Here is a 144,179-nt window from a genome sequence, read left to right as displayed (position 1 = left end):
TCAGCCTGTCTCCATAGCAGAGGTGCTCCAGCCCTCGGATCATCTTCGTGGCCTCCTCTGGACCCGCTCCAGCAGCTCCATGTCCTTCTTGTGTTGGGGACTCCAGAGCTGAACACAGTATTCCAGGTGGGGTCTCAGGAGAGCAGAGCAGAGGGGCAGAATCACCTCCCTTGACCTGCTAGTGGGGCTGTGTGCAGTAACCTGCTACAGGTTCCACCACTGTCTGAACTCACCTCTCCATTTTTTTAAGAGGTTTTGGATACCTCTTGAAATTTTCAGATTAAAAAAAAAAGACAAAATATTTCCAAAAAATATATTTAGCATACTATGCATGTTTTGGATATTTACAGGATGCCAGAAAAGAATTCTTTTGGCCTTATTTAAAAATGTTCATTTGGGAGGAATCCACCACTGTGGTAGGTCATTAAAGGTCCCTGGCTGCCTCGTTTATGTTCCTCTGCATAATTTCGTCTACCTGGTGATTGGCTGGGATGAGATTCAATGTGTTCGTGGTACAAAGCTCGTTTTTTCTGTTTACATACCCGGTCAGTCTCAGAGACTGACATATTGCTAATAAATAAAATCTAACAAAAAATGCTCAAAATCCAAAATAGTAATTTGGAAGACTGAGAGTAAGGGAAAGCCTATTTTATGCCTATCTAGAGATTAAACTGAATAGCAAAGTCTACGCTAAATGGAGTAACAGTTGAGGCTCTATACATCTCCAAATTAAAAAACTCAGTGATACCCACGATGGCTGGCACATTTACATTTTCTGTGACCTCTGTGGTGGTGGTACCACTGCTTCACAACGATCATCTGAATTACTGGTGTTGTAGAAACACTAATATTAAAATTTCTAACTTGTACAAACAAAACCTTATTCATTCATAGATTCATAGATTTCTAGGTCGGAAAAGACCTTAGAGATCATCGAGTCCAACCATCCCTAATCCCCATTAAACCATATCCTCAAGTAGATCATCCACCCTGTTCTTAAACACATCCAGGGATGGGGACTCAACCACCTCCCTGGGCAGCCTAAATTTATATTCAATTTAAAACAAATTGAGGGCGATATTGGAAAAAGTAAAGGCAATTAGGATTTTTAGTACATACTCTAAATATTCTCAAAAGTTCGTGGGCACTGAAGACGTGGTTATGCAGTCACAGTAATAAATGCAGCTGTGTTTATTTCATTGCATAGATCAGACAAACTGTACAAGCTAAGCATCAGCATCTTGTTCATAAATCAGTAAAAAAAATGCAGCACAGTATGCAAGATTTACTCAGACCTTCTTTCTGTTCCAAAGGTTTTCAGACTTGGCAGAGTACACATTCCTCAGAGGACTATGAACATGCCGAGTTTTAAGCATTTCTAGCAAAATCATTTTTTAGTTAGTTCAAGAAAAAACACATAAATTCTTTGCTTAATAGCATAGGAATTAACTTTTAAATACAGTGAAATACAGCTGAAAAAGTGCTGTTTAGTTTTTCTTAAAAGTGGGGTGAAAGAAAGTGTAAAGAATTTCAGCCCAAGAAATAGCTTCTTTAGAAGAAAAAAAATGCTGACTGTTCTTGAGCCTCCTTCCAGGAGCCTCCCTTATGGTCTCTTTCAGAAAAGTTTGCAAATTTAATCCCTGGTTGCGCATACTCAGAAAAAAACAAAAAAACAAAAAAACAAAAAACACTTTCACGATGACGCCACTTGGATTCAGTTTGTTGATTTTTCTGTGCTTTATATTTAATAACAATTATAACTGAGGTTTTGAATACTAATACAACTATTGTGATCCACAACCAAAACTTGTAAATGCTTATAGTCAGTTATTTTCCACTGAATTCTATAACTTTTTACTGTGCTTTCCCTATAGATGTTTTTTTTTTTAAAATACTTTGATAAGGAGGGTTCATTTAAACCTGCTTTTCTATTAAGAGTAATTTAAGAAAACCTTTAAAATAGAAGTCTTCTCACTAATATCTACAGTACCACACTGTAATTAACTACTAGGCTTCAGTGAAACCGTGCTGCTGGCATGCCCGTGGTATTCCATCAAATTGGATATAAGGAAGAAATTTTTCACTGTGAGGGTGGTGAGGCACTGGGACAGGTTGCCCAGAGAAGTTGTAGATGCCCCATCCCTGGAAGTGTTCAAGGCCAGGTTGGATGAGGCTTTGGGCAACCTGGTGTAGTGGAGGGTGTCCCTGCCCATGGCAGGGGGGTTGGAACTAGATGATCTTTGAGGTCCCTTCCAACCCGAACCATTCTGTGATTCTATGATTCTATGAATATGTTGCGCACAGTCACAGGTGTCCTGTTTGGACCTGAGGCCTCCTGCTGCTGTTTCTTTTTAATATTTCCAATGCGAAGGAAAACGCTTTGAATGCTTAACTCTTTTGCTAATTAGAGTTAATGGAGCAAAATCACATTAAAAAGAAAACTCCAGTATACCATTTAGCATATGCATTGCTTAGGAACAGTTTTCTGTGCAAATATTTCTGTGCACATTTATTTTCTTTGGGCAATGGGTTTTTGTTTGGGTTTAGTTCTGCATTTGTATATGTTTAACAAAACAGTCTGAAATTACAAACATGCTTTCCGAAGTCTGTTTGGGAGAAGATTTCATGTAGTCAGTGGAACTTCTCAGCAATATATCTTCCAGCCTGGAAAAAAATAGTCACTTGATGCTTCTAAAACATGGTAGTGGTTGTAGTTATACTGAACCACCAAGCTATAGACGGGGCAGGGAATTAAATCTCTCAAGCAAGAAGTGACTTGAGGCCAACTACAGTTCTGACCAGGAAATATTGCAGCCTGCAGATAACTCTTGGTCCTACTTTGATATTAAGATAACAATCCGTGTTATATTTCTGTAATGTAACTCTATATGTCTATAACAGATTTCCATAACATCTCTTTAACTGTAGCAATATTTCATTTCTTTAACTGAGAGCTATATTTCATACTCTCAGCACATTCAAGAAAGGAAGTCTACCTGCTTGCCTTCGCAGTTTTTTGCAGGCATGATCTTCACAAATCTTTTCACCTAGAAAAATTAATGGATTTTCTTGAGTTGAACAAAAGTTTCCACATCAGGCCTATAATTTTGCATGTATAGTGTACCATTAAAAAACCAGAAAAGTATAGAATCATAGAATGGTTCGGGTTGGAAGGGACCTTAAAGATCATCTAGTTCCAACCCCCCTGCCATGGGCAGGGACACCCTCCACTACACCAGGTTGCCCAAAGCCTCATCCAACCTGCCCTTGAACACTTCCAGGGATGGGGCATCTACAACTTCTCTGGGCAACCTGTGCCAGTGCCTCACCACCCTCAGAGAGAAAAATTTCTTCCCTATATAGTTTTATATCGCATGGCTCAAAAAGAAAATTATGTTTGCCTGGTTTTCTTTAAAGACAAAGGATCCATCAACAAAATTCACCCACAAATTCTTTCCTATAAGCTACAAATTCAGCCTTGCCCATGACACCAGCAGAATCTTTGACCAAAATTAGGTTGCTGCTCTGCTTAAACTGTGGTTGATCATGTAGATCCAGGTTGTCTAATTGCTTCCTTTTCCATCTTTAATCTCATATCCATCAGTTGTGTGATCTTTGCAGCAGGAATTGCTTTTATTTGCTCTCTGAGTTTGTACAGTTTTGCACCACTGGGATTCTTGGCCACGACTGAAGATTCGGAGGTGCGTGCAGGTGATTCTGTCCACAAGTCCTTGTTTGTGCACACTAGAGGTGAGGCTGAAATTGCTTTGGAAAGTTAAACTTTATTTATTGGGCCTTCCCTGGCACCGCTGGGTTACTCCGTACTAGCAATCCTGTTCAGTGGCATTTCATAGACAGAATGTGAGTAGTAGTCTCTCCTGCTGACATTAAGTGTAAACACTGGCAAAGAAAATAAAACAATTTTCCTAGGCACTTGGCCAAACTATTAAAACAGCTGAGCGAGTATTTTCTTTCAATCACTGCCTTAAGACTGTTTTGTTGTTGTTTTTTTTTTCTGCAAGGTCTCACCCCATTATGGTCCTCTTGTGATAAATTACGGAACAGGTTAAAAAGCAGAGAACAAAAGATGCGCCCTGGTTCTTTGTCACATGAGCTGCATGTTCTATCTCGTTGTACTAAATTAATCATAAACATTATTCAATATTTAAAGGTTTTAAAGGGGAAAAGAGCAGGTGCCTGCCAAGCTCGAGTGTTACAAATTTAGGGTTAAATAAAATGCAGCTAATCCTTTGCACATATTATTTCCATACTATACATCAGGAACCATACCCTGCACTAATACGTCCCCAGCTGGCAGAAGAAAAGCCTCTTGTGACACGTTTTCTGACCTGGCCTTTTTCCTAGAATTTACTTCCCACTCTGGTTCACAAAGGTTCAGTTTTGATGGGATTCTGTAAATGTCATGTTGCCCATCTCAGAGTGGTTGTAAACATCGTGACAGTTATGAGGAGTGGCTCAATGAGTACCTGAAAATAATTCAGCAGGCTGCCCAAGGATGAAGGATTTGCCAAGGTTTATTCTGATTAATTTTAAAATTCATCGTTGTCTAATATTGAACATGCACGCAAGCATTGAAGGAGTGGTGCCATATTATCTAAGCCTTTTCTCAATGGGTCATTTGAGTCCTGTGAGAAAGGTATTTATGAGAAAATTAGTGGAAGAGTTTGGTAGATGGAATCATTTCATTCTAACGTATTTCAACATGTGAACAAGCACTGTCCGAGCAGGACAACGGGGAGAGATGGAGATTAGAAATCATCCTGCACAAAAAAGCCTTTTCCCTCCACAACATTTCCTTTAAGTGACTCGCAGCCTTATCCCTCAGAAAACCCTGCTCTTTTTAAAACACGCCGGCATCTAAAAACATGGAAAACATTTTGAAATCATTCCCAAGGACAATGCATTATACACTGGTGAACCACCAATGCATTTCTCACTAATCTCAGTTTTACATCCCTGACAGTCTGAAAAATTACATAAAGTTTGGGACTATGCCTGAAATACTGGGAGTGCTGGCAGAGCCAATAACAGGCTTTTTCCTTTTCCAGCTGGAGTATCAGGGTTGTTAAAACAACTAATGTACAGTTGCAAAGTGCTTTTTCCTCGGAGGATCTCAATGCATGTTACAAATATTTAAATCAAGTATTTAGAGGAAGGAAAACTTAGGAAAAAACTTAAAAAAAACACTTATAAAATTGTATATATAAAAAAATTGTAAAATATATTAAAAAACCTTAAAAATTTTAATGTAAAAATGTAACTGTACAAGTGCTTCTATATCTAATGAACAAATACACAACATTAGCATGTTTGTATATAACTAAAAATTGTATAAGGAAAAACTTATAAATTGTATAAGGAAAAACTTTAAATAAAACCTTATTGTATAAAAAACCTCTTATAAATTGTATAAAAAAAACCCTTAAAAATTGTATAAGGAAAAACTTCTTCACTAGAACTGTAATGAAGTACTGGAAGTATCTGCAGGGGTGGTGGAATCTCTGCTCTTGAAGGTTTCAAGGCCTGGCCAAAGCCACAGCTGACCTAGTGTGGCAGTAGCCCTTCTCTGAGCAGGAGGTTGTGCTGCAGGACATTCGTGAAGTCTTCATCCTTGAAGGTTCTCAAGATTTAATTTAAGGGCTGGATAAAGCCCTGGGTAACCTGGTCTGAGCACACAGTTGACCCTACTTTGACTTGGAGACCTTATGATGTCCCTTCCAACCTGAAGTATCCCATGATGCCAAAGAGGTGCTTTCCAATCACTGTTCTTTCCATAAGACTATGAATATGAACATGTTCTCCAGCTTCTTGCAGTTTTGGCAGGCATCTGCAATTGGCTGCTTTGGAGTTAGGGCCCTGGGCTATATGGACCTTTGCTCTGATTAGCAGAGCTGTCTTTATAGTTGGTGGAATCCATCAAACTTCCCCTGATAGGAAGAATCACCTTTCATTACTAGGGATCTCCTAGGTTCTCGTGAGATCATCTCAGTCTTTGAGGGACTACAGGAGCAAGGGCCAAAGCAGGACTGGAGAGGAGAACTGAACATAAGCTTAGACAAAGAGAAGGAACTGGGGCATGACTAGAGTAGGCACCCCCAGAAGTGAGGAAGGCTGGAACAAAACTGACCAAGAAAGTCTCAGGAGGACATTAGCAAGGGAATGAAGGGAAAAGCTTTAAGTAGCCTACTTCAGAGGCAGGCTTCCATTTAACCAGAAAGATTCTGCCTTCCAAGTGATTCAGCAAGTCCCTCTGTTCTCCCTCGTTACCCCCTTGTGTGTGCCTGAACCACCACACTGCTCACCCAAGGAGATGCTTTATTCCCAGAATCACAGAATGTCAGGGATTGGAAGGGACCTCAAAGGATCATCTAGTCCAATCCCCCTGCCTGAGCAGGACCACCTAGATCAGATCACACAAGAACGCGTCTAGGCAGGTTTGGAACATCTCCAGAGATGGAGACCCCACAACCTCTCTGGGCAGCCTGTTCCAGTGTTCTGTTCCCCTTACTGGGAAGAAGTTCTTTCTCATGTTTAAGCAGAACCTCCTATGTTCCAGCTTATATCCATTTCCCCTTGTCCTATCACTGGATGCCAGTGAGAAGAGCCTGGCTCCATCCTCATGCCAGTCACCCTTTCCATATTTATAAACATGAATGAGGTCCCCCCTCAGTCTCCTCTTCTCCAAGCTAAAGAGACCCAGCTCCCTCAGCCTTTCCTCATAAGGGAGATGCTCCACTCCCTTCATCATCTTTGTGGCCCTGCGCTGGACTCTCTCCAGCAGTTCCTTGTCCTTCTTGAACTGCAGGGCCCAGAACTGGACACAATATTCCAGATGCAGCCCCACCGGGGCAGAGTAGAGGGGGAGGAGAACCTCTCTCGACCTACTAACCACACCCCTTCTAATACACCCCAGGATGCCAGTGGCCTTCTTGGCCACAAGGGCACATTGCTGGCTCACAGTCATCCTGCTGTCCACCCACCTTCAGGCAAAAGATTTGTTTAGTTTTGAAGCAGGTCACGTGTTTAGTGTTTCGGAAGCTACCCAAGAATTGATTTTTCCGCAGTGATAAGCTGACACTGAGCACACACATAATGCTGGTGGAGGTTTTGAACTACTTGCTGTCATGTGCAATAGCGCTGACTCCAACAGACTGTCCATGCTGGAGATGCGGAAACGGATCAGTAATAATGTAGAAGTCCAAATATTTATAAATGCTCATGTTCATCCACTCAGACAGCCAAAGCGTGGTGTGTCTATACATAGAGAGATACAAGGTAAGTATCGCACATTGACATGTTTTCGGTGACGTTTCTTGAGGGCACATCTGTCATCACTGTAAGGCAGAATACGCACGTGCCTAACCCACATGATTCTACATCCACGTAAATCCAGCATTAACTAATTTTCCTTATGCATCACTTCAGCTTTGCTCCATCGTTCTGCACACTTAGCTGGCCGCTAAATACACACACACCTTGTTACGCTGCTGGTTTAAACCAGCAAGAAATGCTTTGCTTGGTTTGAACAGGCATCTCCCACATTACACTCTTTTTCGGAAGGTGATGCTACAGGGATGTCACACTTCCCAACACAAGAAGGACATGGAGCTGCTGGAGCGGGTCCAGAGGAGGCCACAAAGATGATCCGACGGCTGGAGCACCTCTGCTATGGAGACAGGCTGAGAGAGTTGGGGCTGTTCAGCCTGCAGAAGAGAAGGCTCCGGGGTGATCTTATTGCAGCCTTCCAGTACTTAAAGGGGGCCTACAGGAAAGCTGGAGAGGGAGTTTTTACAAGGGCATGTAGTGATAGGACAAGGGGCAACGGATTTAAACTGAAAGAGGGCAGATTTGGATTAGAGATAAGGAAGAAATTCTTCCCTCAGAGGGTGGTGAGGCACTGGAACAGGTTGCCCAGAGAAGTTGTGGCTGCCCCATCCCTGGAAGTGTTCAAGGCCAGGTTGGATGAGGCTTTGGGCAAGCTGGTGTAGTGGAGGGTGTCCCTGCCCATGGCAGGGGGCTTGGAACTAGACGATCTTTGAGGTCCCTTCCAACCCAAACTGTTCTATGATTCTAATTCCATAAGCACAAGGTGCCACTCTGTGAAATACACCTGAGACTAATTACAGAAGTTAAAGAACAAGACGCTTTCATCACTTTCTTGGAAGCCTTTAGAACCGACTTGCCATCTCATGTTAACTGAATCGGGTTTTCAGGAAGAAGAATCTGATTTTATTTGCATGCATATCTCAATACAAAGTACAGGCTGGCTTCTTTGAAGTTTTTCAAAGCAGCTTCAAAGGTGGGCCTCTAGTTTGTAAGGAGATATAGACGTACATAAAATCAGATTCAATTAACTTAATTTGCTTCTTTAACAATAACATTGTTCCTATTAAAACAGTGTTACCCTTAGACCACTTCAGCCAGCAAGTACACACAAATGCTACTGCTGTAGCACTCGGTGTTGTCAGAGAAAAGCCTTACAAAGGAAGAAAAAAGCACCTTCCAAATTGATTCAAATTATGCAAAAGCTCAACTAAGTGGAGATAATCTAATTTTTTTTTGTTCCCAGGTGAATGTCAGATATCTTTACTTGATTCCAGACAACAGTGTTATCTGCAATAGCGTTTGTAGCATCAAATCAAGACCACGCTACCTATGATTCTTTGCTCTTAATTTACTATTATCTTTTACAAGAAATTCATTATTCACTTTAAAATTACTTTTGCTATGAAAATATTACGATAAAGTCTGATGCTTTCCCAATTATCTGCCTGTGTAGGTTCTGCTAAATCAGATACAGAAGTAATAGAGACATTTCAATAATAATTCTAATGTCATGTAGAGTGCAGCGATAACAAATGTAGTTGGAGGAAAACATTACCTGCATGCCAAGATTGACTGTAGGTATGTTCTAGGGTGTACCAGGGAAAGGAGACACTGTTTTGATAGAGTAACTAAGCTGGTGTGCTTGATCCCTCACACTGAGAGACTAAACTGAAGCAAGGTTGACTGTGGAATCCAACTGCTTTCTGAATAGAAAAGCAATTTTATTTTAAAAATGCTTATGATAGTGATGGAAAGATTTTCCTTTTACATAAAAACAGCCCATAAGGCATTGTGTTTCAACTGCTTTGGTAGAAACAAAGGATACCATAACCGTCAAACCTCTTTGCTTTATTCTGCACACACAGAACACCCTTAATCCCAGGGGAAAAAACAAACCTCTGTATACAAACCACACCTCTACATACAAACTGCAAGGTGGGTACACTCACTCACTTCTGCAGCATGTGAGAAAAGAGCTGAATGAGCACAAACATTTCCCAAGTTACCACGCAGAAACAGCATTTAGCTCATACAAAACTCCCAAACACCTACACAAATATGCCTGTCAGTGCGTTTCCCAGTTTTTGTAGCCCCCTCCCCATATAAATATATATTTATACACACACACACATGCACATACATGTGGATGAATGAGGATTCTACCTGGGCATTTCTGTGGCTGAGAACTCGTGACTGCCTCACAGCCTGTCTGAATTTTGCCAGCTCTTGTTTCCCTGCAACGTGTGCCAAACGAGATATCAGAAGCCTTTTGTATTAAAGAATCAAAAAAATGGTAAACAACTGTTTCTGCTTCTGCACCTGTCCCTTAAGCCTTGTACCACCACATTTTTGTTTAATGTATCGCCAATGTTACAGTTTTCTTTCTTCTCCCTTGCACTTTTTTTTTTTCCTGTGAGACTTGAAGCTTGCATGTAAACATTCCCAGATTGTTTTTTCCCCCTAAGTGATCTGTCAGTGTATCGCTGGTACAGGTCTCGTGCAACAAAACTGTTCATAATGTATCAGGACTGATCCAGGTGGGGTCCTGGATCCACCCTTTTAAGGCCAGGCTGGATGAGGCTTTGGGCAACCTGGTGTAGTGGAGGGTGTCCCTGCTCACGGCAGGGGGGTTGGAACTAGATGATCTTTGAGGTCCCTTCCAACCCAAACCATTCTGTGATTCTACGACCCAAGCTGTGTCCTGCAACAAGGAATGATTTTCACTCCAGAGTGACCTTCAGTGGACGTTTGGTTCCTGTCCTTCACCTGAAAGTCATCACAAACGCAATCCCCCCTTGACAGCACCCCTTTTTGGACTCAAAGTGGCCACTGAGTCTCACAACTGCAGCATCCCATGAAAGTCGTGATGAGACACGGTTACACCTGATAATCTCTTGAGTCTTATTCAAGATCCGTACGAAGATTCAGGATCAGGTACAACTGGAGAATAATTTTTTTGGTATCATAAAAAGTCTAGACAGAGGTAGAGAGGCATCTCAGCTGCCTGAGATGTTAAGCCATATTAAGCCATGCAATAGCTTTATATTGAGACGTATCCTTGCAAACACCTGTAAAGCTTTTGGCTGATGTTTTTACCCTGGGTGATACAGATTGTACTACTCTTCACAGCTGGTGTGTAGGCAATGTCTGAGAGTTTTCATCAGAAAACGTACAGTTAAGAACAACGTGTTTCTCAGGTAAAAACTAAGATCTCACTGCAAGCAGAAGAAATTCGAATTCACAGAAAAATTGTAGAGATAGTTGATGAGTTCATCTCTCTAGGCAACAAACTACTGTCACGTGGGGGAAAACGCCTCGAGCTGCCAGCCATAGCCAGGAGAGACGTGTCAAGCATCCAAGTTCACAAAGCCATCAGTGACAGGGTGCACTGAAGAGACAAGTGACACCAGAAATGTAGTTGCTCAAGTTCCTCTCCAGTAGGGACAGCACTAGGAAATAGACTTTGAGAGTGCTGAACTTATTAATTACTAAGGCTAGGTAGGCACGCCCTGCTAATATTATAGAATCATAGAATCACAGAATGGTTTGGGTTGGAACAGACCTCAAAGATCATCTAGTTCCAAACCCCCTACCATGGGCAGGGACAACCTCCACTACACCAGCTTGCCCAAAGCCTCATCCAACCTGGCCTTGAACACTTCCAGGGATGGGGCATCTACAGCTTCTCTGGGCAACCTGTTCCAGTGCCTCACCACCCTCAGAGGGAAAAATTTCTTCCTTAGATCTAATCTAAATCTGCCCTCTTTCAGTTTAAATCCATTGCCCCTTGTCCTGTCACTACACACCCTTGTAAAAAGTCCCTCTCCAGCTTTCCTGTAGAGCCTCTTTAAGTACTGGAAGGCTGCAATAAGATCACCCCAGAGCCTTCTCTTCTGCAGGCTGAACAGCCCCAACTCTCTCAGCCTGTCTTCATAGCAGAGGTGCTCCAGCTCTCGGATCATCTTTGTGGCCTCCTCTGGACCTGCTCCAGCAGCTCCATGTCCTTCTTGTGTTGGGGACTCCAGAGCTGAACGCAGTATTCCAGGTGGGGTCTCACGAGAGCAGTGTAGAGGGGCAGAATCACCTTCCTCGACCTGCTGGCCACGAAAATTAGGTTCATAATGTCTTTTTTTGTTCATTATTGTTCATATTGCCACATTGTCTGCCTTGAAGATTAGGTTCCTGCATGCCAACCTCTCAAGATTGAAACAAAGGTTGGAGAAGAGAGCGCTGCATCAAACCAAACAGGTCCGCAGGGTCTGCCTCATTTAACTCGAGCCATAACCCCCCGGGAACACCTGTCGCGGGGGTGAAGCTGTGTAACGGAGGGGCCTCCTTGTTTCTCAGACCTGTCATTTCCCCCGTTATTTCTGTGGAGAGTGCTCGGCAGCCGGGAAGGGACGGGCAAGGGCAGCCGCGGAGGAGGAGGAGGAGCTGCGGAGCGCGAAGCCATGCTGCCACCTGGAGCACAGGCCTGTCACTGGCGGCGACCCGTCTCGCACCGAACCAGCGCTTCACACCTGCGAACCCCACTCATGGCGGGGCGGCGGTACCGCCGGACGTGCCAAAGGCGCCCCAAGGGGCACGGCACGCGCGGCTGCCATTTTCTAACCCGTCTGTTCTCCTTCCGCTCTCCACATCTTAGCGCTACGGAACTCGTTGTTTCACCGGCATTTCTAGCGCGGAGGCGCCGAGGCCAGGGACAGCCGTCCGTGTCGGGAGCGGCTGTGCCAAGAGACCCCCGCCCTCCCCCGCGGCTGCCCCTCACGGCGCTGCAGGAGGCGGCCGGCGGCCCCGCCCCCTGTCGGCCGTTAACGGCTCCCGCCGCCCCACCGCGCGCTCCCGCGGCCCCGCCCCCGCACGCTGAGGGGCGGGCGGGCGCGCGGCTCTCACGCACGCGTAGAGAAGCGCTCCGCCCCTCCCGGCGCCGCTGCGTGGGGGGCCGGCCGCATCTTGCCGCGGGGGGTTCTGGGAATGGTAGTCGCCCCGCCCGCCAAGGGAGCGCCGCCGCCGGCGGCGGGGGACGGGACTCCCACAATGCACCTGGCGAGGCAGGCGCCCCGCCCCGAGCGGGAGTCACGTGACCCGGGCTGCGCTGTCCGCGGGGGCGGGGTACGAGCCGGCGGGGCCGGGGGTCCGCGCGCGGCGCGGGGGGCGGGGCCTGTGGCCGCCGTTTAACGGGGAAGGGGAAAGGGGCGGTGTGGACGGTGTTTTGCGTCTCCGCGCTGCGAAAACGATGGCGCGCAGCAGGGGCTGTGGGTGCCGGGGAGGGGCTCCGGGAGGCGCCGGTGGCGGGTCGCGGCCCCCGGCGGGTCAGCGGTGGCCCCCCGGGGCTTGCACCGCTGAGGCCGCGGTGCCCTCTGCCGCCTCCGGGGCACGGTGCGTTTCAGGCGGGGCGTTTCCGCGGGCGAGACCATGAGGTAGCCCCCGGTAGCAGCACAGGTAATGGCAGCAATATGGCGTGTGTGTGACTGAGTGTGGGCAGCAGCTCCAGGGAGGTGATTCTGCCCCTCTGCTCAGCTCTCGTGAGACCTCACCTGGAATACTGCGTTCAGCTCTGGAGTCCCCAACACAAGAAGGACATGGAGCTGCTGGAACGGGTCCAGAGGAGGCCACGAAGATGATCCGAGGGCTGGAGCACCTCTGCTATGGAGACAGGCTGAGAGAGTTGGGGCTGTTCAGCCTGGAGAAGAGAAGGCTCCGGGCTGATCTTATTGCAGCCTTCCAGTACTTAAAGTACTTACAGGAAAGCTGGAGAGGGACTTTTTACAAGGGCATGTAGTGATAGGACAAGGGGCAATGGCTTTAAACTGAAAGAGGGCAGATTTAGATTGGATATAAGGAAGAAATTTTTCACTCTGAGGGTGGTGAGGCAGTGGAACAGGTTGCCCAGAGAAGTTGTGGCTGCCCCATCCCTGGAAGTGTTCAAGGCCAGGTTGGATGAGGCTTTGGGCAACCTGGTGAAGTGGAGGGTGTCCCTGCCCATGGCCGGGGGGTTGGAACTAGATGATCTTTGAGGTCCCTTCCAACCCTAACGTTTCTATGATTCCATGAATAGCAGCCATCAGTAATACCTAACAGCAATAACAACTTGGCATCTTCTGAGCTTTGACAAGGCCTCTCCCTTCCCAGGAGGCTCCTTGGCAAGGATGAATCACAGCATCCTCATGCTGCCATTGCTCCTCAGTGTTTTGACTCGAGCAGTCTTGGTGTTTCCTAGCAATAATCCATGGGACGCAAACTTGAGATTGTTTCAAGGTACCTGTTGGCTGAAGCTGACACAGAAGATTTTAATTCCTGCCTGTCTGGCTGATCAGACAGGCCTGGGCAGCTTCTCCTGAAAACTGGATTCTCTTGTTTGAAGAAATCAGTGACTGCTCATCTTGGAAGAAACTATAAAGCTGTATTTCCATGCACTGTGACCTTTTTTTTTTTTCCCTTGCTTTTATTGTAAATGCTGGTTTTAATGATGTTTCTTACTTTTTTTTTTTCCCTTCACTTTGGAGGACAAGAAATTAATCTAGATGCAGTAAATTGGAAGAAATGGAAGAAAGGAAAATCAAGAGGAGGAGCCCCAAATCATCCAGCAGTCACCCTGCTCAGGTTGCCAACTCCAAGAAAAGCTCGGTGCCTGTCAGTAAAAGCACAGCCTTTTCAAATTCTGCACCACAGCCTGCGGTACAAAAACCAAAGTTAAAACGGTAAGCTTGGGAGCATCTTGCAAGCTCAGTGGAAGTGACAGCCAGAAACCTGCCAATGCCCAGTCTAGAGGGTGTTTAAACTGGAAGGGATGGAGTGAAAAGAAAGAGCTTCAGACTCATGAACGTTTTTGATGACGTGTCTTTGTATAGTGAAGCAATTTGCGTTTAAGGCAATATAATGGTTATTTTACAGAAAAGGAAAAAAACACAAAACTGTGTCCAGTTTTGGGCCCCTCGCTTTAAGAGAGATATTGAGCTCCTGGAGCGAGTCCAAAGAAGGGCGACTAAACTGGTCAAGGGGCTGGAAAATAAAACTTATGAGGAGTGGCTGAGGGAGTTGGGGCTGTTTAGCCTGGAGGAGGCTGAGGGGAGACCTGATTACAGCCTACAAATACTTGAGAAAAGATGGTGGGGAGGTGGGGGAAGGGCTCTTTACCTTAGTGTTGGGTGATAGAACAAGAGGAAATGGGCATAAGCTTAGTGAGGGGAGATTCAGGTTGGATGTTAGGAAGTATTTCTTCTCTGAAAGGGTTGTCAGCCACTGGAATAGGCTGCCCAGGGAGGTGGTTGAGTCCCCATCCCTGGATGTGTTTAAGAATAGGGTGGATGATCTACTTGAGGATATGGTTTAATGGGGATTAGGGATGGTTGGACTCGATGATCTCTAAGGTCTTTTCCAACCTAGAAATCTATGAATCTATGAAGGTGCTTGATTCTCTTCTTGTAAGCTTTATAAAACGTTAAACAGTGCTGTAGACTCAATGATGTAGCTGAAGAGATCATAGCCTGATGTGACTGGTAAAAGCCGAGCTGGGTGATCCAGGATGGCAAATGTGGGCATTGTATGGGAGATGGCAGAGCCCCAGGTGTACAGCTGTCAGGAACAAATTAAATATTACATGGCTGCGAGGTTGGAACTGACAAGTAGGGAAGGAAATGAAGGACATATATTGAACAGTACTTAAAGGGGGCCTACAGGAAAGCTGGAGAGGGACTTTTACAAGGGCATGTAGTGATAGGACAAGAGGCAATGGATTTAAACTGAAAGAGGGGAGATTTAGACTGGATATAAGGAAGAAATTTTTCACTCTGAGGGTGGTGAGGTACTGGAACAGGTTGCCCAGAGAAGTTGTAGATGCCCTATCCCTGGAAGTGTTCGAGGCCAGGTTGGATGAGGCTTTGGGCAACCTGGTGTAGTGGAGGGTTTCCCTGCCCATGGCAGGGGGATTGGAACTAGATGATCTTTGAGGTCCCTTCCAACCCGAACCATTCTGTGATTCTGTGTTGCTTTTGATGGTGAGTTTTACAGAATTCAGATGTTACTTGAAGGTGGGAAGAAGGAACTCTAGGAAAATTTATCTGGAGGCAAGGTCACCTTCCTGTATAGGTTATGACGAGTTGTTTTCCACGCTGGTTGCAGACTGCAGGTGTGTGCGACAACACGAACCTGTGATTCTTGAGGGTTTTTTTCCTCTCTGGCTTCTGTCAAACAAGAGAGTTTGCAGATGTTTTTTGGGTCATTTTGTGTAGATAATGCTCCATGCACCATGTGGTGGTGTTGGGTAAGGGTTGTCTTTAGATTACAAAGATGGCCGTTACATACACATGCTCTGTTGATGTTTACCACTATTAATAGGGAAGCAGATTGTTGGAATCCTTCCTTCTGCAGTATAAAACTGCCAAGATACTGATGTTGTTCTTTATTCTCAAGACAAACTTGTGATGCAGTTTTTACCTTAAAATGGGTGATTGAAATACGTATTCCACACTTTCCATTGCGTTTTGGAAGCCTAGCTCTAGAATTATCCTGCATTTCAGATTCTCAGTGAAAGTGAGAACAGGAAGTAATCTTTATGTTTTGTTTAAACATTTAATTTCTTCAGGGTAATAAAAGAGAAAGCCAAACCTCCAGGAGGTGAAGCAAAAGGGGCACAGGCAGCACCCATCCAGCATTCATTTCTCACAGATGTATCAGATGTCCAGGAAATGGAAAGGGGACTTCTGAGCCTCCTGAACGACTTCCACTCTGGCAAACTTCAAGCGTTTGGTAAGTTTTTGTTTGTGTAGAACAGCTGTTTTTACAGTTATATGTTGATAACTTTTGCAAAGAGATGTGGTGTATTGCCAGACTGCCAGTTTGTCATACTCTGCTATTCAAAATCGAGTTTAACATGACTTAGTAGACGTTGCTGCATTTTTAAGTGATAGTCCTATTTTGAGGTTGTCTCTGGTGGGAGATGATTCCAGTGCCAGCTCATTGTTCCTTCCAACACGGCACACCAAAGGCAGTACCCTGGCTGATGGATTTAAGGTACCAAGTTTAAAGACACTTATTTATGATAGTGTAGAAATGATAAACTTTATTTAGCACCTGATTTTGCAGCACATTAACACTTTAGACTGTTCACAGAATCACAGAATGTCAGGGATTGGAAGGGACCTCAAAGGATCATCTAGTCCAATCCCCCTGCCGGAGCAGGACCACCTAGATCAGATCACACAAGAATGCGTCCAGGTGGGTTTGGAACATCTCCAGAGAAGGAGACTCCACAACCTCTCTGGGCAGCCTGTTCCAGTGTTCTGGTACCCTTACTGGGAAGAAGTTCTTCCTCATGTTTAAGCGGAACCTCCTATGTTCCAGCTTATATCCATTTCCCCTTGTCCTATCTCTGGATGCCACTGAGCAGAGCCTGGCTCCATCCTCATGACAGTCAGCCTTTACATATTTAAAAACATGAATGAGGTCCCTCCTCAGCCTCCTCTTCTCCAAGCTAAAGAGACCCAACTCCCTCAGCCTTTCCTCATAAGGGAGATGCTCCACTCCCTTCATCATCCTTGTGGCCCTACGCTGGACTCTCTCCAGCAGTTCCTTGTCCTTCTTGAACTGAGGGGCCCAGAACTGGACACAAGATTCCAGATGTGGCCTCACCAGGGCAGAGGGGGAGAACCACCTCTCTTGACCTACTAACCACACCCCTTTTCATACACCCCAGGATGCCAGTGGCCTTCTTGGCCACAAGGGCACATTGCTGGTTCATGGTCATCCTGCTGTCCACCAGGACTTCCACCCTGTGCTGTTGGCAACAGCTTGTATGGAATCCAGTGCAAGTTGCATTTTACCCAGTACGTTCTTCTGTCTTAGCATCTTGCTGTTGTTACTATTTCACAGTTGATGGAGGCTTCAAAAAAAAGAACCCCAAACATTACGCTCTTCTGCTTCCTTTTTTTCCCCTGTACTGTGTAGAAAGATGGCGTATGTGCTTTGATAAGTTTGGTGTTAGGTCAGCATGTCACTTTAATTCCACACTTATTTTACAAGAGAACCTGAAGAGTCAGTATTATATAAAGCATTGGTTAAAAGAAAGAAACCCTTGAGATTAATCAAAATTAGAAAGGTTTATTGTGATCATATTTAAAGTTAAAAATACAAGACCTTTCTAAATCGTAGAGAAATTCAGAGTATCATAAAAACATGCAAATTCTGAAAAACAGGTTAGTGCATTCGGTAGTTATCCCAAGTTCAGCACAACATGACACCAGACAGGATGACAGAAACTTCAGGATTGAAACAGGCAGAAATCATAAGAAGCAAATTAACTTCACAGAGTCATAGAATGGTTTGGGTTGGAAGGGACCTCAAAGATCATCTAGTTCCAACCCCCCTGCCATGGGCAGGGACACCCTCCACTACACCAGGTTGCCCAAAGCCTCATCCAACCTGGCCTGGAACACTTCCAGGGATGGGGCATCTACAACTTCCCTGGGCAACCTGTGCCAGTGCCTCACCACCCTCTTGAGTGAAAAATTTCTTCCTTATATCTAATCTAAATCTGCCCTCTAACTTGTAAATGTGATGTTTAAATTCATTTTCTCTGATGCAGAAAGCTGCATCTTCACACCTTCGTGTGCTCTCTCAGGTTTCTTTTATCTCAAGCTGCTGCGTGTTCTTTCAGGAAATGAGTGTTCCATAGAGCAGATGGAGCATGTGCGGAGTATGCAGGAGAAACTTGCTCGCCTCAATCTGGAGCTCTACGGGGAGCTGGAAGAACTCCCTGAAGATAAAAGAAAACTAGCCAGTGACTCCAACCTGGATAGGCTGCTGTCAGACGTGAGTACTGGGATGGCAGAACACATGGAACTTTGCCCACAGAACTCTGCTCAGGAAAACACCACTAGCGGGTGGGCAGTGATTTACAGTTGAGGAGAAAACAGTTCTGTAGTTAACAGAGATGTGAGCCCTACCCTCATCTGGGTTTCCAGAAGACGCAATCCCTTGTTTTCCTTTTTTGTAGGAGTGGAACAGCCTGGCTGTACACTGACCGAGGATGTAGGCTTGGGTAGAGACAGCCAATGTGCCAGGGAACTAGGACCCTTCTCCTTGTGGTCCATCTTCCCACACCTGAGGAAGACCACACATAACGAGGAATTTAGACCTGTATATTCTATACTTTCAGCTGCTTTTCACTACTTTATTTCCATGAAACCCAAAACTTAATTTCTTTACATTTCCTGAGATAGGTAGATTTAAATTTAATTTGGGACTTAGTTCTATTGGTGTAGAATTCAGTGCAGGTTTGCTTTGCTTTTTGTAATAACATCATACATTTCAGCCCAAACTATTAGTGATTTGCTTTAGTGTTTTAGGGTATTTATTTCCTCATATCAGCATAATTGTTGCATTTATTTCACTAACTGAAATGCTGTTTTTGATACTTTCTACATTTATATTGCAGCTAGAAGAACTGAATTCATCTATGTATCCTTTTCTTTAAATGTCTATTTTGCATTATATATTATTGTTAATTGTAGCCAAATTATAGCATATTTCCCCAGTAATTGGTGTTTTTCCAGGAGTCAGATCTCTTCAATCACAGAATGGTTTGGGTTGGAAGGGACCTCAAAGATCATCTAGTTCCAGTCCCCTGCCATGGGCAGGGACACCCTCCACTACACCAGGTTGCCCAAAGCCTCATCCAACCCGGCCTTGAACACTGCCAGGGATGGGGCATCTACAACTTCTCTGGGCAACCTGTGCCAGTGCCTCACCACCCTCTGAGGGAAAAATTTCTTCCTTATATCCAATCTAAATCTCTCCTCTTTCAGTTTAAATCCATTGCCCCTTGTCCTGTCACTACACACCCTTGTAAAAAGTCCCTCTCCAGCTTTCCTGTAGGCCCCCTTTAGGTAATGGAAAGCCACTATAAGATCACCCCGGAGCCTTCTCTTCTCCAGGCTGAACAGCCCCAACTCTCTCAGCCTGTCTTCATAGCAGATGTGCTGTGGAACACAAGTGGAATGTGATCATAATATCACATAACAGTGATAAAAATAATTTGCCATCCCCCTTGATCTGCCACTAATTCTGGAGGTCTGTAATGCCTAAGTCTCACTGAGGAAGATTAATCTACTGGTTGAGAACTGGCATAGGACTTCATGGAACTGAATTCATCTGGACTGGTGCATGTCCATGTCAGGACTAAGCACAGGTCCATGGAACAGTGCTGTCTTGTTTGTATCCTATCTATACGTGAAAATGTTATTCCTTAATGGTTTGCTTCAGCCAAAAACTACATTTAGCAGATGCTCAAGATATTCCAAATAGTGCCACAGGCTGAGAGAACAACTTGGGCAATTTGGATTCTCCCAGAAGCTTTTCTTTTGTTTTTCCTGACAGTGGAATCTGAAAGAGTTGCGGGTTCTTGTTTTGAGTTTGTTTTTTTAATTGATTTTACACAATGAAGAAACAAAGTGCAAATCCAAGTATTTATTTTTGTACATTTCTCTTTGAGCACTGCATTACGTCAGGACTCAGTATCTCGAGTTTAAGTAGGTTGTTGTGATGCCGTGCTTTTTGTTATTGCCTTATTTAATAGAAAAATTGGGGAAACTTGAAGTACATTTCTTCTGCTAAGTGTTGTTCACATGGTTGAAAATGATAGCTGTGTAGAAGTTACTGAGCATTTCTCCACTTCTTACAAAGGTAGCAATGATGCTGCCTTGCTGACCAGTATGTAGACAATCTGCACGCTTATCTTTAGTGGATTATTGATCAGCGATGCCAGATTAATTTATTGTTAATAAAGTAAAACATTTTAAATATGATGTTTCCTTTAGAGAAGTTGCTATCTGTTCAGCTGTGTTAAGAAGATATCTGAATGTTTGCTGCAAAGCTTACTTTTTTGTTCCTGTGAATAAGTACGAAGTGTCACTAAATTAGAACTAGCATGCATGCTAGCAGTCCACATAATTTGATTAAATATTGTCAAATTCCAAAATTGGGTAAACAGTTATTGTTCAATAAATCCAGTATATGCAATTTTGTAGTCATTCCTAAGCCACAAATACTCTGGTATGTGTTGGTATCATCTTTCTGTTCACAGTCAGAGAAAAAAATTCTGTATTAGTGTAAAATCAGGCTGGTTTTAGATCCAGAATTTCTATCCTGGTCCATCAAACTATGCCTTTGGTTCTAGATTTATTTTCAGGTTTTAGGTAAGGCATTCAGATTGTATATTGTATGTACTTACTTCACAAGGAAAGAAATCTTCCAGTTGGAAAAGAGCAAAGCTTTCATCAGTCCAAAGCGGGCATAGGGCCAAGGAACAAAAAATGCCTTTTGTTTGGCATCTTTGGAAAAACGGCTTCTTCAGCCCCAAGAGGTAGTTGTGGATTCCATTAGCTCCAGCTGCTTTTGGAATCACACGTAGCACCAAGTCTGCGCTCTGCAGCTGGACACAGAAAGATCATTTAAACACCACAGTGTGCTCTGGCTACAAATTCTGCCTCACGCGTCGCCGTTCCCTGCCTCACCCATCAGGCAAATCTCAATGATTAATGGACAGGTAGGGATCCCAGTTGGACGTTTCCTTTGGGATGTTCTCATTCTTTACGTGGTGTATCTCCTTCATTGAGATTCTCTAGTTTTGCACGCTGTTAAAGTTACCTCCAAGTCCCAGCCTGCTGCTGGGTCTGTACCTGTAATGTTGTGAAATCCAAAGACAGCTTAGGAGAACCAGAATACAACATGCTTCTTGCAAAATGAAGCCAGGAGGGTTTTTTTTGGCCAATCTAACCAATACACAGTATTGGTAACTTCAACATAACTGTGTATTGGCATCTACAACTTCTCTGGGCAACCTGTTCCACTGCCTCACCACCCTCACAGTGAAAAATTTCTTCCTTATATCTAACCTAAATCTGCCCTCTTTCAGTTTAATTCCATTGCCCCTTGTCCTATCACTACATGCCCTTGTAAAAAGTCGCTCTCCAGCTTTCCTGTAGCCCCTTTAAGTACTGGAAGGCTGCAATAAGATCACCCCGGAGCCTTCTCTTCTCCAGGCTGAACAGCCTGAACTCTCTCAGCCTGTCTCCATAGCAGAGGTGCTCCAGCCCTCGGATCATCTTCGTGGCCTCCTCTGGACCTGCTCCAGCAGCTCCATGTCCTTCTTGTGTTGAGGACTCCAGAGCTGAACGCAGTATTCCATGTGGGGTCTCACAAGAGCAGAGCAGAGGGGCAGAATCACCTCCCTCGACCTGCTGGCCACGCTGCTTTGGATGCAGCCCAGGATACAGTTGGCTTTCAAGTACATACCAAATCCTCCATTTGACTTCCCAAAAGCACCAACCAGCATGCAGTACAACATGTTTGATGGCAGGAACAAGACACCAGAGCAGGCTCCACGTAACAACTGCACTGCAAACGGAAGGTATCTTTGTTAGCCAGGCATCAATAGAGCAGAACGATCTAAACACAGCTCTAAGCTTCAGCTGGCTCACAGCGGGGGGTTGTGACAGGCTGACGATGGTGACAGTGAATGCAAACGAGCTGCAGGTCAGCCGGCATGTCTTGATTTGTAGGTACCAGCCTAAAGAGCTGCTTGGCTCTTGAGAATGAGCTACTATTGCCATGCCATATTCCATAATTTCCTTACGATTGTTAAAAGCTTGCAGGAAGAAATTACTCCTCCAAATCACATCCTTTCAGCATTGCTTTTGAAGAAACAAAGGACGTACCTGTGTTCATCTGGAAGCAGAGAAACTGATTGTATCACGCTTTAAAAAAAAATACAAATCAATGCTCTACACGTTCAAACTACTGGAGCATACTTAAGCATATTAAGAAGAAAAATGCTACCTAAGCATATTAAGAAGAAAATGAAAATCAGCATTCCGAGTTTTAGACTACCACTGCAACAAATAAAAATTGTTTCAATTTCTGTGTCAGGATTTTCAACCTAATTTGATGTAAAATAAAACCCACAGAAACTACAAGAAAAAAGGAAGCATTTCTCATTCTAGTTTTAAAAGTTGGCAATTTAGCTGATTCAAAATGTAACCTTGGCAGATCAACTTTCACTGGTTTTATAAGACACAACATGCAACCTAGTTGAGAAAACGTCTTTTTCTTACTTCCTCCAGGCGAATAGTTACAAGAACTTTAATATTTTCAGAGCAGTAGTAAGGGCTGAATAGGCTACCAAATCAAACAAGGTCTGAGATTAAAGCCGGACATTTACAAGCTGTCTTGAACTCATAGTGATCCTGAGGACCTTAACAAAACCAGAAACCTCTCACTGGGTTACCTCCCAACTCAAGGATGAAAAAGAATAATTAGTTTTAATACCACAAACACATGCTAAGCACCAGTCTAGAAAGAGAAAATAGGCTGGAAATGTTTTTAGTTTAGTAAAATTCATTTTACAAAGTTGAAAAAACCCAGCGAACTTGGCTTATATTTTGCAGGACAATTTCTTTTGTTCTCATTTGAAATCTAGGCAGATCTTGGATATTCTAACAGAAACATTTCCAGAATAAAGTCACCCCGACCTTCAGCAAATTATTAAGTTCAGTCTGCCCCTTCAAACACACACAAACTTCTCCAGCAATACGCTTTATCCTGCGGACTCAGCAGCTTGCAGGATAAAACTGAGATCAACAACGGCACATTTATCGTGCTGGAAATGAAAAAACTTCTCGCAGCTTGTTTGATAGAAGAGTTAGTTTGAACGAAGGTTTGATTCCACAGGATCCCACATCAGGGATTTTCTAAAGCCAACTACAAGCAGATTGTAATCCACAAGAATGAATTTCATATTCAGACTATTAACTTTATGCAACTTCACAGCAATTAGATGTATGTACTACTACGAGTTTGCATCAGGCTGTACTTTCACCTTAAGGTTTCAGGAAACTTGGAAACACAGACTTGCTTGGAAAGCAAGCTGCACACATGCACAATTTCACATGTCTGTTGGTAAATTTATATGCCCAAGTGAGTAGGTGCACAGAAATTCACGTAATTCACCAAAAGTCTCACTCAAAGTTCATTTTGAAGTTACCAGTTTGATCATCCAAATATTTGGAAGCAGCATAAAAACTGCAAATCTTGATCCTATTCCCACCTTATTTAAACAGACTAGGAAGTCTGTATCCAGACTTAATCAAGTATCCAAGTTGGACAATAGCACTACACCTGTAGATACCGCTACACAGAGTTGTAAGCTTCCTTTGGATCCAGCATCCAATCTATTCATGCCTCCATTTTTCTCTTATCCTTACTGTTGGTTTTGAAGTGTGACAACATGAATATAAAATATTATGTAAAACAATACATCATAATGCCATCTCTATCAAAATTTTAAACTCAAAATTCTAGCTTGGAATCAACATCCTATCCATTTTTAATTCAGTTCTTGGCAGTACTCCATATTAATTCAGATCAGGACAGCCTTAGTTGTGACAGTTGAAATGCAAGCCCACTTAAATCAATGGATAACATTTTTTCCCACAAGTGGATCAAAAATTTTTCTTACAATTCTATATGCACAGCTATTTGCAAAAAGGAAGTTTTAAAATTCCAAAGGATTCCATTGTTTGAAAAGGCTACAGGAAAAAAGGATAAAAAAACATGCACAAAACAACATTTGATACGTTTGGCACAAAAAGCTCTAAGGGATTATCAATTTTAGCATGTTTCTTAGTGAGTCCACCTATGGAAGCAACTTGACAGAAACCATAAAATCCATCAAAGTGATCAGCCTCCTAATTTTGATAAAATGACATGTGAATTAATATTGCTTTTCTGCAGATTTTCTTGCTTCCACACTACCTTATCCCAAAGACAAAGTGCAGAGTAAACCAAGGATACCCTTCTACAGCAAAAGGACCTTTTGATTCTTCCACGATCTCTTGGCTCCTTCTGACCAGAAAGCAGGTGACGAAGCTCCTTCATGAGGGCAGTGACAGACAAGGGCACTGAAGCTCTAGAAGGGTTTGTTCTAAGTGCAGCACTCTTCTTCCAAAGGCAGGGATACGTAAGAGAAGAGACAAGCTAAAGTTGGAAGCATGTCACTTCTGCATTTTCTGATAGAAGAAACTGAATCACAACTTCCTATAAATTCATTTCATATTTTTTCTTAAAATACACACTGTATTTCCATACTTAGACCGAATTCATCTCTGTATCAGTTCAAGAAGATCTGCAAACTAAGGCACAACGGCACTTACCACGGAGTGCTGAATTCCACGGCAGTTCAATGAAAGGCACTCCTAAGATACCATAGCAGAACCCAAAGTATTTCCTTTGGCTTCTGCTGAGGAATCACACATTGCTGAAGCTACCTACAATACATACCTTTTTGCTGACTCTGACACAGCCAATCGTGAATGCTGGACCTTCAGAAGCCCGTAAGAAGTGTTCACGTACACAAGTGTTTACAGCAGCTGCTGCTATTCTACTCCTGCTCTGCCAACTGCATGATTTTAATTGATTTTAGTGCCTCCTTTCTCAAAATGCAACTCTTCTTTCAACTGCTGGTCCTTCTTACTTGCCTCTCGAATGGCTACCAAAGACAGCAGGCTCCTTGCAGAAGACATTCCTGATTCAAAGTGCCGTTTCTGGCATTTAACTTGTTCCACCCCATGGACCACTCTCTTCTATCAGTTTAAATGCAGTCTTATTTGAGCCAAAGAGACAAATACAGCCAGACTTCTGAAGTCAGATGGCAGAAAGCAAACCCCACCATTGCTGCTATAATGGGATATATCAAACAGTCTACATGCATTACAGAGCAGGACGTCTCTCCAGTTCCGTGAGCTCCTCAGTAGCCTGGGAAACAAATAGTCCAGTCGTGTAAGGTTCAACACCAGTATTGGTTGAATTTGGTTCTCACCAAACCACCAGTGACCGTCAGTTTAAATTGTTTTCACTATTTATGATGGTTTGTTCATTTCCTAGGTCTTTCATAATCAAGACCGGTCAAAATGACAGAGTAATTTCAACTGCTTCTAGATTAGATGCATTCTTAATGTCTGTAAGAGTGAAAGTGTCAAGAACACGTTTTACCAGAGGTGGAAGAGAATTCATGTAGCTTTCTGTGCTGCAGGATGCTGTCACAGCATGATAAATAGTATTAATAGTCATCAGAGAACTTTGCATACAAGCTGTGAGATCACAAACTTAGCAATTCGTAGAGTTACAATTCTGAATTTTTGAGTATTATGATGAATGAAAGACTGTTTCTGACAATAAGTGCGAGACATCGAATACCTGTAGATCAGTAAGATGGAAAAAAGTAAAATCACTTCAGGATAAACTAATCGTGTACAACCAGGTACAACTACCGTACAATCAGCAGAGTACTGTTTCGGTACAATTAGTGCACAATCTAGCTTTAAAGCAGGAATTGCACCTTGAAAACTCATTTTGCCACTTTAAAGAACTACTACCGAAAGGAAATCACACAGTGTTAAACCCTCTCCCCAAACATGTAACTGAAATTTGAAAAGCAATTAATTCAAAGGCTCCTGTAAAAAAAAAAAAAAAGGTTTCTATTTTGATTGGATGCTAATTATCAGGACAACTCTGTGTAGTCTTATTTGGTTATTAGTATATAGACATTTTTAACATTGTTCCTATGAAACAACTAACAGTTGTAAAGACTATTAAGAGAATGTAACATTTAATTTTTTTGTTACTAAAGTCTTTGGTTTTCAGGTGTTTTCTTCTAGAGAGCTGTATCATAAACAAGGAGCACATCAATATGCATGGCAAAACAAGCGGGAATTCTACTTACGAAATTAAGTTGTATGTCTCAAAAATGGAACTTTTGGGAGTATAAACAAATACTGAACAGCACATGGACTGTTTTGTAAAGTATTTAAGCAACTTGAGCATGCAAATATGTTTAAAATACATGAGTTATTTTTTAATATTCCACACAGAGTAAGAATTGCGTTGTTATTACCCACTTGGGAGCAACATTTTTGAAACATATTACCATTTAATGAAACTACATTCTACTAGAAACTAAGACTAGAATGAAGCAGGAGACTTGATTTTTTTTTTTTTTTCTTTGAGGAAAAAGTGATTCAGACTAGGTCATCTGTGAATTTGCACTTAGTGACAAACTCCATGCGTAGCTAAATCCAGGAGAGTAACTCAACTTTGCCCGAAATGCAGAGTGGAAACACCGCACACCCCATCCATAAGGGACAGAGACATCTCACACAAGAAACAACGCTGTAATTTATTTTCTTTAGTTTTAAGTTCTTATAACCTCAACTTTGTTTATCCCACATAAGACATTTTCAGTAGTAAGAGATCCTCTAGTTCATGTACTATACAGTTCCAAGTAAAATAAGGGGCATTTGAAGCACAAAAAGAATTGAAAATACTAGCTTACACTGCGCAGACTTAAAATACTGCTCAAAAAAAGTGGCTTTTCAGCTTTTTACCTTTGCATTTTGGAAAGCTTCTCTGTAGTCCAAAGACAAGCAATGATTGGAGGAAAAAAAAAGCAACGGCAAAGCAGGTGGAATGAAGAAAAAGGCACATTAGTAGGAGAAACAAAGGAAATGGAAATCCCAACAGAAAACACTCCTCCAATCACAAAGTCCAAAGAAAAACATTTTGCAGGTGTTTCAGAAACACGTGCTGCTGTCTATCCACCCATCCTAGCTGGGTACATGAATCACACTCCATAATATCTAGTAGTCTACATTTACACTTGCAATACAGAGAGCACATCTCTTGCACGGCACGATTCCTTGCCCCAAAGAGCTTACAATCTAAGTGCATAAAAAAGAACGCGTCAAGTAGCTAGATCAAGATCAAACAGGCAGAGAAGACAGGGAAATAATTTTATAAGGGATTAAAGTTGGGTTACATTACTAAAAATGAGGTAACTTCTGAACATCATTGGCAGTGATGTTCTTAAGATGCAAGCAATTTTTCAGTCAGAAGCTCTTCCGATCATGAAAACTGGTTTAAAACGTACTGGATGACACATTAAAAGTAATCCATGAAAATTCTTAAAAACAGGCTTGTTGGCAAGACACAAGAACGTTCAGATTGCCCAAGTTCTTCAACAGAGACGTTAACTTGTCATTTACTACAAAGACATGGATGTTACAGAAATTCCTACGTACGTGTCACATTTGAATGTAAAAGGCTTTTTACATGGAAGTTTAAAATGTTAAATTCTGATTTAAGAATCTTGCTGCTATAAACACAGGCTTAATACTTCAACATTAATATGAAAATAGTACTATTTTAAAAACAAGCTATGGACAAGATACAGTTGGTTTGAAATACATTCTTTGACTACAGTGAGTGACTCACTTTCCCCACTTTAATGTTGCTCTTATTACTTGGCAATTATAATGGAAGTGATTAGTCCATCAACTAAAGTTTTTTAGTTTTGTTTTGTGGTGGTTTCTTTTTGCATTTCCCTAGTTACATCTTATTTTTGAAGTCAAAGCCTTGTACATTGATAATTGGCAATATATAGTTGAAATGTAATTTGTACGTAAGCTTTGCGCTCGTTTAGCTACCATTTCTTAATTCCTTTACATGCAAATAGAAAGTACCATCTTTCATGCAACTACGACATTCATGTCTTCCATACAGGGGAATCTTGCTTTGGATTATATACACAGGCCATCTGTAACACTTCCATGTCGTTTGAAAAAGTGTTGGAATAGTTATAGTAACAAAATTAACCATAATTATCCAGTCTGTATTTGACAACCAAAAAGAGAAATACTTCTTTTTCACTGTAACAAACAGTGTATCCAGTGGAAAAAGTCTGACTTGAGCTATCCTTTTGGAAAGGAAGCAAATGTTAAGAGAATTTCCTTTAAGCACAGAAGCGAGACAGTGAGGATAAGGACAGCTAACAGGCGATCCATTTGGTTTTAATTTTGGAAGGTACTCTCAAGGCAATCAAACCAGAAGTGAAGACTAAAGAACTATGTATTTCTTTGACCCAAGTCAGTACTAGAATTTACTTTTCAGAAGTTACAACCGTAATAAATTTGCTTATAGGAGGACACAAAAGGAGTATAGCCACAGATTACCAAGAGAATGTGATCACTTCTGACCAACACCTAAAAAATGAGGGAGGAAAGTGGTCAAGGGATTATGATCAACTGTTTCTCGGACATGCCACGAAATTACAAAAAAATTCCCTGCAGACCTGTAATAAAACCCTCCCTCCTATTTGAATGAGTTTCAATTCCCAGGTAAAGATGAATCAACAAAATTAAAATATTGTGCTGTTTTATTGGTGTAAAAATCACACAGTTGCTAGTTCTGATTCTGCAGAGATACATCCATGCAGTTAAACATCTATGATCCCACAGCCAGAAGAAGCCATTAAATAGAATATCTGCTGTTAGTCAGCAATTAATGCAAATTTACATATGAGATCAAAAGGTGTGTATCATACAATATACAACAAATCCTAATACAGTACATCAACCTGAATAGCAGGATACACTCAAGGAACTCTGTTAATAGTGAAGCCTGTCTATATGCCAGAGAAATAAGGCCTGGAAACAAGGTGACAGAAGGTACCCCAGAATTCCTAAGAAGCAAACTGTTCAATTTTTGTTTTTGTTTTTGTTTTTTTTTCCTGCTGGGAATTCGAAGTTCATAGAGGTATTGACACATTACTTGACAATACAATTTGTTATAGTGAAGACTGGTGGATGTGATCTGTTATTAAAATGTAACGTGAGCAACATGCAATTACAAGTGGTGCTTAGGTAATGTGTAACTAATACGCTGGGGATTTCCACCCAATTCTTTTCACAAAAGGGAGGACTGAAAAAGGCCCGTTTGACAGACTACCAATCGTACCATAAATCTTCATATGCATGCGGCTGGATCGGGATCATGAATGGATAGGACGTGAACACCTGGCAATCTGTGGTTACGTACTCTGGAATGTGTGCAACAAAACCACAAAACCGAATCCAGTTGATATGGCAAACAGCCTGCAAGAACTCTGTCAACCCAGATAAACTGGTTTATTGCAAAGAGGCAGGCTTTCTAGAATTGTGACCGACTTTCCAATTGTGAAAGGCAGCTTGGGAAGTAACATTGGCTGACGACAGGTTACTAGTTTTTCTGGCACAATAAAATAAATGCCATAGTGAAAGAAGAGTTTATGTGCTTAAAGTCAACTGATTAGCAATCCTCTTCTGCAAAGATGTTTCAACGGGAAAAAAGAAACCACTAAAAAGTTCCAGTTGGAAATTTTGGCGACAAACTCTGCGAACTCAAGTCCAACAAAGATCACGGATGCCCACAGGAAATTATGTGAGAACAGTGTCACATTCAAGAAAAAAAGTTGTTTTTTTTTCTCCTGTACTGAAATTAAAATACTTAAATACAAAAGTGGACAAACTGACAAAACAGAACCACGACATTTAATGTAGAATAGAGTGCACTGAGCTAGATGCATGGATCTTTAAATAGGCTTTGAAACCAATACCCCTTTCAAAATTAGTAAATTCACAGTTAACGGCAGTAGGCTTAGAGGTGAGAGAAGGGTCGAAGTTGTTCCAGTTGGACTTCCAGGGAGATTCTCTCTTCAAGAACATCCTACAAAAGAAAGATTTTTCTATTGACTGTCCACAGAGAATCAATATTAAAAATTTCTTCAGGTGATGATGAAAACTGGTAAACGTCAGCTTCAGTTCTGAGAACTAATGTCTTTCCTAGAATCTGGAGAACTCTTCCCATAATCTGAGTTGGCTAGCTAGTAATGACTCACAAATGGAAATAAATACTTTGGTCAAACACAAAGCCATTTAGTATTTTTGTTTCTTTCAAATTATCCAAACCCACAAATTTGTAAACAGCTGCAAGCCTAACTACAATGTTTTCCAAAATGAAGTCTAAAACGTTAAAGGGGTAAGCTTTCATCTCAACTAAAGGATTGGAAACTCTGGTTTTGTCCCTTATGTGAATTTTACACACCTTGACTCAAACAGTAACAAGTGAAATTCAGGCTTGATGGTTTTTAAAACAGCCTATCTTCCAGTCTAGGCAGTATCACATGAATTCATGTTTCTGTTTAAGATTTTCTTTTTTTTTTAATTAACTTGATAATTAAAATTAGGTATTTTAAGGTAAGAAAGATGGCAAGAGAAAGATGTTGAGATGGTGCCTACAGATAAATCCAAAACAGTAATAGCTGACCTAGATAAACAGATGGACTATTGTTGTTCTTATTAAGTTGCAAGTTTTGTATTCCAGTTTATTGTATTTGTTCGAAAATATTTATACTTTTATTAAGATTTTAAAGTTTGTTTTTTCCTTCAGAAGGAAGCAAGCCACTTCAGCTGCTCTTCTCAATACTGCTTTTAGAGTATCTGATGACCACAACAGCTACCTCGAATTATTAATACTAAGTTAAGATTTCTGCTTTTTTATTTTTAGTGTAGCTGGAAGCAAATCAATACACTGAAAAATATGTTTTGCAGTAGTAAAAGTGTCCTCTGTAATTTCACAAAGCTTGTCACAATTAGGTATATTCTGTGATCCACAAACCCAACTAAATACTTTATACCACTATCCTCTACCATGTATATGCCCCTTACTGTGCATCACTAACATCTTGCCCTCTCAGGCGTCTCCTCGACAGACAAAGATGATGGAATTACCTTTAGTTGCTGCTGTAGTTCACTATTCAATCTGGCCAAAACAGTGTTGGTTTCCTTGTTACGTCTGATTGATGCCTGAATTGCCTTCTTGTCTTTCCCCACTGATCTGAGAACACATTAGAGGTACTGTAATAAGTCATTTCATCACTTTGCTGAATATCTCATTTACAGTCCCTCTTTTTTAAGTGAGCAGAATCCTCTTTTCAAATTTTGTTAACTTTTTACACTGTAAATTCTCCCTCTTCTGTCTGGCCCAACTAACCTTGTTTGTTTGCATGGAAGCCACGTATACTTGGTTTCAATGAAACAGCAAGCAGCACATTTTAAAAACTTGTCATAATTTTCTGAAGTCCCAACACACTGTACCACATTCTTTTACCTCAAAGTGACTAACGTAATAAGTCTACTTTAATGCTAGGACACAAAGACTGCACCATTTAGGACTGCTCATACCAACCATTATTTATAATTAAACACTATGTCTTAATACTTCCACCACTTATTTCCAACATACTTGCACAAGTTAAAAAGAGTTCATACTCCAAAGAGCTCTAAAAGCTGTCTCAGTGGTAGAGGCTTTGGGATGATCTTGTTTAAAAAACAAACACCTTTAAAGTGTTAAATAACTATAACTCAAACATACTGAAATTGTTTGCAACTCCTGGAACAGAAAGTGTGTATGCTGTTTAAATGTAAACTTCCCAGTAACAGATGTATTTATACACTTCTTGGGTTACCTAGGAATAGATGGCTGTGAAGCAAGAACAGCAGCTATGACACCTGTTTTCTGTGTATGTTCCTCAGCTTCAGGTCTTAGCTCATCTTCTGATTTTAATCTTCTGCGAATAGGCTTTGGTGGTGGAGCAAGTGGGGTAGTGCCTTTACTCTGCAGAGGAAAACACAGCCTATGAATTCTCCCAAACTGCATTTCACTCGGATGATGATCTGGTAACTTGTTTGTGTGATGTGTTCTTAAAACCAGTTACCGAGCTAACTGAATTTACAACCCATCAGATGTTTTCTGACGGACATCTATCTGCTTTCTCATGTGGTCTGGAAAAAAAACTGAAGTACTAAATCCTAACCCCTGGTGAAAGGGCAGTGAGTTGCTACACACTGACAAAGAACTACGTAAGTAGAAACACCACAGTACAACTGACAACTGCAAATACACAACATCTCAGAGCATGCTTTCCCCCCAGTAATCATATCTGTAAAAAAAAAAAAAAAAAGAGAGCCTCTGTTAACCAAGTTCTGCATTAAAAGTTTTGCTCTGTTTCAGAAATTTTAACTTACAAATATCTTAATTTTCTGCTATCTCAAGAACAAAGCTAATCAGGAATATTTTCTGATGCAAAAATTCACCGTGCACACGCCTATTTCAAGCACACATTGGACCTAAGAAAACTGGGTTCAAGTGGAAGCGTATCCAGTTGCTGTTGCAAACCAAACCAGATGTACAATTCCATATACATCAGGCAACTGCGCTCTCCTTCCAAATGTGCTTTGCATACCGCACTAGTGGGGATATTAGCAGGTGCTTTCTCTTCAACTCTTCCATCTGCTTTGGCAGCTCTAAGAGAACTTGCAGAATCAGAGGGCTTTTCAACCTAAGGGGATAGAAGCTATATTTAGAAAACGACTTCTTCACAAATATTTCATTCGGCAACAGCTGGAATAAATACAAGTATGCTGTGCTTATGATACAGGAATACAGTTAACACCTAGAAGTCCAGTTCAAGTTGTCTTTATAAGCACAAGCTGGAATACAACACCACTAGCTGCTTTGAGGCAAAACCATCTAAAACTATCCTGGTCACAAACACTGTTTGGGCCTGGGAGCAGCTTAAGATGCACGTATGTAAAAAGCTGTAATTCCAGAATCAATAGTCAGACTTGTCTTTTGATACAGACATTAAGATTCCATACAGAATCTAAAATGACTATGAAAAAAAGACGAAATAGTAACTTGAAAGTCCTCTGCTCTCAAGGATTGTATTCCGGATGCTGGAAGACCTCTGAATAAAGGACTTGGGAGTGCTGGTGGATGAGAAGCTCAACATGAGCCGGCACCGTGCACTGGCAGCCCAGAAAGCAAATCGTATCCTGGGCTGTATCAAAAGCAGCGTGGCCAGCAGGTCGAGGGAGGTGATTCTGCCCCTCTGCTCTGCTCTCCTGAGACCCCACCTGGAACACTGTGTTCAGCTCTGGGGTCCCCAACACAAGAAGGACATGGAGCTGCTGGAGCGAGTCCAGAGGAGGCCACGAAGATGATCAGAGGGCTGGAGCACCTCTGCTATGGAGACAGGCTGAGAGAGTTGGGGCTGTTCAGCCTGGAGAAGAGAAAGCTCCAGAGTGATATCACAGCAGCTTTCCAGTACCTAAAGGGGCCTACAGGAAAGCTGGAGAGGGACTTTTTACAAGGGTGTGTAGTGATAGGACAAGGGGCAATGGATTTAAACTGAAAGAGGGCAGATTTAGATTAGATATAAGGAAGAAATTTTTTACATGGAAGGTGGTGAGGCACTGGAACAGGTTGCCCAGAGAAGTTGTGGCTGCCCCATCCCTGGAAGTGTTCAAGGCCAGGTTGGATGAGGCTTTGGACAACCTGGTGTAGTGGAGGGTTTCCCTGCTCATGGTAGGGGGGTTGGAACTAGATGATCTTTGAGGTCCCTTCTGACCCAAACCATTCTATGATTCCATGATTCTATGAATAAAGTCAAATCCCCAACGTTACGAGGCACTGTAAAGTACAAAAGAGGCCATGACCTGATGAACTGCTCCAGCTGTTTCTGTATTGCATTACCACCATCATCTACGTGTTACTGCCAAAGGTTGATCCCTCCAAAGGAACACAACGCAACTGTTCCTCATCCACCTCAACACAAAACAATCAGCAAGCTTAACTCCGGCACTTTTCAGCGGCAGCTCCGGCTAACATGGTCGACTTTGCAAGCAGGTACACGGAGAGTGCTCAAATGGTGCTACGTCACTGACCTTCCTGATTAAGGGAAGAAAGAACACACTGCTGACAGCAGGGAGAACTTTCAAGCACCACAGGTACTCCTGCAACTGAGGATGCAGAAGTGCCCCAGAGAATTTACCATCCGGATGAAGGCTACAAATTATGAAAGTAAAACTTGAAGGAATTCGGGTAATAGCAGTAAGCTATTACGACATTAATAGAAACCAACCCTGAGGCTTCTGAACTTTTAAGTGTTGTGTCTGTAGCAGGAAACAAGGTTTTGTAAACATCTCTAACCATCAGGAGGGCCTGTTGTGATAGGACAAGGGGTAATGGTTTTAAAATAGAGGGAGGTAGATTCAGATTGGATATTAGGAAAAAATTTTTTACCATGAGAGTTGTAGAACACTGGAACAGGTTGCCCAGAGAGGTGGTGGATGCTCCATCCCTGGAGACGTTCAAGGCCAGGTTGGATGAGGCCCTGAGCAACCTGATCTAGTTGGAGATATTGCTGTTCCTTGCAGGGGGGTTGGACTAGATGACCTTTGAAGGTCCCTTCCAGCCCTAACCATTCTATGATTCTATTATAGAAGAATGTCCAAGCTCTACTCACTTTAGCTCTCTGTCCAACACAATTAATGGAATTTTGGCAGATGTTTACGATACTTGACAGTCACCTCATTCATTACCACAGACTACTTTAAAACTTACCAGTAAGTCATTTGGAAGGTTGGCAAGAGTGAGCAAAAGAAAAGTTTTGCTTGTGCCAAGACTTAAACGCGCCAACACAATTATGTTTGTGCACATACATGCTAGTAAGTTCAAAATCTCTTGAATTACAATCAAGAACTGAGAAGAAAAGAATTTCTTCTGCCTAGGTGTTTGGGAATTACTAAATAAGCATTAAGTGTGTAATGTAATTGCTTTCTAGCAATGGATTGGGACATCATAAAAAACCACGGAGTTCAAACAGCAGAAGTAGGTTTTAACAAAGTCTCATAATTGGTGGTGGTATTAAGCAATGGACAAGATCTTCACTTCTGCTCACCTGCAAGACTTCTGAGTGTGTTTCAATTTCATCTTCTTCCTCTTTGTTTACACCTGAAACAGCAAATGCCTCAAACTGGCTGAAGTCTGCAAAATTTGGCTGTTCTGGTATTTGTTGAGGTGAGGTACTGGTATGAGCTATTAGGACTTCAGCATCTACTGGGCGATGCACATGAGGACCTGCACCCTGCAATAAAATAACAAAAATATTTAGTGACGTTGTTCTTAACATAGTTATCTGATGCAAAGAACCTTGCCAAACAACAGTTTGTGACAGAACATTAAAGATTATTTGTCTTTTTAGTGAACAAAGATTTATGTCCTGTCAGTAGGACAAAGTGCCTCTCATCTGAGACCAAAGATGGAGGCACCACAGGACTAGCTAAACACATCAGACAGCAGATATTTCTGCTGTAACAGTCCAGCTTGGCGCTCTCAGGCTTGATACAGGTTTCCAGTCTACTTCCATAGGGAAACAAGCTTATGTGATCATGCTGTATGGAATATGCCTGTCATTTTACCCTCTTTCCTTGCAGATGATTTCTGAACTCATTGACTGACTTCAGTTTCTGGTAACTCAGATTCTAACAAGTAGCTGCTGCTGGAAAACAACTGGAAAGCAATTTTATCTGTCCCATGTCAGATCTACACAGCAGTTGAAGGATTCAGTTGGTTTGAGACAAAGAAAAAACAACTTCTGCAGGATTTGTTTTCCACCAGATCAGCTAACTGAACCGACCTAGACCGACGGCAAAGATCACCAAGTCTATGACAAAAGAAGCGAAGATCATTCCTTTTGGGAGCTGGCATGTCACGTAAAACTATACTCTGTGCCAGAGGGATGGAAGAAAAACACTTATTTTGCAAAACTCCAAGAGACTGCTCTCTGTGCTATGGCCTATTAGCTACACAGGGACAGGTAAAGAAACGTGAAAGTGTAACTCTACTCCTTCCTACAACTCAGAGGTTCAGAGTCACTCATTCCTCCTCGATCTCTACTTTAATTCCTTCCCGTGGTTCCACCAGAAGCAATTCTTTATTCAGGAAATGCTAACATTTGGCTATAGTCTAGGTTTTGTCATCATTCACATCCTGGTGGTTTAAAAAAACATGAAGCAAAGCTATTCATTTTAGATTAAGGTAAAATTCAGAGTTAGAGAAAAACGACGCACCGAGTTAGAGTATGATTTTTCAAAAGTGACAACATCACCTGTGAAGGCTGTGGTCTTGGAGGCACTGCAGGGGGATAGGCAACAACTCCAGCCTGTTGCTGTCCTGTAAAAGAGGCATCACATTTGGCCAAGGTTGTTACTCTTCACGTTATAGTGCCATCTGGTTTTTTGAGCTGTCAACATGAAGAAATCCTGCTTTTTGCCTACATAGTAACCTGCCATATTGAGGACCATAACTGTAAAGCCATCTCCTTTCAAATTTGCAAACAGACAAAACAAGGAATCAAAACACGGATCTTGTCCTTTGTTCCAGCTCAAAGTACAGACACAGACACACTTTTTGCATCTTAAGTCTTTTTTTTTTTTTCTTTTACTCTCATTACGCACTCTTAACATTTTCTCATGCTTTGTGATCCTGAATTGAAAAGTACTGACAAGTCAGAAGTACCGTAAAAACCCTTAAGCAGAGCATCAGAAGCAACCTTTAATAATTTCCTCTGAAGTGAAATACTTAACACTCATCTCTAATGCATCTGGCACCAAAAGAACTCCGGAAACTTTGCTGGCAGATGCAGCTCATTGCATGTGGGTGCACGACCAAACTGTTATTTGCTGACTTCACTTCCCACATTCATCCAAAAGACTACAATGCCAGCATTCAGAATTTACTTCTGAATTACCTGTTTAAGCAAAGTGGAGTACAAATTTTAATACAAAGAGTGACAACATTTTCAACTTTTTCATTCAAAAGAAGTATTTTAAAACCACGCCCTAAATCTTTCTTCAGAGGGAAAAAAAAATGTCTGCTTCAGGAATATATGAACTGAAAAATAATATACACTAGGAACACAATATATCTACCTGGGGTAACTGAAAAGGATCTGTTCATGTCTAAAGATGATGATCGAGAATGAGAAGGATGAGGCCTTGGAGGAGGTGGCGGCGGCGCAGTGTTATCTGGAGATGTTCCTGAATGTGATCTGCAAAACACATAAGCTTCTGTAGTGATTTTAGACAGCTACAACAGAACTAAAATTCAAAAGTTCTTCAAAGTATGCAATTAAAAGTTTGAGAGATGGAAAGAAGTCTGCTTGCCATTGATTTTGGAGACTGCAAAATCAGTTTTAAGCTTCTGGTATTCTTTGATTTCACAATTGTTTTTATATTTCTATTTACTTAAATCTCCATTATCCAAATTATTCTTATATTACCACAAGTAATTTATCTTTAGGAAACCAATAGCTTGACACACATCCCAAAGACAGTTCAGGAATAAAGAATCCTAAATATGGTAATTCCATCCAGATGGTAGTTGCTATAAATTGCAAAGTAAGATGCAGTCAACATCCTGATTAGGTTTTAAATGGGTTCAATGTCATTGAAGAAGAATATTAAGCTCCTGTTGGACCTGCCTCCATGTGTATCGAGTTCAAGGAGTATCTCAGCGTACAAGACAGCTATTTAATTCTGTGCCCGAAATTTTCCAAATCTGTACACTTGGTAGCATGTTCAGAAATTTTAACTCGTTCTTAGGTAGGATCACCATCTAGTGGATACCTGTGGTAAGTTCATTGAGCACGCGTGCAGAAGGGACAGAAGGATGAAGTACTGCACTAAGTACCACTTAAGTGGGATTTATTTCATACAGAATTTTTTTACAGCTTCCATTTAAAAACAGCTTGCAGAAACTTCCTAAACTCATCCAATTTGAGCAAGATAGATTTACTGAATCACTGACATGAATACAGCGACTCTTATCCAACTCACAGTAAGTGGTAACATCTTTTCTACGACTTACTTCTGTAACATTTTTCTGTAACAATCGTAAGACATGAAACTAGTAGAAGTAAGAGGTACCTACGTTTCACACAAAACCTGAAATCCCTGGATGTGCAAGTCCAGACAGAAAACTAATTTATTGCAATAAAAAAAAAAATCTGCTTTCTTAGTATAGTCCCTAGGACAATGCTTCTGTAACACTGTGTAACCCTCCAGCTGATGAAATACAAATCTAATTACGCTGACTCCAAGGGTCATCCCTTTATCTAGTCTAACATAAAAGGCACGAGTAGGATTAAAAGAGGGAAAAAGTGTTTTAAGGACACTCCTGAAGTATCATTATTCGATATAATCTTGTCAGTTTATTTTGAAAATACAGAAAATACTCTGGACTAATGGTAGGGACAATGTCACCTCTACAGATAAAGTTGCAATTGGAGAAGAGGTATCAGTGAATGGAAGTAAAAGATGAAGTGGGAGAAAAAATTTCCTGAGGGGACAATGCCAGAACAGCCAGATCTGGACAGAAGCTACCTGTGCCATAAAACGGCAAGTCATCTGAAAGCTTCACTCATCTACACAAATTCAGCAAGAGAACCCAATCCAATCCAAAATCAGACATGAAAAGAACATGTTGAAACCATCACGTTGATGGCACAAAACCACACTTACAGGCAGGACAGACAAATTTGCCATTAAGTAACAATGGAGGAAAGAAGTTTTCAAGCTGCTGTCCTGAGACGCAACTGCAAATCTCTCTTTGCTATTGAAGTCACCCTATCTATTTTTGGTTTGAAACTTACCTCTGAAACTGATTGTAAGATGGTTAATGGTGTAGCTCTTTTTTAACCCTATTCAGGCAGATTTAATGGCAACAATTAGCACCAGTTAGCACAGTACAACCTCTTACAGCAAAAGATGCAGTTGTTGGTTATGTGCTCGCATAGCTTCCTCCAATCCCTTTATTTATGTTGAGCCTATGACTGTCCTTCACTTTATAAAAGCCCAATATTAAAAAGAGATCGAGTTACTGCTGTGATTTTCTAATTGACATTTTATTCTTCTTTTGGGCTACAAAGTCACAAGGTCCTTCTCTCCATTAATGCCTAATTGATATTTTTAAAAACGCAAGGAAATTGGTTTCAAGTAACATCATGATCTTCTGAGCCTATGTTTAAGGAGAAAGTTTTTATCAAGATTTCTGACTAAAAGTGGAGTTTCATTTGATTGGCCAATCCCAAGCAACTTTTCAGATTACATTATTTTTTGTATTTTCACTTTAGACGTTAACAGAAACGGCGTACATCGTTAATGCATTAGAAAACAGACTGCCTCCAGATTACCAAGTGTTAAAGTTCAGAATCTATTTAGTCATCATTTTACAAGCTAGTTGTCAAGCAACCAGAAGCTCAGAATAGGCTTCTTTAAACATGTTTTATTTATTTTTTTCAGTTGCCACTCTACTGACCGTTGCCGCGTTACGGTGCTTCCGATTTGCTCTGGATCTGAAGTATAGGAGTCTGAACTGCTGTAACCATCTGCTGGTAAAAGAAAGCACAAAGTTTCATATTTGTTCTGCATCATTAATACACCTTCACAGACATATGTAATATATAATCCAAAATAGAGAATTTTTATTTTTAAAAAAGGTTTACGTCCTTGTATTGCTTCCCTGTAAGGTAACATCTGGGCAGGGTTCAAAATCCTTGAGTCTGAATACTTGAAGGATCCAGTAAAAACCAACTCTCCTCACCCAGTACTATGACTTGTTCGTTACTACTGGGATATACTGAAGAATAAACAATGACAATAATGTATTTAAATACATAAGCAATAATTTTTGAACACTTGACATTCTATCATTTCAACAATCTAGCCAATAAGAGTAAGGGACATCCAAGAAAAAAACCCTAGGAGTAGAGTACGCTTGATTTTAGAAGTGCTGAAGGATTGTCATCAACCTCAGAAGTCTGAAAAAGGAAAGGATATGCACAGCACCCAGATGAACTCAGTAGCTTTGCTGCTACTGTAACTCCTGTATATTCAAGGCTGGTAGTCAGCTCTTTTGGACTAAATCTTATTAAAAGCTTTCAGCTTTTGGTTAAGGCAACCTCTAAAAATCAAAGATGCTATTACAGCATCACGTAAACCGCTTCCCTTAAGGACACCCTTAACCTTAAAACCTGTGCAAAGCTTGAGGGTTTTTCCCCAGAAACGAGGAGTTTCATCAAAATCACAAGATTTGTGTGGAATGAATGCAGACAGAAAGAGAGATCTCGGATTAATCTATCAGAAGGGATGATTCCAGAGCACTGGGTAAAGCACAATTCAAGGTGGAAAGGCACCAGAGCAATGAGACTCACCTGATTAGTTATCAGTAAAGAGGAAAATTCTGCTCAAGAACATTAAGATTTTTCTGAATTTCCCACTTTAACCTCCTAGGACACTAAAGTTTCCAGAAGTGCTAAGACACATTGACCAGAACCCAGAGATGAGAATCCTGCAGAGATTACTTTCCTGTTCAGCAAGGGGCATTCTTACCTGCTACTTTCCCCCCCTGCCTTAAAACTGCAGGTACATTAACCAAGTGAAATTGGCTCGAGACCTTGATCATGCACGGTCAGCGGAGGAATACATTACTGCACATTCATTTCAGATTAGAAGTTATTTTGCAGATTTAAAGGTGTGTGTCTACTCAATGTGGGCTACACAGAACTAAAAAATAGTACTATATACACATTCTTAAAAACAACAACAACAACAAAAAAAAAACAGAAATGTGTACCATGAGATGACATTTACATTTTCAAGGATCAAGTGAGAAAATTAGGTTCTAAGCCAAAGTTGGTCATGTGGTAAATGAATTTATCTCTCTCCTATCCAAACATCCCTAGAACTGGGTGTATTTCTCAAGTCATTCAGGATGTAATATAACCTAGTCTAAGAAGAGTTCATATAATCACACCTTTAAAGAGAAAAAAGTAAGCCCTTTCGGACCAAAAAGTTTTACATCATTTCAGTACAAAACTACTGGGTTTACACTGATAAGAAGTATTTCTAAATCAAATTCAAAAGACATTTGGACAGTAAACAATTTTAATGGCTATATAAGGCAAAGGATGGTCACTTTGCAAATGTAGTCTTCATACTGCATCAATATTGGCTAATCCAAACTCATAAGTCTGAACATAATCTTAAATCTAAATACTTTTTTGGTATTTCCAGTAACGTAAGTATGATAGTCAGGTAAAGTTCCTATTATGAAGGATACAGAGACTTTTGCAATGTTATTTTTGTCTTCATGGAAGGTTTCTACTTTTCAATGTTAGTAACACAAGTTAGTCTCTAGCTTGCTTTGTATTTCATTACAAAGAAAGATGATTTAGATTATCCTTCCCTTCTGATTGCAGTATTCACTATCTTGTTTATATCATTCTGCAGGAGTTTAAAATAAAATATTGACAAAATCATCTTAATGACACACTGAAGTAGCATGTTGCTTTAAAGTTAAAACGATTTGGGAAAACAGCAGCTATTTTTGCTGCTCTTTTTAAAAAAAAATTTTAATAATAGTTTCAACACTGTGAGTGTCCAGCCATCAGAATTATTATTGATGAACTTCTCCAGTTATAATTTTCTGAGGTTATAGATCCTCTCTTTTGTTCCAAATCACACAGCTTGCACAGAAAGACAACTGTGCAGTGCCTATGCCGACTGACCTCTTTCTTATCTCATGTCATGGAAAAGTTTGTCCTTGCTTCCTGGCTTCGGTCTGAGCTGGCTGCTATTTACAAACTCATAACTTCCAAACTGAACTACTGTTGATGTAAAGCACGTAAAATAAAGACAAAATGTTAATTTCTCAACATCAAGATGATGCTTATAAACCTCCATTGGGTTCTAAGTTCAAATACTATTTTAATATATTGACCAATGAACAGTAGATGATGAGAAGTAAAATAATTAACTTGCATCTTTAATTTTGATCAATAAAACACAAAAGTCTTCTGTACAATGCAGAAAAAGCATGTGAACCTATGAACAAAATATTCTACAAGAAATGTTATTAGGAATACCCATTTATGAAAAACATTCCTAAACAGCGATATATCAAAAAAAACAACAAAAAACACTTAGAAGAGCACTTGCTTAAATCAGGATTGAGACTCCCTGTTCTCAAATGAATTCTGTCAAAGCTAAACAAAACCAAGCAACTAAAGCAACCACTGAAAAATGAACCCGACCATCTCAAGGAAGCACACCATAGACCTTGTCACTGATTTAGCATAGAAAGTGCTCAGATACACTATTACAGTGTGACACTACAGAGCATTAAGAAATGTAACTACCAAGACAGAAAGTCTGTACAAAAAAATTCCTGTTAGATTTATAGTGTTTTTTTAAGCATCAGAAATTAATTTTCTAGAGTTAGCTTGTATTAAATGCTTTCTTCAGGATTCACGTGAAAGGTGTTAACCATCCAGAGTACTTACAACATTGACAAGAGCCATTTCTTCAGAAAAAGGACAGGCATCCCATGATTCCAGTTTGAGGTACTACAGGGTGGCTTTATGTTACACTTCAATGAGGTTTGTTTTATTTGCTAAATTCTTCCTCTGAGGGAAGAATACTTGGTATCATCACAGTTAGAGGCCCTTTATCAAAGGTTAAGCTATACTCAGATAAGGAAAAGGGAGTGCAGAAGGTCTCTCAGAACTTAGATCCTGCATATACTAGTAGTTTCCACACTAAAAGAGTGTGTTTGCTCATTCTTTCTTTTGCATCAGAAGACTACCTAGCAAAAATAGAACTCAGCTTGAAAAAGACAAAGACAAGCTCAAGGCTTTGCTCGAAAAAAGACTGCCACTGAAACAGAATTCATAAGGAAAGCAAAACATTCTAATTTACTCCTGTATTACAAACCAATCGAAATACTGTCTTACCAGTGCAAAGGACTCAAAGTAACGAGTCCTTCAAACCTTATTTTTACTGAAGAAAAGTTCCCTGCTTAAAGGAAAAAAAAGAATCTCAGACTCCAGAGATCCATTCAGGTTACATATAATCAGAGACCTCTCTCAACATTAGACAAGTGGACTAATCAAATTAATTTAATGCAAAATATTTTGGACAGAAGAGACACTGAAAATCAAAAAATACAAAAATCTATATGTCTATATGCTTCTATTAGAAGAAAATAAACAGTTCAAGAGTTCTACCTTAAAAAGAAATATAGAAGTCTATCATATTTTCTTAGTAGCTAAACCAGATGAGAACTGCCTGAAAATTTTGTGGTCAACAAGTTTTCACTCTTCAGAAAACATGTTGTTACATGGTTCTGAGGAAGCAGAATCAAATGCTACTTAGTCAATTCCACTTTTCACATTTTCCATTTCAATGTCTCATCCTAAGATTAAAACAGAAAATGGGAAGATGGAAAAGAGTTGACAAAAATGATCTTTTTTTGAACACACAGCAGGAAAACATCTCCAGTGACATAAGCAGAACTTCCTTACTACTTCTAATATATACTTATATCAGAAATGTGTCTATCTTTGTACCAGAAATGTCTCTATTCTTAGGATAAGTTTTTCTCATTTTAGAGTTTCTGCTATCTAGTAAGTTTTCCTTCATTGAACAGTATACCAGATCTACATTTTGTGCAGTGTAAAAAATGAGATCAGAAAGTACTTTGATACTTACTAACTGTATTTCCAGCTGTAAATTTTACAGATGAACTCATTTTATTTTCTTCTGGGAGATCAGGTGGTTTCACAAGTAGTGGGCTAGTAGGATTAGCATGATCTAAATGGAAAAACAAGTCTAAATAAACAAATGTATTCAAACTAGCCTTTACTTCTGGTGCCAAAGCTTTACATTAGTTTTCTGCCCTTATCTGAAGTGCTACACTGAAGGCTAAAATGGTTTTAGTTTGACACTTTTGGTGTATGAATTATTTTAACTTTGGAGTTTTAAATTGTAATAGTGTTATTTCTGTTGCTCAATGCTAAGAGTTTGGAATCTTTACCTATTTACAAAGCTAAGGAAGTTTAAAAAGACACATGTTGTTGCTACTTGTTTACTCTCACATGCTGAAGACTGTGCATGAGTTACAGGACTTTAGGAAATATTGGTGTATTGGGACACAACTATAAATAGAGACTCCACTGTTCCTCAAGGCAAATTATCAAAAAAAACAACTGTCAATACTCCCAAACGCTGTCAGGTTTCAAAACTCAGTATTTCTGACTGCAGTAGAACAAGCTTCATCAATGCAGGCTATGTTCTCCATCTTCAGAGTCTCATTCAGTATTTAATAAGGAAACCTAGGACATTCTCCTGGAAGCCCAAATCAAATCTATATCATGATGCTCCTGAACTACTCTAAGCAATGATCTCCTACAGAAGGTGAAATCCTCCCTGTAGCAAATGGCTGCAACCAAACTCCGCACCTATCTGAGAATCTCATTAATTATGCTGGTTACAACTCCAAATATATTCATCTAAGAAGACAAAAAGTCAGCATGTGTAAGAAAAAAAAAGTCAAATCTAATTGTATAAAACTCCTCATTAGCAAGAGAAAATATCCTACCACTTCCAGTTCTTTTAAGCTCCATTTCCTGCATATGGATTTTGCTTGGAGTCATTCTTATGGGAACTGGGTGCACAATTGCAGTGTCCTGTGGAGGAGATGAGAGTTAAGTAATGTTAATCCAGTACTAAATTGTTCTATTAAGACTCCCTGACACCATACAAAATGCCATTTCTAAAAAAAAAAAATTCATAAATTTATTTTTTTTTTTCCTCACAGTTCCAGGGAATTGAATATATCCATAAAACCAAAGAGCTACAAGCTTAAGTTTCTCTAAGGATTTATTTATCATTGATAATGATTCTAATTACTTTAAAAGGGCACTAGAAATGTTTCTATAGATAACTGCAGTGTAAACAGGACCTGAATTTTACCAGCTTTCCACCATTTTTGTCATACTAGATATCTGTTACTTCAAGTGCATCTTCAAAAGAAAATCAAACCCCACAATTTCACAACTCCACTCCTTGGCTTTACTTATGATGCCTCAGAAAGTAATGGCCTCTTTAAATAGGATGAGTAATTCTCTATAAAATAGGTACTTTGGAGTAGTTTAAGACAAACAGTTTCAGGAGTCTTTAAAATAGTAAGGTCTTCTAAACTTTAGGATAATAAACTCTATGGAACGTATCCCTAGACAGGCATTGACCTTACACTTAGGCATTTTCTTCATAGCTCAGACAAAGGGCTCCATTTTATTGTACTTTATAGACAGCCCTTTCCACTTGGTTTGGAGATCGAGTGTAGATAGCTAAAAAAAAAATCTCAAAACTTTTATGTTTGTTCACAAGTCACCTAAAAATAAGGACATAGCTGGGAGGTTTTTTTACTGTCATCTATCTTCAGAATACATGAATGCGTGGGACAATGACAGCACAAAAAAAAAAATTCCCAGATTATATTCTGTCACTAGAAATAACAAAAAGTTTCAAAACTACTCTTCTATCAAAAATTTAATCTGTTCTGACTATTCAAGTAGATCAATCTGACCGAGCATAACACACTAATACTTTCTAAAGCCGTTTAAAATGACTTGCAGTACTTTTGTTGCAAATATAAACTTTTAAAACCACTTCCTAGTTGAACTTTTGCTGCAACAGGCTTTTAGCAACACTTATCACCTAAAAATGTATTGCTTTCCCCCAGCTCCATAATGGGATTATCATGCAAAGATCATTCTTGCCGTAGCTACTTCAGTCCTCTGCTGTAATCTAATGTGCAGCTACTACAAAAATCAGGTCTTACATAGTTAAATGGATTTTTATATAATGCATTACTTCAGATCATGAATTTAATTTTACACAAAACAACTTAACATGTTACCAACTTTCACTTAAACAAATTACATCCCCATACCAGGAGATGAATGTACTGTTTTACTCTTTCCACTTATCTTTTACCTCCAAAATAGCTGCTTTTCCAATAAAAAGAGAGAAAAACTGGTCTATGAATTTACTCTTTAGTTAATTATTAACAACTGCTCAAGAAAGCTGTTCTTTCCTGTGGGAAAGCTGGAGTTGATCAATAAATCAGCATCACTGTTGAGACTGCTAAATTAAGAAGTCTGCACACTGCTACTGAAAATTTGCTGTCATTTGTTCTTATTTTCATACGAAAATTAAGACTCTGAAGTATCTATTCCCAAAGCCTGTTACCTTAGCAAGCATCAAAGATGCTCACTATTCTTCAAAACTTTTCTCTACTACAAGCATTGTAAGAAAACAACTCAGGAATGAGCTCTTCCAGTATATTTCTGTATTTCCATTGAATTTTTGTTTATGCACACATACATACACACACACGGCTATACGTGAGTTTTACATCTATCATCACTGTTCTGCTTTTTAGATTATCAACGTATGGGAAAAAATTTAGAACTTCAGATTTCTGTCATTTACTAATTATGTGTAAAAATAAATTGCTATCTTATTGTGGAAATAATACAATGATAGTTCTTTACTGTCAAGCAATTATACACAGTAAGAAACAACTGCAAACTGATTTCCATCATGTTTACTTCATTAAAACACAAAAATACAGTACATTTAAACAAAAAAAGTGTGTCTCAGATGAAAAAGGGCTGGTTTTCACTTTAAATACAACATTTTCATTTGTTTTGAATGTTTACTAAGGGCAATTCTAGGCACAGGGAACAGTGCAGTTTGAATTCTAGCTTCCAGCATCTGGAAATGCTACTTCCACATAAATATCAGTGTTAACTCAGAGTGGAGCGCTGATGTATTTAAAATATATGTATATTTATGTATTGTACCTTTTCAGAAGTGATCTGTTTAATACTAAAAGCAGTTAAATGGGTATTATGTACATCTTTTATGATATAATCAAATGGACACTAACACTGTAATTAATTAAAATAGACACTAACAGTGGAAATTAAATCTGTAAGAAAAGGATGAAAGCAGCAGCTAAATATTGGAAGAAGTTTCAATGCATTTCAGAACTGCTTCAGTGTCACATGCTGTGAAGTTTAAAACCAGCAAAACTTGAAACACTGTAGTGAATTTCTGGCTCCCAAACTTGGCAAGATCTTTAACTGCACAATCCTTCAGAGCACTCCTCACCAAGTAAAGCATTAGAACAGCACTGGTTTAGCTGGAGAAATACTAAAAGCTTTATTAATAAGTAACTTGGTGAAAACATTAGTATGAAATACCACACCCATTAAAGCCTAGTAGTTTTTTCAGTGAGGTTGGCATTGTCAACTCTTTAGAGTTTGTGCAAATCAAGCTCTGCAACTTGGAAAAAAACAAAACAACACTGAAGATAAAATCGAAACTGGGACTGGTTTATCACTGGGAGTAGCCCTTGCGTTGATTTAAAAACATTTTCAAAAAAAACATTATGTTTAAGTACTTTGTGTAATACAGGTTTTGATAGCAGCGTTGTATTACATCAAAATCAAAGGAAAAAAGCCTTCTTTGTACTCAGATATTAAACATGAGCGCCACTAGAAAATTTATATTCCTAAAATAAGCAAGTAATTAAGAAGCCTGCCACCATTCCCCAAAAAAGCAGTCCACGGAATCATGCATAACAGCTAAATACAATGAATGGAAAAATCAGTGTTAATAAAATTAATTTCAAACAAGCAAGCTAAGTGATTGACTTACAGGATCAGCTGGTGCAATGTTAGAATCAAATTGGGTCAGAGTTTGTGAGCTTGAAGAGCGTTCGCTAAATGTCTCCCACTGCTGAACAGACAGAGGAGAGAAGTCAGCACGATGAGAAAGATGGGAGTAAAAGATCACTGCGGAGACTCAGCATAGTTTGGAGGTTGCACTGGAAAGTATTAATCTCTACATTCACTTTTCATACCGAAGATACAGGTGCAAAGTCAACACAGTAGTACCTTCAAGTTCATGTTTGCCAATGAAAATCATAAAAAAAAAAAAATCAATGAAAAGTAAAAAAACTGGTTAAGCCATTCAAATACTGTAAAGATAAAAAATCAGTGACACGTTGTGTGTATTTGTAATGATAAAATCCACAAAAAGATTCCTCAGTTTTGTAGCTGCCAAGTTTCAAACTTATTCCGTAAATGCCTATATTCTTACAAAATCCCAGACAAATGAACACTGAACAGAGTACTCCAATTACACCAGTTCAACTTGCCAGTGCAACCCCCGAGAAGTGATTCTATGCTGTAAAAGAGCATTTTTACAAGTCTAAATCACTGACAAGGCAAAGAATTAAATTCAAACATACTGTTGATTGCTAAAAGCAAAGAAGTCAATCTCTGAACAATTTTATAAGATATAGGCATGCTGTATCAACACATGGTTGTCAAGAGTCCTCATGCTTAGCAGGTCAAGCTACAGTCACAACTGGATCAACAAAGCACATAAAATTAGTCTGTGATCCAGAAACCAGATTGCAAATCACAACAGGAATGCTAAACTTGTTATATTTTGGTAAAATAACAAGTAAATATTAACCAAGTTTCGAACACTACAATAAAAATTACAAATACAAAATTTTTAGTGCTCAGAAAATTTGCCAAAAATGTTAGTATAGTTGTGCAAACAAATCAATATTTTTGTCCCATCTCTATGGGAAAATCAATGTAAGTGATTCCAGAAGATATAGGACAAACTACATAGTGTTGGTCAACCAAATTTCACGTGCTCCTCTACACCAAGGTCGATGGCTTATATGTGAACCTAGTCTAAACCAGTTATTTCAGAAATAACTCTTTATGGAAATTCCTAAATAACTGTCTTCAATCAGCTGAAATTAAATGCAGAAAAAAGATCAACTAAATTTTTAAGTGCTTTCATGCGTGGTGTGACTCCTTGTAGAGATAGAGCCTTATCTCATTTCAAACTTTACACTAAGGCAGAGATTACGGGATACTGTTCATACAGGGGTTTTTGAGGTGTGGTTTTTTTTTTTTTCCCAATTTTTTTATACCCACAAAACTACCCCCTTCATGGACAGACTCTGACGAAACCTTTTTATTAAGGATGTAAGGTTTCCTTTCTTAACTGCTCTGTCTCACTGCCTAGATAGAGATAGTTTATCTCTATCACTCCACCCCTTCACGAAGAGGCAGCATGGCAAGTAGTCTGGAGCTACACAAACCTGTTGAGAGAGCCAGATTTTACTAAGTCAGAAACTTAACAGCCAACTCCTGCCAGTCCTTCCTCTGATTTGGCATCCCGCATTTACACAGCTGCTCGTTTGCACAAAATATGCATTAATTTTTATTTTAGGGCTACCACTATCCTTTTAAACTTGATCAGGCCAGTGGGTTCAAAGCTGTCGATGAGACCAGCAAACAGACCATTTGATTACAGCAATACCGTTTCTGAATTTTTCAAAACTTCCATAAAGGCATACAGCATCTATGTTATAGTTAAGATCAATGCTAAAATATTATTTCTTGGAGACGGATGCTGAATTCCCCTCTTATTCCACTCCTCTGAAGACGAAGTGCAGGATGTTTATTACCTGTCCTCAGGCTCCCTAGCTGGGCACAAATGAACACCAACATCTCCTGACTGCTCTGGGGAATATGCTATTGTGCTCCAGTTACTGCTAACTCTCTGGTTAATAGGAAGCTACATACATTAAACATCTACTGGACTGCATCTCAAACTCTGTGCAAGGTTCAAGAGCATTGACAACTGATTTGCTAGGATAAAACTACTAGCTGAAACTAAAATACTCGCCTTCTAGACTTGCAAAAATGTTTCAAAAATACTTTCAAAAGGTTAATTACTAGAAACTAAAACTCACAGCTAAAAGACCACCAAGACATTTGAAACAAGGCTTCATTTGAAACAGTTGTGAATTCAAAAGCAAATCTCTGTATGTGTGTCAAAGCTAATATGACCATATTGTCACCAGCCTGTTTTCAACAAAACTTTAGTAGGCTTTTCCATTTTTTTAAGCTCTCAGAACTACGTGCTCAGCCTTGAGACTGGATGGAAAAGATGTCTGAAGTGAGAAAGAGGTGACGAGTGAAGAGATGAGAATGTGAAGCATGTAGTATCCAGAGTTAGGTGGATTTTCATGGTGCTCCTCATTCTGAAGTTTGAGACTGATGCCTTGATCCACACTTGTGAGCTTACGGTAACTGAGCCTGGCAGCTGGAGTCTAAAAATCAACTGAGCTAGAAAGAAGAGAGTAAATAACAGTTTTGAAACTAATGGGATGAAACTGCCTGGAAAGGCAGATGATCCAAAGATGCACAGCTTTTTCAAGCAACTCCTTTGTTGATGACAAGTTACAAGAGGTTCAAAGAGGAAACAATTAGACTGGTGCCTGCAGTAATACCAGAAATTTTTTCATGGCATTAAAACTTGAGGACTTTGACCTTACTCATGCTGAAAAGAAAATGCTGAGGAGCAAGAAGCATGCACAGCAATACAGCTGAAAAATCAGAAATTCCTTTGTGTTAGAACAAAAACCTCTGAACATTTAATAAATATTCAGCTCTTATTTTAGTATAGTTAGTATCTGGTAGTATATTTAGTGAGGGAAGTTTTCCAAAACACTTAAAAGTTTTAATAGATTTTCAGAAAGAAAATACAACGTTATCTATCTGAATGGACAAATTCAGATTTGTAAGACAAGATTTTGGCCAACAGAGAACTGTCATGAACTTTGTTCCACCCTATTCAATTGGTGTGAGTTGCATTGGATACTGAAGGAACTTGTTCAATTACAATGCACATTACCAAATAATTAGCTTATTAAACCTTTATTGCAAACATGAGGTAATGCATCAATGCAAATTTTAATACAGGTGCAGACATTTACAGCTTTTTAACAACAACTGAGTATCTCTTCGCCTCCCTCCTTAAGAATCACTAAATCGTTTCCTACATTTTTTTATGTGGGAAGGACAACACTGTGAGGCTACATCTGCCCTTAAGAGGAACAACAGACTTCACAAAGTTCTTCCTGAGAGGAAGAAAATTTTGAAGAAGATTTCCTCTGCTCCTAACTGTAATATTAAAAATTTGCTTTTTTTTTTCTGTTTCATAGACTCTCCTTTGGTTTGTCTAAATCTTTACTACCAATCTTCTATTCACCTGATGTCTGATGAAGAAAGAAGAAAGCTACAAAAAGCTCTTTCAATAAAAGAAGCAGGTAAGATAACACTCAGCTACTGCAGAACTATCTTAGGTGTTAAATAAGTTTTAGATTCTTCTCGGTTTCAGATTATTAAAAAGAGTTTTCAAAAAATAATTTCAATACTTTTCCCTCTCCCCCCAAATAAGGTAAAATAAGCCTACATCATCTTTGTAGTATGGTTGCAGTCCGGAACTCTTTTGAGTCCCTTAAGTAGCTCTTAGAATAAAACATTGGTTTATTCTAAGGCAAAAATGTTAAAATAGAGCAACAAGAAAAACTCTAGGAATCAATCCCTTACAGGCTTTTTAAACAATGGACATTTGTGGAAAAAACAAAAAATCTCTGTTTGGTAACTTTGGTTTCAAATTCTGACAAAATACAGCTTTACTATATAAGACTGCTTATATAGCAAACATGTACGGGAAAGGATGATGAAGTAGCAGTACGTAACAGTAAAAATTTAAAATTCAAATAAATTTAGCCAACAGTTGGCTTCAGACTCAGCTCTGAGCCTCTGCTTCTGAAATAAACACAGAGCTATGACTTCTCTACATTACCGGTGAGATATTTTGTATTTCAGAGTAAAACCACCTCCAGAAATAAGTCTCAATGTCCAGATCCATCAGAAATTTATTTCGAAGTTTTGCAAAAGTGTTGGCTATAAAAGCCTTTCAGAGGTAACAAAAAACCCCAAGCAAAAACCCACGCTAAATGAAAAAATCAAGAATGAATTCAACTTTTCGAAGAAATGCTATGAGATCATTTGGTGATTAATACAAAGCTTAATTGTCATTAACGAAAACATTTTAAATAGTAGCTCATCTCACAAAGAGACAGAAAAATCAGAAGGAAAACATTACCTTTTTTACAATTTAAAATGTGTAGAACCTTCCTGTATCTATTGGTCCTGCTACTTTTTCACAAGTTGTGATCAACAATCCATTTATGATCAATTATGGATGCATACACAATTTAGTTATTGACCAGCAATGAAAGAACTCTTAAATAAAAGTGCTAACCTCACTGCTCTGATTCAATTCTGGCCAGGTCTGGTTTAGGGATGGCATTGATGGAGACTTGCTTGGAGGTGCTTCTGCTGGAGAGCTGGAGTAACCTACCTCACCAGTCTGTTCCCCAACTTCTGAAATGACAGGAATCACTATAAACCAAAATCATGAATTGCATTCATTTTATTCTCAGAGAGCTGCTCACATCTCATGGAAAGTGCAAAGTACCCTTTGGTTTCATCTTTTCCAAGTAAATACAGAAGACAAAACACACTAATTCAAGTCAAATATACTATTTATCAAGTGCTTCTCTTATTTTGAGGATCCTTCTGAAAATTAGACTTTGAAGATTACTCTGTACCATACTATATCCCTCTACTTTGACTTTTAGAAAGCATTTTGCAATTTTGATTACACATAGAAATAAATATAATTTTTTCTTATATTATGAGAAAATAACTTCATGCTAATGTTTATTACACCAAATCCAGCACTGAGAAGTTTATCTTACAGAATAAAATACTTCCTCATATGAAAGGTTAAAACAAAATTGGTGTATCAATGCAAACACAAACCAAAAGTATGAAAACAGAGATGAAGAAACACTTTGCTGAATAATCTAAGGGCATGGTTAAGTTTTAAGCCTCTTTGCTAAAACAATAGTGTTTCCATTCACACTATATTTTGCAAATTGAACAAGACTAGCAGCTGTCACATTGCAACTGCACATTGTTGCTATTATTTCAGTTTTCTCTGAGCTTTCAGCAAGTACAGTCCCTTGCAGAAACACTCCTTCAGAGCTGCACGAATTTTCACGATGCAGCACACTATTTTTGTTCTGTTCAAACTCTAAGAGAATTGGGTAAATTTGAACAGAAAGTTAAGTGTTCTGTGTAACACAGGAAAATCCTGCTTACAGTGCCTTTTCTTTTGCGAGACACCACGATACAAGCTAAAGCAATGCACAGAGAGCCTCAAAAACCTGAAGTTCAGATTACAACTATACAATGTAAGTAACAAAGAGCTGAAAGAGTGACTGATAAGTAGCTAGACACATTAAAAGGACTGCTTGATGGCAGATATGTGATTGAAGATGACTGTCAAAAAATGTGACACACTGTACCAGTAATCAATTAAAATTTATAAAAAGGACTAGTTTCAGGCTCCTGAAGAGCTGAAACCTGCAGCCTGCTCTTCTGCTACAACAGGTCAATGTTGTGTCTGCTGTTGTCTGCTCAGAAGAAACTCAACAAATCCAGTGTTAAATTGAGCTGGAAACACTCCAACAGTCAATTGTGACCAACTTCACCTTTGAAAACCAGCTACAACCAATTGTTGTTTCCAAAGTGCTGCTGGGGACAGCAAGAGGCACAGCCTAAAAACAAGAGCCAAAACCCTGAAGCCCAGAAAGAAATTGTCCCATCTTGAGGCCAGAGGAGACGGAGGTGAATGACATTAAAAAAGTCACACACAACAAGCAGTAATGCATCAAAATTTCAAGGGTCTTGTAAACTTCCTATAAATAGCCAGATATGAGGCTGAGACTCAATGCTCCCAAAATCCTGCCCAGCACCCAGTATCTCGTATTACAGTCCTTTAGAGAAAATGGTTTTACAAATCTAATACCTCCTTCAGGCAAAAAGCATCTTGCAATAAAAAATAGGCTACATCAAGCCGATATCTACAGGCACAACGATGTCACCAAGTAGTCAAGATGACATGCTGTGGCCATTGTACACGAAATAATATCCTAAGTTCAAAATCCACCAGTGGCACAGTTTCGGGAATGCATCTTGCATATCAGTTGCTCTGAAGTGTAATATGAATACAAATTTTCTAATGAGTTAAAAAAAAACACTCAAAACTCATTTCAGTAGTGATGCACTAGCTGACTGAACTACTACTGTTCATCACGAGGTCAAAAGATAATGCTGAAAACTGCTGTGGATAGACTACGCAGCTACCTGTAATTCCAGGAATTTTGCAAATATCTCCACAAAACGTGTAACAGACCTATGAAAACTTCAGGGGTGAAGTAATTAAGTTGTGTAAACTGCAAAGCATGGCAGATTCTTATTCTCACCAAAAAATGGTAATGTTGCAGCAGCCCAAACAAAAAATAATTCACAGAAAAGTAAAACTCGCTCTGAGTTTTGTAAAGGGTTGGTAGCTTTTACTAACTGAGATAAAACTGAGTTTAAAGGAAAATATTCATAGAATCACGAGTCGTACCCTTTTCAGCTGCAGATCATAAATTCTGCCACGACAGACGCAGATGCTATCAACAGTATTCAATTCATAAAATAAATGTATAAGCACTTGGAGAAGCATTTGTACAACTGCATGACTTCCCGCTCCCCTTTTCATCCACTGCAGTTCTCTTCTACAGGCTGTTATTACATGGACAGATCCCAGCTCATTCTGAAGAGCTGACATTATCTGTCTACAAACACCACAACACAATGTTAAATCTTCAGTGGAGCTGCTGCAACTCAAATAATTCTTCGAAATGCACAATCCAATTCAAAATACTAAACCCATTCAATTAGAGTAATGTGGTAGTTCTACAATACAAGAACTTAACCCACCTCATTTCTCTCTCTAGTCAGCAGAAAGATATTAGCACCTCATTTAACATTTTTCCCTATAAAAATTCTGTAGAGGTAGGGTGCTGTATCAGGAAAATAACCAACTATATAAATCATAGAATCATGGAATGGTTTGGGTTGGAAGGGACCTTAAAGATCATCTAGTTTCAACCCCCTGCCATGGGCAGGGACACCCTCCACTACACCAGGTTGTCCAAAGCTCCATCCAACCTGTTCTTGAACACTTCCAGGGATGGGGCATCCACAACTTCTCTGGGCAACCTGTTCCAGTGCCTCACCACCCTCAGAGTGAAGAATTTCTTCCTTATATCCAATCTAAATTTCCCCTCTTTCAGTTTAAATCCATTGCCCCTTGTCCTGTCACTACATGCTCTTGTAAAAAGTCCCTCTCCAGCTTTCCTGTAGGCCCCCTTTGAGTACTGGAAGGCTGCAATGCTTTATTATACAACAGGTCTTTGTCATGTGAGAGAAATACACATCCCTGATCAGGGATGTAAGACCCTGGTCAGATGTACGACCAAGACGTTAATGGGTTTGGGACACCTGCAGCTGATCACAACGGATTCCCAGTGGCTGCGAGAGGCTACCAGAGCAGGCCACCGGAGTTCTTCCCTCCATCCATCTCAACAGACATGGGGTGCAGGGAGCCCTCTTTCCCTTCTTTCTGCTGGCCACTACTTCCAAAGTCAAAGTGGACAGAGACAGTGAGTTTCAGGCGCAGAGCAGAAGCACAGAAGATCAAGGGGAAAGTTTCTAACAAAAGGACGGAATTAATAACGGGATCGTTAACACTTTTGAAATGGAGTTTACTGTCTTGCACGTTGGTTTAAAAAGACATTCAAGCAATTCACCTTCTTGAACAGTTTGGAAGTGTGTTATTCACATTGAGGCTTCAGTTAGCAGATCATTAACAATTTCTTTGAGAAAGTTCTATGCCATTAAAAAGGTACACTCAAAAAGACACTCCAACGCCGTGCTTTACAGTTTCTATTTCTGAGAAGGCTGTTGCAAGCAAGCTTTATTGAAATATAGATTTTATGAGGACTAAAAAGAAAAAATTATTACAGAAATTTAACTGCTTGATCTTTCTAGGCTGATTTACAGTCCTTTAAGTTGAACCCATGTAATTTAACATGCACATTAGTCTGCACATAAACCTATGAGTAACTTTTAATTTAGATTAAAATAGTAAATGTATACTAGAGATTTGGACTGTTGTAAAGTAAAACTATAGCCATGTCAGTAACTTCTCCTGAAGTCTTTTATTCAACATACAAGTTTTGGTGATAAATCATGTTGGGTGCTAGAAAAAATGAGATATTTTCAATGCTGGTGGCCCAAATTAAAAGAAAAAAATAATTAGTTAATTGGATAAAATTCAACAATTTTGCAAGAACTGTCATGTTTCACTGCATCTGTTAACAGCAGAATCAAGTATCTATCAGAACTTTTTTTAAGCACAGCTTACACAGCATGGCATCTTTTTAACATCCACTAGAAGAAGGTAACTTCCCTTTAATACCAGAGGGGAAAACTTTGTTTTTAATTACTTTTAAAAGTATTTTTTCCTCAAATTTAAGGACCACTTTGTACCTCAGGAAAATAAAGTTTTGTTTTGTCCTGGTTTCAGCTGGGACATGGTTGGGTTTTTTTCAGTAAGAAGAACTAACTTTGTCCCAGCTGAAACCAGGACGTATATTAACAAAGTTGCCTGTAAAATAAAAACAATAAACACACACATAACACTTTTTGGTTTAATGTCTAATTTATAAAGTTTCCAGACAACTTCAGTTAAACATTAAAAGCCTTGAAATCTACAACCAGTAAAGACAGTAGATGATCAGGTACAGATACAGTTGTTGGGTTGTGGATTTTTTTTGTTGCTAATGTTTTTTTTTTTAAATAACAATGGTTTTTACAATTAAATGGTACTCCATTTTCCATCAAGATTTTTGCTTGGCCATCATCTTAACACAACTAGTCAGAACGGGCAGGTTTTAGACACTTTCTAGGTATTAACCCAACTAATTGTAGATATGTTTTATAAATGTCTTCATCACAGCAAAATGCTTATACTGAAAACATTTCAGTTGCAGTTGACTGATGCTGGAAAGGTTCTTTGAGGAGCCAAGCTACTCCCACAAAAAAATGGTTTAGCTATTAAAGCAGAGGTAGCAAGAGCCACAGTATCTAGTTAAAAAACTCATCAATAACTGTCAGGTGAAAGTCTTTGACATCCTACAAACACAGTACGAAGAGACTTCCTTTGAAATATTTAGTAAAAAGAAATAAAATTCTAGGAAATCACAGTACCTGTGCACTCACAGTATAACCTGGTTTTCCAAGCAAAGACTGCTTGTTTAAAAGTAATCTAAAGTATTTTTAAAATATTCAGTTTTCTTTATCTGCTTTAAAATAAAAAAGGAAGATGGCCACAAACATTCTGCTTTTAAAAACCACTTTTACATTGAACAAGTTTGCTTTTCAGTTATGGGACCGAGTTTTTGGCACATATTAACAAGCAGAACTCATACATTCAATGGTTTATTTGGGAGCATCCCAAGGTAAAGGACTATGCACAGAAAGACTAGGTGCCAAAGCAATGGAGGATAAATCCTGCTGTCAATTCAAGAGTAGAATAAAAAAAATAATAATAATCATCTGTGCTACTGATCATGTACTTTTAAACTACACAGTCTTACCTTTAGTATTGAATCTGAGAATATTTTTAAGTACCTTTAAGACTTTGAAACTCATATCATATTGTCAGAAATCAGGGTGAACAGAAAGCATATTCATTTGAAAGTAAGTCTGAAGTATAGCTGGATTGGGAATGTGGCATATAATAGCTGCTGATGAATAAAATCCATATTGTGACAGTTAATTTTGGTTTCCTTAACTTTTAAAGGACACAGGCAGTATTCCCAAATGTAATAGTTTTTGTGTACTATTCCTAAACATCATCTCGCTGTACAGAAATATGTATATGCTCAGATTAGCTCTGCACACTGATTAAGATTTCTAAAAATTACACATTGCTTTACTTCATACCGACTAATGCATTATGCTCATACAAAGTATCAACTGACAAACTGTAAAAAACTATACCATCATTTGAAAATAGTGAAATTTGTGTTGACGCATGTCTTACCCGTCGAGTCTTCCAAATCAATCAGTTTGGGCATTAAACTTTCAGGTAACTTTTCTGGCAAATCATACCCATTCTTCCTAGCAACTACCAGATGAAACGCAGCACAGAACTCGTCCAATGTCAGTGCACCATCTTTATCAAAATCTGACAGTTCCCTAAAAAGGAAAACTTAGTATAAATAAAATAACCTTAAGAAATTTTACGTCTAAAAGTCATACTTCTGTTGTGCTACTTGGAAGATCAAAGAATGCAGTCTCATTTTACCCTATTAAACACTTCACATTAGTGCTGCATGCATTACTGTTCAAAGATGATGAGTCTTCATTAAAAACACTTCTTAGAGCTTAAAAATCACTTAAACTCACTTTTATCTTTCCAGGTTTTTAACTCATTTAAAACAGCACTACACAATATTATTGGCCTCAGATTTTCAGCAAAGTATACTAAAGAAACGATAGTGCTGAGGCAACCTTATCTATTCTAAATGGGTAAATATCTGAATTAGAAACCATTACACTGAAAGAAAGACCAAATCTGCCAAGGTAAGCCATTTAATGACAGCATGCAATGATGCAGGACAAATTCCAGAATACAGTGAAACACAAGCTTCGCACCAAGTCAAAGCTAAATTTGTCATCAAGTCCCACTGAGTGCATTTAAAAATATTTGCATCTGTACCTTTCATTGAAAATTTGACTTGAATAAACAAATAGATAAGGAATTAATTATTTTAATTTAAATGCATCTTTAACAACAGAAACCTCAAGTAAATCACTTCTTACTCTGAAGCATTTGAAATTTCTTCAAAAGCTCAAAACGTCTTCTGAATAGTGCCAGTCTAGACCCATTAAAGCCCACTAAAGTAATACTGGAATGAATGTGAGCAGGACTGAACATACTAGAGCACTAGTGAAATTTCACTTAACACCTTCTAGAAAGCAGATTATTAGATAACTGCCATTTGGCTCTCATCTTTCTAAATAATTATCCTGAATAAAGACACATCACACTTACCAAATATGAGAAAGTTCAAGAATAGGTAGTTTTGACTTAGTGAAAAATTCTTTAGCTGCAGATCCTGAAAAATTACAACAATCATTTTTAATATTTAAAGCAAGTTAAAACATTAGAAGACTTAGAGTTATGGTAAAGGGGATTAGCTATTTAGCAAAGGTTTTGGGAAAACCAGCACTAATTACTAGGGTTAAACGAAGGAAAAAGGCAAATTAGTTTCAAGTTCTTTCTTGAATTACACTGAGTTTACTAGAACATTATCAGTGAAATGTAAAACTTTCTTCAAAATGGTATGCAAACCTAAGCACACAACAAAGTCTTTGTCACAGAACTGCTGGACCCACAATTATATTTTTTTAAAGAGTAACTTACCTGGTATAAATCCATTTAGATCAGGTTGAATGGTTTTAAACTGATTAATATAATACTGCCTTTGTTCATCAGTTATTTTCCAGGGGTCATCATAACTACTTGATTGCCTACGAATTTCATTTGTTGTTGTAGCTGATGCTACAGTTCGGACTGTTGTCTGGTCCTGAAATGAAATATTTTTCCTCAGTATTATCTACCTAAAATGCTTCTATGAATTCTCAACTTCTTGCCTTCAAAAAATAAAGCATAGTTAAATCTCACAGTAGTTTAAAAACCACAGGAAGCCATCAGCAGATTGCATCTATGGGATAATGACAGGGTATTTTTGCACACTGATACATATGGATAGGAATGACTGCAGGTATGTAAGCAGAAAAAAAAATATGGCACATATGCAAAAAAGCTAAACACAAACATTTTTTAAAATGTCAACAATTACAACTTCAAATTAGGAGCTTTCAGTTAATCATTTCAAATGAAGTCAACTCAATGAAACAAGTATCTGTTGGGTAACAGACAACAGCACAGATACACAGTAAACATCTGCAATGAAAATTATTTAAAAAAAAAGACTGCAACATCAATCTGAATGAAGCAAATCAAATACCAATAAAGTGTCACACCTGGACAGAAGCAGGATGCATGGCTAAAAGAGCACTGGTTGGTGGGGTATCTGCAAAACTGACCCAGTTTTCTTGATGGGGTGGTGGTGAATGGCCAGACCATATGGGATCACTAGAAGTAGATGAGCCTGAAAGCAGAAGAAACATTTCCTTTTCAAAAGATAACCTTGAAAACGGAGTGAGAGCTATGGATATGGAAAGCAGCCAAAAAAAAAGGCAAAAGTCCTGAAACACATGCTGCTGTCAGGGAGATATACACTCATATAACGGTGAAGAAAATGAAAACCAAATTGCACCAAGGTGACAAAATTCACCTCCTGACAACTCACTCCAGTAGATCTTTACATTAGGTCATCTTAAATCTCCACTAAAAAGAGAGAAGGGAGGAACAAGTTTATTGCAGCATGTGTAAAAAGTAAACTGAGTTTTACCCATTTTATGGGTTTTGAATGAGTTAATACTCCACGTTTTCACTTGAAATGATCAGCACTTGTACAGACAAACAGATATTTAAAAGTGGCATGCATTATTAACATGCAACTTTACTATCATTACTATTAAACTTTTCGTTTTCAGGTTTTAGTTTGCCCTTCAAAGAACAAAGTCTGTGAAACTTCTCTTAAAATCAGGCTTTTTGGCACAGAAATTTTTTTCTAAATTATTTCTAGACTAACTAAAGTCGGTTGCTTACAGACAGGCCAAGAATAATAAAAGGCATCCATATAGAGTGCCGACATCTGCTATGTATTTACTATCTGGAACACAATAATTGAGATTCACCCAGTGCCTTGTTATAATCTACTGAAGTACTGCCATGTTCAACATCTTAATATCAAAATGACAATGAAGCAACTATAGAAAGATTTGGTCACCCACTGCTCGTACAAAACTCAAAATTCTCTTCACTTGCAGTTAAAAATTAAAAATTTAAAGAGATCAGAGGGAAAACAAACTATCTAGAACAAGTCTAAAAGAATCCCAGGACTCCATTCTACTCCTTGACTCCTAAAAGAAATGCAGAACTCCTTAAATCTCAATGGCAGTTCTGAAACTAATTAATGTACTCTTCTTGCACAACTAAATGCTTTCTCTTGAAACATGTTAAAGTCATATTAGACAGCAACTTCTGCCTGAAATGTAGCAGCAGATTTCCTTTTAAAAGGCAGATCAACTTCTTGTGAGTTTCTGTAAGCCCTCCACACAACTCACAAACAAAAAATACGACATTAATGCCATAATTTTAACCCTGCCACTAAGATCTAACTTGAAGCAATAAAACCCAAGAATTTATTGCCAAGATGCTGGCTAAAAAATATTGCTATGAGAAGTCCATTTTTATATAGGTAGTTATTTATGAAGATGACAAATATCAACAATATCAGGTCTTGGAGACTGATGACACTACCAGTACCCCAACTGCAGGAAATAAGAGTGGAGGAAATCTGAGAATCAGAGACACACTAAGTGCTGACATCTAAAGTGATGCTCAGAATACAAAATTGCTATTTAATATCTGGCAGTATGCAATTACTCTTTCATTCCATAAATGATCCTTTTCCAAGGAGAAAGCAATGAGAGAAATGCTTAGAAGTGGTTTATCTTTGCTCTTCTCCTACAAACAATTGCCATAATTGTGTGCAACGCATTTAATCTTGCATGACGTAGAGTAAAAATGGAGATTTCCAGAGGGAGAAGATTTTTTGAAGGAGGAGATCAGTCTTGATACAACAGTATACAGACTTGATACAACATTGAGAGGGTTCATTATTGCTGAATTTCATCAAAATATGAAAAGAATACCAAGGAGGTTTTGCGGTGTTTTTATTTGTGGGATTTTTGGTTGTATTTTTTTGTTGTTGGGTTGTTTGATTGAGAGTTCGGGGTTTTTTTGTTTAAGTTAGCTTTTTTAGGATAAAAAGCCACTGTTAACTACTCCTTTTGTCCCCACATTTGCCCTCCGCTTCTGGAAGCTCCTGATGTGGTCTGAAGCTTCTAGTGACTTTATCCAAAATTGCTGAGAAAAAAAGGCAATGACTTTGACACTGCATTTTTGCCTTGAGATTCTTCTCCAGCACCTGGCCTAACTCTAATAAAACACTCGAAAGAAGTGTGCAGGTAAGCTCAGTCTGTCTCCACCTGGTCTCTCTCAGCACAGGGCTAACAGACAGTAAGATTCAGACAAGTCCTTCCCATCTCTCCTATGGATACACCACACAAATTTTACTTTTAATATAATGGTTCTCCCCTTCTCTGCCCCTCAGACATTGACTTTATTACCACTAACCTTACATACGCTTACTCCACCTTTACTTCTCCCAACAACTTGTCTGAGTACAGTTTAATTTGTATTCCACTGAGCACAGTACTGCTTCCAAAGCAGTACTTCAACAGCGGTGGAGATGCCAGGAGCACCAAAGTGTCACTCCTTCTGAGTACTCTGCAAGTATTACAAGCATTGTTTCCTTTCTCCCCCCTTCAAATAATCCCAACAAGAATACTCTTGCTCTACTGTTCCTGTTACTCACTCTGTGATGCCATGTTTTAGGACAGAGGATGGGAAGGCTGGAGAACACTGGAGAAAGATAACTAGTAACTGTGGACACCTGGATCTATACACACGCTCACAGACTGCCACCAGCCAGTAACTCAATTCTCAATCATGAAAACTACATCTATTTGACGTTTGAATTAAGGGATTGCCACCCTTCACTTTCGGCTCGAACTACAAAATCAGACTGAGAACACTGAGGTTGAAGGGAAGGTGGAAGAAAACTGGGTCACAGAGAAGACTCGGAACAATCAGTGTATTTTTATTTTATGAGTTGTAACCCGAAGAAGAAACAAACTTCAGCAGTCTGTGTGCTTTTTCATCAGTGAGAACACCATTTACAGCACTCTGAATGCAGAGCAAGCCTAAGACCAATTACCAGATTTGAACTGGCTGGTGAAGTCTAACGCACTGTGTCTGGCATGAAGACCTGACGTGAATGCCTGTGGCTGCTCTGTATCCTTCTCCTCTAGCGTGAGTATCTTACCAAAACATTGGTAACTAGTGGAACACGATTCACTTTCTGTGGGAGAAAAGTCACGCCGTCACTTTTAGCTACAAATTAAGTGTAAGAAATGCTTTATCTAAATAACATCTGAGTAGCTTGTACTTTTCAATAACGATACAAATGTGGGTTTACTAAATATTCAACTAACTTTGTAAACTAGCAAGAGTCAGCCTCACCTCCATCCCTGGAAAGATAATGGAACAACTTATCCTTGGTGCTGTCTCTAGGCATATCAAGGATAAGAGGGTCAATTAGGGGCAGTCAACATGGCTTCACTAAGGGGAAGTCGTGCTTGACAAACCTGATAGCCTTTGATGAGGACATCACCCAGTGGGGTGGATGCTGGTAGAGCAGTGGATGTGGTCTATCTTGACTTCACTAAAGCATCTGACACAGTCTCCCATGGCATCCTCACAGCTAAACCGAGGAAGTGTGGCCTGGATGATCGGGTAGTGAGGTGGATTGTGAACTGGCTGTAGGATATAAGCCAGAGAGTAGCGGTCAATGGGACAGAGTCCAGTTGGAGGCCTGTATCCAGTGGAGTCCCTCAAGGGTCAGTACTGGGACCAGTATTGTTCAACATATTCATCGATGATTTGGATGAGGGAATAGAGTGCACAGTCAGCAAGTTTGCTGATGACACTAAACTGGGAGGAGTGGGTGACACACCTGAAGGCTGTGCTGCCATTCAGAGAGACCTGGACAGGCTGGAGAGTTGGGCGGGGAGAAATTTAATGAAATACAACAAGGGCAAGTGTAGAGTCTTACATCTCGCTAAGGACAGCCCCACATACCAGTACGAGTTGGGGACTGAACTGTTGGGGAGCAGCACAAAGGCAAGGGACCTGGGGGTCCTGGTGGGCAGCAGGATGACCATGAGCCAGCAATGTGCCCTTGTGGCCAAGAAGGCCAATGGCATCCTGGGGTATATGAGAAGGGGTGTGGTTAGTAGGTTGAGAGAGGTTCTCCTCCTCCTCTACTCTGCCCTGGTGAGGCCACATCTGGAATATTGTGTCCAGTTCTGGGCTCCGCAGTTCAAGAAGGACAAGGAACTGCTGGAGAGAGTCCAGCATAGGGCCACAAGGATGATGAAGGGAGTGGAGCATCTCCCTTATGAGGAAAGGCTGAGGGAGCTGGGTCTCTTGAGCTTGGAGAAGAGGAGACTGAGGGGGGACCTCATTCATGTTTATAAATATGGAAAGGGTGACTGTCATAAGGATAGAGCCAGGCTCTGCTCAATGGCATCCAATGATAGGACAAGGGGAAATGGATATAAGCTGGAACATAGGAGGTTCCGCTTAAACATGAGGAAGAACTTCTTCCCAGTATGGAGAACAGAACACTGGAACAGGCTGTCCAGAGAGGTTGTGGAGTCTCCTTCTCTGGAGATGTTCCAAACTCGCCTGGACACGTTCTTGTGTGATCTGATCTAGGTGGTCCTGCTCCGGCAGGGGGATTGGACTAGATGATCCTTTGAGGTCCCTTCCAATCCCTAACATTCTGTGATTCTGTGATTCCTTGCTATCAAGTTGTGATGACACAAAACCAGAAAGTGAGTACAATTTTGGCAATAAAGTAAAACGCTGTAGAGCTCTTCCCTCCCTGAATAATCACGTCCTGGTAAGAATAACCCTTAACTTGTAACAAGGCCAATTATCAAGAGTTATTGAAGCGGTAACTACGAGACAAAGGACTATTCAGTCCCCAGCAAGTACAGTAAATATCTTGGGCCTCTAAAGATGCAAGTGAACTGTTAGCACAGTAGACATGTTCCACTTCCATCCATGGAATTTTCTGGTTCTTGATTTCATGATCTGCAACAAAACCTCTCCCAACGAGGAAAAGAAAGAAGTGTGGTTTAGGGCTGCAAGTTCTCATACATATTCAGACATCAAAAAGAGCATTGATGCAAGGCCAGAGCTAACAGAGGTCCTATGACTGAACAGAAGACCTCAAGACTTTTTTACTAGTTTGAAAACATTATTTGGATACTACCAAAATAAATACTCTGCTTTGCTTCTAGTCCAAACAGACTACAAGGTAACAAAAAATAATTTCTAGCCCCTACTCTGGCAAGCACTCAACTATCGTTTGAAGTGGGGAAGGGGTTCTTTCTCCCAAGTTTGTCACCATCAGCATCCTTCTAGCAGCTGAAGCTGTAGTGCAAAATGAGCTGAAAAGGTAAAAGTACTAAGTTGGTTTTTTTTTCCTTTCCTATAACTACAGGTACAGGAGGCTCTCATGTTATACACAATTCTGTTTCCTACAAGGAGTACAGTCGTCCACTGTATTCTTCTGTGAAGACTGATCCAGATCAGAGATGCAAGCCAGAACTGGGGCACAAAAACATGATTTTTTTTTAACAGCTTTATCTTAAACTGTCAAATCAAAGACACTTGGAAGACTTGAGACACTCAGGTTTTAATAGAATTGACTCTGATATTTAAGGATGAGACCTGAATGAACTATAAACTTCATTATACACAGGTGATCAATGTCTGTCCCTGAACTTTTAATTCCTGATACTAAAGTAAAATACGTGCACCTTTTGGGGCTCTCTTTACAAAAAGGCTTGAAGAAAGACGGTAACAAGACTTGGCTTCTGATTTCAGATGTGTAAGCACACTGAGCTGGTCATGACAGTGCCTCAGAGTCCAGCTACTTAAGAAGCAACACTAACAGTATCCTAACTGAATTAATGGACAACACAGGGGCAAAAAAACTTGTAAAATCTAAACTCTTTTGCTCTGTTGAGATGAGAACAGGATTTCTTCCTCAAGAAATTGAGAATTATAGTTATAAGCCATGCTTAAGACTTCTGATACAAAAGAAGGTTAAAGATTTTTAAAAACAATCGAGTCATTATCTAATTGATCTTACTGGCATCACGGAGACGTGGTGGGATGAATCCTATGACTGGAGTGTCAGAATAGAAGGGTACAGGCTCTTTAGGAAGGACAGGCAGGGGAGAAGAGGAGGACTTGGGAGTGCTGGTGGATGAGAAGCTCAACATGAGCCGGCACCGTGCACTGGCAGCCCAGAAAGCCAACCATATCCTGGGCTGTATCAAAAGAAGTGTGGCCAGCAGGTCGAGGGAGGTGATTCTGCCCCTCTGCTCTGCTCTCGTGAGACCCCACCTGGAATACTGTGTTCAGCTCTGGAGTCCCCAACACAAGAAGGACATGGAGCTGCTGGAGCGAGTCCAGAGGAGGCCACGAAGATGATCCGAGGGCTGGAGCACCTCTGCTATGAAGACAGGCTGAGAGAGTGGGGGCTGTTCAGCCTGGAGAAGAGAAGGCTCCGGGGTGATATCACAGCAGCTTTCCAGTACTTAAAGGGGACCTACAGGAAAGCTGGAGAGGGACTTTTTGCAAGGGCAAATGTAGTGATAGGACAAGGGGCAATGGATTTAAACTGAAAGAGGTCACATTTAGATTAGATATAAGGAAGAAATTTTTTACTCTGAGGGTGGTGAGGCAGTGGAACAGGTTGCCCAGAGAAGTTGTGGCTGCCCCATCCCTGGCAGTGTTCAAGGCCAGGTTAGATGAGGCTTTGGGCAACCTGGTGTAGTGGAGGATTTCTCTGCCCATGGCAGGGGGGTTGGAACTAGACGATCTTTAAGGTCCCTTCCAACCCAAACCATTCTATGATTCTATGATTATAATAGTTATTCTCTACAGTCTAATTTGATACAGAAAGTACTATTTAATTTTTTTCATGGTGGGAGTATGATGATGCAATGGAGTATCTTTACCATGCATAAGGCAGAATCTTCCTATTTAAACATATCTTTCTCCAAAGAAAAAAATTATGTTTTGATTTTTGTCCTAGTTTAAGGCAACATGCTGTTTATTATTAGATCCATCAGAAACATTTCCACACTTGAGGTATCATGCTTTCAGCTGACAACCCCATTACCCTCAAACAACGTTTCACACAATGTGAAATACAAGTAGAGAGACCTGGGTTCTTATTTTTCTTGGATCACAAGTGAAATGGCACAGTCCTGCCTTAAATCCTTCTGAAATACCATGCACTTGCACATTACCTGATTTCTCAAGAACATCTTGCATTGAAATCAAGATGAGCTTGCAGTGTTGATTCTAAGAAAAGTAACCAACCCTCTATCTGCTTCTACCTAAACATCAGCAGAACATAATTTTTCTACAAAATACTGTCTGTAAAAAGTAGGCTCAAGAGAGGAAAAAAGAATGATGAACTGTCTACAACAGCTGAAATTCAAAGGAATAATTAATCATCCACAGCGCAAAATAATCACCGATAGAGAATCAGGATGAAAATGTTTGTTAAACTACATATATGAAACCACTCTATCCTGAGCATTGCCAGAACAGTCAATCCTTCTATAACAGTATCTCCAAATTACTTTAAACACACTATGAATGTGTTTTGGTACAGAATATAAAATGGGCAAATATTGAGCCAGATCAGAAATACTTTCAGACTACTACTGAAAAATATATCCATTAGACATCACGGGAAAAGCACTGCCAAACTCAAATATTAACATGGTGTTACAACTTTATTTTTAAGAGGACAATACGGCACTCATCAACAGTAGGAAGAGTTTGCGTACTTTCCTGGAGCCCTTGATTTCCTAAGTTAGAATAACTTCACAAGTTAGAAATCACCTACCAGACAATCTTCTATTTCAGCTTGCAAGAAAAGCAAATCAACTAAACTATGCCAGAAGTCAAGAAAATTCACTGCTGAAAAATCACAATGCCTGGGCTGAACCCTTAGAACTGATTATAAATGCAATAAGCAGACTAATCATCTTTATTTTTTTATTCTACATTGACTGCCACTTACTAGCAAACAACATTCAGGACACTAGCATACACCTCCCACATACAGCCCATTTCACTTCTAAAATAACTTCTATTTCCTTATCCAACCAATTCTAACAACAGAATCCCTGGTTCTCCATGGATGCTTGTAACTACAGAATGATGACAAATTGAAAAGAGCAGATCAATTTTGGAATATCAAAACTGAAATAAAACAACAGTTCAATCTGAAACTACAGCCTACAAAACGCAACATATTATTTAGCAGAATCGTCAAAAGCAGAGCCTGAATTAGAATTGCTCTGCTGTTCCCAAATTTATTAAGTCTATCAGATATCAGAAAAGAAAACAGAACTTTTTGAAATATGAGGTATTAAGGGAGAAAGCTTTTTAAATCTGAGCACAGAAATTCAACAACAACAAGGAGGGTCTTCATGTTAAATGAAGAACAATAAAGGATGAAAAGATTTACTGAAACAAGTGGTTCTATCTTGCCAGATTGGAGATAGTGTAGCTTCAGTTATATTTATGTAAACTTTAAAGAAAGCCAAAAAAAAAAAAAATATTAAGAGAACTAGTTGCTCTGACAATCCATCTGATCTACTACAAACATAATTCAAACAAACAACACGTTATCTGCTGCTTTCTCTTAAGCTCCCCAGGTTTTGGGGTACACTGACAGTTCCTGCACAGTTCCAACAGGACGTCAGTGTTGTATTAGAAAGCCTTCCACTGGGAAATTTCCATACTCTCTCCCTCCCTCCAAACTCTAAGCATTTCCCATACCACATTAAGGAATGGATCCACCATGTACAGGATGACACATTCCACAGTGCTGCCATCAACATGAACATTGAACATGAATCTGCAAGAAAGTTTCCAAGATTGGAAAATACAAAGATAAACTGCCCTAAACTCATTTAATATACTTATTTAAGAATTCCACAACTTTGGGTTACAGCTGAAGCAGAACAGAAGACATTTATACCTGGTTGTGCTTCACTAAATGGAGCCCAAAAAGGCCCAGGTCCAGCAAGAGGTCGTTCATTATTCCCTCCGCTGGGATGGCGGTTGTGCTTCCTCCATGTATGTGGAGAGGTTGGTGGGGATTGCTGTGGTGAAACAACTGGAGATGTGGACTCCTAATAAAACAAAGGAACCTTTTAAGTTTTATACTAAATAACTAAATACATAAAAGCCTATCTAAAACCATTATTTCTAGGAACAACCATCACTGCAGTTAAAGTCTCATTTTAGAGAGTGAAAATTTTAGTACTTATTAAAATAAGGGAACAGGAGAAGTCAGGTACAGGATGACTGGACATGGTCACTTCACACAAGGTCATCTAATATATTTTTAACTTGGCACTCTTAAGACAACAGCAATGCCGAGTTAAATGACTTTGCTACAAAGGATACTAGATTTTAAGACTCACTTTCACTTGTGATAAAAGTTACATTTGAACCCAGGTCTCAAAAGAAAAGATTATTTACTGTACAATTTATCAGCATACCGAAGTTTCATCAAGTGATTCACAATCAGTGACTTTCATTTAAAAAAACAAACCAGCATTAAACACTGAAAAAAATCCCTACGCAGGTCACATCATTATTATTATTTTAATATGCAAAAACATAGATGTAATTTTTTCCAAAGAATGATGCCATCTAGGACATACTTCTCTGTTGTACGAATTACAAGGTAGTTTTGCCCTGATGTTAAGACTCAAGCTTCTCTTTAATCCTGTATTTATTATATTCTCCCTGAACAGGCAGGAAAACAGAGAATCACATGTGCAATTTCTATCTGGATTCAGTTCTCATAAAACATTCAGATTACCAGATTATTCCATTTCAAATAAAACAAAAAGGAAAAATCATTTATATTGTACAAAGTATTTATATAGTTGAAAGTAATTTCCTCCCTATATATATATATATATATATCTTTTGAAATTCCTGTTTGCCAGATGTCCCAATTTGAACTAAACTTTATTAGTGAAAACAAGTACAACAAGAAAGCAAAGCTTGAACTTCGAGTTTCCTGAAAAGTAAAAACAAAGCTAAAAATCTCAAAATCTGATTTCAGACAAAAAAATAGTTTGGTACTCTATGTTAACAACTGTTAACGTACTATCCAGTACTAAAAGCCAGACTGACTATAGGCTTCCACACAATTCCCAAACTGAACTGGTTTACTTTTTCAAATATTCAAAAGTCATTATGCTTTTAAATCAATATTACATCTGCAAAAGTCTAAAAGTCAGTGAGAAAGTGCCATAAACAAGCTTTTATCCAATCAAGGTACATACTAAAGCCACATGCACTGTAACAAAAAAGTTTTAGGGCCATGATGACCGGTTACTTTCTAATGTGCTGATGTAAACTTGCAACTTTTTTTTTCCCCCTTTGATTTTCGTGTTTCCTGGGATACAGGACCAGCCCGGTTGATTGTGCAACTGAGCTATTCTCTGAGTTCTGACCACAGAGTCAGATTCCCTGAAATATGTCCTTAGAGACATAGATCTGTTGGAGCGTGTTCAGAGAAGGGCCACGAAGATGATCCAGGGGCTGGAGCACCTCTGCTACGAGGACAGGTTGCGGGAGCTGGGACTGTTCAGCGTTGAAAAGAGAAGACTTCGGGGGGACCTAATAGCTGCCTTCCAATACCTGAAGGGAACCTACAGGAAGGCTGGGGAGGGACTTTTTACAAGAGTGTCCACTGATAGGACAAGGGGAAATGGGTTTAAGTTGAAGGAGAACAGATTTGGATTAGATCTTAGGAAGAAATTCTTCAGTACGAGGGTGGTAAGACTTTGGAATAAATTGCCCAGAGAAGTTGTGGATGCCCTCTCCCTGGAGGTGTTCAAGGCCAGGTTGGACGGAGCCTTGAGTAGCCTGATCTAGTTGAGAGGCGTCCCTGCTCCTGACAGGGAGGTTGGATTAGATGATCTCTAAGGTCCCTTCCAGCCTATGCCGTTCTGTGATTCTATGATTCTAAATAAGTTCCTAGGCCACAAGATTTTGAACTTTCCATTCAAGGCATTTAAATAACGCTTGTATGTACTGGCAAAGAGTATTACAAAGTGGCTGGGAGCAGTAGTAACTCACTTCAGCTTTTAATTCAGGGACCAGCTGACTGCACAACATCACTGTTCTTCCACAGCACCTCCACCAGTTCAAGACATTTTTGTTGCAGTTAGAAGTCTTTCTGAAATCTGCCTGAAGATTTCTCCTCTTAGCATCTTACTTGACAAGAAATTTTTACTAGATGACAGTACATTCTTACTCTCACAGGTACCTGGGGGAAAGAGGGGAAGGAGTCAGGGCATCCAGAGTGCCACTTGGAGGCTGGAAGCTAGACCCAAGGTTGAATAATTTGTGTCATGGTTTGATGTGGAGGATGTGGAGGGGGTGGGGGTTCTGGTGGCAGGAGAAGGGTTTTGGTCCCTGTGACCTCCCCGGTTTTGGAACCGGGTTAGGCTTAGTTCTGGCCACCAGAGCAGACTGCCATCCCCCTCGGGGTTGAGCCAATAGGGCGCCTCTGCGAATTGCCCTATTTAAGTCAGGACAAAGGAACCGGAAAATGTGCTTTGCCCAGGATCGAGGAGAGAAGGAGGAGGTGTGCCGGAGCCGAGTTTCCCCTGCGGCTGATGGTGAGATAGCAGGCGGCCCCCCTGCAACCAGGACGGCCTCGGTGGAGCAGAGACCCACTCGCAGCCCGTGGGGAGAAGATGCCTGAGCCTGAGGATGGTCGTGTTGGGGTGCACGACAAGGCAGAGCGGCATCTGGAGTCTGCGTGACGACCCACGCCGGAGTGAGTGGCTACAGCTCCCTAAGTACCCGAGACTGTGGTAAAGCCCACACCGGAGCAATCTGTGGGGAAGGATTGTTTCCAGTGGGCTGGACTCACACTGGAGAAGTTTGTGGATTTTTCCTCATGGGTAGGGGATCCACTGGAGCAGGGGAAAAGGGTGTAAGGACTCCTCCTCCTTTAAGAAAGAAGCAGCAGTAACAGCACGGAATGAACTGACCTGCACTCCCCCAGTCCCTGCCCCCTGTGCTGCTGGAGGGAGGAGGTAGAGCCGGGAGGAAAAGGAAAGGGGGGGGGGGGGGGGGGGGGAAGGTGTCGGTTTTAAGATCTGGTTTTGGTTTTTTCTGTCCTCTCGAGTAACAGGTTTTGTTTCCCTTTGTCCTTCTAATTAACCATTAATAAACTGTTTTGCTTTGAGAAAGCCCAGTCTGTTTTGCCTGGGACCATGGTTGGTGGGTGCTCCCTCTGTTCTTGTCTCAATCCTCAGTCCCTTTATTTTTTTTTTTTTATTTCTCCTCTCTACTTTACTGGAGAAGGAGAGACTGTGTGAGTTTTAGTTGCTGGATCAGCCTAAAACCACGACAGTTTGTCTGCCTAGCACAGTGCGACAGGTGCTAAGAGAACCACAATGATGCATCACTGAAATCAACAAAAAGCTTCCTCTTCCATCGGCTTTTAAACAAGCCATCTTTTATCAAAAGAGATTTGAAGGATGTTTGACTTTTTAGACCAAATACCATGAGTAAACCTAGGGAGAGCTATGCTTGGTCACGGACACTATTCATTGACTTCAGTACTCTTACTCTCGTAAGTCAAACAGTCCAGAAAGACACAGAAGAAAACCTGAAGCAGACAGATGTATGATAGTCTACCCAAAGGAAAACACTCACTACCTCTAGTAACTGCATGTCAACATTTAAACTCTTGACACACAGTCCTCATGAGGCAGCCTTGTCCTAATGAAGCTAATGTTCTTAATGTTGAGGAACATGGTTTAGACTCAATGATCTTGAGGGTCTCTTCCAACTAGATCACAGAATGTTGGGGATTGGAAGGGACCTCAAAGGATCATCTAGTCCAATCCCCCTGCCGGAGCAGGACCACCTACATCAGATCACACAAGAACACGTCCAGGCGGGTTTGGAACATCTCCAGAGAAGGAGACTCCACACCCTCTCTGGGCAGCCTGTTCCAGTGTTCTGGTACCCTTACTGGGAAGAAGTTCTTCCTCATGTTTAAGCGGAACCTCCTATGTTCCAGCTTATATCCATTTCCTCTTGTCCTATCATTGGATGCCAGTGCGAAGGGCCTGGCTCCATCCTCATGACAGTCACCCTTTCCATATTTATAAACATGAATGAGGTCCCCCCTCAGTCTCCTCTTCTCCAAGCTAAAGAGACCCAGCTCCCTCAGCCTTTCCTCATAAGGGAGAAGCTCCACTCCCTTCATCATCTTTGTGGCCCTGCGCTGGACTCTCTCCAGTAGTTCCTTGTCCTTCTTGAACTGAGGGGCCCAGAACTGGACACAATATTACAGATGTGGCCTCACCAGGGCAGAGGAGAGGGAGAGGAGATGACTCTATGATTCTAAGATGACAACTGTCACTACTCAGTAAGCCTCCGTCTCACACTTGGCCTTATGCTGTAAGCACAGGAAGAAATCATAAATATGATCCTCAACTTCAATTCTTCCAAATGTTTACTCTACATATGGTTCACGTGATTCTGTAAAGCACGCAATAATGGTACTCAGATTATCAGAGGTACATGCATAATAAGCAATTAACTTTGCTTTCAATGTACCAGTCAACGTTACATCAGAATTCTGAACATTTACAGATTTCTCACAATTGATCTGAGGCTTCAACTTACAGACTCCAAAGTTATTAAACAGCAAAATGAAGTCACCAACTCCAATGTCAAAAAGCTTCTGGAAGAGGGACAAGCCACATCTTCAGCTTTGCCATCATTACAAGACACACATTCCCAAAAATCAAATTTAGATGGCATTACTGCGGCACCATCCTTCCACTGTGCAATCCGTCACTCACATATACCACTCATGGCATTCCTTCATCTAGCATACTAAAAGCTTAGGATAGCTAAACTCCTTAATTATTTAAAAAAAAAATATTATTTTTTAAAATGTGTGTGTGTATATATATATATAAAAAATCATAGAATCATAGAATGGTTAGAGTTGGAAGGGACCTCAAAGATCATGGCTTAGCCAAAACACTGATGGCTCAAAGCAAGTGTAAAGAAGGAAGATGCATGCCAGAAAAGCCTGTGGAGGAGGCAGGACTGTAGAAACATTGACTCTCATTCAAAAGCAGTCACGGGAAAACAAAAGGAGTAGGGATTTATTGAAACTGCAATTACATTCAGGTTGATTCTTCCCTTGTACATAGGTTCATATCAACTGTGCATCCGTATGTGCCTTTGCAGTGTATAAGAAGTTGTCATTTTCATACACTCATGCTTAGAAAACACAGTGTTGCACAAATTTCCCTGTCAATTTAGCATTGAGCTTCACACTTTCGTGAACAGAGGCAGCATTTTCATTAGAACCACCTCTGTTCCTCAGCTGCAACACACACTTTCATAAACTGAGTGTTTTGAGAGTTTATGTTGCAGCTGAGGAAGCAGGGTTGTTCACTTTCATCTGTCCCATCGATTAATCAAAAACTAATTTTGAAAGCCTGAAATATCTGGGATTAGATTTTTTTCTGAGAATATTAGGGTACAGAACCTAACTTAATTGCTCTTCAAAATCCTAACAACGACAGTGTGCCTAATTTGGGTTACTGATGATTCAGCAATTTTGAAATTCACCATTTTAATAGAAGTTACACACCTAATCTTTTTAGGAACTTTGACAATTTTACTCATCAGCTGCATACTGTACTTGATGTATCATTTATTAGATCAGCTACTATGAAAATCTTATTTTGATAAACTGTTTTAGCACTTTCAATGCAATTATATTCAAACATTTAAAAAACTAGCTTTTAATTTCCCTCCAAACAAATCTCAATAAAAAACTCATAGCAAGTACAACATTCTGTTCTTTACTATCTTAAGACATTTATTTTTCCTCTTTAAATTATTCCAGAAAACAGATCTAAATAAAAGCATGTTGACATAAACTATTTTCATGTTAAATCAAACTGCTGAGACCGTTATTCTCAATAACCCATAAAAAAATAAGGTTATAGCTAACAGGCAAAAATTAAGTAATCCATCTTAATTTAAAAAAACAAACAAACAAATAAAAAAAAATTAAAAGAGTTGTAAAAAGCATCATTTTTGTCAAACTGGAATGACAAAACCAAGACACTATGAAGGACTCGGACTTTTTTAGCCTGACAAGCAGTTACTAAAAACAGCATGTTAATTAAAGGTGATATAATATCTGGCTCTAAAAAGACGAACCTTAGTGAAGATAAGTCAAACAAACTGGCATAAGGCAACACAATACTGTGCTAAAAAGCAACTCTGGAGGGATCTCAACCTCCAAGGGGCATTGCGAGCATACATGAGTCAAACGAGATTATAAACCTTTTCCTGGATCTCACACCTCAGGCCAGAAGAAAGCCTCCTGAGGAGAATTCCAGAGACAATGAAGCCAGACACGGTATCCGAAGGGTATCTCTAAGAGTGTAGTGATCCAGGTCCTGATACCATCCAGCCTGCGTAAGAGTCAGGGAACAGATCCATCATGAAGAAGGATTATGCTAGAGATGGTGATTGCATTGCAGAACGTGTTTTTGTTATCAACTAGCATTCAGCCCGAAGAACAAAACAGTCCATGGTTCAATGTGAACTTCTTCACATGCAGCACCCCACATTTTTGGAGAGGGGGTGTGCGGTCCAGCCAATTACAAACTTGTTAGTGTGACCTCAACAGTTTGAAAGGTTTTAGACTGGGTTTTGAAGAAAATAAAACCCGAGACAAATGGAAAAGGGATCAATCATACCATGGGAAGTTTTACTTAAGTTGGTTGACGCTATTTTTGTCATTTTCTAGACAAAGAAACTGCACCACATTTAACATGAACCTGAGCATAGTTCAGTGGGGCGCCATACAAGATAATTCCAAGAATGTGGAGATTAATACAAGACTCTAAGGTGCAAAAGAGCTGGCTACAGAGGAAGCAAAGCCGGACTGTATTAGAATGGGAACTATGAGATTGAAGGGAAGTTTCTAATCATGCTCCTGAATGACTGATTTGGGCAATGACCTGATTTGATACTTTAGGTAACTGCTTATGCACACTCAATAGCACGTTGATGAACTGACAACAAATGTAAGGAGGCATCGGATGGATTCCTTTCAGGACACAGGTAACAGTAAACTATCAAGTTTTAAAACATAAAATACAGTTTCTTGCCTAGGAAATGAATACCAAAGTGCATAATGAGAATCGAAGAGCTGAAAACAGAAGACTGGATGCACAGGTCAGCTATCAGATCACTACAACATGTCAAACACGACAGATTTGCTTTATTCACAGCTGCTAAGGTGCATGAGGTGAGATATATCAAGCAGAAGTACCCGACAAAATAGTATTAATACTGGTGAGATCACATTTGGAATAAGAAATACAAATCTAGTAAAATATTTTCAATAAGAACAAACTCAAATAGGATCAAAGGCAGAGAGGATTATGAAGATTAATGGTAACTACTTTATGAGATGAAACTGAGACTATGGATTGTTTTGCCAAGCAAAACAAAGCTGAAGGGGAATATGATGGTTTTCTAGTATACTGGTGGCTTTCTGCAGCAAATACTAAGAACAAAGCTGTTAAAAGAACAGGTATCACCTGATCTGAGTAAAGTTAAGTGAGAATTTCCGCCATATTCCCACAAATATTCCACTATATTCCTACTTAGGCTCTGGAATATTTTTCCTCAACGTGGCCAGTGTGGATAAAAGGTTGCAATTTCAAGAGAACCCTGATTATTTTTTAAAATCCCATTATCTACCACAATTTCTCATGCTATCAGAGGTTTAGACTCAATGACAAGAGGTCTTTTGCAGCACTGTGCTCCTAAAAAATTTATTTGACACCAGATATATTTTACTTAGAATTACCTGTTCAGTCTACAAAACAGAAGCAAACAAATGGACTGCTGGCAAAACCTTAAAAGAAAATCACACAACTTCTCACATAGTTAAAAAAGTTGAAACGATCAAATTTTGACTGCTACAGGTGCCGAATTTCAGCTGTCCCCTCCTAAGGCTGTACTGATATGGCAATAAATCAGTATAATCTACCCTGCCAGTATTATGCTTAATGCACACATATGTAGATGAGTACCTTTTATCTTCACCTGCTAGAGTAAAGTTCAGCCCAGGAGCCTCAACATCTATTAAAACCAGCTAACCTCCTTTCCTGGAAAAGGTGGCAAGCCAGGTGAAAGTAACCTAAAGCAGAACCTAATCAACACCTGGATCACACTGGAAAAGTAATTGCAGTTTGGCTTTAACCATCAAATAGATACTGCCTTTGGATGTTTTGTAACAGACCAGTATTGAGAACATTTAGTCACTTATAAACTACTTTCAGAGACAGAAAATACTTCCTAATCTCAACATATCTGCTGCTTCTAAGAAACTGCTTTCAGTACATTTGCCTTCCTACTTAAAAAAAACCAACAACAAACACAACAAAAAAGCTTCCATCTACAATGACAGCTCCTAATTCTACTAGGAGGATTTCTTTTGAAAAAGCACAAGAACTCAACAGAATCTAGATTCTCAAGGGTGGCCTAAATTAACATTTTTAGTAGCATAGCTGCTACTACCAAGGCATAGGGATATGTATATGCACTGTGGTTAACATAACCTATGTCAACAAAAGTGCTCGTATGGATGTCACCTTGTCAGCAGAAGTGTTCAAACCTACTTAACTTCTACTCTTTAGGAAGAAGAAATTATGCCAGCAGAAAAAAAAAAAATCTTTTCCCTCAAAGTTTTATCTCCACTAGGATGTGCAGTCAACACGCAGCCTTGTGAGAAAAGGCACCTTTCACTATTTGGCGTGACTCCTGGAATCAGTTCCGCAGCTTCCATGACAGCTAGGCGTGACTTCAGTCATCTCCTATTAACATTGAAAATGCTAAAAAGATTGAAACTTCTGGCCAATGCTATGTTTACACAATACTCGGCCATTATAAACTAAAAATGCCACCACGAAAATGGCTAGAGACAGAAAAAAGGATGTTACTGGACTTAGCTCACATTTACTTTAAAAGATGAACTCATAATTTATAACTACCCTTTGGAAAAGCAATCCGATTGCCATTTCCTGGTGCCCTGCCTTCAAGCAAAGCCCATTGAGGGGAACTGCCAAAATAATGCATTAATAAAGAAATAGTTTTAGCTAGAACATTTCAATAGACAGCAAGTTAAATTCTTACATGAATTATTTGTAATTATAATATATTGCAACCACCAATACGGAAAGCTGCACATGAATTAACCTAGTTTTGAAAGATGAAGATTAAGATTTCATACCAATAATATTTCAGCCAGAGTGTTTTATGAAATCTATGTATTTTGAAGTGCTAGGCATGTTACCAAAGCCAGTAAACAATTTAAAAAAAAAAATCAAACCCCAAACTCACTAATGGGAGTATCTAACAGTTACATGATAAGCTCCAAGAGTGAAAAATCCAAGCTTAACTTCGACACTTCGACACTCCATTAAATTTCCTCTGCAGAAATAACAGCAATTCCTAGGAAAATGACATCCTGTAATTTACTTCTCAGACTTCAGCTCTTCTCATCCTCATCACTGAAAGAGGTGGCATATAATGAGGATTCACCATCTGAACATCTTTCTAGATTTTATAAATCTGAGCAGTATCTCCAGGTAAAGACAATTAGAATAGCAACTTCTACAAAAATATGGGTAAAAATTGTATCCATCTCTTGGAAAATAACCCAATTAGTGTTTACATTGGTAAGCAAGAAACCTTTTTCTCAGCCTAAGGAGGTTCAAACATCTCATAGAATCATAGAATGGTTTGGGTTGGAAGGGACCTCAAAGATCATCTAGTTCCAACCCCCCTGCCATGGGCAGGGACACCCTCCACTACACCAGCTTGCCCAAAGCCTCATCCAACCTGGCCTTGAACACCTCCAGGGATGGGGCAGCCACAACTTCTCTGGGCAACACGTTCCAGTGCCTCACCACTCTCAGAGTGAAAAATTTCTTCCTTATATCTAACCTAAATCTCCCCTCTTTCAGTTTAAATCCGTTGCCCCTTGTCCTATCACCACACGCCCTTGTAAAAAACCCCTCTCCAGCTTTCCTGTAGGCCCCCTTTAGGTACTGGAAGGCTGCAATAAGATCACCCCGGAGCCTTCTCTTCTCCAGGCTGAACAGCCCCAACTCTCTCAGCCTGTCTTCATAGCAGAGGTGCTCCAGCCCTCGGATCATCTTCGTGGCCCTCCTCTGGACTCGTTCCAGTAGCTCTATGTCCTTCTTGTGTTGGGGACTCCAGAGCTGAACATCTCAGCGTGTTTCTAACATGGTGTCCAAATCAGTATTAGACTGGGACATGAAGACCGCTTGAATGGATTCATTGTACAGTTAGAAATGTGGAATTAGCCACAGAAAATGCAATTTTACAATAGGGTGCAAAATCAGACAATACTTCCCTGATGTTCTAGACCATGAATACAGCTTAAAACTGCTGGACTCAATGCTGTGTTGTCTGTTACATTTGCTTCGAGTCTGATTTCCGGGCCAGATCTCTCAAAAGACTTAAACACAGAGTTTCTTTATTCTGATTATCCCATATAGTCCCGAACCCTATCATCAGGTCAAGCAGATCTGTGATTTTTGATTTCTTCATGAAGCGCTCGGGAGCTCTCTCAAACACACCTACCCAAAACTAGACAATGACAAGCTATCTTCTGATCTACTGCCAGCCCTCCTTTCATTACAGTCCCCATCTCCATTTTGGGAGAAAGGAAGTTGCAGCCAAACACTGATTATGGATGGCCTCTGCTAATTTGCTTTTTCTTTATATTGGATCAGTCTGGGTTAATTTCAGAGAGATTCGTAAACGTTTATGAATGATTCCTTGATTTCCAGAGAGATTAAGGGATGTTTGCAAGTTCATGAATTCTTTACAAAGTAAGGCCATAAAAAGAGCATATCACAGGAAAGAAAACAGGTCGTTCAACAGTTATGCACAGACACATAAATCCAGTAAAATTTAATATTTGCACTCAGTGTTCTTGCTTATAGAAAAGGCAATCAGACAAGATTTTCTCGTGGAAAGAAAGTGTAAAGACTATAAAAACAAAGGAATTATGAGGAGGCACAGAGTTGTAAGCCTTTACAGTTTTCATTTTTTCAGATACGTTGTACCTGAAGACGAAAGACAGAGTGAGCAGAAAGATATCAGTTTTCTTATTATTAGAACACAATAAAAAGCTAAGTGAAATCTTCCGTCTTATTTCTGTTCTCACTGCCTCTACTTCACAATTAAATAGGTGAACGACCTGTAAGGCAGAAAAAATTTTTTTCTAAATAAATTATTTCAGATTTAAAGGTATGGGAGCATGTTGAAGAACCAGAAATCCAGTCTTCCATGGCATTCAGTACCACTGTTCCAATGACCAGGAAGCCAACATGAACTATCTAATAAGCAAGGTATTAACTACGTGATTACAGCTTGATATTTCCTATCATATCTCACAAATTAATTTTCTTTTCTGTCTCAATTCTTTGTCCATTACCACTAATATTTTAAACACAGATTACAAGACTTCATAAAAAAGTGTCTGCTACATGCAAGTATTTCAGAAGCATATGTGGTGGTCTTGTATAACATACACTAGTATGATATTTATTTATTTTTAAAGAAACTATATGAAAGCAACAACGCTTACAAGCCCTACCAAATTGACACCTATGCAGCAAAGTAGTGGTTAAGAGTCCCATTTTAAGTTAATTTACCTGTTGATCAGTTGATGTACGCTGCTGAACGGCATCATGGCTCACAGAGCCTTTTTTGACTTGTATCCTGCCAGGTGGAGGAGGAATCACACCCGAATATGAAGCTGGGTTATCAGCATCTGAAGAATATAAGGCTGTGTGTCTTGATTCCTGTTCGTTCTTTGACACAACAAATCTGGGAAGAGGGAGGTCCTTTACTGTTAAAAAGAAAATAGAGCAGGCCATTTACTATACAGAAGTACGATGCTTAAGAACAAAAATGCTTTTCTATTTTGTAGTTAAAAATCTCACATGTGCCTCCGTTACTTAAACACTGAGCCTGCTGCTGTAGTCAAGCCAACATCTGCCAGTTGAAAAAAAGCAAATACCCTTTCTGCATTATACTACTTCACAATTCTGCTACCCACGTTCTGGTTTTGGTATACAAAGAGGACTTCACGTAGGTCCATAACAGTTTTGCACTGCAACTCTGCATTAATGCTGTAGCAATCAGATAATCAGGGTTTAGCTCATTTTTCCTTCATTTTGCCAATGTTACTGAACTGTTATTTTCCAAATTGATCTACCATTTCTAGCATATATATGAAACGAGAGTCTTCACACAGAACGGTCCATTAGCAAAACAAATGCTAAAACACTGCAGTATATTCAACATTATCTTTTAGTGAGCTGATGTCATGTTGATATTTACAACAGATAACATAATCTAGTCTTATTGTAAAATCCACAACTATCGCTTAAACACATTGGTGTACACCTTTCTACAAGAGAAGTTAAATTAGCTGTTTTACTGGGATACAACTGGGAACATTCCAGTATTACCTCACCTTGTTACAAACACCTATAAGCAAGGTTTCTACAAAATGCCAGGTGTTCAAAATGCCACAGTTCAGAGCAGTCTGACATAAAAATGAGGCTATGTAACTCTGCAATTTTTCGCTGCAAGATTTCTATCATTTTTCTGAATCTCAACCACAAGCTTCTTTACTGGTCCATTGTGAATTTGCTGTACAGCTTGCTCGGAAATTGTTTTCCCAACACAAACCAAATTCACAAGCATGGTTCAAATTTATCTTCCCTTGTTAACTGCTTACTTCAATTACTTCAATTACTTTTGGTATTGAAAGTACCTCTCCTGTGAAGACAGGCTGAGAGAGTTGGGACTGTTCAGCCTGGGGAAGAGAAGGCTCTGGGGTGATCTTATTGCAGCCTTCCAGTACTTAAAGGGGGCCTACAGGAAAGCTGGAGAGGGACTTTTTACAAGGGCGTGTAGTGATAGGACAAGGGGCAATGGATTTAAACTGAAAGAGGGGAGATTTAGATTGGATTTAAGGAAGAAATTTTTCACTCTGAGGGTGGTGAGGCACTGGCACAGGTTGCCCAGAGAAGTTGTAGGTGCCCCATCCCTGGAAGTGTTCAAGGTCAGGTTGGATGAGGCTTTGGGCAAGCTGGTGTAGTGGAGGGTGTCCCTGCCCATGGCAGGGGAGTTGGAACTAGATGATCTTTGAGGTCCCTTCCAACCCAAACTGTTCCATGATTCTATGAAAATGAATCAGTGGTACTAACAGCTGTATTAAAATATGAAATGAAATTGCATACCGTTTATTACGTAAAAATTAAACTGATTTTTATTTGAAGAGTGCCCTTTGAATCCATAGTATTCAACAACTATAGACACCTTTATGTATCCATCCAATATTGAAGAATAACACTCCAGTAAGAACATAAATTCTTGATTTAAGCCTCTGTCAGTAAGCACAACTCGATGCGTCCAGCAGCTTTCATCACAGAGAAGGAGTGTGCAACACATCTCTCTGCTAAATTTGTGGTTACCCATCAGGTGGAAACACTGTTGAGGCAATTCCTGATGTCTTCCTCATTCCTAGATGCTAATTTTCACATTAGCATTGTACCCCATGTTGGGCTATGAAAGTTTTTCACGTAGCTGAACAATGTACTACAGCCAGCCAAAAAGTGAAAAAGTCATCACATCCGAGTGAAAATTTGTATGCCTGCAAAACAGGGGATAATCCAGGCACTACAACATCCAACTGACACAGGGGAAGTCTATGCAATTGGTTGTTCCAACAGGAGGCTCTGGCATGAGATACCTGGCACCATTTCGCAAAATAATATAGAGGGCTCAGAAGGAATACAAAACACTCTACTGTCATCTTTAAAAATAAAGTTACATAAATATGTTTATTTTGTTATACTAAGTTTCTACATGATGAGTTGAAATCTGTCATCTTTACCCCTCTCCTCTTTGTCTTTTCCCCCTAACAGTACAAAAAAAAAAATCATTTGAACACTACAACATTTGTTACCATTCAGAAATCTCTCAATTATGTGATAGCTGTTATGAATGGAATTAAATCTTGACACTGAATAAATTATAAAGTTCTTTCTACTTTTCCTGTCCATATCCTTGTTAACATTTTCTTCCATCAAACACTATTTCATACTTAGAAAATAAACTTTACTTTGAAATAGTATGAAATACTTTGAAATAGACACTGCTTATTAATTTCTCAATTTTTAGCTTCCTGGAAGGCAAATTTTCTGGGACAAAGGAAAAACAGATTTAGAAGCTTGTAGTATAATAACTAAAGCCAATATTTTCACTACACTGCACATTTGAGTAATCAAAAAAGCATTTGGTTAACTAAGAATCAATTGGATAATGCTTGGCTTGGACTTAGTACTCAAAATTTGATAGTGTACTCAAAATTTGACAGTCTCCACTCAGCAACTCACATAAAGCTTCCTGTCTACTGAAAAGACAAACTGAACCAAAGCGCAAAAGAAGCAAGAAAAGGAGAGAGAAAATACCAAGATAAACTGAGTAACACTAAGACAATCATGGAATAAAACATGCATAGAATGCAGAGCTAAAGTAGATGTCCTAAAACCAAGCATGTAAAAAATCCTGGAAACAGCTACATACACAGATTTCAGTTTTTGTCTTCTTCAGCAGGCATTTGATGAGAAATTCCACAACTGTTCTATCAAGTCCCAGGTCTATCAGATATTAAGAGTCAAAGGTCCCTTTTCCAGCTTTCTGATTCTAGAGCATTCTGCCTGAACTCGCTGAAGTTTTAGACTTGGGAACACTCATACGGAAAACTAGGAAAACAGTTTATAAACACAGTGGCTTATGAGTAGAAAGGAACTTGAATACTAGCAAAATGTTGACTGAAACCATGCATTTTTCCAAAAAGCTACAAAAAAACCCATGAAAGCAGTATACGGTGTTTGTACAAGCCTAGAATAAACATAACTATAAAAGTATACACAATGATTCTTTTCTTTTTTATAGCATTGTCAAATGCTTCAGTCCTATCAGACTATTTTTAACACAGTCTCCTTAACCACTGTTTAATTTATATCCTTTAGACAATAAAACCTCCTAAGCTTTCTTTTAATTACTAGCACACATAAATTATATCGTAACGTGTATACCAGGAAAGTCACCTTCATGCAAAGCTGTACTCCAAAGACACCTCTATGCTGCAAAGGGCTACAGGGGCTTCGAACTCCCTACTTGATCTTCCTAAATCTCCTTTCATCCCACAGAGCAACATCGACATGGATCCACTTATCACAGAAGGGCCTCGTATCAAAGCTCTTTCTGTTGTTCTGAACAATCTTCCTAGAGTCTTTCTCCTGTTCCTATTTCACTACCCACACCACAACTGACCTTTGAGAAGTAGAATAACAGGTGTTTTGGCTGATAACAGACTTCAAACATCTTTTACAGGTTAGGTTTTTCACTCGAAAAATCTTAAACCACTAATCTTTATGTTTGCAGTAGGAAGCCAGAAAACTGTCAAGCCAAGTGTGAAGCAACATGACTTCAGAAAAGATGATCTTTCATTTGGTATGGTCAAGGCTTCATAAACTCAAATGCAAATCTTGCATTCTTTTCCTTGCAATTCACATTAGCCCTATTAGTACTTTATTCCGAGGATGTAGCACGAGTTCTCACATTAGCAATCTATAGAATGAATTTGTACCTACACAACAGTCCGTGGTAGTTGTTCATTTACCCCATGATGAACACAACACTTACTCAGTAAGTAAGGTATTTCACCTCGTATTTATTGCACAGTAAGAACACACTCCCTCATAGTCTCTCCTTCAGTTTTTTTTTTTTTGTTTTTTTTTTAAAGTTAGAAGCATGTATAAAAAGACATACCACACTAATTTACAAGTTAGCTCTACAAAAATCTGTGTCCAAAGTACCGTATCTCTGCTTAGCCAATCGATTACCTCCCAATCCTGTGATTTACCTGTGTTCAAGCTTTCCACTCTTAGAGGGAGACCAGACTGGGCCACAGCAACAAGTTTCAAAGCAATGTAAAATTGACTTCTTCCAAAATAGCCAAGTCTTGTCGCACCACAGAGCTCCATAATCTGAAACAAAACACATAGTTACTTGCACAAAGAAATTAAAACACGAGCTGCTCTACAGAGGCAATTTCATAGCTTTAAGAGCAGTATGCCTTGCAATTAAGCGCCCCTAACAGCTTCCTTTGTATACTCTTGCAGTAACAATGTCACATGCAATCTCTAAATACTATGTAACGTGAGTTAGAGTATGTGATTCCTCACAACCAGAAAAAGTACCAAGTCTAAAACTTAAGTTTTTCCCAATTATCTACCTTTTCTTTTACCTGGGCTTTAGCCATTTTACAGAATTCATGTGAAACAGAATTAGAGAGAGTAACCAGGACCATGTTCCTTTAAAACAAACAAACAGAAAACCACCATGAAAGCACACAATAAACACACTATGTCATTATTAGCTACTCCATTAGCAGCTATATTGTCTGCCTTCAGTTATCGCAAGAGAAAAGGAATAGCATTCCACATTTTTTATGGTATTACATGGTCAATGCAATCCAGAAACACAAAATGAAGACTTTCAAATAATTCTCTGACAAAACTGAACAGTGTGTTACTGATGAAGTTAGCTAAATGGTCTGCCCCCAAATTTCTCTCTGAAGAATTTCAATGATGAGGTTAGAATTTATAAAAAGTGAAAAAGCTAGGCAATTGCAAATGATACTTTCCAGCCTTTTCTGATATAGGCTTGCCATATCTCAACTTTTAACTTACAAAACAAACCTGTAAAGCGTTAATTCAGAACACAAAGAAGTATCCACATATATGCATGGATTGCAGCATTCAAGGAGAATGCAGAACTTCAGGTTCTCCAAACAGTGCCACAGATGCTGCTGTAGTTAAGAAATACAACAAAGAAGTGGTGTTATCTTACTCCTTTTTCTTCCCCTGGTGTTCTCTGTAACGGAGAGGTACCTTTGTCTTCTGTTACGAATTTTAAGAAATTTTGGTCCCTCCAGACAGCAGCCATGTACTCAAGACGTATCAACTGCACACCCCTCCACATCAAAGACCTGCAAACTCCCTGAACGTGCACACCTGCTTGTGCCAGATCACTGACAAGACACTAAGCACGACACATTCCAAACCAATCTCTCCAAGCACAACCATACAGACTGTCTTTCTATTTATCTAGCAGCCTCATCTAGACTGTAACATTCCAAACGAGACATCATGGTGAAAGCCTTGCGGAAGTCAAGGTAGACAACACCACTGCTTTTCTCTCCTCAACCACTGTTTTAGTCTTTCCACCACAGCAGACAATGTGGTTGACAAGAACCCTTGGCATATCCATGCTTGCTAATCCTAGTTCCTGTTTTCACTTTTATATGCCTAGAAATGGTTTCCAAGCAGACCTGCTCCACAATTTCTCAGAACCAAAGTGCGGCTGACCAGCCTGCAGTTCCCCAAATCAACCTTCCCGCCCTTCCTGAAGATGGTCGCAACACATCTTTTCCCAGTCACTGAGGCTCACCCTTGATCTTCACAACTATTCAAAGAAAAACCTGGCTTCCAATGACATTAGCTAGCGCTCTCAGCACCCTCAGAAGCATCCCATCTAATCCCATGACCTTGTATTTCTGAAGAGATCCGTCAATCTTCTCGTAGTACTACTAGTTTCTCTCTTCCAATTCCATCTCCAGGCACAAATGCACAGGAGACCTTGTCTGTGATGATCAGTGCAGAGAAGGCACTGAGAATCTCAGCCTCATCTACATCCATGGGCACTAATTTCTCTCCTTTCCCTTCCCACCAGAGCTCAGTCATAAGTTCCCTGTTTGGCAAATCTGGTCTCTTGACACATCGCTCACCTTCCTAACTACTGGGATGGACTGTTACTGGGCTTAGAGGAAGCTGTCCTGAAAGATTTCCCAGCTTTCAGAGGACACAGTTCAGAAGGACAGAGAAGCCCTGCTTGCAGGCAAGTTCCAACTGAAGTAGTCAACTATATTTCCACATAGCAGCAACTCAGCCACATGATCCAGGAGGATTTAGTCTGTGTGCTTCAGCACTGCTGAAACAGGAAACGGACTGGTAGCTCCACACAATCAAACGATGGGTTTGTTAACTGCAGCTGAGCTAGATATGGCTCAACAAAAAGCTGCATGGGCATTTCCTTACCATACACCAGCATTCTAGGACCACATGGAAATAAGCTGTTGTAAAACCTGTCACAGGAAGGTGTGGGAAGTTGACAAACACTTAAGTCTAGAGAATTTCCAAGAGGATTAGCAGCTCTAGGGCTGTGCATGCAGCTCAAATCCTGCTGGACAGAAGCTAGCTGCACTGTATCACTTGGCTATGTCTGCATTACACTTCACATGTTTATCCTACAGCACCTGTGTTATGTGTGTTTTCCTATTATAGTATTTCTGCAGCATGATGTCTGGACAGAAGTCAGGGGATAACAGGGCATTTTCTAAAGTTCATTAGAAGAAAATAATTCAATACAGTTGAATGTAATACATTAGTTTCGATAGGTTCATTGGACTACAAGAAGTGCCACAAGGAAAGAAGTGACAGTGTAAATTGACAGGTGACAATTCCAACAAAAACTCTGAGGCATCAACATCTAAAATTGTCTGCACCCAACCTAATGCCAAAAATAATTACACTAAGTCTAAATAACTGTCAGAACTAAAGCAGCAGATTAAAGAGACAGCTAACTATCAAAAATAGTGGGACAGCAAGAGCAATTTCTTTTTTTAAAGCACTGTATCCTGGAAGACTGATGAATCATGGAATGGTTAGGGTTGGAAGGGACCTCAAAGATCATCTAGTTCCCACCCCCTCGCCACGGAAACCCTCCACTACACCAGGTTGCCCAAAGCCTCATCCAACCTGGCCTTGAACACTTCCAGGGATGGGGCAGCCACAACTTCTCTGGGCAACCTGTTCCAGTGCCTCACCACCCTCAGAGGGAAAAATTTCTTCCTTAGATCTAATCTAAATCTCCCTTCTTTCAGTTTAAAGCCATTGCCCCTTGTCCTATCACTACACGCCCTTGTAAAAAGTCCCTCTCCAGCTTTCCTGTAGGCCCCCTTTAAGTACTGGAAGGCTGCGATAAGAACATAATGAAACAATCAACATCCACATACTTGACTATATCCAACACAGAAAAAGTTTGTGGATGCAGTGGCCTAGCATTGACAGATAAATAACTGAGAAGACTCTGGAAAAGCTTCTTATGAAAACAAGCAATGATGCAGGCATTTGGAGCCTATGGAATCATCAGGCAGTAATAGCTTTGGGCAATTTCAAAGCCAGCGCTGGACCAGAAGTTATCTTGCTTGGAGCTAGTCAGTACTGCCAGATTGAAAAAAAAACTTCAGTTAAAAACTGAATTCATAATTAAGCTACCATGGCAGATAAGTATTAGAAAGGAAAGACAAGCATGGATTCAAAGGAAATAGATATAAATGTAGAAAATACATCAGATGTAAGCATCAAGAAAAGGAAAAAGCTGACAATACAAAAAAAAAAACAATGCCCTTATGCTGCTGAACAAGTAGCTGTCAAATCCACCCATAGATAGCTAAAGGAGTCCTCTATTCCAAACAATGTAACCCAATTAGAAACGTGACTGAAAGTTGAGTGAAATCATTAAATGCAAACATCCAGAGGAGACTGCTCTGCTGACTGACAGCATGCTTGAGCATACCCAAACCAGCCTACCTATAATGTCCTTGAAGGAGGATTTAAATATTCAACAGGTAATAAGCTATACTGACAGGGAGGGAATAATAATAAAAAAAAAATCAAGGGATTGCTCCTCTGAGATTTATGCTTAGGGCTTTCATCATCTCAGGAAGAGAAAGAATAAGGAATTTCCTTAAACTCTTTGAGGAACGCAGAGCCATCTTCAAGACAAAATGCTCCATGACTGTCTTCGTCTCCGGAGGCGTGAAGACCCTGAGGTCACACTATTGCAACTAACCAGATTAAGGCCAACAACTCTGTGAAGCTGTTGATACAGCAACAACAAAAAACCAACAAACAAACAACAAACCTCAATGCAGTAGCTGTAAATTATGAAGTTGCACACTCAGTCATCATACTGCAAAGAAGTAACAGCAGCATCAACAACATCAGGAGCTGGCACAGCTCAGATATGCACAGGAAGCAGCATGTTGACAAAGGGCACTGTTTCAAGCACTTAACTTCTCGAACTCTTACAGGTTTCACATAAGAGGTCCTTGACCTTGGAAAGGTTAATGAACTAAAAAAACCTAAGACTTGAGAACCTTTAAAAATTCCAGGTGAAGTGGAACGAATCACATCTCTATCAAATGTGGCGAAAAGCCCTTTCCAGAACTCAGAAAACCTCTCTGGGAGAGTCTTTCAAAATATCACAGTCTCCCTACCCCCAGGTTCTTCTACAAGGCAAATCAAGCCCATTATCTGCAAACATTACTCATGCAAGAGTACAACAGTATTTAAGCAGGGATGACTTCCATGGTAAAACACTAAATGAAGCAACATGCATGCCACCTACACAGTAAAGATAAAAATATTTCATCTGCTTGGAGAGTTTCTAAAGTACCTACTGTTCCATACCAGAGGGTGGTAAGAGTCAAGACTTTAAGGCAACTTTTGAAGGCTGGAAGTTACAACACGTGGTATATGCCAACAGGAGGGGGGAGTTAACAAACTCAAAGGAGGACTTATTGTATCGCTCCATCCAAACTAGGACATTAACAAAAGTCTAACCACTAAAAAAAAAAAAGTAAGAAAAAAACCCACACATATTGATAAGTAGTAAGAAAAAGAACTGGGATTCAGAAGATGCATTTTGGGCCTGATTTTATTAACACATTCTTAATTTGAGGTGTTCTAGTAGTCCCAATGTGATTTGGCAGGAATTTTAATGTTCGTGTTGTTGGTGTAAGACTTTTTTTTTTTTTTTACGTAATAAACAAACTCTTATGTAGAATCACAGAACAGTTGAGCTCAGAAAGGTCCTCTGGAGATCATCCACTCCACTCCCCCTGCTCCAAGTAGGCTCAGCTACAGGAGGTTGCTTAGGACCATGTCCAGTTGGATTTTGAGCATATCCAAGGAGGGAGACTCTACAACCTCTTTGACCAACTTCTTCCAGCGTTTGATCACCCTTACAGTGAGAAAGTTTTCTCTAACGTTTAAATGAAAATCACCACAGACAATATCGTATGACCCATGCACCAGAGGTACAAAACAAGTTTTCACATTAGTTTTACAATATTTGACACAAGCTTTAGTTAAACCAGACCACATGAATATACTCGTGCTTCAGTATTTAATACATGATTTCTGAGTTTTATTGTGCATATTGACAATAACCTTTCAATGAAAAGCAAGCAACACATTAAAAAACACTAAAAGCTTACTTCAGATTAAAGAATGCTAAAAAATTAAGAAGAATAACCTACATTCAGTTTTAGGTAATTTAATAAAAATCTGACTGATTACACATTTATTTTGATTCAGTTTAAAATGAAAAACATCATGTGAACAGTGTAATTTCTGTATCCCACATGCAGCAGTTCATGGATGAGAATTCTAAAGCTCTTTGCAAACTTAAGCATTAAACGATATGACAGCATGTTTTCTAAACTAGAAGTTTATTGGAATACAGCCTCAAATTCGGTACTAGAATATGCTGGCCTGCGAAGGTGCTCTCCTGAAGCCGTGTAATCCACTGATCTCAGCTACAACAAAAATTAACTGTATCTCTACGGTGTAATGTAATCTGGGGATGTATAAAGGAAGTTGAAAAAAATATTTCCAGATCAGTTATTGTAGCAGAAAAAAACCCTGACCATCACTACATACTGAAGACCTATAAAAAAAACTCCTTTGCACTTTTTTCCTAGATTCAACACATTTACTTCCTCACAATTCATTACCTTCCAACCTTGTCGTTCTGCACCCACTGTCCAATAGCTCAGTTCCTGCCACTTCGTTTATCTCAATCTGTCTCACTAATTGCAGACAACAGCCTGACGGTTTTCTAACTACAGTTTCTCACCTATCATCAACTGGACAAAGCAATACTGCTTAGTTATTCATCAAGAATTTTGAACTTTTCTTCAGAAAAATCTCACTTGACAGGTAGCTTCTTGGATGCAACAGTTGTTGCCAGCACTGCGCAGCAGGAACAAGACAAAGAACTGACAAAGATCCTTCTTTTGATGAGTTATTTTTAACCAAGTCAAGTCTCTGACCCAGTTCACAAGGCTCCACAAACCCTGGCACATGGTGGCACACAAGGAAAAAAAACCAAACTAGAGACAGGACAAAAAAAGGTCACTAAAGTAAACAGTTTTGCTCTGAAGTCTATGTTTCAGCACTAATAGCAGTATATGACAAACATTTAAACAGTCTTACATCTATCCAAAGACAAATGGAAAATGCATTTATGGAGGATATGAAGAACTGCTATATTAATTCAATAAGCACAAAGCAGGAAACGTTCGTGTGCTGAACAGCAAGTATAACATTACTTCTAATACATACATTTATCTTATTAGGTACTTAAGAAGCGTAGCAGTAAATATAGTTAATTAGCTGATACTAAGAATTCCCAGGAACAGGGTATATTTGGGATGTAGTTGTACTTTGTTGCATAACAAACAGAAAGGTCTTCCTTTTAAGTCTTACTGACTGTTCCATGAAGATGGATCTCAGTCCCTGCCACAAACCTGGCTGCAGAACACAGGCCTTTAAAGAAATAAAACCAGTAGTACTGGAGGACTTCCAAGACGACACATGCTTTCTGGCAATGAACTATTTAGAGTCTCCTACTGTCTGAGCCTTTCCTAATACTTGTCCGCCCTCGATTTTCACACTGCAGATATCCATATTGGAAGCAGACCACTAAAATACCAACAGAATGAAAAAGCTACTTATCAGCTCTGACAATTAATTCTCTATAGATACTTAAAAGTAAACTTTCCCATTCCATAGATCATTTCAGGTTCAAACATACATATGTTTCATTCAAATGAAACTTCAGAACTAATCACATCAGAAATAATTAGCTGTTCAAAAAATGACCCAATATTTTAAGCCTCGGAGGAACGATTCTGCCCCGGTACTTTGGGATCTTTTTACAAGGGTGTCCACCCTCTGAGAAAGGGTCGGCAGGTTTGGAGTCATGCTTTCACTCTTAGTAGACAAAAAGCACTGAAAATTTAACACTCTGATTTATGACAGACACACATAATAAATACATATCTTAACAAGTGAGTATGTTGGGCACACATGTATGTATGTATGGGCACACACACACAAAAAAGCCCCAACACCTACTGCAGTACTTTTTGAACCAGTTATGTTTTAGCTCATTCCTGACCTCAACCCATTCCAAAGCAGTCTGCAGCATCTCCTGTTGCTTCTAGTAGCACGTATTTTCATGATGGATTAGCCTCCCTTATCAAAGACATGCTCTAATGCAGTAGCTTTGATTTTTCCATTTGCAAATCAAAGTCCATGGTCTTGCTACCAGCTCCTGCAAAAGCTGTTACAAGGCATACACATCAATACTACCTGCCGAGCCTCTTCTGCAGAACTCCATAGCTCTCTAGAGGTCAGCAGCTCCCTTCTCGATTTGGTTGTACATAGTAACCATCATCAATCAAGCCACAAAGATGAGGCAGACACACTCTACATGCAACTACAAAAAAGTTCAAGATATTGATTTAGAGGGGCCATTTCTCCAAAGATCTAGAGCCGTAGATCTTTGACCATATACTTGACCATAACTCATAAATAAATTATTGACAAATACCCTCAAAAAGAAGACAGAATAAAGAAGCATATTCCTTTCTGACATGGTCAAGAGCACCAACAAAGGAAAATCCAGACAGTCAGATGAACGCTCACTTAGAAAACAACTACTATCCTCCCAAGTAAAAAGTCACAGCTAGAAGACCTCAAGGCAGAGCTGCTCTTTGCTTGCATTAAGATTCTCTCTACTGCTGTTCTTCTGGCAGACTAGGTGCTCATGAGAAAGTACCTTAGAAGCAGTAATGGTAATAAAGCAGCTAGAAGAACTGGAAATAAAAAAAATCTGAGGCTGCAAGACACAGCCTGAGGACCTACAAGAACCATTTCTAATTCCTCATGCATAAAGAGAGGTTCTTTTAATAGGAGATATTCCACATACCTGTCTCCTCTTCCTATGCAATTTACATCACTGCTTAACCTAAATACTAAACAGCTCCTCCCTCCTCCGCTCCCAGCTGCACAGTTCCCCATCCCTGAGCACTAACTGCTGCTCATCTCTCTGACCACACAGTATGATTACCACACTCAGTAAGCCAGCAAAAAGTTACTGGGTTAGTTATGTGCTCTCTTATTAAGCTGGATGTGCCCACTGCATAACCAGCAAACACCTCAGCAGCTACAAGGCACATGGGAACACGTGACTGGTAGCAACAGTTTGTTCATTTGACTCGAAACTTCTTGGAAACTTCTTGTAAGGCTGCAGCCTCAAGAAAGTTGTGTGCTTTGTGTTTAAGAGGGGCAGAAAAGGTAGAAATGAACAGAATGACACATCAAAAGCACTCGCAACTCCCAACTTCTTTGCCTTGGTCAAAGAAACTCTCCTTAGAAAGAAAAGATATATTTACATATCAGGCTACTAAGAATTTTCCCCAAAACAAGGGCGTCTGCTTTTTCCTGGTGATGCCATGAAGAGCTGAAGCAATAGGATACGGAGAAACACACTTGAGCAAGAACTCTCAATGCCTGAGCCAGTCTGATGATTTCAGACTCCGAGATGATTCTACGACACTCAAGTGATTGTATCTTCCAGAACAAACAGTAGTATCCATAGAAGCACCGAGAAAGCATCTAGCTTCAGCAGGTACCGCAGAGGTTTTGCAGCAATAATATATTTAGTATTTCAAGTTATTACTCCAATAACAAACAATGCAAGGGAGGTCACATCGATGTTCTAACTATGGATGCTCCTGCCATGCGGCATTAAGTTGAATATTTTTCTTGCAAAATTTCTACTTAAGTGCTAATCGCTGAAGAGAGCAGCATTTATATGGACATTCTGATTCCTTCCAGATGTCCTTTATAATTCAAGCATTCCGGTGATTGATATTCCTTGCTAATAATTATCTTCTTACTTTTTTGATTTTAGTATTTTCTCATAGAATCACAGAATGGTTAGAGTTGGAAGGGACCTCAAAGATCGTCTAGTTCCAACCCTCCTGCCATGGGCAGGGACACCCTCCACTACACCAGGTTGCCCAAAGCCTCATCCAGCCTGGCCTTGAACACTTCCAGGGGTGGGGCATCTACAACTTCTCTGGGCAACCTGTTCCACTGCCTCACCACCCTCTGAGTGAAAAATTTCTTCCTTAAATCCAATCTAAATCTGCCCTCTTTCAGTTTAAAGCCATTGCCCCTTGTCCTATCACTACACGCCCTTGTAAAAAGTCCCTCTCCAGCTTTCCTGTAGGCCCCCTTTAGGTACTGGAAAGCTGCAATAAGATCACCCCGGAGCCTTCTCTTCTCCAGGCTGAACAGCCCCAACTCTCTCAGCCTGTCTCCATAGCAGAGGTGCTCCAGCCCTCGGATCATCTTCGTGGCCTCCTCTGGACGCGCTCCAGCAGCTCCACACATCAACTTTCATCACTATGCCAGAACAAACCTAAGACAGAAAAGCCTCAAAGAATGAACACAAGCTTGTTATTCCTGAGCACTTCCATACAAGTTGACCTGAAGTTACTGCGCCCATTACCTTACACTGCTTTCCCATCTCAATCTGTTTTCCTCTGAGCATCAATCTAACCAGTGTTAATTAGTTACTAAGCTTTGCACTGCTCTTCTCCTCCCAGCAAGGCCACAAGTCTTAACACTGTGTCTATCAAAGCTTAACCAAACCTCAGCTAAACTTCTAAAAACCACAGGTTTACAGAGCTACCTTTGAGACTCAAGTAGAGTGGCTAATGCTAGATCTTAAATGATTTAAGACATTTTAATTAAAAAAAACAGTCACACATGCTACTGCAATAAGAATAGACTTTTCTACAAAATTCACACCTAATAGTCCGAAGCAGGAGTAAGTTAGCACCTAATGCTAAATTTTACACAGCTGAGTCCTGGTCACCCTTTTCTGGGATCACTGAAGTTGAAAGATGTATTTGAAATTGAGTCTACTCATTGCTCTGTTACCATACTTGAGGAGTATTTTGGATGTCAAAAGTTAATCATTGCAGAAATTCAGGTCAGACTGTCATCTTTTCCAAGTCCTTTAACCTATCAAAATACAATTCTTATACACAGCCAGGCACGCCTAAATTACAACATTTTTTTTGTATAACAAGCACAGGTAATAATTTAACTCTTCAGACACCAACCCCAGAAAAACAAGCAAGTCACAAACTTGTTGATCACCAGCTCAGTACATTAGTTTAGAAAGAATGACATCATTGGCTTAGTAATATCCCTATGGTCTAAAAAAACAGTAAAAGAAAAAGAACAAGTGGGAAATATGTTCTTAGGATAATCCTTACTGGAATCCCAGCAAGAAAAATTGGATAGTCAACATATTGCTCCCACACTCACTTCTAACTTCAAACTCATTTAAGCACAGAGCAGAACTCCAATTTGAAGTATAGGAATTTTTCAAGAACGACTCATTTAAACAGCAAATATTTATGATCTAGTAGGTGTGAAACTTGTCTGTAAGGACTAGTATTTTTGAAAGTTAGCAAATATAACTGAAAAGTCAGAGACTGCCAGCAAAGTCCTATAATTTCACAGTATCTGCAGTAATATATATTGAAGATTAAGACTAAGATGAAGGCACGTTTGCCATCTGTTGCAGATCGTGAATGAAGTGCTCAAGACTTCCAATATGAAAGAATCATCTTTAGTATTTTCTCATAGAATCATAGAATGATTAGAGTTGGAAGGGACCTCAAAGGTCATCTAGTTCCCACCCCCCTGCCATGGGCAGGGACACCCTCCACTACACCAGGTTCCCCAAAGCCTCATCCAACCTGGCCTTGAACACTTCCAGGGATGGGGCATCTACAACTTCTCTGGGAAGTCTTTCTCTCTGAGAAAGAATCATCTTTCGTATGGGAAAAAGATAAAGTTTACAACCCAAAACTTTGTACAGCTAAGTTGAAGCTAAGACAATTACATTTGCCAAAGGCCCTGATATTTCTGAATAGATTTTAGAATTCTATCCAGTCATGTCAGAATGGATATTAATCACCCCTGCTGTCATCTGATGGAACATTTAAAAAGAAAAAAAAAACTTTTCAAACAGAGCTGAGCTGTGATACTTGAAATTAGCCGAGTGCTGTGCTGGCACAGGGAATTATGAAGGAATTATTTAATATACGTGACTATACAGTTTGAATGTCAGTCAATTTCAAAGGCTCAGAAACAATTACCCTGAGAAATCAGCTGAAAACAAATATAAATCTAATAGACTTAATCTACACTCCTAAAGTTTAGTCATTAACTTCCTGCCTTTCCTTTCAAAAACAATGATTATTCTCTGACTAAATGCTGCTGAGATATGAGACGACTCTCATTAACTGTAAAGAGAAAACAATCTGCAGCTCACTACAGTCTCTGTGAAGGTAACATCATTAAACTTTTTTACCAGAATTACTCAAAGCACAATTCACAGGATACAAAGCAGACTATGAGCCATTGCTGGCACTAACAGAAAGTAGACTGCTTATGTATCTCATCATTACAGAGAAACAAAACTAACCTACTGCTCAGCCGAGAGGAAAGAAAAATAATCTATTATAGTAGCATTTGAGGGGAAAAATTCACAAACTGGATATTCTTAACTGCAGATCCAGGCACTATTTGTATTTACAACAGATTTCCAACAACTCTTATTTCCTAAACGAGAACTGAGATACAGCATAACATATGTATAAACATCCTTTAAATATATAAATATTATATATAAATTTTCTATATAAATTACATATTATAAACATAAAAGGCTACAGACTCATCAACTCCGTAACATTCAGGCTAACAAAATATTACAAATTAGTAAGAAAAATGCTATAGTTATACATTTCTACACTGCAAGAATGCCTTAATAAAGACCTGTTGTGAATACTGCCTCAGAAGAAATCTAAACTAATTTTATTTTTAAATGTCATGTAGAAAAGCTGTAAGCTTTAAAATAAAAAATATAAACCCAAAATGCATGGGTTGGAATCAATTAAGTGATTTCTTTTTGAAATTTTGGCTTGTTTGCAGATTAGGTAAAAGTCAGGAGTAGGAAAGGAAAGTTTTTTTACACAGTGCAATTTTTTTTTAAAGATCTGAAAGTGCTATGTATTTTTAAATATACTCCAAATCACTGAAAGGCAGGCATCGGTTTTGCCATGTATAAGGAATTCTAACTTCTTATCCCACCAGTTCTGAAAAGATAATAAATTCAGCAAATTAACCAGAACCAGGTTGAGTCTCCTGCATGTCTCCACCACACAGGTAATCCTAAGCATGCTCTGGCTCAGCTTCCATTTGCAGTTGGCATTTAGTAAATTCTACCTATTTGATAAACTGGTAGTCTTTATACACCAAAATTCACTGAAAAACTAATGGCAACAGTAAAAACACTGCGAACTAATTTTTATTTTCTTAGATCCCTTTCTCTCTACATCCACTCTCCAACAGAGGCCAACGTTTTAAATCACGAACCTGCAGTTTCATCTTGCCATGTTCTGCCTACGGATTGTAATTCCAATTGTAATTGCATCCCATGCCAGCAGATGAGCTCTGGCACCTGAGGAAACTCCCATTCCGTGTTCTCTGTGGCTTATGTTTGCCAAAAGCTATCAGCCCAAGAACAACAGAAGGCAGCACACACCTGCACCTTAGTTGTTTTCCTGCACAGTGCAGAAATTGTAGCTGATGAATGAGACTTTCTACTACAAGTCTGGACTTTACAATGAAGCAGTTGCACCACAGGTATGCACTTTCTTACAAATTTTGATGTGAAGGCAGCAAACTCTGACAGAGTTGAGGCAGCCAACCAGAGATAGTAATTTTTTCCATCAATGACACAAGAACAGTCAAAACTAATCTATCTGTAAGGACTTCTTAGAAATTAAAAAAAGCCTGAAATTGGCTACAAGAGGCAAAAATAGGCTTTACGCTTGTTTTTTAATGGGCTAATAAAGCAGATTGTACTTGAAGAAACTGGGCATAGTTGCACAGTTCATCTGTCATTTCAAAGACTTTTTAACACTAAACCAGAAGTCAGGAAATGTCGCCCCACATTGCCAACACTGAAGATGACCGTTCATTTTAGAGAAATTATATGCAAATACTCAGGTATTTGTTGTTTTAAAGCAAAATGCTTTGACTCGTTAATTTCAGATGAGTATCACAGGCACAACTGATTTGTTTCTTGTCTTGTGAAGTTTCTATGATTCATAATCAAAGGAAAGAGTGCAAGTTCATAAACCTTTCTGTGATTCAATCATCTAAACAAGAACTCCACAAACTGAACAAATGGGCCAGCTATTAGATTAATGCCAAGCACAAGTAATGAACTTCACAATATATTTTTTAGCTGACTGCAGCTTTTACAAGCAACTTCACCAGCACAGAGGCACCAAGAACTGACTTTAACACAGACCTTTCCTCTTCAGCATTTCAGGTCAGATGCGAAACGTGCTTCTGAAGCCAATTTTCTGGTCACCCTCTCTGCTCTGGTTCATACTGGGCAGCCACTCCAGAACAGGTAACTAGAATTCTTTCATACGAAGCTAACCTAGAAGAGACACTCTAGGAGCACACCTAATGAATCCCAGCTAACGTTCCATCTACAGGACCAGGCCAGAATTTTATCAAAGGAAAACTTCTGAAATATGTATACAGGGTGGATGGCAGCTCTTCAGCATCCCTGTGTTGTGCCATATTGCTTGCTAATACAAACACCGATGCACATGCAGCTGAGCCATGAGCTCAGGCAGCTGAGTCCAGTGAAAAATAACTTGACAAAACCCCTAACTTTTGGCTGAACAAGCTCCCTGAACCAGCTCACTGTCTGTTCAAATGAACGTCAGTGCCAGCATTAGGCAGCTCCGGCTTCTAGTGGTTTAAGCTGTCATGAAACCCATGATAGGTCACAAATGAAATTCCTTTTTCTACAGTGACTGGGTAAGTTCTCCTCTTCCTCTCCCTCAGCAAGTGGTTTTCCTGCCTCCTTCCGTGTGCCAGCACTGACAGTCATTCAACCCTGCTGTTAGCTGATATAGAATTAAAATCAACAAAAAATAGTGATTAATCAACAAAAAATAGTGATTAATCAACAAAAAATAGTGATTAATCAACAAAAAATAGTGATTAATCAACAAAAAATAGTGATTAAGCTGGAGAGGGACTTTTTACAAGGGCGTGTAGTGATAGGACAATGGCTTTAAACTGAAAGAGGGCAGATTTAGATTGGATATAAGGAAGAAATTTTTCCCTCTGAGGGTGGTGAGGCACTGGAACAGGTTGCCCAGAGAAGTTGCAGATGCCCCATCCCTGGAAGTGTTCAAGACCAGGTTGGATGAGGCTTTGGGCAACCTGGTGTAGTGGAGGGTGTCCCTGCCCATGGCAGGGGGGTTGGACCTAGATGATCTTTGAGGTGCCTTCCAACCCAAACCATTCCATGATTCTATGAATTTTCTGCCTGCATAGCCCCTGATGCCAGTGTACAACAGCATCGGACAGGCACTAGCATCTTCGCAAGGAGAAGCAGGAACACATGGCTGGGAGAAGGGGAAGACCAAACCATCTCCTTCAGTGGCAGCTCACCATTAGACTGGTTTAGCTTCAAGGGGAAACCACACCCTGAGAGCAATTTAAAGACTCAGGTAAATGTTGTGAAGCAGCTGGACTTGCTCTCCCAACACAAGTACTTTTATGCACTGTTTTGTGCAAATCTTCTACCTTAATGGAGATTTCGAGGACGTGCACAAAAAGGCAGAAATACAGATTAATAAAGGCTGGTGTTCTCACATGTGTGGTTAAGGTTTAACACCTTTGTAGATGTGCACTAGGTGGACACACTGCTTTTCTTTTCCAGCATTTTGTTGCTTTGTGAGCAAATGATTTGTCTACAGCAACCATAACTGTTTCAGAGTTCTCTGTGTTCATTTACTCCCATCTAATAGGCAGCTCACAGTGTTCCTTACCGCAGAAATAAGAATGATAATGAACAATTAGCCCCGTGTATTAACTTTTCCTGCTGCAAGACAGATATGTCACAGACATAACTCTCTGCAGAAAAAGTGGCATCTATATCCAGCCTCTAAACAACAGATCTGCAAGCAAAACAAGTTGTGGGTCTAAAAATGCAACTGTCACACATTTTCATTTCCAACAGAATCAATTGTGAATTATTCGAAGGTATCTACAGGCTGAAGAGGAAAAACTCTGAGGTAGCTCCTCAGGACTACTTGGTCCCCGTGAGTTCGAAGAGCAGTAATTTTGTACTAGTTTTTGCACACCTACGAAGGTACTTAGCATTCACGTGACTAGTACTACACTTGCATTCCAGGATTATGTAAGAATTGGGTAACTGAATCAAGTTCCTTTCCTCACAAGCTTCAAACAAACAGGTGAGAACACAGCACCATGTAGTCAAAAGAAAATCCCGTCTCCTTCACAGGGTTTCCTTATTTCTTAAGCTGTATCACCTTGAGGTTTTACTTACATAGTCACAGCTTCCAGAACATCAAATGCAATTTCCCTCCAAAGAACCCCCATCCAATGTATTTGTGCCTGTGTTAACCTGAGGTACAGCCACACTTCAAGGAGAACACAAAATAACTAGATTGTCTGCCTCACAAGTACAAGGTACTTCACAGGTGACCGACAGTGACTGCACAAGCTATTTGTAATGGCTCAAACTACTAAGGGCATTTTTACTTTCTTTGTGTTATTTACAGTCTCATTCCTCAGGCAATCTCATATCTCGTTTTCCATTTCAACTGCAAGGTTTTCCTGGAGATCAGCTCAGTGATAAGTCAGGTCTGCTTCTTGAGTTTATTTATTTAGAACCCATGGAATGATGCCTGAGTAGTTTCTCCAGATGCTATCTACTCTGAAAGAAAATACCCGACCTCCCCTGCAACAGATAAGGATACAATCTGTGGCCATTTGTATTGAAAATTCCAAGTACTTCCAAGTCTTTCCAAATCCTTGCACTAAATCCCTGCATAAAACAAAATCTCTAGCACTAGCCTGCTTTATCTACACAGTGATCCAGAAAAGTTTTATGGAAAATAGATTTTAAATATTAAAAAATATATATATAAACATTCACTTTCCTGGGACAATTTTTCTGAAATTGGTTGGTCACACACAAAAAGCAGCAGTGAGTGGCCCTTGAGAAACTTCACTCCCAAAGCTGAGCATGCAGACTCCCTAACCATTAAGCCTTGTCTAGCAAGTCATCAAATAAGAGATTACTAGTTTTACCAGGAAGAAGCCTTTCTTATTCATCCCTCTTCCACTTTTTTTGCATCTTAAACTCATTTTAACTCACCAAGTTGCTCTTAGGAGCCCAAACCACACCAACAGTAACTCTGGTTAGGTATCCTCCTGAAATCTGGTAGTAAATTGCAGAACACTGAAATTTGTGTACTGTATTCCCAGCTACGGTAACGCTTTGTTAAAAGGGCTGCTTACCTCACCAGGCTGAGGATGAAACTGCGGAAAAGGCAGCGTGGTTTTTTAGATACAATTTTACCCACAGCAGCTCCAAACACTCCATAAACTTTAAAGCATGGAACAATGACGGAGGGAACTGCAGAAGCAGCAAATTGCTACAAACGGCCGTTCATAAGAACAGTTCACTGGGAATACTGGCCTCAAACAATTACACAAGACACATCAGAGCAGACTTTCTCTTTTCCATGTTGTAGCTCCACAATACTGGCACACCTTTCAGATGTAGCCTGGCAAAGGAAGTGCTAAAACTGGGCACGTACATTTTTCAAGCACGGGCCCACGTCACTCTTAATACTGCATTTTTCATCGTTAGAAACGCTTTGATGACCACAGATAAAGTAACACCTGCCGGGAACTCATGTCCTAAACAGACTGCACAGCTTACGCGAAGCAGGCCAGACTCAGCAGCACCCACCGACACAAACCCACATCTCCTTCCATGCTGCACCCACCGACACAAACCCACATCTCCTTCCATGCTGCACCCACTGACACAAACCCACATCTCCCTCCTGTGCTGCTCCCACCGACACAAACCCACATCTCCCTCCTGTGCTGCTCCCACCGACACAAACCCACATCTCCCTCCTGTGCTGCTCCCACCGACACAAACCCACATCTCCCTCCTGTGCTACTCCCACCGACACAAACCCACATCTCCCTCCTGTGCTGCTCCCACCGACACAAACCCACATCTCCTGCTGTATTGATCTTCACCAGCAGCATGCAGCATGAATTTCCCCCGCACCCCCACCACGTTTTGGGGTTCTCACGCTTCGGACGGCCTCTACCGACCCGAAGCGAACGAGAACACAAGACGCTTCCCTGCCAGCTGCTGGACACGGCCAGCAGAGACCATCAGCAGCCCCTTCCCAGCCCAGTGGCCCCCCCAGGCGGGGGCCCGCTGCGGGCGCAGCAGCTCGCCGCGCCCCCCGCCCTTCTCGCTCCGCCGGAGGGGCTCAGCCTCGCCGCCCGGCCCGGGCCCAGGTGGCCGGCTCCCGGGACAATAGCTCCCGAGCCTCCCGGCGGGACAACCCCCACCGAGGGGGGCGAGAGCCGAGCGGGAGTGGCGGAGAGGAGGGGCGGCGGCGGCACCGGACGGGGCTGTCTCCCCGCCGGCAGTAACGGCGGGGCGGTGCCCGGCCCCGCCGCCCCCCCCGGGGGCCCGCGGCGGCTACCTGCATGACCACGTCGTTGGGCAGCTGCGCGGCGCGGAAGAGCTCCAGGACGCGCCCGTTGGACGCCACCTTCTTGGTGCTCTCGGTGTCGCAGTAGGAGAAGAGGTCGCAGTAGTAGCGCTGCTCCGCCTCGCTCAGCGTCAGGCCCTCCATCTTACACCTCGGCTCCGCGCGGTGCTGCTGCTGCCGCCGCCGCCGCCGCCGCCCCGCATCCAACGGCGGCGGCCCGGCCGGCGGGGGAGCGGCGGGGGAGCGCGCGGGGCTGCCTCGCGCCGCGCGGCCCGTTGCGGGGTGGCGGGGGGTAGGGGGGGGAGACACGGACGGACGGACAGACAGACACCGCCGCGCGCCCCCGCCAACCGCCGCGCGCGAGCGGCCGCTCACACCTTCCCCCGCCCGCCCGGCGGCGCGCCTGCGCGCGCCTCCCCCGCGCCTGCGCCCAGCGCCCGGCCGGCGCGCGCCCCGCGGAGGGAGGCGGGGAAGAGCGCCCCGGCGGGAGCCGGCCCCCCCCCCCAACTCCCCGCGCCAGCGGCGGCGGAAGCGCCGGGCCCGGAGGGGCGGGGCTAGCGGGGAAAAGAGCCAAGGGCGCTCCCCGCCGCCTCGCCCCCTCCCGGCGGCGCCCGCAGGGCGGGGGAGGAGAGAGAGAGCGCGAGCGGCGGCAGCGCCGCCCCCGTCCAGGGGCCCGGATGTGCGGCGCGCGGCAGCGCCCCCTGTGGGTGTGGCGGCGCGGGGAGGCGGGCCGGCGGCCGCGGCTCCGCGCCGGGCGGTCCCCTCAGGGGGCCCGGGAGCTCGGTGCGGGGTGCCGGGCCCGCAGGAAGGACAAGGGGTAATGGATTTAAACTGAAAGAGGGCAGATTTAGATTGGATATAAGGAAGAAATTCTTCCCTCTGAGGGTGGTGAGGCACTGGAACAGGCTGCCCAGAGAAGTTGTGGCTGCCCCATCCCTGAAAGTGTTCAAGGCCAGGTTGGATGAGGCTTTGGGCAACCTGGTGTAGTGGAGGGTGTCCCTGCCCATGGCAGGGGGGTTGGAACTGGATGATCTTTGAGGTCTCTTCCAACCCAAACCATTCTGTGATTCTAAATCACACGGGGGTGCGTGGTGGCCCTGACACGCAGCTGTCCTGGTCCTGCGAGGCTCACCGGGGTGGGGGAGAGGCTGGGGCAGGGCTGAGTGGCTGGGGGCTCAGGCATGCGGGACCAGTACAGGCGCTCCTGGTAACTGGGGGGGAATTCAGCTTTTTGCTGCGTAGGCCCTGCTGTAAATGGCTGCCTCTCCTGGTGCCCTTTCCACCATCAATACCTTGTGCAGTGACACCACGTAACACATAGCAAGAAGTGGCCTGGATAATAACTCCGTACATCAGTCTTGCTGGAAAGAACGGGCAAGAGCTCCCTTACCTCTTCAGCCAGGGCTCTTGTTTTGTATGTCTGTCAGCTGTGTTTTCCTGGATTCTGTGTGCCTCCCTGGGTAAATCTATGTTCTCGCCGTGATACACTAACAAAGTTAGTTCCCTCCAAGTTACTTTGGCTTCTGGAGGGAGTCTAACATCTCTGACAGAGTAAAGGGCCTATGCAGAATGCCAAAGTCTCCTGCTAGGCCCTTTTGACTACCTGATCTGATTTAAATCCTCCTGAGGTGGCAGTCCAGTACTTCATAGAATCATCAAATGTTTTGGGTTGGAAGGGACCTCAAAGATCATCTAGTTCCAACTCCCCTGCCATGGGCAGGGACACCCTCCACTACACCAGGTTGCTCAAAGCCTCATCCAACCTGGCCTTGAACACTTCCAGGGATGGGGCATCCAAAACTTCTCTGGGCAACCTGTGCCAGTGCCTCGCTACCCTCGGAGGGAAGAATTTCTTCCTTATATCTAATCTAAATCTCCCCTCTTTCAGTTTAAAGCCATTGCCCCTTGTCCAGTCACTACATGCCCTTGTAAAAAGTCCCTCTCCAGCTTTCCTGCAGGCCCCCTTTAGGTACTGGAAGGCTGCAATAAGATCACCCCGGAGCCTTCTCTTCTCCAGGCTCAACAGCCCCAACTCTCTCATACTTGGAGGCATCCTCTCATTTTTAATTTATATTTCTTCCCTTTTTGCACTTCACCTTCCCTTGCAACTCTTCCATTTTTTCTCTTTCCAGATTGCTGTTGCCAACTGCTTTACTTCCCTTAAGCACCTCATCCTTTCTTCCTCTTAAGACAGTTATGTTCTGAACTTAAAGCAGACGCTCATCTTCTTCACCATTTGAAATACTCACTGTATCCTTTTGCTGCTAACTAAAGTTTCAGAACACCACTGATACGTTAGTTTGTAGTTAAAACAACAGACAAAAGGATCTTCCCAGAAATGTACCATTATCAAGCTTTTGCAACCCCAAATGTTATTAATGATGAAACCACACAGATTGATTACATTTCTCATTTAGTCAAAAAGCCTCAAAATAGGCTATACTGACAAAATAATTAACCTTTTTGTATTGTATCTAGTTATTATGATTTTATAGATGTAGATGAGGCCAACAGCATTGTAGGTCATTGCTGGAGTTTGAACGGTTAATATATGTATATGTCTCTAGCTATAAAGTTTTCCATAAGTTAGTGTAAAGACCCCAAAATACTTTTATTGTCAACATATTCGAGTTTTATGTCTAAAAGTAATCTGAACAGCTTAATATTTTAATTCATTTTATTATTTGCATTTTTGCAATGGGAGAACGTATTTTTATTTTTAGTTCTTTTGGTTTGGGCAGATCTGTATCACAGCTTTTCCCAGAGCTTATGTTAGTTATGCAAAGAAGGTGGTTTATGGCAAAATACCCACCGAAATGTATCATTAGTGATACATTTTTGATATAGTAGATTAAGCCGTCGGTGCATGAAAAACTTGATTTAACTGTCTTGCGTTATGATTTAAACAGAGCAAGAAGAGAAACTTTTCTTGGCTTTTTAGGTGTCGTACCTTTTATTCGCTCTTTTTAATGAATCTCCTTAGAATTCACAGCTCTGAGTAACTAAGAGTTAAGCTGGTCTCCACATGGTGCCTGATTTGACTGTATTTTATTTCCTGTGAAGCGACTGTTAGATGACATGTTTCGGTACCAAAGCAGTCATCCTTCCATGAGATCAAAGTCAGAGAAAATGGTCATCGTCATGGGAAGGCCAAGTCTAAGGACCCAGATGGAAGGAAGTGCAAGGTTATTTTGCTGCCCATGGCAACTCTTGGAATCAGAGCCAAATTATACATCAATAAAGCATAATTTTTTTTAGAAAAGGAATACTTTTACACCTTGATACGTGACCAGATAGATGTATAGCCATTGCTAGTAAAAAAAAAAAAAAAAGTAATGTTTTATTCATTTAAGGGAGATGCCAGTTAAAACACTGCTCAGGTTTCAGTGTCTTTTATCAGCTGTGAAATTAATACTGATTTTTTTCTAAAAAGCAGTTGTTACACGTGCCGAGACTCATTTCTAAAAATAAACACAACTCAGTGTCTTGGGTCTACTTGCTTTTGATGGGCCTCTGAATCTGAGTTCTTATTGCAGTTACTGGGACTCATGTACTGCCTCATTGGCACTGATGTAAGTTATGTGCTCAGATTTGATTTTTTTTTTTAATTAAAACACCTTTAAATAACTTTCAACGTTATAAAGGATGTATTTGGGTCCACTTTCCATCTTGCACCTGGTTCCCCAAGTTTAGAAAAGTGGCCCAGAGGTTATTTGTCATTGCCTTTCTAAATTCTTCCACACGCATAATGCTGTGGAGCAGGTTTTACAATCTCTGTCAATACACTCCTTTACTTGCAGCCTATCAGGAATTATGGGAACTTGTTCTATCCTGATTCTTTAGTGGAAAGACATGTAAATTAAGGCTGGAAAGGAATGGGAGATGTTTAAAAAAACCCTGCTCTCTCAGACTTTAGAGCTGGTTTATCCTTACTGACTGATCTTTTCAAAAAAGAAGATACTTTTGGAGGTAGGGTGCTTTATTCTCAGACAGGAGAATATTTTGTAAGAACACTTACAAATGAAAGAAGTCCCTGTTCTGCTTTTCTAAAAGTGTCCTTATTTCCTGTGTATGGAAGCAACATTTTAATGCAAATATAGCCACTTCGCAGATGTTTGTACCCATGTTTTTTTGTAAATTTCTGCGTGTATGTTCTGTTTCTTACAGTTTACAACCTCTTTCCAACCTCGATGTTTACATTCTTGCAGTTTTGTCATATGGTCAGGTTTCACCTGCGGCTGATTTTCCTTCTATGAAATGGCATCTGTATTTCTCTGTTCATCTCCCCTCTGTTCTACCAGTCCTGCTAGGATTGTTTCTCCATCAGAAGGATGTCCCACATGTAAGGCTGTGAGATTTTCACAGAATCACAGAATGTCAGGGATTGGAAGGGACCTCAAAGGATCATCTAGTCCAATCCCCCTGCCGGAGCAGGACCACCTAGATCAGATCACACAAGAACGCGTCCAGGCAGGTTTGGAACATCTCCAGAGAAGGAGACTCCACAACCTCTCTGGGCAGCCTGTTCCAGTGTTCTGTTCCCCTTACTGGGAAGAAGTTCTTCCTCATGTTTAAGCGGAACCTCCTGTGTTCCAGCTTAGATCCATTTCCCCTTGTCCTATCATTGGATGCCACTGAGCAGAGCCTGGCTCCATCCTCATGACAGTCACCCTTTCCATATTTATAAACATGAATGAGGTCCCCCCTCAGTCTCCTCTCGTCCAAGCTCCCTCAGCCTTTCCTCATAAGGGAGATGCTCCACTCCCTTCATCATCCTTGTGGCCCTGTGCTGGACTCTCTCCAGCAGTTCCTGGACAGCAGTTCCAGGCCCTGAACTGAGGGGCCCGGAACTGGACACAATATTCCAGATGTGGCGTCACCAGGGCAGAGTAGAGAGGGAGGAGAACCTCTCTCAGCCTACTAAGCACACCTCTTCTAATACACCCCAGGATGCCATTGGCCTTCTTGGCCACAAGGGCACATTGCTGGCTCATGGTCATCCTGCTGTCCACCAGGACCCCCAGGTCCCTTTCCTCTGTGCTGCTCCCCAACAGTTCAGTCCCCAACTTGTACTGGTACATGGGGTTGTTCTTACCCAGATGCAAGACTCTACACTTGCCCTTGTTGTATTTCATTAAATTTCTCCCCGCCCAACTCTCCAGCCTGTCCAGGTCTCTCTGAATGGCAGCACAGCCTCCAGGTGTGTCACCCACTCCTCCCAGTTTAGTGTAATCGGCACACTTGCTGACCATGCACTCTATTCCCTCATCCAAGTCATTGATGAATATGTTGAACAATACTGGTCCCAGTACCGACCCTTGAGGGACTCCATTGGATACAAAAATCTGTTCCACACAGTCCCGTGTACCAGGCAGTATCAATGAGGGGGGTATCGTTTTTTCTCCTCCTGTACAAGGAAGGTGCCTTTGCAAGGAGCGTTCAGCCAGCAAACAGCGGATCTGCAGTGATGTTACTCACCACCATGTGGTCATTCTGGTCCTTCCTGCACCTCTGTGCAGGCACATCCCGAAAGGAAAAATCACAACTTCTTTCTCGGCAGCTTCCCTGGCATGTTGTGTCACTGCTGAGGTATGTAAGGGATCCTGGCTGGAGATATCTGCTAACAGTGGAGTATTTAATGATGGTTCTCTGTGTAAATTTCCTCAATGGAGAATGGGTAATACCTTTTCCATCTCATTCACCACTGAAGCGAGCATGTGCTCAGTTTTCCCCGATCTCTTCTTTAAGCTTTTAATTTGTATATATCTGTTGTTGTCCTTGTAAAAGTTAGACATATTTCCAAAATTGCCCCCTTTTCTCTTTCATTCATGTACATCAATCGATGATGACATGGAGCTGCTGGAGCGGGTCCAGAGGAGGCCATGAAGAAGATCCAAGGGCTGGAGCACCTCTGCTATGGAGACAGGCTGAGAGAGTTGGGGCTGTTCAGCCTGGAGAAGAGAAGGCTCCGGGGTGATCCTATTGCAGCCTTCCAGTACCTAAAGGGGGCCTACAGGAAAGCTGGAGAGGGACTTTTTACAAGGGCATGTAGTGATAGGACAAGGGGCAATGGCTTTAAACTGAAAGAGGAGAGATTTAGATTGGATGTAAGGAAGAAATTTTTCCCTCTGAGGGTGGTGAGGCACTGGCACACGTTGCCCAGAGAAGTTTTGGATGCCCCATCTCTGGAAGTGTTCAAGACCAGGGATGAGGCTTTGGGCAACCTGGTGTAGTGGAGGGTGTCCCTGCCCATGGCAGGGGGGTTGGAACTAGATGATCTTTGAGGTCACTTCCAACCCAAACTGTTCTGTGATTCTATGATTTTATCTATGATTTAGAGAATGGATTGAAAGGAGAGTGACTTTTCATATTTAACTTAGCACCTCAAAAGCTTGAGCAGCTGGTCAAATCCCACCTCTCTTTAGACTTTAAAACTATCCTTGTTTCTTCCAAAAGGAGAGGACATCTCCTGCTTGCATGATACTATCAAAAAGTCTCTTCTTATAGAAGTTAAAACTCCTTTTAGAGCCTTTCAATGTTTAACTATAAATCCATCTGGTCTTGCAGCTGTATTTCTTTACAGATTATTCCTGACACTGTCTACATCCTCTTTTATAAATATATTCTCTATAATTTCATGGAGACAGGAGGGGTAAGATAGTTTAACTTCTCTTTGTACTTTTTGGCACTAACATAAGTAATTCTTCATAAAATTATTTATGTATTGATAATAACTGCCTTGAAGTATGATAAGTTTCTATTCAAATTAGGTTTTCTTAATGATTTGGATTACCTTTGTAACATCTATCTTTGTTCTGAAGCCTTAAAATTTACATTACTGAAGCCCCATCTAGTCTGAAAACAGTCTTACACCTCCTTCACTACCTTTATTTCCTTAGCTCCTGTCTCCCTGGATTCTTGAGCAGTTCTCATTGTTCTTATACTTTTTAATCTTTCCTCTTGCTCCCTGAATGTGGAAATGCACTGTGACTTGCTGATGGAAGAGGATGTTATCCCTTCCTAATGGATCATTATTCCACTGAATAATGATCTCCATCTGGGAGGGCTGTTAATGTCTCCTTCAGGAAACTTCTGGCACATTACTGAATTTGTCAGAAATTGGTTACGAGGTGGGAAGAAGTGCTGAAAGCAAAATTTCACATCTCTCTTTCCCGTATTACACACGTACTCCCCCTCCTTCCTTTTCCTATTCTCTGCTTTTAGCTGTATGTATAAATGTATGTTTCCTTTTCCATTTCACTTGTATTTGAGTTTCCATCTTGATGTTTTTTTCCTTAACAGTTTTCCGTTTTAATCAGTCACTCAAGGCTTTTAATTTCCCCCTTTAACCTTTCTTTCTACATATTTCTTCCTCACACTAGCAATACAATCCTGCACAATATTGATAGTCTCGGGATTCGTATTCCAACTCGCTTTTTCCTGGTGCCTTCTCTATTCTGGATTCACTAGGTTGTTATTTCACAGTGTGATTCTGCCTCTTGGTCAGAATTTGACTCAGCCTGTTCTTTTAGCTGTTTTCCATTAAGATCAGTTTCCCCAGGATTGTAATCCCTTCCTTTTTCTCCATGGTGATGTGGGCTGATCTTAATATGTTAAGATAAATACAATGTAAAACTCCTTCTGTGTCTTATGTTTGTTTAAGATAGCAATAATCTAGTTTATTTCTTTTTCTTAAAATCCTCTAAATCACAACCAGCCCAACATGTTTTCAAATCTGCTTCTTTTGTAAAAAACAACACTTACAGTGACATGTCTCTGATGTTTATGCCAAGTATAGGAGGGATGTTAAGAATGCTGTATGCTCCATCTATGGTGGCTGTAGGAAGGAGTCTAATAATGGAAGGTCTTTCTCTATGTATAGCTCAGCTTTAGTATGTTTTACAGACTCTCATTTCTTCACACTTTCTAATTTTTATGTTATTTTTTTCTGTCCCCCGTCTTATCTTCTTTTTTTTTTTTTTCCTTCTGAACATCTTGCCTTATTTTGATGATCTATTTCCAATGACATCTCTTTATCCATGTTTATTGTCAGGAATTAATAAGGGAAACCAGGAGTCGAACATGATGATGAGATGAGCAGTGGTCATCTTAGCCGACGAAAGCCCCATCCTGCCACCCACTGCCAGGGCACAGGGCAGGGCCAGGAGGTCTGGACCAGCGGCCCGCGGCCAAGGACAGGCAGAACTGTGATGTGGCGGGGCTGGAGAGCCTCAGATGAAGGCAGCTCCCATGGGACAAGGTGGGCCCTGGCTGTGGCTGCCTCTCCGGGGGCCTCTCCCCATGGCACACAGCAGGACAGCTGTGCCAGCTCGCAGCTGGCCCTGACCCCCGCACCCAAACCCCTGCTTACCTTTGGGTCATTAACCTCACCTCCATGTCTCCAACTTACACACATTGTTGTAAAAGCTGGAATAATTCCGTCGCATTGAGGGGTATAACTTTGCATTTACGTCAGTGCACTTGGGAGCAGAAACTGATTTTGAAATGTGGGAGCATTTTCATGGCACTGCCATTCCTACTCCAGAAACCCCATTTTTTGAGTTCAGCGGTGAGATATATACAGCATACACAGAACTGAAACTTCTGTTTGCATTGAGAGACTCGAGATGTCGGAGAAGAAAGATGTAGTTTTCCTGTTAGTGTACAAACAGTTCCTGAAGCAAAGCTCTCACCATCGTAACTTCCTGCTAAACTTGACTCAGTTAGCAAATGCCAATGACAGTCCTGTGATATAAAATCAATAAATGTTATTTGAACTGAACCTGTTATGCGAGCAGAATGAAAATATACTTAATTGACACATATTCAAGTGTTTTAAAGAAATTACGTTTCTTTATTTTTGGAACATCATGTTCTGTTCCAGTCATTTTAGAGGGTCTATATTTGGTAGCATTGGGGCTGAACCTACATGGTGCTACAGCTCTCTGAATTTAAGTGGAATCGTTGCCAAGTACTTTGTGCCTTCTAGGAAAAGGTTCAGATCTTGGAATTCTTGGAATTAATCATAAAATGAGCACATTAGAAACTGGCAGGATCGAATGAATATACACGCATAAATACAGAGACACAATTGCCATCTTTTGCTCTCTTCGCATTTTTTTCGTATCACTGTTAACTTGTGTGTGCCCTTGTGTGTGCTTCCCACAGAAGTCCTTTGCCAGGATTTGTGTCTGTGAAAGAGGAGACAGAACACTGAGCGCATGAAGCACGTGTCTCTCTTGCTAGAGGGTGAAATAAAAGGTGAAGAAAAGCAGCTCTTTGCATCATTACTCTTCCCATCTGCCTTTTCTTTCAGGCTAAGAGCAGTTTGGCTTTCTTACAGAGAAAACAATTGAATTAGGAAGGGATTGGAATGTATAGTCTCCCCTTTGAAAGGTTCTCCCCCAAATTAGTATGGCTTCTGTACTCCCCAACAGATCAAAGAATGGTAGTGATGAAAGGCAACACTGGTTCTCTGCAGGAATCCAAGCACTGCTGTTACCTGGCTCAGGTGGCAGCCTAGATCTCCTAGCTTGAACAGGTGGTGCAAAGTAACAGGCTATCTCATCCTCCTCTTCCTCTCCTGACATGGAGACAGATGTAGTAGTTTTCTTCATGGCCAGCTTTGGGAGATGTCTGGGTAGTGGTCGTTTTGTAAGGTGCCTTACAAATGGCTGAGGGCCCGAGAGAGGACAGGCCTCGGGCACAATCCCTGCAATTCATAGAATCATAGAATCATAGAATGGTTAGGGCTGGAAGGGACCTTCAAAGGTCAATCTAGTCCAACCCCCCTGCAAGGAACAGGGATATCTCCAACTAGATCAGGTTGCTCAGGGCCTCGTCCAACCTGGCCTTGAACGTCTCCAAGGACGGAGCATCCACCACCTCTCTGGGCAACCTGTTCCAGTGTTCTACCACTCTCATGGTAAAAAATTTTTTCCTAATATCCAACCTGAATCTACCTCCCTCTATTTTAAAACCGTTACCCCTTGTCCTATCACAACAGGCCCTCCTGAACAGCCTCTCCCCATCTTTCTTGTAGGCCCCCTTGAGGTACTGGAAGACCGCTATAAGGTCACCCCGGAGCCTCCTCTTCTCCAGGCTGAACAGCCCCAACTCTTTCAGCCTGTCCTCATAGGAAAGGTGCTCCAGCCCTCTTATCATCTTCGTGGCCCTCCTCTGGACCCTCTCCAACTGGTCCATGTCCTTCTTATGTTGGGGACTCCAGAACTGGACACAATACTCCAAGTGAGGTCTCACGAGGGCAGAGTAGAGGGGAAGAATCATCTCTCTCGACCTGCTGGCCACGCTCCTCTTGATGCAGCCCAGGATGCGGTTGGCCTTCTGGGCCGCAAGAGCACATTGCCGGCTCATATTGAGCTTCTCGTCCACCAGTACTCCCACGTCCTTCTCCTCAGGGCTGCTCTCGATCCATTCTCCGCCCAGTCTGTATTTGTGCCTGGGATTGCCACGACCCAGATGTACGACCTACATGAGATCCTTCCTTTGCGGAGGATCTCATACAGATAGAAGAAACAGCACTGGACTGCAAAGTGGGGACTGCTGGGAGCGTGCAGTGGGCTCGTGCCTTCCTCCCCAGTCTCCAGTTGCAGCTCATCACTGAGAGAGAGCAGAAACTTCTTGTACCACTTCCCAGTTTGTTCCAAAAAGAATTGTTGCAACTCTGGCAAAAAGCCTGGGATGAGGGTAGCCAAGAACAGGCCAAATGTACTTCGTAACTCAAACCATTCTCTTGTTTGTGTTTGATCATCATGCTCCAGCCATTCAAAGGACTGAAGACTTAGCAAAAACAGCTGAGAAAAAGAAACCGAAAAATAGTTTATCGAGATTTCGTGGGTATATTATTTATTTGTATAGTTTGATCTTACCATCTTGGAAGAGAGAGAACACTTTGAAAGAAGAGCTGCTATATTTTATGTGAAAGAAAAACAGAGGCAGCAGCTACCTTTGGATTTGGCATACAACCTTTTTATCAAATAAAGGCTTTTCTGGTATTTTCTGTGTATTACAAGAGACATTTATATAGTATTAGATACCCAAATACACTAAATAGAGATGATGCACACAAAGTGGCAGACCCTTGCTTTTTCAAATGAGGCATAGTGAAAAAGGAGACAGGAAACAGTGAGAACAATAGGTCTGGTCCCATTTTCCTCTTCTCTTTATATAGAGATTTTGAAGGAAGTTAAATGGCTCTGTTTCCTCACATCTGACCTGTGAGAAAAATAGACTGTGCTGTCAGCTTTTAGCTTGGGAACACATACAAACTCTATTTCCCAGTAATGAGGTAAAGGATGTGTATTCCTTAGAAAGTAAGTGAATGAAAAAGCACCTGCAATTCTCCTGGTGAGATGTTAGACCTTCCACCTTCTGTTTGGCTCTGTGATGGAAACACTCTGAGCTGTAGTTGACTAATTAGCCAACCTACCAAGTCTTTATTGATGACTATTTGCTATTGTGAGAAACTGTTAATACTGAAGATAATTTGTGTGTTTGCTCAAGGAATCTTTGGTTAATCGATACAATTGGGTCAACAATACGGCCTTGCTACTTTAGTTTATATGTCTCAGCCTACAATTGTGACAAAAGAACTATTATTTGTTCTCTGTGTCTTTAGCTATCTAAAAGTTTCATAGATTCATAGATTCATAGATTCATAGATTTCTAGGTTGGAAAAGACCTTAGAGATCATCGAGTCCAACCATCCCTAATCCCCATTAAACCATATCCTCAAGTAGATCATCCACCCTGTTCTTAAACACATCCAGGGATGGGGACTCAACCACCTCCCTGGGCAGCCTATTCCAGTAGCTGACAACCCTTTCAGAGAAGAAATACTTCCTAACATCCAACTTGAATCTCCCCTGACTAAGCTTATACCCTTTTCCTCTTGTTCTATCACCCAACACTAATGTAAAGAGCCCTTCCCCTACCTTCCCACCATCTGTTCTCAAGTATTTGTAGGCTGTAATCAGGTCTCCCCTCAGTCTCCTCCATTTGTTTGTAAGCTGAAGTGAACAGCAAATGGAGACCTCTGCATCTCTCAGTGCATATGGCTCCTAACTCAGGATGAAGGTTTGCAAGTGCTCTCCGCTGAGCAGAAGGGTGCTAAACCGAACAAGTTCTGTGCAGGGACGCAGTGCCCCACCACCAGTGCGTGGGGACATCGTTTGGGTGTGCAGGAGGAAGAAACGGGGGAGAGGACAAGAAAGGGGAGGAAGTCTGAGGGAGCTAACACATGCTGGTTTAGCTGAGAAACACCAGCCACTTGGTATCTCCACCACTTGTTTTCCCTCTCTTTGTCCTCATAGTTAGAAGCCAAATCTCTAAATACCAGTTTGTCACAACACGAGGCTCACCAGCATGGTACACTCTCTCACCTACTCACCCCAGGTACGAAGTGCTGTCATCTACTGGATCCTCCTTTTCTCTCCCACCTTCCTCCCTGCATCCTTTACAGAGCTGAGCCTGCGCAAGCATTGGCCACAAACATCTTGCATCTTCTTCCATGGTCAAGAGTCCTCTTGCAGTGCCTCAGGATCACACAGAGATGCTAGCCTGAACATGAGCTGTACGGAATGCTTCCACTATTTCAGCCACAAGCTTGTTAAGCATCTCACAGAGAAAACATCCCTTTTGCATTCATGCATTCTGTCAAGTCGTACAGCAGCATTTAAAGTCAGCAGTTTCTTTTTCTTCCTTTTGCATATGATCAAGTACATTTAGGAACGTATGCCACCTGTGCTCTGCATGTGGAACTCCCACTTCTACTGAATTCGAATAATACTAGCAATAATAATAAATAATGATTTGTTACTTATGTGCTGCCAGGACAAAAAGGCTTCAAGACATCTGATAAAATATATATAAATAGAGGAGGGGGAAAAGAAAAAAGTAAATTTACCCTCAGGTACACAAAGAACTAGGTTTAAAAAAATATACAAATATAGGTAGCACTTCTCAAAACCAAAAATGAGCCAATAAATTCCTAAGAGAACTGAAATTCTCTGCACAACAAACTCAAACAGGCTGAAGTGTCTAGCATTGCAGAGGTGAGCTTCAGACCTCTTGAACTTTTTCACTCAAACTAATTCATTGAAAAATCCCACCATCCCTTGTGCTTTGCTGTACAAGCTAGGGGGGTATTAGCAAGGCATTTGACCTTCTGTTCTTCTGCACATTCTACTCTATTTTATCTTTTTTAGGTTGCCCAGAGAAGTTGTGGCTGCCCCATCCCTGGAAGTGTTCAAGGCCAGGTTGGATGAGGCTTTGGGCAACCTGGTGTAGTGGAGGGTGTCCCTGCCCATGGCAGGGGGGTTGGAACTGGATGATCTTTGAGCTCCCTTCCAACCCAAACCATTCTATGATTCTATGATCTTTACCAGGACACCTAATATTCAGCTAGTAAAAATCCAGCAGTACTAGTTTTGTTTTAGGCTATACTGCAGACAGTCCTCAAGCACTTTGAAACAACTAACCTGACAGAAAACTGCAGCGAACGTACCTGAGAAAACACCTATGTCAGCTGCACACAGATTTAAGTGGGAATTACTAGATAATTGCACCCTTTGGTAACTATTTGTTTGGAAATCCTACTGTAAACAGGATGTTTGTTCAGGGAATGCATCTAGAGGCATTCAAATGTTGCTTTCAAACTCTGGAGGGCAAATCACATGGACCTACCTAAGTTGCCAGAAGGAGCTTTCATACAAATAAAAATCAGGTTCTCACTTTCTGCTAGCATTTCACATGAGCTTAACCTCTTTCCAACCAATAGAATCTCTAAATTTTGCAGTATACTGAAAAAAAAAACCCAACAAGCAATGCCAACTATATGCCAAGAGAGTGTAAAATATCCTGAGGTAAGTGGCAAAATGCTGATGAAAATCCTCTAAATGTTTAATCACAGTTTTAATTGGGAGAGGGACTTGTTTTTAAGTCTTACCAAAACATGTTTATAAATTTTAATTTACTATAGTTTCTTCCTCTGAGGAAAGGCTGCAAGTTTTACTTCAACTTCCAGCTGATTTTGTTTTTCTTCAGACTTGGTTTAACTTTTCCATCCACTAAAGTTAAATACAGCTTTTTCAGTGGTAGCAAATTTAACTATGTCAAGTTGAAAAAATCTTGCATCGTACACAGTAAGAGTAACAGAACAAAGGTCATAAGGCTTTGAAGACGAAAAACAAATCCAGAGCTTTGGAAAATACGGTAAGAGGAAAAGACAGTGATTTGAACAAATACAGGTAAATCAGGCAAAATTTGAAAAGGCTTTCGTTAGAAGGAAGAAAGCTTTTCATATTCACCCATTCAAAGGGCGAACAAGGAGTCTGTGCTTCACTTTGGTGTGAAAAATAAGCTAAGACATTGTCAATGTTGTTTCTAACTCATACACTATACAGATACCTCAACATGCAAGGTGAGAAGAACAGGCTTCAGACCCAGATACTTAAAAAAATGTACATTGAGAGGAATTTCATGTTTTCCATGTGTGTATCGCAAGCAATAACATCGCTTTTGTTTCAAATACAAAAATGTCCAATGTGAATTTCTTACACATAGAATCATAGAATCACAGAATGGTTTGGGTTGGAAGGGACCTCAAAGATCATCTAGTTCCAACCCCCCTGCCATGGGCAGGGACACCCTCCACTACACCAGGTTGCCCAAAGCCTCATCCAACCTGGCCTTGAACACTTCCAGGGATGGGGCAGCCACAGCTTCTCTGGGCAACCTGTGCCAGTGCCTGAGCACACTCGCAGTGAAGAATTTCTTCCTTAGATCCAATCGAAATCTGCCCTCTTTCAGTTTAAATCCATTGCCCCTTGTCCTATCACTACACGCCCTTGTAAAAAGTCCCTCCCAGCTTTCCTGTAGCCCCTTTAAGTACTGGAAGGCTGCAATAAGATCACCCCGGAGCCTTCTCTTCTCCAGGCTGAACAGCCTCAACTCTCTCAACTGTCTCGGCCTGATGCTGATTCTCATCGTGGTCTAGGGGCCTTCTTCACTCTGGTGTGATGTATCCACGATGCTTGTTCTCGAATCCTGACTGCTGTGTGAGTGGTTAGCGACACCTGGAATGGACCTTCCCACCCAGGTTCCAGAGATGAACCTAAAAGACCTCTAACATATCCATAATCACCAGGTTCAATATTGTGCACGGGCCCATCGAAACCTTGGGCTCTAGTTCCCAAAACCAGCTTCTCTATTTCCCGAAGCTGGTTTTGCAGACTTATTAAATAATCAGTTACTATCTCATCCCTGATTTGAGTCGATGTTCCTGCCTGTACAGTGTCAAAAGAGCTCAGCCCTTCCTTGGTTCTGGGCTTAGTTCTAATTCTCAGGAGTGCTAAAGGCAGTGATTGGGGCCAAGACAAACCAGCTTCCTGACCTAATTTTACAATTTGCAGCTTCATCAGGTGATTCACCTTTTCTACTTGACCACTAGATTGGGGATCATATGGGGTATGAAGTTGCCAATCTATTCCCAAAAGCTTACTAACTTGTTGAACAATCTTTGCAATAAAGTGTGGCCCCTGATCTGATGATTACCACGGGAACCCCGAATCTCGGGATTATTTCTTGCAATAGTATTTTGGTTACTTCCCTGGCTTCATTAGTTCAGCAAGGGAATGCTTCTGGCCACCCTGAAAAGGGATCCATCAAGACCAACAGGTATCAAAACCCCCCTTTTCTTGGGAGTTCTGAGAAATCAATTTGCCACTGCTGTCCTGGATAATTCCCTTTCCCTATTTCGCCGGGCCGGGCTTTTGTTCCTGACTTGGGATTATTCTGCAAACAAACCTCGAACTGCTGTGTTACTTGCTGGATAGTGGTCCATAACTACGGCCCAGAGCAACGCAAGGGGTATTATTATTTTATCTTGTGGAGTTTTTTGTTTTTTTTGTGATACCAGCGACTTTTATTGCAGTTTACAAGCAGCTTTTATAGATCGTGCTTCCAGCCACCATGTGTGATGACCAGGCAGGTGTCAGGCAGCTGGTGGCCCCGAAGCACTCAGATGCTGGCCGGATCTGGAGGCTGCACCACGTCCTCCTGCAGCCGGTCACCGGTGAGATCTGCTGGCTGGGTCACCTCCTGCTCTGTGGCTGCCCACTCCTCCTCGTGCCGGCGGAGCTGCTCCAGATGCAGCCTGGCCAGGCAAAGCTACTTCTCCTGCGGCGTCTCCTCCAGCTCAGAGTCGCTGGACTACTCCTCGTCGACAGCCCAAGAGGCCGCCTGCGGCTTCCCCTCGGCCTGAGCAGAGGCCTCGCTGGGGGCCGGGGGCCGCCCCCGCCGTGCCTTCCGCAGCTGCGAGCGCAGCCATTGCAGGCTGAGCCTCGACTTGGGCTCTCCTCCTCTTCCTCCTCCTCCTCCTGCTTCGAGGATGTGGAGCGTCTGAATCGCCAGGGAGGTGACCGCGGGGCTGGGATCTCTGCTGGCGCCTTGAAGGGCCTCTCTGATGTGCTCCATCTCACCATCTGCCACCCGCCGTCCCAAGAGCCCCAGGAACCTGACGGCCTCCTGCCGCAGGAGCTCCTGCGGGTTCTGCAGGTAGCGCTGGCTCTGCTGCAGGTAGTCCTTGGCCCTGCTCTTCTTCCTGGCCAGCAGGCACTCGCCGACCTTCCACGCCTGCGCCGTCTCGACCAGCTGCACCAACTGCCTCCACTTGAGGAACTGGCCAGCGCTGCAGAGGGCTTCCTGGGAGGCCTTGGCCACGCTCTTGTCCTCATCGTACAGGTGAAAGAGCAGCGGCAGCAGGCTGTCCCACACCACCTCCTTCATCTTCTTCCTTTTGGCACCCGCAACGAGCCCCATCGTGTCTCGGAAGAGACGGATGGAGAGCTGCCGCACGGTGCCCGACTCCTTGTCGAAGAGCCGCCGCAGCTTGGCAGCCAGCGCCAGGGCGGTGCGGCTGGACTCCTTCCCCTCCAGGAGCTGCAGCATGTTGGCGAGCACGGACAGGACCATGTCAGCGGCATCACCGTCGCCATCCTCCAGCTGCTCCATGACGACAGGCAACAGGACAAGGGATTTCTTTGCCACATCTGGCCTCTCGCAGAGCGAGAGGATGCCCCTGAGCACCAGTCTGGCCATCTCCGGGCACTGGCTCTTCAGATAGGTGGGAAAGATTTCCAGGACACGGTCCAGCTCTTCGTTGAGGTTGGTGCAGCCCAGCATCTCGACCAGGAAGGCCATGGTGACCATCTCCTGGATGGGGTCCTCCACCCTGAGGAGCTCTGCCAGGCAGCCGAAGATGGTGGAGCACACGTGTCTCGGGGTCTTCGTCATCTCCCTGGCCACAATGCACACTCCCGAGAGGTGGGTCTCAGTGCGGAGCAGGGCATCCCAGCCACCCTGCGCCTCGATGGCCAGCACCTGCTCCTCAAAGCCCATGCTGCAGAGCAGCAGTCTCAGGGAGTACACCAGGGACCTCAAGGGAGTCAGCGGATCCTGTTCGTCCTCCTTCCAGAAGATGTGCACCTCCTGCAGCGTCAGCTCCCTGGCAAAAGGCACTTGGAGAAGCAGTGCCAGGAAAAGCCGGGGAAAAATCGCCTCCACCACCTGCAGGTGGGTGGGCTGCACGAGGATCTTGGTTATCATTATGGTTGTGGCCAGCGAAAGGACACGTGCGTCATCCTGGGTGAAGGTGGAGGTCCGGTGTGTCAGTGGGTCCATCAGCATGCCGAGCAGCTCCCGCAGCACGCTCTCTGCAGCCTGGGGCTGGGACAGCACGGTCTCCCACATGGCCGGGGCGGCACCGGTGCACAACGGGGAGAGCCGCAGCAGGCTGGCCACCACCTCGCTGGGATGTCTGTCCAGCAGCACCAGCAGGGCCCTGTTCAGGCCGTTGAGGGCTCTCGTCTCACTGATGGAGGGCAGGTTTGTGTAGATGGCCCACACGATGTTCGTGACCTGCATCGCCTGGAAACCAGAGTCTGCCACAAGGACGTCCAGCATGTCGGCAGCCGCTGTGATGGTGTCGGCACTTGAGGACTGCAAGTTCTTGATGGCCATGAGGATGATGTCTACTCGCTCAGAGGGCCGGAGGCATTTCAGGAACTTGAGGAAGATTTTGCATGCAGGGCTGGTTTCGGAGTGCTCCCAGGACTGCCCTGCTTGCCAGTCCTCCTGGAGCCACTGCTGCCCTGCCTCATGCAGCCCCGATCCCCTGCTTCTCTGCTGCAGGACGAAGGTATGCAGGTGATGGAGAGCTGCTTCAGCCTCGTAGCGGGTGCCCGTGTCCTTGCAGGTGCAGCAGAGGGTGAGTTGCCCCACCAGCCTCCCCAGCATCCCAAAATGTTGTACCTTGGAGCACTCATGCTCGCGGGCTCTGGGTAGTGCAAAGCAGGGGCAGACCAGCAGTAGAGAGTAGGTGGTGAGGAATTCCATCAGCCTGGCGATCCGTGCCATTGCCCTCTCCCGCACCACTGCTCTCCGGGAATTGGTGAAGGGAAGCAGGAGCTGCAAGTGGTCCTGCAGCTCCAGGATGCCGAGGCTGCCCGCGCTGCATACCAGCGCCTGCAGCATTCTGTCCATCTTGGCCAGGGTCTGGGAGCAGAGAGAAGCCTCGGGGTCCTGGCTGTCCCCCTGCGGAGGCAGGTGGAAAACGCTGTGGAAGCAGGTCTGGATGAGGCTTTTCTTCTTCTCGTCCTCCGCAAGCAGCCCTGCTTCACTCATGGAGGTGATGGCCCGCATGGCTTGCAGCCGCACCATGGTGCCCACGTAGTCAGCGGGCTCCTCTTGCAGCAGCATCTCAACGGCCTGCATCAGCAGCAGATGGTAGAAGAAAAGCTTACGCCACATGGCGAAGCTCAGGCGGACAAGGCGGCAGGTGGTGCAGATGGAGGACAGGAACCTCAGCTGCCAGCCCTCTTGCTCTCGCCTGCTCCTGACAGAGCCCCGGATGATGTCCGGGTCGTTCTGTCCCTGCCTGGCCGCAGCCGAGGTGGAGCAGCACGAATCCGCTGGCAGCGGACCGTCCTCACGCATGTCCCTGGGCTCGGAGCTGGGAGCCGGGGCAGCTCCGTTCTCCCCCCAGTCCTCCCGGAGGCGGTCAGGGGGTCTCCTTGCCATCCTGCAGAAGGGGCAGAGGGAGGGAAGAGAGGGGCGAGAGGGACCCGGCACCACCCGGGGCTGCCTTGCCAGAGGCGCTGGGGCAGAGGTGGCCGCGCTGGGGAGCTCCTGGCTCCCGTGCTGTCCCAACACCGTCCTCTCAGACACTGCGAGGCCAGGGCCAGGTGACGCAGAGTCACACAGTACCCCAGTGCCACCCCCAAGCCCCCTCCTGCAGCCTCAGGCACGCCGAGGCTCTTCACTCTTCCGCACAACGCCGGGGAAAAGGCCCACGGGGCTCCCCTTCTCGCGGACTCGCCAGCACACTGGCACGCAAGATGCGCTCCCGCTGCTGGCTCAGCAGCGAGTGACGGGCTCTGCTGGGTGCCCCAGTTACAGCTGCCCCAGTGCACGCCAGAGTCCCTATGACGTCATCCCATTATGAAGGAGTGAAATTCCATGAAGGAATTGCAGGAAGAGTTGAGGAGGCTGTTTGCACGTATCCAAAGCCAGACGTGCACACAAGGTCTGAGGACAAGGTGACCAGCCCTGAAGTTACACAGAGTGTCTCGTTGAAAAACTCCCCAGCGAGACTTTGCCATCCTTGAAGGGGGAACACGCAAAGTCATTTACATGCTGGGCAAGAGAAAATGAACCAGTTGGCTAAGAGAAGAACACTGAATATGCACCATTTTGGGGAAACGTTACCCAGATGGATGATTACGAGGTATAACTAAGGTTCTGTCCCGGGACCATGTAGATACATTGGGAGGAATTTCTCCCCCATGTCTCCAGGATGAAAGTTAGCCATGCCAGCAGGAAAACGACTGATCCCAGTGTAAGCTCACCAGCAGCAACTCTGCAGTGTAGATAAAAGGCTCCCAGCCTTGTCATTCCCCATCTTGTTCCAGCATTCCCCCGAGTAGCTGGCTTCTGCGGCGAAGCGGGCTGCGGTGGAGAGGGCAGCCTGTGGGCTGGAATCCTTGGAACATCCACAGAAGAGCACAGCCCCCACGCAGGCTCTTGTGCCCAAACGTTCTTTGGTGGTGTGACCGGAGAGGGAGATGACGTTTCACTACAGGTAGCAGCTCTACGCCAAGGGTAGACCTGTAGAATCCCGGGGGATTCCCCAGGGATTAGAAAACGGCCCAGTTCTATTTCTGTAATTTCAGGGAGAAACAGACTGACTCAGCAGGAAACCTTAAAATAAAGACTGCTGCTTTAGCACACGTGCATTCCGTGGCTTGAGGATGTTGTCCTTTCGACATGTGGTGGCTGTCACACTCTAACTTTTTTCCACTTCTGCACTTTTATTGCAAACAGCTAATCCCTCTGTTAGCGTTCATCCTGCTTTTTTCTTCTACATATCAGAGTCCCATATATTCCCTGCTTTCTAGAGAATGTCAATATTTGTTTCAATACACATCAGTATTTGTTTCACTCTTGAATCCTGCAGAAAGCACACAAACCTGTCACTGGTGGTCATCTTTTTAACATTCACTGACTGGAGTTGCAGTAGCAATTAAAACTCCAAAGGACAAGGAATTCTCCACCCATGCTGAACTCCCCCCAGCATCAGAGTCCGTGTTAAAGTGCTGCAATTAGAAAAATGTTTCCCAAACACCGCATGAGGACAGGCAGGCACTGACAACTCCGATTATTTAATACAGAAAGTTGCAGCACAGAAAAGACTCCATGCAATGGAAGGAATCCGAGATATTTTTCTTTTATTGCTTTGTTCAGGTAAAAACACACTTGGCACAATCCCTTGTAATGAATCTACATTATCACTGCAGAATTGCCTATTTTTTCAACTTTTAAAAATTACATTTCATTGTGGTTTTACTTTGTTCAGATCTCCAAACTTACTTCTGTGGAATGTCAGGGCTTTATAATTTCATAAAAGTCGGGGGGGTTTCCTATTTATAGGTTAAACAACTTCATATTTTGTTGTACTGTGGCATAGTGGCACATTTGCGTTTTCCATCATCCCGATAATAGATTTTTATCGTGTGTTTCCCCATTTTCAGATAGAGCAATCAAGTTTCCTTTTTTTTTTCAGCCTAAGGACAAAACAACTACCAACATGGACTTCTATCCTACAAGTCTTTGTATATCTTTAGGTTGATGTAGATGATGCAAAGATTCAAATGGAACTTGACTTTATTAAGAATATTTTTAATTTAAAACACTAAGTTTGAAATTTTCTATACTAGTTAAAAGTATTATTTGATAGGTTATATAGATCTTTACTACAACTTCAGAAGGTCGATCTTCCAAATTCTATTTACTGTATAAGCTTATATGGCCTCATTAAGATAACACAAATATACTTATAATGTCAACAATATATCAATTAAATATTTTGGTATATACTTGTATTCACAACAAATTAGGACAGCTCAGAATCCCAACTTTGACTTCAGCATAGAACACTAGATATGTTGTCCTTGTTTAAACTAATAGTTTAAAACAACTAACAATTTTGCCATATGGAGGCATGTAAGATTATCTGAGTTATCTTTACCGCTATAATAAATTTTAAAGAAAATCATTCAACTGTTAATGCAAGGTAAACAGGATTTTCTTTCAAAGGGGAATAGAAAGACTACTAACCCCACTTCTTGAAGTTGTCATCATTTGAAACTGTTCTGGCAAAACGCTACAGACTTTTCACTGGTTTAAAACATAGTGCTGTTACCTATCACTTGCATAATCCAAGTTATAAAATAACGTTACTGACATTAGTTAAATCTGTCTTCATAGTACGTGAACCCAATTTGTCCTCTCTTTCCCTCTCCTCCTTTCCTCCGCCAACCCTACTGCCAACACAACTATTTCAAGATGGCCATAACTTTCCTAAGCACTCCCAAATTAAACGTTCAACATATCAAAGTCCAATTGTAAAATAAAGACATCCTAATGCAACGTGAGAATGGAACTCTCCAATGCCGTGCTCAAATCCCACTCGGTGTGCGGCAGCGCTACCAAAAGCGAATCAAAAACACGGGCCTATGAATAAGAAATGGTGAAACTGGCACATTTTTATTACTGCATCGACGGCACTATACATAACTGTTTCTCTGACGTGTTTACAGCCTGAAAGGGAAAAGAAATCTCTAAAATACACACTTATTAAAAGGCTCTCTTACATTTATTGTTGCCTCTTCTCTCAAACACATTAAGCACCATTCAGGAACTTCACCTTGTTACTCTTCAAAAAGAAATCCCTTACTTTCTTTCTCTGTAAAGTGATAAACACTCCATTGACCGTATTCTCTGTTATTGCAAGAATCCCGAGATATTTAGACACGGTGATGAATTACCTCTGGGAATAATACATAATAATATTTTACACTTCTGTGATCTTTTCACCCAAAAGCCATATAACACTTGACTATCAGGGTAACTTTACAGATGATGAAAGAGGAAAGCAGAAGGTGAAATTCATTTTACTAAAGGAAATCATGGAAAAGAATCATAGTTATATTCCACAGAGCATGGAATATCTTTTCATTTTTGTTCTCTGTGTTGTGGTAGGTTTAACCCACACAGTGAGCAATGAAACTTGCTCAACCTCAGACACTACGCCAATGGCACAGTTTATTATTCCTTAATTCTGAATCTTCTGGACTCTGACACTTCCTGGTCATCTTATTTCCTATCAGCATGATAGGAGCCATCATGTCACGGTTTAACTGGGCCGGCAACTAAACGCCAACTAAACGCCACACAGGCGCTCGCTCACCCTCCTCCACCATGGGGAAAGGGGAAATAGAACTAAAGGGGAAAAGGCAAAGAGACTAATGGCTTGAGATAAGAACAATTCCTACTAATGAGAACAATAATAAGTCATCTATATATATAATAATATATACAAACAAGTGACGTGCAGTGTAATTGCTCAGTCTGGTAACAAACGTCTGTCTCGTCCCAGCAAGCAATCCTGAAACACTTCAGTCCTGACACCACAATCCCAGTCGAGTGAGAGGCCCAAAAAGAGAGTGAGATAGAGCTCTAAGAGCCCAAGAGTCCCAGAAGAGACCAAGAGAGTTCTTGCAGAAAAGAGGGAATTCCAACTTCTCATCTATACACTGGGCATGATGCTGCATGATATGGAATAACACCTCACTGGCCAGTTTGGCCCTTAATCCTAAACCTAAGTTCAAATCACAAGGGGAGTTGTGGACCCCCATCCCAGCCATGCTCCCCCCCAGCCTGTTGTGCTCCTGCACACTGGGAAGAACACAGGAAGCTGGAAGGTCCTTGATGTCTCAACAACAAACATCAATGCACTATCGACATTCTTCTCATAACAAATCCCTGACTAAATCCAAAACACAGAGCTCTTCCAGCTGCTAAAAAGAAAAACTAACTCTGTCCCAGCTGAAACCGGGACAATGACTAAATCTGAATTGGGCACAAATCACCTACAATTTTTAGTAATGCTCTGTTAAGCGGCTATCTTTGTTGTCTAGTAACTGTATCTCATATAATTTAATAACTAAATACACTAAATAAGTAAATTACAAAGCTGCCTACTCCAGTTTCTAGTCCTATTGTTAATATGCCCTTCTGAAATTTTCCAAAGACAGAAAATGAAGTAAAATCTGATGACTTAAACTTCATCAAAGTAAACCTAAAGGCATTTTCTGCAAAACAAATACAACATGTACTAGCAAAAAATGTGTTGGGAACAGAGCTTATACCTGGTTTTTTGTAGAACTCAATCTGCCAGACAACGTATAAAAATTCATACACAGACATCCTGCTATTTCTTTCAAAGGAATAATAAAAGTATAAGGCTAGCCAGGTTTATCTATGAGCCAAACCAATTGCTCTCTAGCTCTGGCTGCCCCAAATCAAGTCATACGAACACCCATATTAACATTCCGCTATTCAAAATAGGACCATTAATCATAAAACATAACACTTGAGACTGCTTCTAAAACTCTAGCCTCGCTTTTTGTGTCTATCACTACTCTGTTCAGCCTGTCAGAGAGACTTTAAGCTTAAAGAAAAACCCAAAGAGTATTTTGTTAATGCATGTGTACGTACGCGCAATAGTATCTTGCTTTACTCTAGCTTGTTTGAGGAACAAGGTTTACACAGAAATTGCACAATGAAAATCCGAAGCTCTTTAGACCAGCACACCCCTTACTGCTGGGTGCCCCAGTTACAGCTGCCCCAGCGCACGCCAGGGTGCCTATGACGTCATCACAGGAGATCTTTACCAAAGACTGAATTGGATTCACCCCTGGTATGTGGAGCCGTTTCCTACCCAAGTGATAGTTTATCTGACTGAAGAGTTATATATTAAATATATACATATCAACTGAGAACTTTTCTAAAAACTCTTCTCTCAGGCAGAGGCAAGCTTTTTTCCAACAATTTCCTGTTGATTTTTCATTTGCAATGTTTCAGTAATTTCTCTTGTGTTCATTGCAAGAAAGCTTAATTTTTGCATGTCTTTTTAGGTGGGAGTCACAGCCCCACACGTCCAAGTGCACTTACCTCGGCACAGTTTGTACACTTGGCCTCAAACATCAGAAATTGCAGTATCAGGTGCATTGCCATGAACACATTGTGATGAGGCAGTATCACCAATTTCCTATGAGTTCGAGCATGCATTATTATGCTAATTATTATTGCTTTGGAGGCAACTGCTTGTGGCATAATTCCTTGTAAACAACTCATTTGCATTTAGAGCAATTGCTTAAGAAAAGGCACCTCATGGGTCTCAAAACATCTCTCAAAGATCATTCACCAATATCTTGGATATTCACAAAATACAATGCTGTTCAGAAACTCAAATGTTATTCCTTTAAAAAAGAAAAAAAATGACAAAACCACCACCAACAAAAAACTCTGAAGCAACCTCGTCAGCTAGCCTGCATAGAAAAGATTAAAACTGGGATTCCGAGATGTTACACGTCACTCTGTCAAGGTGCCAAGTAGCAAAACCATCATGCTGCTCATTTTATATTAACAACAGGATGAGAAACCCATGGGTTTAGTTCTTTTTTCCACTTAGTTCTCTGAGAGGTTTTTAGGCATCTTGCTTCCCTGCCCCGTAGTAGATGGCGTTTATTAACATCTCCCATCCCACACACACCAGTGCTTTGGACTCTTTCTCCTTTCTAAAGCTGTTTCTCAATCTCTACTGAATGACAAGTATGACCCACCTCAAACTCTCACTTTGAAACAAACTTGCCGTATGTGACTTATGGGAAGTCAGCTGAGGCTTTTCACAATTTACATACAAACAAATATTTAAACGCGAGGATCTGAAAAATCACAGGCTAGCACTGAATATCATATTTTCTAGGCTTATAGTCTACCTTACTATGATTTATGCCTTTCCTCAAAAACCTGAAACGTAAACATTTTACAAAGTACCAAAAAGTTGCAGTCACATAGCAATATAAAGGGCAAATTAGTAAACTTCTTATTTTTAGTCTGCTGAAAGAAATTAACGCCAAATGCAAAGGGAAATCTCGCTTTAAGAGAGATATTGAGCTCCTGGAGCGAGTCCGAAGAAGGGCGACTAAACTGGTCAGGGGGCTGGAAAATAAAACTTATGAGGAGCGGCTGAGGGAGTTGGGGCTGTTTAGCCTGGAGAAGAGGAGGCTGAGGGGAGACCTGATTACAGCCTACAAATACTTGAGAAAAGATGGTGGGGAGGTGTGGGAAGGGCTCTTTACATTAGTGATGGGTGATAGAACAAGAGGAAATGGGCATAAGCTTAGTCAGGGGAGATTCAGGTTGGATGTTAGGAAGTATTTCTTCTCTGAAAGGGTTGTCAGCCACTGGAATAGGCTGCCCAGGGAGGTGGTCGAGTCCCCATCCCTGGATGTGTTTAAGAATAGGGTGGATGATCTACTTGGGGATATGGTTTAATGGGGATTAGGGATGGTTGGACTCGATGATCTCTAAGGTCTTTTCCAACCTAGAAATCTATGAATCTATGAAATAAAATGCAGTGCAAACCCATTTCAGCCACAGTCACAACAGACTTTGCTGCTCGCCTCTCAACAGACAGGGAGTATAAAGTCCACAGTGGCACAGAAAGGCTAATGGCAGCCTGCAATCTAATTAGCCCTTATTACAGTATTGTCCAGAGATTCTACAGATTCTTCTTGAGAAAGGACACAAGCACAAAGAACCCACCCACAAAGGAGCTTCGTTTCCTTTCAGAAGCCTAGAAATGCAAAATAAAGGAGAGTCTTTGACCAGGAAGAAGCTTGGCTGAGCCTGGCATGTCACTTAGTCTGCCTTGAGATTTTCTTGACTGAAAGAAGCAAAATCGAGAACAAGAGTATTTAGAATCATAGAATGACAGAATGGTTTGGGTTGGAAGGGACCTCAAAGATCATCCAGTTCCAACCCCCCTGCCATGGGCAGGGACACCCTCCACTACACCAGGTTGCCCAAAGCCTCATCCAACCTGGCCTTGAACACTTCCAGGGATGGGGCAGCCACAGCTTCTCTGGGCAACCTGTGCCAGTGCCTGAGCACACTCGCAGTGAAGAATTTCTTCCTTAGATCCAATCTAAATCTGCCCTCTTTCAGTTTAAAGCCATTGCCCCTTGTCCTATCACTACACGCCCTTGTAAAAAGCCCCTCCCAGCTTTCCTGTAGCCCCTTTAAGTACTGGAAGGCTGCAATAAGATCACCCCGGAGCCTTCTCTTCTCCAGGCTGAACAGCCTCAACTCTCTCAACTGTCTCGGCCTGATGCTGATTCCCATCGTGGTCTAGGGGCCTTCTTCACTCTGGTGTGATGTATCCATGATGCTTGTTCTCGAATCCTGACTGCTATGTGAGTGGTTAGCGACCCCTGGAATGGACCTTCCCACCCAGGTTCCAGAGATGAACCTAAAAGACCTCTAACATATCCATAATCACCAGGTTCAATATTGTGCACGGGCCCATCGAAACCTTGGGCTCTAGTTCCCAAAACCAGCTTCTCTATTTCCCGAAGCTGGTTTTGCAGACTTATTAAATAATCAGTTACTATCTCATCCCTGATTTGAGTCGATGTTCCTGCCTGTACAGTGTCAAAAGAGCTCAGCCATTCCTTGGTTCTGGGCTTAGTTCTAATTCTCAGGAGTGCTAAAGGCAGTGATTGGGGCCAAGACAAACCAGCTTCCTGACCTAATTTTACAATTTGCAGCTTCATCAGGTGATTCACCTTTTCTACTTGACCACTAGATTGGGGATCATATGGGGTATGAAGTTGCCAATCTATTCCCAAAAGCTTACTAACTTGTTGAACAATCTTTGCAATAAAGTGTGGCCCCTGATCTGATGATTACCACGGGAACCCCGAATCTCGGGATTATGTCTTGCAATAGTATTTTGGTTACTTCCCTGGCTTCATTAGTTCAGCAAGGGAATGCTTCTGGCCACCCTGAAAAGGGATCCATCAAGACCAACAGGTATCAAAACCCCCCTTTTCTTCGGAGTTCTGAGAAATCAATTTGCCACTGCTGTCCTGGATAATTCCCTTTCCCTACTTCGCCGGGCCGGGCTTTTGTTCCTGACTTGGGATTATTCTGCAAACAAACCTCGAACTGCTGTGTTACTTGCTGGATAGTGGTCCATAACTACGGCCCAGAGCAACGCAAGGGGTATTATTATTTTACCATGTGGAGTCGTTTGGGGTTTTTTGTGATACCAGAGACTTTTATTGCAGTTTACAAGCAGCTTTTATAGATCATGCTTCCAGCCACCATGTGTGATGACCAGGCAGGCGTCAGGCAGCTGGTGGCCCCGAAGCACTCAGATGCTGGCCGGATCTGGAGGCTGCACCACGTCCTCCTGCAGCCGGTCGCCGGTGAGATCTGCTGGCTGGGTCACCTCCTGCTCTGTGGCTGCCCACTCCTCCTCGTGCTGGCGGAGCTGCTCCAGATGCAGCCTGGCCAGGCAAAGCTACTTCTCCTGCGGCGTCTCCTCCAGCTCGGAGTCGCTGGACTACTCCTCGTCGACAGCCCAAGAGGCCGCCTGCGGCGTCCCCTCGGCGCCCGGCACCTCGGCGCGGGCAGTGCCGGGGGGCTGCGGCTGCGGCTTCCCCTCAGCCTGAGCAGAGGCCTCGCTGGGGGCCGGGGGCCGCCCCCGCCGTGCCTTCCGCAGCTGCGAGCGCAGCCATTGCAGGCTGAGCCTCGACTTGGGCTCTCCTCCTCTTCCTCCTCCTCCTCCTGCTTCGAGGATGTGGAGCGTCTGAATCGCCAGGGAGGTGACCGCGGGGCTGGGATCTCTGCTGGCGCCTTGAAGGGCCTCTCTGATGTGCTCCATCTCACCATCTGCCACCCGCCGTCCCAAGAGCCCCAGGAACCTGACGGCCTCCTGCCGCAGGAGCTCCTGCGGGTTCTGCAGGTAGCGCTGGCTCTGCTGCAGGTAGTCCTTGGCCCTGCTCTTCTTCCTGGCCAGCAGGCACTCGCCGACCTTCCACGCCTGCGCCGTCTCGACCAGCTGCACCAACTGCCTCCACTTGAGGAACCGGCCAGCGCTGCAGAGGGCTTCCTGGGAGGCCTTGGCCACGCTCTCGTCCCCATCGTACAGGTGAAAGAGCAGCGGCAGCAGGCTGTCCCACACCACCTCCTTCATCTTCTTCCTTTTGGCACCCGCAACGAGCCCCATCGTGTCTCGGAAGAGACGGATGGAGAGCTGCCGCACGGTGCCCGACTCCTTGTCGAAGAGCCGCCGCAGCTTGGCAGCCAGCGCCAGGGCGGTGCGGCTGGACTCCTTCCCCTCCAGGAGCTGCAGCATGTTGGCGAGCACGGACAGGACCATGTCAGCGGCATCACCGTCGCCATCCTCCAGCTGCTCCATGACGACAGGCAACAGGACAAGGGATTTCTTTGCCACATCTGGCCTCTCGCAGAGCGAGAGGATGCCCCTGAGCACCAGTCTGGCCATCTCCGGGCACTGGCTCTTCAGATAGGTGGGAAAGATTTCCAGGACACGGTCCAGCTCTTCGTTGAGGTTGGTGCAGCCCAGCATCTCGACCAGGAAGGCCATGGTGACCATCTCCTGGATGGGGTCCTCCGCCCTGAGGAGCTCTGCCAGGCAGCCGAAGATGGCGGAGCACACGTGTCTCGGGGTCTTCGTCATCTCCCTGGCCACAATGCACACTCCCGAGAGGTGGGTCTCAGTGCGGAGCAGGGCATCCCAGCCACCCTGCGCCTCGATGGCCAGCACCTGCTCCTCAAAGCCCATGCTGCAGAGCAGCAGTCTCAGGGAGTACACCAGGGACCTCAAGGGAGTGAGCGGATCCTGTTCGTCCTCCTTCCAGAAGATGTGCACCTCCTGCAGCGTCAGCTCCCTGGCAAAAGGCACTTGGAGAAGCAGTGCCAGGAAAAGCCGGGGAAAAAACCCCTCCACCACCTGCAGGTGGGTGGGCTGCATGAGGATCTTGGTTATCATTATGGTTGTGGCCAGCGAAAGGACACGTGCGTCATCCTGGGTGAAGGTGGAGGTCCGGTGTGTCAGTGGGTCCATCAGCATGCCGAGCAGCTCCCGCAGCAGCCTCTCTGCAGCCTGGGGCTGGGACAGCATGGTCTCCCACATGGCCGGGGCGGCACCGGTGCACAACGGGGAGAGCCGCAGCAGGCTGGCCACCACCTCGCTGGGATGTCTGTCCAGCAGCACCAGCAGGGCCCTGTTCAGGCCGTTGAGGGCTCTCATCTCACTGATGGAGGGCAGGTTTGTGTAGATGGCCCACACGATGTTCGTGACCTGCATCACCTGGAAACCAGAGTCTGCCACAAGGACGTCCAGCATGTCGGCAGCCGCTGTGATGGTGTCGGCACTTGAGGACTTCAAGTTCTTGATGGCCATGAGGATGATGTCTACTCGCTCAGAGGGCCGGAGGCATTTCAGGAACTTGAGGAAGATTTTGCATGCAGGGCTGGTTTCTGAGTGCTCCCAGGACTGCCCTGCTTGCCAGTCCTCCTGGAGCCACTGCTGCCCTGCCTCATGCAGCCCCGAGCCCCTGCTTCTCTGCTGCAGGACGAAGGTATGCAGGTGATGGAGAGCTGCTTCAGCCTCGTAGCGGGTGCCCGTGTCCTTGCAGGTGCAGCAGAGGGTGAGGTGCCCCACCAGCCTCCCCAGCATCCCAAAATGTTGTACCTTGGAGCACTCATGCTCGCGGGCTCTGGGTAGTGCAAAGCAGGGGCAGACCAGCAGTAGAGGGTAGGTGGTGAGGAATTCCATCAGCCTGGCGATCCGTGCCATTGCCCTCTCCCGCACCACTGCTCTCCGGGAATTGGTGAAGGGAAGCAGGAGCTGCAAGTGGTCCTGCAGCTCCAGGATGCCGAGGCTGCCCGCGCTGCATACCAGCGCCTGCAGCATTCTGTCCATCTTGGCCAGGGTCTGGGAGCAGAGAGAAGCCTTGGGGTCCTGGCTGTCCTCCTGCGGAGGCAGGTGGAAGACGCTGTGGAAGCAGGTCTGGATGAGGCTTTTCTTCTTCTCGTCCTCCGCAAGCAGCCCTGCTTCACTCATGGAGGTGATGGCCCGCATGGCTTGCAGCCGCACCATGGTGCCCACGTAGTCAGCGGGCTCCTCTTGCAGCAGCATCTCAACGGCCTGCATCAGCAGCAGATGGTAGAAGAAAAGCTTACGCCACATGGCGAAGCTCAGGCGGACAAGGCGGCAGGTGGTGCAGATGGAGGACAGGAACCTCAGCTGCCAGCCCTCTTGCTCTCGCCTGCTCCTGACAGAGCCCCGGATGATGTCCGGGTCGTTCTGTCCCTGCCTGGCCGCAGCCGAGGTGGAGCAGCACGAATCCGCTGGCAGCGGACCGTCCTCACGCATGTCCCTGGGCTCGGAGCTGGGAGCCGGGGCAGCTCCGTTCTCCCCCCAGTCCTCCCGGAGGCGGTCAGGGGGTCTCCTTGCCATCCTGCAGAAGGGGCAGAGGGAGGGAAGAGAGGGGCGAGAGGGACCCGGCACCACCCGGGGCTGCCTTGCCAGAGGCGCTGGGGCAGAGGTGGCCGCGCTGGGGAGCTCCTGGCTCCCGTGCTGTCCCAACACCGTCCTCTCAGACACTGCGAGGGCAGGGCCAGGTGACACAGAGTCACACAGTACCCCAGTGCCACCCCCAAGCCCCCTCCTGCAGCCTCAGGCACGCCGAGGCTCTTCACTCTTCCGCACAACGCCGGGGAAAAGGCCCACGGGGCTCCCCTTCTCGCGGACTCGCCAGCACACTGGCACGCGAGATGCGCTCCCGCTGCTGGCTCAGCAGCGAGTGACGGGCTCTGCTGGGTGCCCCAGTTACAGCTGCCCCAGTGCACGCCAGAGTCCCTATGACGTCATCCCATTATGAAGGAGTGAAATTCCATGAAGGAATTGCAGGAAGAGTTGAGGAGGCTGTTTGCACGTATCCAAAGCCAGACGTGCACACAAGGTCTGAGGACAAGGTGACCAGCCCTGAAGTTACACAGAGTGTCTCGTTGAAAAACTCCCCAGCGAGACTTTGCCATCCTTGAAGGGGGAACACGCAAAGTCATTTACATGCTGGGCAAGAGAAAATGAACCAGTTGGCTAAGAGAAGAACACTGAATATGCACCATTTTGGGGAAATGTTACCCAGATGGATGATTACGAGGTATAACTAAGGTTCTGTCCCGGGACCATGTAGATACATTGGGAGGAATTTCTCCCCCATGTCTCCAGGATGAAAGTTCGCCATGCCAGCAGGAAAACGACTGATCCCAGTGTAAGCTCACCAGCAGCAACTCTGCAGTGTAGATAAAAGGCTCCCAGCCTTGTCATTCCCCATCTTGTTCCAGCATTCCCCCGAGTAGCTGGCTTCTGCGGCGAAGCGGGCTGCGGTGGAGAGGGCAGCCTGTGGGCTGGAATCCTTGGAACATCCACAGAAGAGCACAGCCCCCACGCAGGCTCTTGTGCCCAAACGTTCTTTGGTGGTGTGACCGGAGAGGGAGATGACGTTTCACTACAGGTAGCAGCTCTACGCCAAGGGTAGACCTGTAGAATCCCGGGGGATTCCCCAGGGATTAGAAAACGGCCCAGTTCTATTTCTGTAATTTCAGGGAGAAACAGACTGACTCAGCAGGAAACCTTAAAATAAAGACTGCTGCTTTAGCACACGTGCATTCCGTGGCTTGAGGATGTTGTCCTTTCGACATGTGGTGGCTGTCACACTCTAACTTTTTTCCACTTCTGCACTTTTATTGCAAACAGCTAATCCCTCTGTTAGCGTTCATCCTGCTTTTTTCTTCTACATATCAGAGTCCCATATATTCCCTGCTTTCTAGAGAATGTCAATATTTGTTTCAATACACATCAGTATTTGTTTCACTCTTGAATCCTGCAGAAAGCACACAAACCTGTCACTGGTGGTCATCTTTTTAACATTCACTGACTGGAGTTGCAGTAGCAATTAAAACTCCAAAGGACAAGGAATTCTCCACCCATGCTGAACTCCTCCCAGCATCAGAGTCCGTGTTAAAGTGGTGCAATTAGAAAAATGTTTCCCAAACACCGCATGAGGACAGGCAGGCACTGACAACTCCGATTATTTAATACAGAAAGTTGCAGCACAGAAAAGACTCCATGCAATGGAAGGAATCCGAGATATTTTTCTTTTATTGCTTTGTTCAGGTAAAAACACACTTGGCACAATCCCTTGTAATGAATCTACATTATCACTGCAGAATTGCCTATTTTTTCAATTTTTAAAAATTACATTTCATTGTGGTTTTACTTTGTTCAGATCTCCAAACTTACTTCTGTGGAATGTCAGGGCTTTATAATTTCATAAAAGTCGGGGGGTTTCCTATTTATAGGTTAAACAACTTCATATTTTGTTGTACTGTGGCATAGTGGCACATTTGCGTTTTCCATCATCCCGATAATAGATTTTTATCGTGTGTTTCCCCATTTTCAGATAGAGCAATCAAGTTTCCTTTTTTTTTTCAGCCTAAGGACAAAACAACTACCAACATGGACTTCTATCCTACAAGTCTTTGTATATCTTTAGGTTGATGTAGATGATGCAAAGATTCAAATGGAACTTGACTTTATTAAGAATATTTTTAATTTAAAACACTAAGTTTGAAATTTTCTATACTAGTTAAAAGTATTATTTGATAGGTTATATAGATCTTTACTACAACTTCAGAAGGTCGATCTTTCAAAATCTATTTACTGTATAAGCTTATATGGCCTCATTAAGATAACACAAATATACTTATAATGTCAACAATATATCAATTAAATATTTTGGTATATACTTGTATTCACAACAAATTAGGACAGCTCAGAATCCCAACTTTGACTTCAGCATAGAACACTAGATATGTTGTCCTTGTTTAAACTAATAGTTTAAAACAATTAACAATTTTGCCATATGGAGGCATGTAAGATTATCTGAGTTATCTTTACCGCTATAATAAATTTTAAAGAAAATCATTCAACTGTTAATGCAAGGTAAACAGGATTTTCTTTCAAAGGGGAATAGAAAGACTACTAACCCCACTTCTTGAAGTTGTCATCATTTGAAACTGTTCTGGCAAAACGCTACAGAGTTTTCACTGGTTTAAAACATAGTGCTGTTACCTATCACTTGCATACTCCAAGTTATAAAATAACGTTACTGACATTAGTTAAATCTGTCTTCATAGTACGTGAACCCAATTTGTCCTCTCTTTCCCTCTCCTCCTTTCCTCCGCCAACCCTACTGCCAACACAACTATTTCAAGATGGCCAGAACTTTCCTAAGCACTCCCAAATTAAACGTTCAACATATCAAAGTCCAATTGTAAAATAAAGACATCCTAATGCAACGTGAGAATGGAACTCTCCAATGCCGTGCTCAAATCCCACTCGGTGTGCGGCAGCGCTACCAAAAGCGAATCAAAAACACGGGCCTATGAATAAGAAATGGTGAAACTGGCACATTTTTATTACTGCATCGACGGCACTATACATAACTGTTTCTCTGACGTGTTTACAGCCTGAAAGGAAAAAGAAAGCTCTAAAATACACACTTATTAAAAGGCTCTCTTACATTTATTGTTGCCTCTTCTCTCAAACACATTAAGCACCATTCAGGAACTTCACCTTGTTACTCTTCAAAAAGAAATCCCTTACTTTCTTTCTCTGTAAAGTGATAAACACTCCATTGACCGTATTCTCTGTTATTGCAAGAACCCCGAGATATTTAGACACGGTGATGAATTACCTCTGGGAATAATACATAATAATATTTTACACTTCTGTGATCTTTTCACCCAAAAGCCATATAACACTTGACTATCAGGGTAACTTTACAGATGATGAAAGAGGAAAGCAGAAGGTGAAATTCATTTTACTAAAGGAAATCATGGAAAAGAATCATAGTTATATTCCACAGAGCATGGAATATCTTTTCATTTTTGTTCTCTGTGTTGTGGTAGGTTTAACCCACACAGTGAGCAATGAAACTTGCTCAACCTCAGACACTACGCCAATGGCACAGTTTATTATTCCTTAATTCTGAATCTTCTGGACTCTGACACTTCCTGGTCATCTTATTTCCTATCAGCATGATAGGAGCCATCATGTCACGGTTTAACTGGGCCGGCAACTAAACGCCAACTAAACGCCACACAGGCGCTCGCTCACCCTCCTCCACCCTGGGGAAAGGGGAAATAGAATTAAAGGGGAAAAGGCAAAGAGACTAATGGCTTGAGATAAGAACAATTCCTACTAATGAGAACAATAATAAGTCATCTATATATATAATAATATATACAAACAAGTGACGTGCAGTGTAATTGCTCAGTCTGCTAACAAACGTCTGTCTCGTCCCAGCAAGCAATCCTGAAACACTTCAGTCCTGACACCACAATCCCAGTCGAGTGAGAGGCCCAAAAAGAGAGTGAGATAGAGCTCTAAGAGCCCAAGAGTCCCAGAAGAGACCAAGAGAGTTCTTGCAGAAAAGAGGGAATTCCAACTTCTCATCTATACACTGGGCATGATGCTGCATGATATGGAATAACACCTCACTGGCCAGTTTGGCCCTTAATCCTAAACCTAAGTTCAAATCACAAGGGGAGTTGAGGACCCCCATCCCAGCCATGCTCCCCCCCAGCCTGTTGTGCTCCTGCACACTGGGAAGAACACGGGAAGCTGGAAGGTCCTTGATGTCTCAACAACAAACATCAATGCACTATCAACATTCTTCTCATAACAAATCCCTGACTAAATCCAAAACACAGAGCTCTTCCAGCTGCTAAAAAGAAAAACTAGCTCTGTCCCAGCTGAAACCAGGACAATGACTAAATCTGAATTGGGCACAAATCACCTACAATTTTTAGTAATGCTCTGTTAAGCGCCTATCTTTGTTGTCTAGTAACTGTATCTCATATAATTTAATAACTAAATACACTAAATAAGTAAATTACAAAGCTGCCAACTCCAGTTTCTAGTCCTATTGTTAATATGCCCTTCTGAAATTTTCCAAAGACAGGAAATGAAGTAAAATCTGATGACTTAAACTTCATCAAAGTAAACCTAAAGGCATTTTCTGCAAAACAAATACAACATGTACTAGCAAAAAATGTGTTGGGAACAGAGCTTATACCTGTTTTTTTGTAGAACTCAATCTGCCAGACAACGTATAAAAATTCATACACAGACATCCTGCTATTTCTTTCAAAGGAATAATAAAAGTATAAGGCTAGCCAGGTTTATATATGAGCCAAACCAATTGCTCTCTAGCTCTGGCTGCCCCGAATCAAGTCATACGAACACCCATATTAACATTCCGCTATTCAAAATAGGACCATTAATCATAAAACATAACACTTGAGACTGCTTCTAAAACTCTAGCCGTGCTTTTTGTGTCTATCACTACTCTGTTCAGCCTGTCAGAGAGACTTTAAGCTTAAAGAAAAACCCAAAGAGTATTTTGTTAATGCATGTGTACGTACGCGCAATAGTATCTTGCTTTACTCTAGCTTGTTTGAGGAACAAGGTTTACACAGAAATTGCACAATGAAAATCAGAAGCTCTTTAGACCAGCACACCCCTTACTGCTGGGTGCCCCAGTTACAGTTGCCCCAGCGCACGCCAGGGTGCCTATGACGTCATCACAGCAGATCTTTACCAAAGACTGAATTGGATTCACCCCTGGTATGTGGAGCCACTTCCTACCCAAGTGATAGTTTATCTGACTGAAGAGTTATATATTAAATATATACATATCAACTGAGAACTTTTCTAAAAACTCCTCTCAGGCAGAGGCAAGCTTTTTTCCAACAATTTCCTGTTGATTTTTAATTTGCAATGTTTCAGTAATTTCTCTTGTGTTCATTGCAAGAAAGCTTAATTTTTGCATGTCTTTTTAGGTGGGAGTCACAGTCCCACACGTGCAAGTGCACTTACCTCGGCACAGTTTGTACACTTGGCCTCAAACATCAGAAATTGCAGTATCAGGTGCATTGCCATGAACACATTGTGATGAGGCAGTATCCCCAATTTCCTATGAGTTCGAGCATGCATTATTATGCTAATTATTATTGCTTTGGAGGCAACTGCTTGTGGCATAATTCCTTGTAAACAACTCATTTGCATTGAGAGCAATTGCTTAAGAAAAGGCACCTCATGGGTCTCAAAACATCTCTCAAAGATCATTCACCAATATCTTGGATATTCACAAAATACAATGCTGTTCAGAAACTCAAATGTTATTCCTTTAAAAAAGAAAAAAAATGACAAAACCACCACCAACAAAAAACTCTGAAGCAACCTCGTCAGCTAGCCTGCATAGAAAAGATTAAAACTGGGATTCCGAGATGTTACACGTCACTCTGCCAAGGTGCCAAGTAGCAAAACCATCATGCTGCTCATTTTATATTAACAACAGGATGAGAAACCCATGGGTTTAGTTCTTTTTTCCACTTAGTTCTCTGAGAGGTTTTTAGGCATCTTGCTTCCCTGCCCCGTAGTAGATGGCGTTTATTAACATCTCCCATCCCACACACACCAGTGCTTTGGACTCTTTCTCCTTTCTAAAGCTGTTTCTCATCTCTACTGAACGACAAGTATGACCCACCTCAAACTCTCACTTTCAAACAAACTTGCAGTATGTGACTTACGGGAAGTCAGCTGAGGCTTTTCACAATTTACATACAAACAAATATTTAAACGCAAGGATCTGAAAAATCACAGGCTAGCACTGAATATCATATTTTCGATGCTTATAGTCTACCTTACTATGATTTATGCCTTTCATCAAAAACCTGAAACGTAAACATTTTACAAAGTACCAAAAAGTTGCAGTCACATAGCAATATAAAGGGCAAATTAGTAAACTTCTTATTTTTAGTCTGCTGAAAGAAATTAACGCCAAATGCAAAGGGAAATCTCGCTTTAAGAGAGATATTGAGCTCCTGGAGCGAGTCCAAAGAAGGGCGACTAAACTGGTCAGGGGGCTGGAAAATAAAACTTATGAGGAGCGGCTGAGGGAGTTGGGGCTGTTTAGCCTGGAGAAGAGGAGGCTGAGGGGAGACCTGATTACAGCCTACAAATACTTGAGAAAAGATGGTGGGGAGGTGTGGGAAGGGCTCTTTACATTAGTGATGGGTGATAGAACAAGAGGAAATGGGCATAAGCTTAGTCAGCGGAGATTCAGGTTGGATGTTAGGAAGTATTTCTTCTCTGAAAGGGTTGTCAGCCACTGGAATAGGCTGCCCAGGGAGGTGGTCGAGTCCCCATCCCTGGATGTGTTTAAGAATAGGGTGGATGATCTACTTGGGGATATGGTTTAATGGGGATTAGGGATGGTTGGACTTGATGATCTCTAAGGTCTTTTCCAACCTAGAAATCTATGAATCTATGAAATAAAATGCAGTGCAAACCCATTTCAGCCACAGTCACAACAGACTTTGCTGCTCGCCTCTCAACAGACAGGGAGTATAAAGTCCACAGTGGCACAGAAAGGCTAATGGCAGCCTGCAATCTAATTAGCCCTTATTACAGTATTGTCCAGAGATTCAACAGATTCTTCTTGAGAAAGGACACAAGCACAAGGAACCCACCCACAAAGGAGCTTCGTTTCCTTTCAGAAGCCTAGAAATGCAAAATAAAGGAGAGTCTTTGACCAGGAAGAAGCTTGGCTGAGCCTGGCATGTCAGTTAGTCTGCCTTGAGATTTTCTTGACTGAAAGAAGCAAAATCGAGAACAAGAGTATTTAGAATCATAGAATCACAGAATGGTTTGGGTTGGAAGGGACCTCAAAGATCATCTAGTTCCAAGCCCCCTGCCATAGGCAGGGACACCCTCCACTACACCAGCTTGCCCAAAGCCTCATCCAACCTGGCCTTGAACACTTCCAGGGATGGGGCAGCCACAGCTTCTCTGGGCAACCTGTGCCAGTGCCTGAGCACACTCGCAGTGAAGAATTTCTTCCTTAGATCCAATCTAAATCTGCCCTCTTTCAGTTTAAATCCATTGCCCCTTGTCCTATCACTACACGCCCTTGTAAAAAGTCCCTCCCAGCTTTCCTGTAGCCCCTTTAAGTACTGGAAGGCTGCAATAAGATCACCCCGGAGCCTTCTCTTCTCCAGGCTGAACAGCCTCAACTCTCTCAACTGTCTCAGCCTGATGCTGATTCTCATCGTGGTCTAGGGGCCTTCTTCACTCTGGTGTGATGTATCCACGATGCTTGTTCTCGAATCCTGACTGCTGTGTGAGTGGTTAGCGACACCTGGAATGGACCTTCCCACCCAGGTTCCAGAGATGAACCTAAAAGACCTCTAACATATCCATAATCACCAGGTTCAATATTGTGCACGGGCCCATCGAAACCTGGGGCTCTAGTTCCCAAAACCAGCTTCTCTATTTCCCGAAGCTGGTTTTGCAGACTTATTAAATAATCAGTTACTATCTCATCCCTGATTTGAGTCGATGTTCCTGCCTGTACAGTGTCAAAAGAGCTCAGCCCTTCCTTGGTTCTGGGCTTAGTTCTAATTCTCAGGAGTGCTAAAGGCAGTGATTGGGGCCAAGACAAACCAGCTTCCTGACCTAATTTTACAATTTGCAGCTTCATCAGGTGATTCACCTTTTCTACTTGACCACTAGATTGGGGATCATATGGGGTATGAAGTTGCCAATCTATTCCCAAAAGCTTACTAACTTGTTGAACAATCTTTGCAATAAAGTGTGGCCCCTGATCTGATGATTACCACGGGAACCCCGAATCTCGGGATTATTTCTCGCAATAGTATTTTGGTTACTTCCCTGGCTTCATTAGTTCAGCAAGGGAATGCTTCTGGCCACCCTGAAAAGGGATCCATCAAGACCAACAGGTATCAAAACCCCCCTTTTCTTGGGAGTTCTGAGAAATCAATTTGCCACTGCTGTCCTGGATAATTCCCTTTCCCTACTTCGCCGGGCCGGGCTTTTGTTCCTGACTTGGGATTATTCTGCAAACAAACCTCGAACTGCTGTGTTACTTGCTGGATAGTGGTCCATAACTACGGCCCAGAGCAACGCAAGGGGTATTATTATTTTATCTTGTGGAGTTTTTTGTTTTTTTTGTGATACCAGAGACTTTTATTGCAGTTTACAAGCAGCTTTTATAGATCATGCTTCCAGCCACCATGTGTGATGACCAGGCAGGTGTCAGGCAGCTGGTGGCCCCGAAGCACTCAGATGCTGGCCGGATCTGGAGGCTGCACCACGTCCTCCTGCAGCCAGTCGCTGGTGAGATCTGCTGGCTGGGTCACCTCCTGCTCTGTGGCTGCCCACTCCTCCTCGTGCTGGCGGAGCTGCTCCAGATGCAGCCTGGCCAGGCAAAGCTACTTCTCCTGCGGCGTCTCCTCCAGCTCGGAGTCGCTGGACTACTCCTCGTCGACAGCCCAAGAGGCCGCCTGCGGCGTCCCCTCGGCGCCCGGCACCTCGGCGCGGGCAGTGCCGGGGGGCTGCGGCTGCGGCTTCCCCTCGGCCTGAGCAGAGGCCTCGCTGGGGGCCGGGGGCCGCCCCCGCCGTGCCTTCCGCAGCTGCGAGCGCAGCCATTGCAGGCTGAGCCTCGACTTGGGCTCTCCTCCTCTTCCTCCTCCTCCTCCTGCTTCGAGGATGTGGAGCGTCTGAATCACCAGGGAGGTGACCGCGGGGCTGGGATCTCTGCTGGCGCCTTGAAGGGCCTCTCTGATGTGCTCCATCTCACCATCTGCCACCCGCCGTCCCAAGAGCCCCAGGAACCTGACGGCCTCCTGCCGCAGGAGCTCCTGCGGGTTCTGCAGGTAGCGCTGGCTCTGCTGCAGGTAGTCCTTGGCCCTGCTCTTCTTCCTGGCCAGCAGGCACTCGCTGACCTTCCACGCCTGCGCCGTCTCGACCAGCTGCACCAACTGCCTCCACTTGAGGAACCGGCCAGCGCTGCAGAGGGCTTCCTGGGAGGCCTTGGCCACGCTCTCGTCCCCATCGTACAGGTGAAAGAGCAGCGGCAGCAGGCTGTCCCACACCACCTCCTTCATCTTCTTCCTTTTGGCACCCGCAACGAGCCCCATCGTGTCTCGGAAGAGACGGATGGAGAGCTGCCGCACGGTGCCCGACTCCTTGTCGAAGAGCCGCCGCAGCTTGGCAGCCAGCGCCAGGGCGGTGCGGCTGGACTCCTTCCCCTCCAGGAGCTGCAGCATGTTGGCGAGCACGGACAGGACCATGTCAGCGGCATCACCGTCGCCATCCTCCAGCTGCTCCATGACGACAGGCAACAGGACAAGGGATTTCTTTGCCACATCTGGCCTCTCGCAGAGCGAGAGGATGCCCCTGAGCACCAGTCTGGCCATCTCCGGGCACTGGCTCTTCAGATAGGTGGGAAAGATTTCCAGGACACGGTCCAGCTCTTCGTTGAGGTTGGTGCAGCCCAGCATCTCGACCAGGAAGGCCATGGTGACCATCTCCTGGATGGGGTCCTCCGCCCTGAGGAGCTCTGCCAGGCAGCCGAAGATGGCGGAGCACACGTGTCTCGGGGTCTTCGTCATCTCCCTGGCCACAATGCACACTCCCGAGAGGTGGGTCTCAGTGCGGAGCAGGGCATCCCAGCCACCCTGCGCCTCGATGGCCAGCACCTGCTCCTCAAAGCCCATGCTGCAGAGCAGCAGTCTCAGGGAGTACACCAGGGACCTCAAGGGAGTGAGCGGATCCTGTTCGTCCTCCTTCCAGAAGATGTGCACCTCCTGCAGCGTCAGCTCCC

The 144,179-nt window shown here is 42.3% G+C and overlaps 5 protein-coding genes across 14 annotated transcripts in view; 1 reads left to right on the top strand and 4 right to left on the bottom strand.

The window, feature by feature from the left end:
- Positions 1-12,418: 12,418 nt before the first annotated feature.
- Positions 12,419-20,415, top strand: CCDC28A (coiled-coil domain containing 28A). The gene is made up of 6 exons (XM_086632037.1): positions 12,419-12,459; positions 13,854-14,048; positions 15,932-16,095; positions 18,002-18,156; positions 18,782-18,804; positions 19,609-20,415. The coding sequence occupies exons 2-6, from the start codon at positions 13,891-13,893 to the stop codon at positions 19,661-19,663; spliced, it is 555 nt and encodes a 184-aa protein (XP_086488163.1). The 5' UTR covers positions 12,419-12,459; positions 13,854-13,890; the 3' UTR covers positions 19,664-20,415.
- A 9,407-nt stretch (positions 20,416-29,822) lies between these two features.
- On the bottom strand, positions 29,823-103,053 carry REPS1 (RALBP1 associated Eps domain containing 1). Of its 10 annotated transcripts, none has more exons than XM_086631210.1 (20): positions 102,895-103,053; positions 84,889-85,012; positions 80,597-80,793; positions 68,788-68,941; positions 59,933-60,060; positions 59,310-59,472; positions 58,938-59,001; positions 57,924-58,078; positions 52,176-52,315; positions 47,685-47,765; positions 44,554-44,641; positions 43,665-43,766; positions 39,433-39,505; positions 37,047-37,165; positions 36,224-36,288; positions 35,015-35,200; positions 32,516-32,611; positions 31,739-31,887; positions 31,002-31,107; positions 29,823-29,937 (listed from the first exon to the last, which is right to left on the bottom strand). In XM_086631210.1, the coding sequence occupies exons 1-20, from the start codon at positions 103,045-103,047 to the stop codon at positions 29,869-29,871; spliced, it is 2,412 nt and encodes an 803-aa protein (XP_086487336.1). In that variant the 5' UTR covers positions 103,048-103,053; the 3' UTR covers positions 29,823-29,868. The 10 variants fall into 10 exon arrangements, with proteins under 10 accessions (XP_086487336.1, XP_086487338.1, XP_086487337.1 ...); XM_086631212.1 differs by having other exon boundaries at positions 39,433-39,502; XM_086631211.1 differs by having other exon boundaries at positions 47,685-47,762.
- Positions 103,054-119,133: 16,080 nt separating this feature from the next.
- On the bottom strand, positions 119,134-122,001 carry LOC147529139 (maestro heat-like repeat-containing protein family member 7). The gene has a single exon (XM_086631956.1). It carries the CDS (start codon positions 121,999-122,001, stop codon positions 119,134-119,136), a length of 2,868 nt encoding a protein of 955 aa, XP_086488082.1.
- An 8,953-nt stretch (positions 122,002-130,954) lies between these two features.
- On the bottom strand, positions 130,955-133,879 carry LOC147529138 (maestro heat-like repeat-containing protein family member 7). Its single transcript, XM_086631955.1, has one exon. It carries the CDS (start codon positions 133,877-133,879, stop codon positions 130,955-130,957), a length of 2,925 nt encoding a protein of 974 aa, XP_086488081.1.
- Positions 133,880-142,827: 8,948 nt separating this feature from the next.
- LOC147529137 (maestro heat-like repeat-containing protein family member 7) overlaps positions 142,828-144,179 on the bottom strand; it is a 2,925-nt gene continuing 1,573 nt past the window's right edge. The window contains exon 1 of the mRNA XM_086631954.1: positions 142,828-144,179. This exon is cut by the window's right edge and continues 1,573 nt beyond it. Within this exon, the coding sequence (XP_086488080.1) occupies positions 142,828-144,179 (1,352 nt within the window).

The sequence above is a fragment of the Tauraco erythrolophus genome, chromosome 2, assembly GCF_009769465.1.
Source record: "Tauraco erythrolophus isolate bTauEry1 chromosome 2, bTauEry1.pri, whole genome shotgun sequence".
Taxonomy (NCBI): Eukaryota; Metazoa; Chordata; class Aves; order Musophagiformes; family Musophagidae; genus Tauraco; species Tauraco erythrolophus.
Note: the sequence above shows the minus strand (reverse complement) of the source record. Positions and strands in the feature narration are given on the sequence as shown.

Coding starts and splice junctions, on each gene's coding strand:
- CCDC28A (XM_086632037.1), top strand. CDS start 13,891: ATGGAAGAAAGGAAAATCAAGAGGAGGAGCCCCAAATCATCCAGCAGT. Junction 16,096..18,001: donor TGGCAAACTTCAAGCGTTTG/GTAAGTTTTTGT, acceptor GTGTTCTTTCAG/GAAATGAGTGTTCCATAGAG. Junction 18,805..19,608: donor GAAGAACTGAATTCATCTAT/GTATCCTTTTCT, acceptor GGTTTGCTTCAG/CCAAAAACTACATTTAGCAG.
- REPS1 (XM_086631210.1), bottom strand. CDS start 103,047: ATGGAGGGCCTGACGCTGAGCGAGGCGGAGCAGCGCTACTACTGCGAC. Junction 85,013..102,894: donor CCAACGACGTGGTCATGCAG/GTAGCCGCCGCG, acceptor GTTTTGTTTCAG/ATTATGGAGCTCTGTGGTGC. Junction 60,061..68,787: donor ATTTAGTGAAGCACAACCAG/GTATAAATGTCT, acceptor TTCTGCTTTCAG/GCTCATCTACTTCTAGTGAT.
- LOC147529139 (XM_086631956.1), bottom strand. CDS start 122,001: ATGGCAAGGAGACCCCCTGACCGCCTCCGGGAGGACTGGGGGGAGAAC.
- LOC147529138 (XM_086631955.1), bottom strand. CDS start 133,879: ATGGCAAGGAGACCCCCTGACCGCCTCCGGGAGGACTGGGGGGAGAAC.